The sequence below is a fragment of the Pituophis catenifer genome, unplaced genomic scaffold (genome assembly GCF_029215685.1).
Source record: "Pituophis catenifer annectens isolate HBS135680 unplaced genomic scaffold, rPitCat1.0.hap2 SCAF_1, whole genome shotgun sequence".
NCBI classification, from domain to species: Eukaryota; Metazoa; Chordata; class Lepidosauria; order Squamata; family Colubridae; genus Pituophis; species Pituophis catenifer.
In genome coordinates, this window is record NW_027256881.1 from 31,269,825 (window position 1) to 31,414,003 (window position 144,179).

Here is a 144,179-nt window from a genome sequence, read left to right on the forward strand (position 1 = left end):
GCAGAGAACTATTGCAAATGAAATAAAAAAAACCTGCAGAAAAAGAAAAATAGTTTAAACAATTACAATAAGGAAAGAATAGATTCTGCTTATGGAGGGTTATCAGAAAAAGGTTTACTACAGGGGTGTCAAATTGGTGGCTGGTGGGCCAGATGCGTCACACACAGGCCACGCCCACCCCAACTCCACGAAGGGGGATATCATCGTGATACATCACGTCACGGTAGCATGACACCGCGAGTTTGACACCCATGCTCTACTAAATCTGAAAATAAGAACGAAATAATTCAAAATCAGATTAATAGCTAGAAAAGCAAAATGCTCCATGGCCAAGTACATGCTTGGTAGTGAAAGAAATGCAGTTCAGAATCAAACATGGTTCTCTTTGAAATTTGGAATACTTAAAAAAGAAATCAAGGGAATAAGCATAGCAGCTGAGGCACAAGTTCTGCAAACCAATGCCATCAAAGTCAAAATTGAACAAATTTCTGACAATTTCAAATACTGATTGGTTAACATTAATAGAATACAATAGAATTCTTTATTGGCCAAGTGTAATTGGACACACAAGGAATTTGTCTTTGGTGCATATGCTCTCAGTGTACATAAATAAACAAGATACACTCATCAAGAAACACAAGGCACAATACCCAGTGACAGTCATACGGTACAATAAGCATTCAAACCATACTAGGAAACAATCAATATCAATATAACTCTGGTGCAGTAGATCATTCTCCTGGGTGGGTATGGCCCCGAGCAGCACCGGCAGGTAATGGGGTGGATGTGTGTGGCTGGCATGAAGAACAGGGTGGTGACAGTGGCGACGGTCACAGGACAACTCCCATGACAAGTCCCGTGACCATCGCCACTATTGCCACCCTGTTCATGCTGGTTATGCATGCGCACCCCATTGCCTGCTGGTGCTGCTCACAGCCAGACCCGGCCAGGAGAATGACCTGCTGCACCGGAGGGACAGTGGAGCTGCTCAGAAGGCAGCCACCACAGTCTTTAAGGTACTTCAACATGGGGCAAGGGGGGATCATAAAGGGACAGGCCACAGTAGCTGCCTTCTGAGCAGCTCCGCTGTAAAGGGAGGCAAAAAAGTTTGGCTTCTCTGCCACAGCATTCAATGTGGCTGCTTCTCTCCTCCTTCTCTGCCTTATAGACACAGAGCAAAAATGAGAAGGAAGTGAGAAGCAGCCAGGTTGAACATTAGAATACTTGGCCAAACTTTTCTGTCAGTTCTATGGGCATGGCTTGGTGGGCATGGCTTGGTGGGGTGTGTGCTGCCCCACCTTGCCATAAGTGACATTGAGTTGGCCATGCCCACTCAGTCACATGACTCCCACCACCACCAAGCCATGCCCACCAAGCCACGCCCACAGAACCGGTAGGGAAAAAAATTTGAATACCACCACTGAATGGAAGGCTTTAGTTTAACGGTAATCACTAGCAACTTAAATTGCACCCAGAAGTATATTAGTAGCCAATATAGCTCACGGAGCAGAGATGTCACATATGCCAAATGATTGGCACCCATAACCTCATGAGCTGTTGCTATTGTTTTGCACCAACTAAAGCTTCTGAATACGCTTCAAGAGCAGTCTGATGTAGAATGTGTTCCAGTAATTTAAATATATAAAATACAGATTGTATTGTATAGCTTCATAGGAAATATAAACACTTCTCTTCCTGTCCCTAACATGTTTCTAGTTCTCATTTAGAGAACATGGATGGTCAAACCTGAGACAGGCAAAAGGGACAGAAGGAACAACCGTAGCTAGTTTGTAAGACTTCCCTTGAATCAGGCTTGACTTCTGTGTCTACATAGTCACATCTATTTAGTTTTCTTGGCAGTAATGTGGTACTGTGAAAGTTAATGTTCAAGTATAACCTTTAGATTTGAGATTTCTTAGCAGTTTCTCTTCCAAGTACCTACCATATTTGTCTAGGTTTAGCTTTGGGAAACAACCAAGGTCACCTGGGAATAAATGTGAGCAAGTGCACATGTCTATTCTTGGTAGTGACACAGGAGGAATGTCTCCCATTCAAATAATTAACCTGCTCAGTCACAATCTTTCCTTTCTGTGTCCCTTAGAAAAGAAATCCATCTAACCATACTGCAAAAAAGCCAAGTTAACTTCCATTATATCATAATGCAAAAGTAGGCATGTTCTGGGAAATGCGTCAACAGAACCACATTGCAGAATATTTAAGGAAAGTATTTGCCTTTCAGACTGCTAAGTCAGGGCTGCTGTCTGAAATCTTCACCCCTTCTCCTAACATGAGACTAGAAAGCATTTATTTGGATATATTTCAAACCCTCCCTTTCTTTCTATTATTCAAATCCTCTATCCTCTTTATGTATGTCAGTGTAGGGTATTGCAGCAATGATTAATAAGAATAACATTAATGGTTAGCTAAAGAAAGAAAGAAAGAAAGAAAGTGGTACAAGGCATTTTTTTCCTGTCTCTCTCCTGTTATCTTCTGTTGCCTTTTGTCACCTGACTTAGCAAGACCCCTTTCTGTTACAAAAGAGCACCATGACATTTTCAAAACATACTGTCCCTTGAGCCTGGAACCTAACACAGACAAGAAAGCTCAGCTTGGTGCCAATAAGACTTTGTAATGTGTAGGCTTCTATTTAAAAAAAAAAAAAAAAAACCTAGGCTACAATAGTAGCTAAATGCACCCAGCTGAATTTTCCTGCCATAGTTTAAAGGTACAGCACTACACATTTTAAATGGGTTTTATGTATCAGCCTGGTTTCCCAGCATTCCAAAATATGTGTGTTAATAAGGAAGCCTCCAGATGCTTTGGTTTATTGTGGCTGAAAAGTTAGTTGATTCTCTCTTTCTTGGGTTCATCCCTTTGGGAACCAATCAAAATTCAAATTGATTTCCAAGATACTCATAGGAATACATTTCCTAGGAAGCCCAAACTTGATTGGGTAGAATTGATTCTGTTGCAGGAGACCATTCCCTACACCGGGGTCTCCAATCTTGGCAACTTTAAGACTTGTGGATTTCAACTCCCAGAATTCCTCAGCCAGCAAAGCAAAGCTGGCTGAGGAATTCTGGGAGTTGAAGTCCACAAGTCTTAAAGTTGCCAAGATTGGAGACCCCTGCCCTACACAAAGTGCACTACCTTCCTGTGATCATACAGGGTATTTTTACACAGAAGAAGTATAAACTGTCTTCACTTATTTGTGCACCTGAAAGGATACATCTAACTTTTATTTGTTCTGAAAACTTGACGTGTCCTGATTTTTTAAATTAAAAATCCCCGAAAGAAAAGAGGGCACAGATTCACATTGATCCCCTTGTCTATAGCAAAGCAGCCCATACAAGTGTTTTTATTAAACGGGCTACAGGTAGTTCTTGACCAGAGGACCATAATTTCCATTGCTAAGTAAGGTGGTTGTTGAGTGAGTCATGCCTGACTTTACAACCATTTTGGCCATGGTTGTTAAGCAAATCACTACAGTTGATAGTGAATCTTGCGATCAGTAAGTGAATCTGGCTTCTCCCATTGACTTTCCTTGTTGGAAACCAGCTGGGAAAGTTGCAAATGTTGATCACATGACCCCAGGATGCTACATATGTTAACACATGCTGGTTACCAAGTGCCTGAATGTTTTATTTATTTATTTTATTTTATTAATCATATTTCTATGCCACCCACTCTCCAAGGACTCTGGGCGGCTTACACCAAAGACAGTATACTAAATAGCATATTGCCCCCTAACAATCTGAGTCCTCATTTTACCCACCTTGGAAGGATGGAAGGCTGAGTCAACCTTGAACCGGTGAGATTTGATCCGCTGATCTGCTGAACTATCAGTCAGCTGAAGTAGCTGCAGTACTGCACCCTAACCACTGTGCCACCTCGGCTCTTGATGTTGAATGTTGATCAGATGACTGTGGGAATGCGGCAACGGTTATAAGTATGAGTAGCCATACTAAGTCATTTTTTTTCAGTGCTGTTGTAACTTTGAACAGTCACTAAACAAATGATTATAAGTTAAGGACTACCTGTGTTTGATTTTTAATTCTCATAGATGTATGGAAATAATAATTTCCCTTGGCACAATATCAATGAATACCTTGGCCAAGAGTTGATAGCTGAATTAATACCCTATGCCAGATTTAATCATCTAGTCAGAACCTGTTTTGATCACCTTCTACCAACAAAATGAGAAAATGCCCTTAATTTGGACCATGTTCCACGTGAGAATCATGCAGATCTTTTTTTCTTTTAATCAGGGATTGTGAATGACTATAAAACAACTGAAAATAGGCTCTAGCATGAGTCCAAAAGCTCAGAAGACAAGACCTCTTGGTCCCGGTGACCGATCCAAATTGGATCCTATAAAACAATTCTTCAATCTGAATTTTGTTTTGAATGGCTTTTTCAAAATATTTCATCCAGTTGTGTACATCATATCTTATGTAGAACACTCACAAGCTGGTAAATGTTCAGAGGAGAACCACAAAGCTTAGCGAGGGGCAGGAAAGAAAAAACCCTGAAAAATAATAGGTGACCTAGGATACCCTTAGGTTGGACAAGAGAAGACATATGGTAATTGCTGTAGAAGACTTAGTTAGTGTGTTCCAGAAGACAGAAGAAAATGTAATGGATTTAAATTACAAAACAACAACAACAACAACAAAACCACAATAACAACCAGATTCTGGTTGGACATCATGAAGAATTTTCAAATGTTAACAGCTAATCAACAATAGAAGATACATTAAGAGAAGCTGGATAGCTATATGTGCTATCCAGCATATTATTATATATGCTTGAAAAAATAAACTTATGACTTATATGGTTGATGCTTTAGTAGTATATTCCTGCATTGGGCTAGAACATCATTAGGTGATATTCACAATCCCTTCTAGCCATTACCAAAATGTCATGATCTTTCTTTCTGCAGCTTTCAGCTGCTTAAGTTAGTATTAATTTTTTAAAAAAATGCAGCCTGTACCTGTATAATCACAATGGAGTCAGTAGATTTTAGACATTTTAGGTAAAGATGGATAGATATTCAGTTCCGATGTTCTTCTTCTACAAAAGGAGGTTACAGGAGTAGCATTTTCTCTCCAGATATTTTTATACATGGTATATATGAATGGTTTATTTGTGGTGACTGAAAGAGTCAACTGTATTCCTTTTTCTCACTTTGAACATTCAGATTACTACAACTAGTAGAATCAGTCAATTTTCAAATATGATCTTGTATTATTTTGTTGATCTGGGGTATTCCACAATTTAACAAAGATCAAGGAGCTTTGTTCTTCTGTTATGATGTTCTTTTCATCTGCTAAGGACCTGAAGAGCTACCTGACAGTCAAAAGGGAAGAGGAAAAGGAGGAGAGAAGCAACAGAGTTATCCACTTCTGTTTTTGGAAACTCAGCGATGATGTTCCAAGCAGTCAAATGAAAATATGACTTTGGCAGAGAATGGCCATTACAATGTAAAACCCCATATGCCATTATACAGTGTGTTGCAATCTGTTTTATGGCCGCCTCTATTCTAACGAGTGAATACTGCCAATAAAGCAATTGAAGATAACACTAATTGCTTATTTCTGTGATCCATAATTTTTATAGTCTCCTTATAGCTCTTTAGTCAAATAGATGTGGGGGGGAGGGGGAGGGGAGAGTTGGTTTTGTCTTTTGGTTTGAGCTTTTTTTCCCAAAAAATAAATAAATAAATATAGAGCTCAGCTGCTGGGAACATTGGAGACAATAACATATCTTGAGCCAAAGGTAACTCCTCCCCTCCCCTTTTCTCTTAAGATGATAAATTGTTGAACATTAGTAAAGAAAAGAGTAAGTATAGCTTTGATATTAATTCCTATTTTAAAATACAATTTTATTACATTTAACAGTGCTAAATATTAGGGTCTTAAAAAGTGATAGTATTTTCATAACATTTCTACTCTGTACTTTCAGTAGATGTGTATTTGACAGTCTCCTTGTACAAAATTGTCATCAAATAAATATTGCATTTCCAAATGATCTGCTTTTGCTTCTGAAGTCAAATTGGTATGTTTTGAATTTTCCCCCATTCTTATCTTTTATTTCTATACTTTGCTTGCCACTCTTCCATAGACTGATCTCCAAACATGTGTCTCTTTAACTCACATACTTTTCAGAGAACATGGTGCATGGTGAAATTTATATCTCTTGGAATTGCAGGAATTGAAGTCTAATACATTTGGAATTGATAACATCAAAAGGGCTGTGCTACATCTATAACAGAATAACTTTCAGTGTCTTCTTATCAGTTTGCTTTCTACATCAATAAAACACAACAGCATTTTGATGCATTAGCATTCATATACGGTTTGCTTATATTGATAAATGCTCCTATTCCAGTATACAGGAAAGGAAAAGAAAAAGAAGAAATGTGAACTTACACTTTTAGTTGCAATTTGATTTTTTTTATGCAGGATTTTACAAAGGTTGTATTTGGCAAGAAGATGTAGGAGTCTTGAAGCAATCGCATGAATGATGAATTTTTTTAAAAAAAATTGCTCAAGTTTCAACTACAGACATGTTCTACTTTCAAAATTCATTTTAGAAATTATCAGTTAATAAGAATCCAGAAGGAATGGATTGACAGGTTAAGTAAACTTAATATTAAAATAAAATCAAAATATAGAACCCCTTCTTTTCCTGATGTAGTGAAAAGTCACTTTGGTTCTTGTGCATCAATATTTAGTTAATTTTACTTTGCTTTCATTGATAAGTAGGTGTAACCTTGTAACAGAATGGGACAAAAGTGTAACAGAAAAGGAGGACTAAATGCACACAGTGCAAATTCTCTTCAAATGTTAATTTTTTCTAATATAATAAGAACCTTAAGTATCTGAGAGAGATGAATACATTAGCTCTGCCAATCTCATCATTACCTTCTGAATATTCCTCCTCCTACTTTTAATTCAACAACAACCCTGGCCCAAACTCATCCAGCCAGTTTTTAGCAATAACACTTAGACTTATATACTGTCCCATAATGCTTTACAGCACTCTCTGGGCACTTTTTGGGCAAAGTCAACATATTGCTCCCTAACAATCTGGGTCCTCATTTTACTGATCTCGGAAGGATGGAAGGCTGAGTCAACCTTGAGCCCATCAGGATCAAACTCCAAGTTGTGGGCAGAGTTTGCCTGCATTACTGCATTCTAATGACTACACCACTAATGCTCCTTTTTCATGCCTAAAGTGGTGCTAGACGTCATGGATGACTTTGAATTTGGTACAAGATGTTTAATTATTTTTCTATGCTAAAGATGAAACATCTGTGAAACTTTGGGTTGATTGTTATGTACCCAGCCAAGAATATTGTTCTTTTTAGATGATAAGTAGGAGCGTAGTATAAAAAGAGAAAGAAAATAGGTTTTTAAAATTATTTTCCCATAGGAACTTGAACTACTACTAGGCTACTCTTGAACTGGCAAGAAGATATAAGAGTCGTGGTGGCACAGTAGAATGTGGTCAGAGGTGGTATTCATCAGGTTCTGACCAGTTCTGGAGAAACGATGGTGGAAATTTTGAGTAGTTCAGAGAACTTGTAAATACCACCTCTGACTGGCCCCGCCCCCATCTATTCTCTGCCTCCCGAGTCCCAGATGATCAGGAGGGAATGGAGGTTTTACAGTAACCCTCCCCTTCCATGTCCACCAAGCCACACCCACCAAGCCATGCCACGCCCGCCACGCCCACAGAACCAGTAGTAAAAAAAATTTTTGAATCCCACCACTGAATGTGGTATTGTAGGCTAATTCTGCCAACTGCTGACTGCCTGCAATTTAGCAGTTCGAATCTCACCAGGCTCAAGGTTGTCTCAAGGTCTTCCATCCTTCCAAGGTTGGTAAAGTGAGGACCCAGATTGTTGGGGGCAATAGGCTGACTCTGTAAGCCGCTTAGAGAGGGCTGTAAAAGCACTATGAAGTGGTATATAAGTCTAAGTGCTATTGCTATTGCTATTTTACATGTTGAGATTACAACTTTCAGATTTCCCAGCTAGGTGCATGTTTGGAAAGGATCATATTGAGAAACAGATTCTCCAGAATCTTGGAAGTAGAACTATGGTGCTAATTCTAGATCCATGTCCTTACCAACTCTTTTTTTAAAAAATCATGATAATGTAGACAATGTGTAATTAGGTGCTACTTTTTAAATCTTTTTTTAATGGAGTGGAGGTAGGAATCCTGTTATATTTTCAAGGTTATTAAGCAACTGCTGTTTTAACGTGGCAGAAAGTTTTCTCTCCCTGTTCCCCTCTTACCTTGTTTTCAAAAGAACAAGAAAAGAGCATTATTTTATGACTTCATCAAGCCACACTTTGAAAATGGGAAGTACAGAAAGTGTCTAATGCACAGATGGTTATATTCAAGCAAATAATTAGAGAAAGAAGAGAGAAACACACACAACAGCATTGCCACTGCTGTTATGCTATATCAGTTTTATTGGCTTGTATCTGAATTTTAAATTCAAATGAGCCTGTTTTAACTATACATAATAGAAAAACTGTTTTAATAAATGTGTAAGCTCAAACAAGAAATGGGAACTCTTAGGAGAACTTGAAACACTCAAAACAAACAAGAAAACAGATACATCCTTTTTCCTGTCTTGCCTTGCCTTACCTTGGCATTATTATTATTATTATTGGTTAATCTTTAGCGAGATTCACAGCCTTTGAGGCTGGTTAATAGCTCAGCAGCTCGAGTCCTAACCAAGGACCTAGGAACTGTTAAGGTATCGTCGGAGGATGTAAGCTGTTCCGAGTAAGGTGGTTTTTTGTAGAGTCAAAATGTTCAAGTCCTAATTGTCTAACTGACAAGAGCCTGGTGGCGCAGCAGACTAATAGCCTGTTATTAACATTCAGCTGCCTGCAATTACTGCAAGTTCGAATCTCCCCAGGCTCAAGGTTGACTCAGCCTTCCATCCTTTCTAAGGTAGGTAAATTGAGGATGCAGTTTGTGGGGGCAATAAGCTGACTTTGTATAAATATACAAAAGGATGAAGGCTATTGCTTAACGCATTGTAAGCTGCCCTGAGTCTCCGGAGAAGGGCGGCATATAAATCAAATTAAAAAAAAAAAACTCCATCTGGGTCCAGTCAATTATTCCTGCAGAGTATCTAATCACAGGTATAGCCCAGGTATTTATGGCTTTTATGATGTTTCCTCCACTCAATTTGGACATTAATATCTTACGAATTCGCCGAATGTACTTGGCTGAAGTTAATTCCTTGACTTTATTATGCATTAAGTCAGAGGCTTCTAAAATCCCCAAGTACCTGTAGCCTTCTTCTGATTTTACTGCCTTTATCATTTCTTCATTCTCTAGTTCTATTCCATCCTCTTCTATGATCTTGCCTGCTTTGGTTGCTATTGTTGCACATTTGTCAATTCCAAACTGCATACCGATGTCTTGGCTGAATTCTTTTGTGTTTTCAATTAATAAATTCAGTTCAGCTTTTGTTTTACCAAACAGCTTCAAATCATCCATGTACATCAAGTGCGAGATTTTCAGTCCTTTCTTTGCAAGTTCGTATCCACAGTTCATCTTCTTCAAAATGATTGTCAGTGGTAGCATTGAGAGTATAAAAAGTAGGGGTGAAAGGGAATCGCCCTGGAAAATGCCTCATTTAATTTCAACTTCACCCAGTTCTTCTTCATTAGCCATAAGTTTTGTTTTCCAGAGGTTCATTGAAGATTCCATGAATTTTTGTATGCTGCTGCTGATGCCTAATATTTCCAGGCATTTCTTGATCCAGCTATGGGGAACTGAATCAAATGCTTTCTTATAGTCTATCCAAGCCATGAACAGGTTGGTTCGTCTTTTCTTTGAGTTCTTTAGGATTAGCTTGTCGATCAGCAATTGATCCTTTGTTCCTCTTGAGTTTTTGCAGCATCCTTTCTGTTCTACAGGAAGCAAGTTATTTCTTTCCAGGTATCCATAGATTTGGTTTGCAATGATACCAGTAAGAAGCTTGTATGTTGTTGGCAAACAGGTGATTGGCCTATAGTTTCCAGGGTCCTTTCCTTTTTCTTTATCTTTTTGGATCAAAAATGTCCTTCCAGTTGTCATCCATCCATCATTTTCAGGTGTTTTTAGGATCTGGTTATTATTATTATTATTATTATTATTATTATTATTAGTTAATCTTTAGTGAGATTCACAGCCTTTGAGGTTGGTTAATGGCTCAGCAGCTCGAGTCCTAACCAAGGACCTAGGAACTGTTAAGGTATCGTTGGAGGATGTAAGCTGTTCCGAGTAAGGTGGTTTTTTGTAGAGTCAAAATGTTATTTGTAGAGTCAAAATATTATTATTATTATTATTATTATTATTATTATTATTATTATTATTATTATTATTATTATTATTATTTATTGGTTAATCTTTAGTGAGATTCACAGCCTTTGAGGCTGGTTAATAGCTCAGCAGCTCGAGTCCTAACCAAGGACCTAGGAACTGTTAAGGTATCGTCGGAGGATGTAAGCTGTTCCGAGTAAGGTGGTTTTTTGTAGAGTCAAAATGTTATTTGTAGAGTCAAAATATTATTATTATTATTATTATTATTATTATTATTATTATTATTATTATTATTTATTGGTTAATCTTTAGTGAGATTCACAGCCTTTGAGGCTGGTTAATAGCTCAGCAGCTCGAGTCCTAACCAAGGACCTAGGAACTGTTAAGGTATCGTCGGAGGATGTAAGCTGTTCCGAGTAAGGTGGTTTTTTGTAGAGTCAAAATGTTCAAGTCCGGCAAATTTAGAATTTCTAAATAGCGGGGTAGCCCTTTGGGTATTGCTCCAAGGGCTCCAATTACAATCGGGACAACACACGATTTCTTTTTCCACAGTCACTCAACTTCAATTTGTAAGTCCCGGTACTTTGTGATTTTTTCTTGCTGCTTATCTTCAATTCGTGCATCACCAGGTATTGCAATGTCAATGAACCATACTTTTTTCTTTTCAACTATTGTTATGTCAGGTGTGTTGTGGACCAAGTGCCTGTCAGTCTGAATCCTAAAGTCCCACAAGATCTTGAGTTTCTCATTCTCTAAAACTTTCTCAACCTGATGTTCCCAGTGGTTTTTGCTGTACTCAAATCCAAACTTCTGGCACAATTTCCAGTGAATGATTTTAGCAACACGGTCATGGCGTTGTAGGTAGTCAGTTTGTGAAATTTTGCTACACCCACTGATCAGGTGGTCAACTGTCTCTTCTTTTTCATTGCAGAGGCGGCATTTGCTGTTGGTGGTAACATGTTGAATTTTTGCCTTCATACAGTTTGTGGCTAGGGCTTGTTCTTGAGCTGCCAAAATAAAGCTTTCTGTTTCTTTTTTCAGTACTCCTGATCTTAACCAGTTCCAAGTTAGTTTCTGGTCAGCTTTGCCTTCAATACTTTTCAAGTATTGGCCATGCAGAGCTTTGTGTTTCCAATTTTCAGCTCGCTGCTCAATTACTTCTTTCTTATATTCTGCGTTTGTTTTAGTTGTCTTTAAAAGGCCTCCTTTATTTACTTCCTTAATCATTGGTTCTTCACTTTTCTGGATGTAACCATTCAAGCTGCATTTTTCTTCTTCTACAGTCTGCTTTACTTGTAGGAGTCCTCGACCACCCTCTGCTCTTGGTAAATATAATCGGTCAACATCACTTTTAGGGTGCAAGGCATGATTCATTGTCATAAGCTTCCTTGTTTTTCTGTCCAAATTGTCTAACTCCATCTGGGTCCAGTCAATTATTCCTGCAGAGTATCTAATCACAGGTATAGCCCAGGTATTTATGGCTTTTATGATGTTTCCTCCACTCAATTTGGACATTAATATCTTACGAATTCATCGAATGTACTTGGCTGAAGTTATTATTATTATTATTATTATTATTATTATTATTAGTTAATCTTTAGTGAGATTCACAGCCTTTGAGGCTGGTTAATAGCTCAGCAGCTCGAGTCCTAACCAAGGACCTAGGAACTGTTAAGGTATCGTCGGAGGATGTAAGCTGTTCCGAGTAAGGTGGTTTTTTATAGAGTCAAAATGTTCAAGTCTGGCAAATTTAGAATTTCTAAATAGCGGGGTAGCCCTTTGGGTATTGCTCCAAGGGCTCCAATTACAATCGGGACAACACACGATTCTTTTTCCACAGTCACTCAACTTCAATTTGCAAGTCCCAGTACTTTGTGATTTTTTTCTTGCTGCTTATCTTCAATCCGTGCATCACCAGGTATTGCAATGTCAATGAACCATACTTTTTCTTTTCAACTATTGTTATGTCAGGTGTGTTGTGGACCAAGTGCCTGTCAGTCTGAATCATTATTATTATTATTATTATTATTATTATTATTATTATTATTATTATTATTATTATTTACTTTATTCATTAAACATGAAATTCAGTCAACTGAACATTCAAAAATGCATCACAAATACCATTGACTGGTGCTAATGGTTGATACAGGTTGCTGCCAGCATCCTAGGTATCAACTAAGTACCTTCTTAAGATATACGATGTTCCAAATAGTGCAGTTTTTTGCAGTTCCACTGGTGTTATTGCAGGAAGCTGCAATTTGTTGATGTACATTATTATTATTATTATTATTATTATTATTATTATTATTATTTCAACATATATAGGCTGCTGTCTCTCGGGTGTTTTGGATAATATCTCCCATAATCTGTGACAATTAGCAATTCTTAAATCTCTTATCCCAAAAAGGCATGGACAACCTGTGGTAACATTGTAATAAATCATGAGAGTATTAGAAATAATATTATTATCCTACCTTCTCTAGATCAAAATCGGCAAGTATCCAATTTAGTAATTCTGATATTTTCTAGAAGTTAATTAACTTACTCAAACAAAATCTGTATCAAACTTTTATGTTCAGTTTTATCAGTTTTAAATGAGATCAATCTACCAGTTTTAAAACTATGGTATATTCTGATATAATGTTAACACAGCACTGCAGAATATTATTAGAATCTATATTCCAGGCAACACTTTGGCCATTTTTACTCTTGCTATGGATTCTAATTAAGCTAATATTGTAGTTCTGATTATAATTTAATTTTTGCACAGGAAAATAGAAAGTACTATGATGTCACAAACATTTCTCATGTTATTCTTTAAAATTATTTTTAAGGATGCTTTTGTGAACCCAGAGGCTTTTAGTAGACAACTTTTCATCTTTAAAAGAATGGAAGAAAAAAAAAGTCACATAGGCAAGATCTAGTGGACATTAGGAGTAGTTTTGGACATATAGTTATGTGCACTTAATTTATCTAAATGAAAAATTGTATTTCACTATGTGTTTTCAGATTTGCTCTTCTCATGCATTTCTACATATTTCTAATTCTGTGCTGTACTAAAATATCTATATTCTTACATTTTAAGTTTTGTTTTAAACTGACTTGCAGAATTCAAATAGATCCTGAATTCTATGTTAATATGGATCTGACCAATTCACATCCATATTCACAAAGAATGAAGTTCTCAAACACTCAAAACCTAAAGCAGCAGTGAACACAATAGTGCGTCCCCCTGATAAAGAGCCTTGGTGGCGCAGCACTGTAGGTACTGTTAAGTAACACCAGCTGCCTGCAATTACTGCGAGTTCAAATCTCACCAGGCTCAAGGTTGACTCAGCCTTCCATCCTTCCGAGGTAGGTAAAATGAGGACCCGGATTGTGGGGGCAATAAGCTGACTTTGTATAAAAAAGAACACCGCTTAGGGAGGCCCGAAAGCCCTACTAAGCAGGTATATACAAAAGTATGAAGGCTATTGCTTAACGCGTTGTAAGCTGCCCTGAGTCTCCGGAGAAGGGCGGCATATAAATCGAACCAATAAATAAAACATCTATAGAGTCAGACTGCATGCAGTACAAACATAATTCAAGTTCCCAAGTACTGTATCTATTAGAAGATGCAGAGTGTTTGGATAATCTTTCAAATTTCTATTTGAAAGAAAAATTCCATAAAGAGTTTACAAAATCTGAGGCTACACAAAAAAAATTGAATCTCTGAATCCAGTTTATTTTATTTTTCTGTCTCACTGATTATTTCTACAAACTGTAAACTGATTTTCTGCACTGATTGAACAGTCACATTGGATTGAACTGATCTGAAGCAAATTGATAATTCCAGTTAGAACCAATTTGCACCTGCTTAGCAACATGAAACCACTGGGTCTGGAATTCTGGGTGTAAAGGAAGGAGACAGAGTTTCTGCAACTGCACTTCATTCTTTTTCAATAGTAGTTGAATTTGGTACATTAGTGGCAAAAAAAAAAATACCATATACCAGTACACACACTCATTTTTCTGTATTGTTTGTCTGTCTTCTATCTCCACATTGCCACAGGAACTGTTGTCTTCTACCGCCATGTTATCCCAGGAACTGAAAGAACAAATAAACCCTTAGGGGAAAGAAAATCCTTGATGTTATTTGTGCCTTTGTGTCTATCCACCAGCAAATAATGGTGAATAAGAGGAGGGGTATGAAGTTGTAATCTGTGGGGAGCGGGCAAAGAAGAACTCCAAATGGAATGTAAGGGACAGTCTTTATAGCCCTGGTGAGCCTGGAAAACAATCTTGTTTTGCTTTCTGAAGGAAACTCTGGCATGGCTGACTTTACTGAACCCAGAGAATTGTTCGGTATCTTCCGGTGTTAGCCTCGTGTCCTTGTCAGAACACCTGCTGTATGCTCCCAGCAAACACCGGGGCCGAAGCATCTCTTTTCTAATGACACCTCATCAATCCGCTCCTATCAACGTCCCAGCCACAGGAGTGACTCAGAGTGCTCTGGAGCTATAGAAAATGTCACCGTTTGGGGAGAAAAGGTCAGCCACAAGCTCCCCTCCCTTTCCTTCCCTGCCAAGCCACAGTGGGCCTGCCGTTCATTATCCTAATTAAACCCAGCAGCTGAACATCTTCTTATCTGTAGGGGAGGAGAACAGGGGCATGATGCAATAGGGTTGATTTGCATATCCAAAGTTAATTAGTGCGGAGGAGCAGGTGTACAGTAATAATAATTATCACACATGACAATCACCTGTGACCACTTCCCAGAGCTCTTTCCAGGACTCGGTGCAGTGATTGCTAGATGAAGCTTTTCACCCTCTTCCCTCTCTCTCTTTCTTCCCTTCTCCCTCTCTCTCTCTGTGTGAATTATCCCCCTGTCAGGCTGTAGATGTCCTTGTTTGAAAGCTTATGGTAAATCGGTTTGTTGTTCTTAGTTTTGTGTTAGTTATCAGGTAGCTTTGCCTTCTCTGCTTCTTGTCTCACATGTACTTTGTTTGGCCTCTCCCATTCACTTCCCCCATGCCCTTTTTGATTTTTTAATTTTTTAAAAATTATTTTGACTGACATCAATCTGGAAGCTTTCTGCCAACGTGTGAGCTGAAAAACAATGCAACAACAACAAGAGCAACAATAATAAATCACATTTGTCTAAAAGGGAGTTAAAACCTTGCCGGCTATAGAGACAAACTCAGTGTGAATATGCCTAACCCCTCCCTGACCCACCCCTTCAATGTGCCACCTTTAAAACCTTCTATCTGGGGGTTGGGGAGGGGGGAAGAATCAGATTATGAAAATGACATTAAAAACCAATCTTCACCTGAAACCCTGTTTGAGAATGTTTGCCACACAGTTGCTTTTGCCAATTGCACTGCACTGGTTGCTTTTCTGTTTGAATATAAATATATATATAAATAGCTACAGTCGGAAGGCAGAAACAGGTAATCTGCCCAGAAAGTCATTGTAGGGGAGAGCAGAGGAACAGAATTTCCAAGCAGTTTAGAGGATTTATTTACCTTGGGGAATAAACTTATTTTAAAAGACTAGGAACACAAGAACATTCAAGCTAAGAATGTTGCCTTAAGGCTGAAGTTTCTGGCTGTCTCAACTTACTGTTGAAACTCTGCTCAAAGCAAAATTTAAAGTGAACTGAAAGATATCTTCCCAGGTGGGGTATCTGAACAGCTTCCAGAGAAGCCAAAGCACATTTTTCTAAGAGCTGGAACAGGAATCAACCAGAAGAAAAATTGTTCAGTCGGAAGTTTTTTGGAAAATCTATGAGCAGATTATAAAGGCCTTTTCTAACTCTTAGAGAACAAAAACTGGAATTCAAGAAAAAGAATTCAGATATATTGCATGAGAAAACTTCATTTAGTTATTAAAGTATTTGACCGTTCACAGATAAAGTCTATTTGATTAGTCCTTTAACCCAATCAAAGCTGGTAGCTATCATTCTATATTCCATGAATTGATAAGTTAAATTTCCTAAAGGGTATAGTGTTTACTAATAATAATAATTATTATTGATAATTGCTCAGTGTTATTGAAAACATGAAACTTGGGGAACACCATCTCTCTCTCTCTCTCTCTCCCTCCCTCCCTCCCCCCCTCACTATCCAGCAACATGAAGCATATCACAACAATATAACAAACTGTGAATTTCATTGGAAACCTTACAGTAAAAGAAAAGAATGAAAATAACTAATCATATAGTAGCTATATATGCATGATAACTGACTCAGTAGCTTTACAGCCTGGTATCAGAGCTGCATAAGGCATTAATCAAAATGGAAATAGGATCTAAGAACCAGACCTGGGATTTAATGCTAGGGAAGTAAAGCCAGCTATCAGGCTGAGGATTAAAGCCAGAACAAATGAATCAGAGTTCAGAACTGAGATTAGAGATATACACAACACAAAGAATATTTTGAGCCAGAACAAACAACAACACATCAAGTATTCCATCAGAATTTGGCTTAAATGTTCTGTTGAAACAAATATATAAATGTGCCATGTGTTTGGCCAAATGAAACAATACAAGTCTGAATCTAGTGGCATTTCCTTGTTTTTCATCTCAGGCCCACAGAAGCACATCAGTTGTTATCCATTCTAAATGCTATCTGGCATCCAAATGTAAGAAAATTTGGCTAATGAGATTGTTTGTAAGTTACGCACTTTTAAAAATAAAACATAAATCTTCATAGGAAGGCAGGTGAACATAGTGCTTTGCTCTGACTTATTCCAAAATTTATATTAGAAGCTGTTATCCAAAAGGTACAGAACAGACAGAGGTTTTGCACAATTCAAATAAAACAACTGGTTTATTCAGCAAGCAGTTAATAGGGAAAATATTATTTCTTTAATATGCTTTGCAATTAGCATATTTCTCTATGAGGTTTAATTAATATTTTGATGTTTTAAAAATCTCCTCTGATCATTTTCTGGTACCAAGACAAGCAATAGGTTTTGCATTCTTAGGTCTCTGTGTGTGGAGAGGCTGGCACACCCAGCAAAAGCAACTATATTTGTTCTTTTGTTATTTGTTTTACGGAGGGAGGGAGGGAAGGAGGAAGGAAGGAAGGAAGGAAGGAAGGAAGGAAGGAAGGAAGGAAGGAAGGAGGCAAATTACTATTTCTTATTGCAGGAATGATTGTTTCAAGACTGGAATATTCTCGGGTCAAAATATTTTTCAAATCTACATGATGAACACTCTGAAAAACATTATAACAGCTTACCCCATCCTGATGCCCTTGAAATCAAGTTGTCTTAGTTCATACATAACACTAAACCACATTGGATACATTGAACACCCTGTTAATTTTATTCCTACATATATTATTTATACTTGTAGGTATTCTAGACATACCCATTCACACATTCATTTACACACTTTTAGGTGAAGGTGTTTAAAAATATTGCACCGAAATTTAAAATGTCTCACTGAACTTTAATTTTTTTAAAAAAATAAAAAGTAAGTTTGGCTGTGTTACACATTGAAATGTGTGGTTCCAATAAGTAAGGAGAAATAACATTAAATACACATGAATGTTATGATTAAAGGGCAGACATTAAAATCCATGAAATGGTTTCTCATTTGTGTGTGTGTGTGTGTGTGTGTGTATGTATGCATGTGCACAAAGAGCAATATTTTTGCCAATCAATTCAAGCAGAGTAAGTTCCTCCTTTCTCATGCAGTTTTATTCACGTCCCTTTCTCACACAATTTTAATGATAAGCAAAAGAACAGGCAAAATGGCACTCAAGTGCCTACAGAATGCATTAAAAATGCAAAACTTTACATATAAGTCTTTTATTAAAACTTTCCATAATTGGGTAAAATTATTTCCCCCACTGGGCTAGCTTTCAGTGTGGCATGCAATTAGCTTGCTGTCACAAACATAATTACAGGTTTTGGTTCTGATTTCCTTCTTTCTTTTTTTCCCTCTATGTCCTTAAAAAGTGGAAATGTAGCATTTTTAAAACATTAAAAAAAACTCAAATCTATCCATTTGCATCAATGAAAACCTACCAAAATGAAAAATTAAGCAATTATCAAGCAGGGGGAAAAGCAGTGTATGCTAATTTCACTTATAGATATATGGAATCACAACGGAGCTTGAAGAAATGTTAGACTTTTTAGTGGGCATGGTGAAATGTTTGTGTTAAATAAAATAGTTAAGCTTGGACAAAATGGCCTCATCATCTGTCCTTCACAACCCTACAAATATTTTTTTATTAAATTGAATATACTGAAATATTGAAATTCTCATGATTTGCTTTGCTTGGTTGGCTATTTCTTTCCTTCCTAGAGTATCAAAAACTTACTAGCTTTTTGCAACAATACAAGAAATCTTTTCAGCACATTGATCCTTTTTTCTGAAGATATTCTTCTTCAGAACTTTGCTGAGTAAGCCACAATTGGCTAGTATTTAGTAACACGTAAATTCTAAATTATGACTTTACGGTCAACAATGATGGAGTTCGCACAACTTGCAAAACCAGAAAAAGCAATGAACAACCTCTTTTGAGCTTAATATACACCATCAAACAAGTCATTGTGTGGTAAAATATCTGGAGGTAAATATATTGTCAATGGATACTCTGGATTAAAAAGAAGAGTCCAGAGGCCATTCTGTTACTGTCCTCCATCATAGCACACCTAAAGAAGTGCTTTCTCTTAAATTTTAAAAAGAGATTGTTTTTCATCTGGCAGAAATATGCACAATTGTGCTCTGGTAATTGCTTCCTTGCCACCAGAACAATACCAATCCAGATGTCCATCAATTTTTGTACATTAAGGAGAAGGACTGGTGGATTAATCTGCTGTTGCTTTCCTTTCTTCCCAAAATTTGTCAGCCAACAAGGAATTTTATAGTTTTGTAGTTACCAGTTGCTCTTCTTAATGTGGGATGAGGCTAGTTAGACTGGTAGGTTCAACTGTGTATTCTGGTTTTTGTTCTAAGGTTTTCTACAGGTCTGTTCAAAAGGAGCCTGTCAGTTGTCTTTGGTGACTAGTTAGACTTCTTTGAAATAGGGGTTTGCACTACTTCAAAAGGAGAACTAATCCTGTGTTCAAAAGAACAGAACCCATATTTAACGCTATTCCAGAAGAGTGTTTGTTTGTTTGTTTGTTTGTTTATTTGTTTGTTTATTTATTTATTTATTTATTTATTTATTTATTTATTTATTTATTTATTTATTATCAAATTTATATACTGCCCTTCTCCCGAAGGACTCAGGGCGGTATACAGCCAAAGTAAAAAACATAGATACAAACATTAAAAACAATTTAAAAAGATATATATATATATGTTTAGCCCCATAATTAAAAGAAGAAGAAGTGTTTAATCTTTAAAGAAGTGTTAAATCTATGTTCAAAATTAGCCCAAGGAGCAGATGACAGATACAGGAAGGATTACATTGTAAAACAGCAAAGTTCTCTGTCTCTCCATCCCCAGTGCTATTGTTGGCATTCAAGCTGATCTATGGTTCAGACTTCTGGACTGTATAAAGAAGATCTCAGTTAGAAAGCACTTGTCTCTCCTGCTGCCAAAATCAAAATGGCCCTTAAGGTCAGTGCCATGATAATGGGTGTTTCTGTACCAGTCTAAAGATCAATACATGCCAAGCTAATTCTTATCAGAATGGTCTTCCCCATCTGCAAAGTTGTACATCCTTGCACCAGGGGTGGGTTCTACTTACAGTTCGCAACAGGGCTGCACGTGCAGAAGCTTCCTGATGACATCGGGGTCGGTGGGCGGAGCCTCCCACTGGTTTTACTACCGGTTCTATAGAACTAGTCTGAACTGGGGACAACCCACCACTGCCTTGCACTAAATAAAACTAAATCACATAATCTGTATAAATTGTGCAGATGAATATCCAGTAACAAACTTAAGCTAGAAACTTGTGGAGTTTAATTGAAAATAGAAATTCTGGAAATCCTAAATAGTTTGGCTTACCTTACTCTATTGCGTGATATTAGCAGAAGAGCAGAAACTAAGCTGAAATTATACCATTTTCTGTTATGCTCCTGATGAATTTTTGTGACTATGTGTGAAATCAGAGTAGACAGGAGGTGTGATATGAGCCAACAGCAGCATTAAAAAAAAAATCAACAGAACTTTTCCCTGATGCGCATAGATGCAGGTTACACACCTGTGCAGACTGGGGGGTGGTTGGGCAGGTCAGAAGCAGCAATTTGATCATGGGAAGCAGAGAAATAGCACTTCACCACTTGTCAAGTGATTACTTGCCTCTTCAACTCCTGCAAAGCATGTGTAGGGGGGTGAGCTTTGTCTTCACCTGCAGATGTTGCTATAGCAAAGACTAAAGTATGAGCAGCAAAGGGAACAGCAATAAACATAGAGATGTGGGAAAGGAAACAATAAAAGAACAGGACCAGAGGAACATAGCTGTTAAATGAGGCTCTTCCCAAGTAAAGGAAGGAAAAGCTGCATAAAGCACTATAATAAAAGCATAAAGAGTAGGAGGACAGGGAGAAATCTTCTCATTACATAATAGCCTCCCCCAGTTTATACAAGTTATTTAGAAGAAACATGAATTCCAGCTATTGGTTTCAACCCAAAGTTTATTTCTATCTTCTGATTCACCATCAGCAGATATGTAATATTGGTCAACCTGCATATTTTTGATAACCAGAAGGGAGAAAGCAACATAGTCCATTCCTGTTTCTGATGCAGCTGGCTTTCAGTAGCACATTCATGTGTCTTCAAGGGAGAGCTGGAGAACAGAAAGAGCAAAACCAGATATCTTAGAGGCATTTGCTCCTATTGTCCTTCACATCAGTTTGACTTTCTATATCTTTGACTCATATTTAGAGAAAGTCAATCTTTTTCAAGCAAGTGTAATGTTTTGTTTATTTTTTCCTGTGTTTGTTTAGTTGTTCAGTATATTATTACATTGTCTTCCTTGTTTCCTCAATCCCTCCCTTCCTTTCCCTGTATCTTTCTTCATGATCCATTCTCCCCTCTAGAAAACATATTTTTAAAAACTATAGTCTTGTAGTTATAATAAATGTTGTGAGATCCTCAGAGAACTCCTGAAAGAAAAAGCACACATCTGATGTAATTAATTATATTTCCGTTCAAAAGATCTCCTTGTCTAATGTCATCTTGGTTGTCCCTTGCTATCAGTGCCTTTTCACAGGCATCATCCTTCTTTACAAAAATATTTGTCTTTTCACAAGAAAAGACCAAACAGATCAGTGCTAACATAAGATGATCCTGATGTGGACACTGAGAACTCATATACTGTACATACACATAACCAAACACATCCAGCCCTCTATTATTCTACTTCTGACCTTAGAATACTCCCAAATAAGAAAGAAAATAAGTTTACAGCACCAAACATGTGGCTGCTGAATTGTGGCTCATTAACACAGCCAACATGGTTATTTTGTGATCTTAATAAAGACTATGGGTGGTTATCTCCTAACAAGTAATAATTATCTTTAATGTATGTCACATAGCCTCCTTGTTGTTTGAGGGAGGGTATCTTTTCCTTTATTTTCTTTTTGTTCTGCTGCTATCATTAAACCCTACATCTATAGTTCTCAGTTGATGCTTTTATGTTTAAGTACATGCAGTCTGAATCTAGCATCCCACTGCTATAAATTGGACCCCAACAATTTACTTTGTTCTTTGACATTGGTTGATTAGACTATATATTTTACTCCTCCTATCAGGCCACTTATTTTCAGTCTCCTGTTGTAAAGCCGATTGCTTCAGTGTCCTGTACTTCTTCCCATGTACCTTGTTTCCCCCCAGAGCCACTAAGTAAATGGTGCTGGTCCAATAAAAGAAGTCATCTTAAATGACCTTACTTTTCTTGTTTCTGACCTAAGGAAAATATTAAGCTGGGCAATTGAGGAGCAGAAGCAAGGTAGTGCGTGACAACAGCTCTTTAATATAGTGTGAACTTCAGCAAAGGTTACAGTAACACAGCTCCCTTTATATACCTTGCCACCCAGGGAGCTGACCAATCACAATTGACCCATTGTCTTTTAAATCTCCCGCCAAAACTATATACATAACACCCTTCCCCTCCCAGAAGGCACTTAGGGTGTACATTTGCATACAAAATCATGCAGGTGACCAGGGCGTTCCCTATGCCTGGTTGACCTGCACAGTTCAGTCTGAGGCGTGGCATCGAGCTGGTCAGAGGAACCTTTTGTTTCTCCCAGCTCCACCAATGGAACCTCCTGGATTATTTCGGGGGGGTTGCTTTCCTTGGCTGAGTGAAGCATCTCGCTGGGGTGGCGCTGGACACCGGAGTTCCCAGATAAGTCCCCGGATCTCATTGGGCTTGAGCTAGCTGTTATGGGAAAAGTTTGGAAGTTAGGGCTTGGACTTTGGGGTTGCGGTTCTGGTTTGGTGGCCAACCTTCTCCGGAGTTGATCAATGTGCCTTTGCCAGATCCTTCCATCTCCCATGTCTACGGTGTATGACTTGGGATCTGTGTTTTCCGAAATCGTCCCAGCTACCCATAGGGGCCCATTCATGTAATTTCTGGTGAACACTGGTGTCCCTATCTGGAATTCCCTCAACCTTTTGTCCACCTCCTTGAACACGTCTGGGGAATAGTTGGGGTGTAATCGGTCAAGAATGCACCGCAGCTTCCTGCCCAACAGGAGCTCGGCTGGGCTATGCCCTGTCACTGTGCATGGTGTGGCATGCTGGACAGCCAGGAATTTATCTACCATGGCCTGCCAATCCCCAGCGTCTAACCATGAGAGTGCCTCTTTGGCCGTTCTCACAAATCTTTCAGCCAGTCCATTACTGGCTGGATGAAAAGGTGCAGAGAGTGCATGTCTAATGCCCAATTCTGCCAGGTAACCCTCGAACTGGGTGGCAGTGAATTGGGGCCCGTTATCCGATACGAGTGTATCAGGCAATCTGTGGGTGGCAAAGAGTTTCCAAAGCACCTTGATTACAGCTTTGGAAGTCATGGACTGCATTAGGATGATCTCGAGCCATTTCGAATAGGCGTTGATGATCATTAGGAATGTTTGGTCGTGAAATGGGTCTATGTGGATCTATGTGGATCCTAGACCAGGGACTCTGGGGTCATTCCCATTCCCTGACTGGTGCTGTGGGGGGATCTGGCCTGGACTCTTGGCAGGGTTGACATTTCCCCACCCACTCGGTGATGTTGTCATCCATTCGTGGCCACCAAACATAACTCCTAGCTAGCCCCTTCATCCTTACGATCCTGGGGTGGCCATCATGTAACATGTGCAAAACCTTTTCCCTTAAGCATAAGGGAACAACGACATGATCGCCCCACAGTAAACACCCCCCTTGCATAGACAATTTGTTCCTCCTGGATGCAAACGATTTAAATTCCCCGCCTTCAGTCTTTCCCGGCCATCCCTGCCACTTCGGCAGAAGTGAGAGGTCCTGAATCCAAAGTGTCAATGAGTAGGACTGGTGCCCCCGGAGTGGGGTCATCTAAGATGTCCGGTAGTGGGCATCAGCTGAGGGCATCGGCGTGCCCCAAACTCAGTCCAGGCCGGTGGACAAAATGGTAGGAATATGCTGCTAGAAAGATAGTCCAGCGAGTCATCCGTGGAGACAAGGCAGCGGGGCTGGGCCAATCCCCAGCCAGGAGGCCCAACAGCGACCAGTGGTCCGTGACAAGTTCGAAATTCCGCCCAAACAGGTATTAGTGGAATTTCTTTACTCCTGAGATGGCTGCCAGGGCCTCTCTGTCCAGCTGGCTGTAGTTCCGCTCAGCACTGGACAGGGTGCGGGAATAGAAAGTGATGGGCGCCTCTAGTCCATTCAGTAGTCTGTGGCTCAGGACAGCCCCTACTCCGAAGAGGGATGCATTGCAGACTAGTACAAGCAAAAGTGTCGCATTGTACTGATGAGGAAACTGTCCGCGGACAACAGTTTTTTCATGGCAGCAAAAGCGGCAGCCTCAGTCTTTCCCAAAACCCAGGTTGCATTTTTTTGCCAATAGTCGGTGTAGGGGTTCAGCTACCATTGCCTTGTCTCTCAGGAAGATGGCTGTTGTGGCCTGCCAGTGGCCTGTGCGGATCGTGGCTGATCCCGACGAGGAGGAGGCTGGTGTGTCACACCAGCAGCCTGCACAGCCAGCACTCACGTTGGACAGTGAGGAGGCTGAAGAGGATGTGGTGCCAGAGGCAGAGACTCAGTCAGGGCCTTCAGAACCTCAAGAGGCTCCTTCAAGTGGAGAGAGCGAAATGGAGGAGCCTCTTCTCAATGCTCGAGCACGCAGGGCTACTCAGGAGGAAGAGGTCTCCTCGAGAGTAAGGCTTGAGGATAAGTGGCCACTCCCTTAGCCTATTTAAATCACACGCCGTTAGTAAGTTTCTTGCTAGAAACAACTTGTAATTATCAACAGAGAATTTTTGGAAAAATCTTATCTTGTTTTCTGGGCTGATTGCCAACCTTTGCTGGACTTTGGTTTATTCTTGCTACTTAATAAATTTGATAAGGACCATTGGTGTGTGTCTATATCCTCGGGAATCCAGAGCTGGGGCAGAACAATGGCATAAAAGTTAAGGAGACCCAGAAAGGCTTGTAGCTCCGACTTGTTCTTTGGGGTTGGCACATTTTTTATGGCCCTAATCTTGCTTTCGGTGGAGTGAATGCCCGTTCCATCCACCCGGTACCCCAGGAACTTGACAGAGGGCACTGCTATCATGCATTTTGTCCATTTGACCGGGAGGCCAGCAATTCTGAATTTCTCCAACACTAGCCTCAGTCGGTCCCCTAGTTGTTTTTCATCTGTGGCACTGATAAAGACATCGTCAAGGTAGGGGACTACCCCTGGAAGTCCTTTTAGTAGGTGTTCCATCGTGCTTTGGAACAAGCCGGGGGCTATGCTTCCTTCGAATTGTAGCCTAGTGCATTTGAAGGCATCTCTGTGAGTTACGATAGTCTGTGCCTCCATGGTAGCGCCATCTACCGGTAGTTGCTGGTACACCTTCGCAAGATCAAGTTTTGCAAAGATCTTGCCAAGACCCAGAGAATGGAGTAAATGATGCACGATTGGGACAGGGTAAGCGCTCTGCTGGAGAGCCTTATTAATCATGCATTTGTAATCCGTGCAGATGTGCACAGACCCTTCAGGCTTGATGGGTGTCATGATGGGGGTCTCCCATTTGGCGTGGTCTACTGGGACTAACAGCCCCTGTTTAATTAGTTTGTCCAGTTCCAAGTCAATCTTAGGCTTTAGTGCAAAGGGCACTTGTCTAGCCTTAAGTCGGATTAGGGCTACATTGGGGTCAAGATTAAAAGAGATAGGGGTCCCCATGTACTTGCCCAGCCAATCGTTGAACACATCCTGGAACTCCTTTATCAGGTCGTCCCTCAGGCTGCTGCTGCTCCTGGCTGGCTCGACGCTTGCGCTGTGGACTCTGGTGAATCCCATTCCAAGGACCTTAAACCAGTCCAGCCCCAGTGGCTCAGTAGTCGTTCGCTGACCACGGTGAGGGGAAGCTTCTTCCGGTGCTGTCCATACTTGACCTGGAACATGCCAACTCCTTCCACGGGGATGTGGTTTCTTTGGTAGTCCTGCAGTTGTATCCACCAAAAAAGAGCACTGGTTAGCTCTTTTTTAAAATGGGTATCATGCTTTCAAGGTGGCCCAGGACATGATGGATAGGGATGACCCAGTATCAATCTCCATTTCACAAGGGCTCCCCTCTATTCCCACTATGGTGTGGACCTTCTTTTCGATGGTCATGCTGGCTTGGCCAACTCTGGTGCTGCAGGCCTCGTGATTCTGGAAGTTTGCACTCTTTTTTGAATCACCAACTTTGTTGGCCCTCTTATGCCACGCCTGCTCTGATTGGCTGGCTCTGCTCCTTGGCTTGTTGTTGGATAGTAGACTTGCCCGGCAGACCCTTGCTAGATGTCCCTTTTTGTCACAGTGTCTGCAAATGGCATCCTTGAACTTGCAAGTCTGCCATTGGTGGGAACCTCCACAGCTTGCACAGTTCTCCCGGCATTCTTTCTGCTCCCATCTGTGCCGTTCCATTTGGAAGACATCTTCATCGGACTCTTCCTCGCTGTCTGTCTGGGTTGCCTCACCATGCACTGGTGCCGACCTTGGCATCACTTGTGATGGTGCTGGCCATTGGAGGGTTTCTGCAACCTTGGTTGATGATTAGTGGGCCCTTGCCTCATCAAGGGCGATGTGTAGTGTGAGACTGGACCTGGCGAGCAGTCTTCTCTGTAGGCGAATATCTCTCACGCCGCAGATTAGTTGCTCTAGGAGCACTTCATCGAGGTCTCAGTACTCGCAGTGCATCGCTGCCTTGCGCAGGGCGGCCATGTAAGTGCTGATCGGTTCGCCTTCTTGCTGCAGTTGTTGCCGGAACTCATACCTCTGTACGAACTTGGATGGTATCGGGGCGTAGTGGGCCTTCAGCGAAGCTTGCAAGGCCTGCCACGATGTTGTCTGGACCGGGGTTGGTTCCGATAGTGACTCAGCCATGTCAAAAACCTCTGGTCCACAGTGGCTCAGGAATAGCACTCGCTTCCTGTTGTCGGAGAGGCCCTGTAAATTGCTGGCCTCTAGGAAGCATTCGAACCGAGCCATGGATGACCCCCACTTCTCTCTGGCTGGGTCAAAAGGCGTTGACGGTACATATGCAGACATCGTGGTAGTCCTGCTCTGTACGGGGCTCATCCGCCTGGCTGAATCTGTCATTGTCAGCTCTTTCTCGGCTTGCTTCTCGTTGCCTCTATCCCACCTTCATTGCCAATGTTAAGTTGGGCGATTGAGGAGGCAGAAGCAAGGTAGTGCGTGACAACAGCTCTTTAATATAGTGTGAACTTCAGCAAAGGTTACAGTAACACAGCTCCCTTTATATACCTTGCTGGCCAGGGAGCTGACCAATCACAATTGACCCATTGTCTTTTAAATCTCCCGCTAAAACTATATACATAACAGAAAATATGAGTAAATATGAGTACACTCAAGTATCTCCTGTGCTGCCTTACACTAAATACAGTTAGAACCTAGATACATGGTCCAGTTTAAATTATTGACTAATTTATCTCAGTATTGTGTACTCTGATTAGAAACAGTGATCTAAAGAAGCATTGATTAATTTCATGCTCTCCAGATGTAATACATAATTCCATCTCTTGTGATTTCTAGAGAACATGTTGGCTGTAAACTCTGGGAGTTGTTATGTGATGCATCCAGAGTACATCAGGTTAGAGATTTCTGCTCTAAGACAGAGATAAGGCACCTTTAAGAGAGGGTGTTCATATCTGGTGTTGAGAAACAGATTTTATTTGTTCTCACAAAATGGCTGCCATAGGATGGACATGGTCACTTACAAAGTGCTCATTTATTACAAGTTAAACTGAATAATTAGAAGTTTTGTCTTGAAAAATCACCAGCAAAGGATCAGAAGGATAATTTTCATGCAATATTTTTAACCATCAAATGGTAAAAGATGCCACACCAAATTTATAGTTTTGGCCAGCAGTCCAGCCTGTTCAGTGTCTCTCATTTTCAAAGTAAACAAACTATGAAAAAATAAGAACCAGATGGATAGGAATGTGAGTTTCCTATGCTTTTTGATTCAATTATTTAGTAAAACAACCAGAGGAAATAACCAAACCACCCCCAGAAAAAAATGTGCACACGAGAAAGTTGCAAACACCCATATGTTTTTGCCCAGGGGTATGCTAATACAACTATTTTGGATTTTGTTTTTCACAAATTTAAGAAAATAAAATTAGGATTTTGCACATTCAGATTGTAAAACTATCCTCCCAATTTTGTGAAAAATTAACCCAAAAGTAAGCTTCAGAGTATACAGTAGAATTCTTCCTTAAGTAAATATATCTAAGATTGCAGACTTCACCTTCACTTTTACACTCCAAGATACACTAACTAACTGATACAATGAAGGGATACAAAACTCTTTAAGGTCATATAATGATACAACCAAGGTACACACACACACACTCTCTCTCTCAAAAGAGGAAGCAAAGAATATGCATTTTAGTTTCTCTGCACCAATCAGATCCCCTTTATATTTCTAATCACATTGATACAGAGTTTACAGAACATTTTCAAGGAGTCAATATTGAAGGAAGGAGAGGAGGACTAAAGGAAGTGCAGAGCAGTACCAATAGTTCAATGTATAGCAACCATGACTGTCTAATCAAAACAATGTTGTGCCAATGAGATCATTAGGTCATATCCACACATAATATTATTTCCATTCTCTTTATATGAGATGCCAGGACAGATTTCAGTTTGGCAGTTGTCACGTAAGTGGAATAAATTAAGCAGGTCTTATCCAGCCTTCAACATCTTGAGGCTTGTGAGAAGTGATTGGCCTACATACTAACTATTCTCCTACACATTTTGACTAGCCTATAAGATCATATTGCTGTTTCCCATCATTTTGTTGTAGAAGCAAGAAAAAGGGGACAGGAAAGGAAGGCGAGGAACCCAGAACAAAATCAATATAAATCTTACCAAAACACACTTTCTGGAACTGTATGTGAGGCTAGGTTGTTATGTATGTATATATGAAATACATTACAACAGAATGAAAAAGGCCCTGATTAAAAAAACCTTTCTTGAAAAGTATTGTTGCTGACAGGAATGACCTCTGTGAGTCGGTATGTTTACCCATAATTCATAATTAACAAAGACATTAGAACTGCCACAGGAGGATTCTGGGCTTTATTTCTTTCTAACTGGGCAGTACTAATGTTGGAAGTGCTCCCAATCCAGTGATTTAACATTTCAGGGAATCTCGGCAAGGCAGCAGAAGCCTCCTTATATGGCTCATACTTTGGGGGGTTGGTTTAGTAGAATATGGCTGGGATAATTATTCAGCACTTGTTATTGCTGTAGCTCTGCACCTGATCCCCGAGCCATTAGAACACTTGGCAGGTTATTACAACTATCAAACATCAAGGTCTCTCTCTCTCTCTCTCTCTCTCTCTCTCTCTCTCTCTCTCTCTCTCTTTCTCTCTCTCTCTCTCTCCCTCCCTCCCTCCCTCCCTCCCTCCCTCTCTCTGTCCCTCCCTCCCTCCTTCTCTCTCTCTCTCTCTCTCTCTCTCTCTCTCTCTCTCTCACAACATTCCCATTTAAATCCTCCATATACATAAGGAGAACTATTACATACATACACATACATACAGTTTACCTTTTGCATTCTGCCTTATATATGCCTACAAATTAATGGAGAAATAATGTGAGGGCAGAGAAGAAACCCAAGAAGAGATAATATACATGCATTTTCCTGACCAGATTCACACACACACACACACACACACACACACACACACACACATTTTGATTGTAGCCAGCCAATACAAAACACAATGATGAAACATACATTGTGACATAATGTAAGCTCTGCATGCTTGTGTGTGGTCTATATTTTGTCATTTGGCCCCCCGCCCTTTGGTTATGATCCCAATTAATGAATAGAGATACAATGCTCCTCTCCAACACACATACTATGTTACTCCATTACACAGAGTACACCACAGAGATTTCTTATGCCACTGCTGCTAAAGGTGATGAAGATAATAGTGGGAGCCATTCTTTGCATGGTTTCCCTATCTAGGTAACTTTTTGTTTGTTTATTTATTAAGAATTAAAGTGACTCCAAGAGGTTACAATTCCAGATACAGTAAAAAGGTAAAATAGAAAAATGCAATACAATGTTAAACATCAAAAATACAACATAAACACATGGACCTGCAGGCCATACATAGCCTCTTCTCAACAGGAAGGAAGTCACAAATCTTTCTCCCAATCCTTTTTTGACTGAGTCAGGTCTCTATGATCTTCGAAAAGCAGTTTGGGATCATCCTAACCTCTTGGACAGGGATTCAGCAGAAGATAACTGAGGCAAAGCAACTGTGCAGCTATTACATCAATGACTCCAGAATGTGTTTGTGGGTATGTCCAAAAAGGCAAGTTGGCATTGCAATTGTACAATTAAAAACCCTGTCCCTTTTTATATGCATTGCAAATGTGTTTCAGTTATTAGATTGTAGTATGACACTAACGTTTCAGAATAAATTCCGAAGGGCATTTCAGAAAAAAAGGTATTTTCAACTTTCAGAAGCCTGCATGAATTTAAAAATAGTACACTACAGTGTGTAGTAACGTAAAGCAGCTATGGACAAGAATCAGTCTCTATTGTTCATCCTTAGTTACCAGTGCAACCAGATTCCTTCCAAATATTTTTAGTAATATCAACCAAAAGCTCTATCCAGGGGTATGGCCAATGATGAAGGATAGTGGGAATTGTCATCCAGAATATCTCGATGGTAGTATTAGCCTATCCCTGTTCAGATACTATAAATAACATAATGCTAAAAATATAACAGTCTTGCAGCACCCTATATTACTTCATCAGCTTTTACAAATGATAAGTTTTAATGCATGGATGTCTATATTATAGTAAAAATAGAGAATTAATAAAAGGTCACAAAACCAAATCACTGGCTTTCTACAGTGAATCAAAAGGACACTCTCTTCTGGCAATTGTATTTTTTTAAAAATATCTCTATGAATTGCATCTGAAGAATATGAAAGTTGCTGATCCTAGTGACAGAAACAATATAATTCTTTATTGGCCAAGTGTGATTGAACACACAAGGAATTTGTCTTGGTGTATACACTCTCGGAGTACATAAAAGAAAAGATACATTTGTCAAGAATCATAAGGTACAACACATAATGATAGTCATAGGGAAACAGTCAATATAAATTTTAAGGATACCAGCAACAAGGTTACAGTCATACAAGTATCACACTCTGAAACTTGGCTTGTATACAGAGGAGGAGGAGGAGGAGAGGACGAGGAGGAGGAGGGAGGGAGGGAGGGAGGGAGGGACCATCAGGAACGCTGCTGTAGCCAAAAGAGTGAGCTGTTCTACCAGGGGAGAAGAGCAGTTTGCAAACAGCAGAGCAAGAAGATGAAAAACCATTTATTTGCCTTGTTTAGAACTGCCAGAAAGTTGTCCCAAAACACATTCGCTAACAAAGATATTTGTTCTGCCAGCAAATTAGGAAAATATAGAAGACACCAAAAAAATGAGAATGTTATTTATAATTTTATTTTCTTTCCTCTTTTTTTAAAAAAAGATGTACATCCAATTGTAAATATATAGGTAGTAGTTTCTTGGCAATGCAGATTTTGTTATATTTTTTAAAAAAGGATAAATATATAAATCTATTATTAACTAGACAATTGTTGTAGTTAAACTACTAAAGAAAACTAAAATATAATTATATGCACTCATGGTACATTTAAACAGGAATAATATCATACAGAGGGTTTTTTTTTTAAAGTGGCGTATTTGTAAATCTATACTAAGGATATAAGATATAAATTATCAGAAGTTTTCATAGCTTTTTTGTACCTCAGAGAAGACAGGAGGATGGGAATTGCTGAATGATTCCTCTCTTCTATGGTCATAGTACAAAGATCTTCCAAGGGTAAAGTTTTCAAACACTTTTTTAAAAAATAAGGCAGCACAATATAATATGAATATATAATATGAATACATTCTTTCATTAGTATACGGTAAGTAGTTAGCATTAGCATTAAATTATATTTATGTTCATATTGCATAGGGAGTTTATTTTGATTATGTGTCATAAACTTGTTCCTGGTTCTTCTCCAAAATGATCTGTTCACAAGAGCTTTCTCAGCTCTTCCAACAGTACTGCCACTACCACTATAATCAAGTTCATCTTCCCTGCTACTCCTCTTTTCTATCTTTCCACCTTTCCCAGCATTATGGACTTTCCAAGAGAACTGAATCTTTGCATAATGTGTCCAGAATATTACACTTTTGAGGTTGGTCATTTCTTCTGGGAGAACTCTGGATTGGTTTGCTCTGTGATGCATTGTTTATTTTCCTAACTATTCTCAAGTCTTCTCCAATATTAAAATTCAAAAGCATCAATGCTCTTTCTAAACTGCTCTAACTTTTGCTTAAACCTAACTTTTGTTTCTAATGGAGTGTCACAGTGAAAACTATTCCTCACTGCAGTGGTGAAATCCACATTTTTTTACTACTGGTTCTGTGGGGGTGGCTTGGTGGGGGTGGTGTGGCTTGGTGGGTGTGGCTTGGTGGGTGCGGCAGGGGAAGGATACTGCAAAATCCTCATTCCCTCCCCACTCTGGGGCCAGCCAGAGGTGGTATTTGCTGGTTCTCCAAACTACTCAAAATTTCCGCTACCGGTTCTACAAACTGCTCAAACGTTCCGCTACTGGTTCTCCAGAACCTGCCAGAACCTGCTGGATTTCAACCCTGCCTTACTGATTCTGTTTTTTGTCAGTGTAGACATATCACACATCTGAATAGCTTTTCCAAGGCCTTCATTGCTACCCTACAAATGCATTGTAATTCTTGACTGCTGATTCCTTTGCTATCAATGATTGACCCTAAAAGGCAAAAGCTATCTATCATTTCAATATCTTCATTGACAAATACAGCTTATATTGTGTGTGCGTAAGTGTGGCGACTGTGATTATATAAGGTTCAATCAATTCTTTTTAAAGAACTCATAATTTGGGGTTATATGAAAACCAGATGATATCTACATCACTAATCATAAAATTAGACCACATCCGGTGTGGCTGTGAGTAAACTATCCACCTTAAAAGTAGAGACAGACACTAAAGGCTTAATTTTAAAGGCTACATATATTACACAGTGTGATCCTATTGAAGAATATCAAAAAATGGTTTACTTATTTTCTAGGTCTGTTGGATATTATGTAAATTGACTGGAAAATGTACATAATTTCCTTGCTGGGAAATTATGTAATCTTTATATGATGTAATATTCTAATATATACTTATGTGTTTATATGTATCTATATGTATAAAGGTAAAGGTAAAGGTTCCCCTTCGCACATATGTGCTAGTCGTTCCTAACTTTCGGGGGCTGTGCTCATCTCCATTTCAAAGCTGAAGAGCTGTCTGAAGACGTCTTTCTGGTCATGTGGCCAACATGACTAAACGCCAAAGGCGCACGGAACACTGTTACATTCCCACCAAAGGTGGTCCTTATTTTTTCTACTTGCATTTTTTATGTGCTTTCGAACTACTAGTTTGGCAGAAGCTGGAACAAGTAACAGGAGCTCACCCTGTTATGCGCCACTAGGGATTCGAACCGCTGAACTGCTGACCTTTCGATCGACAAGCTCAGCTCACTAAGCCACCGCATCCTTTTTATCTATATGTATACACACACACACACACACACATATATTTGGATTATATATAGAGAAACATACAAAGATGTATTAGTCTCAATATTTATGAAATATTGAAATAAATATAATTTTGGCTCTATTAAATGAAATAATGGTAATGATAAAATGCAGTTGAAATGTTGTAGTGTCCTTTCCCATGCTTTCCTAGGTTAATTTGACCTTGTTGCCATATTCTTGATCAGAAGTTATTTTCAACTACAGTCACCCTAGGGCCATAAGTACAGTGACTTTGACTTAGTCACTACGTCCTACTCTACAAGATATTATAAAGTTCTTTAGAGAATGACATGTTTTGTAAAGGTCAGGGGAACCTCCCTGAATTCCTTAGGAAAAGGGTGGGTACAAGGGTAATAAATAGTAAATTAATCATTTTAATTTATTTGCAAAAAACCTCCTTACACTTTTTATTGCATTCTTTTCAGGTAATATGTTCTTCCAAGCAATATTTGCAATTGCAAATGTATTAAAAGTTTGCCATAATGGGGTTCATATGTTGAAGGTGGGAATGAAGATATAAAATATTTGTTCTTTTTTAAAACCAAGATTTTATTCTGTTAAAATAACAATGAATTTGTTAAAATAACTACTTAGTCTTTGTTTTCCAGCATTTTCAAATGCCACTTCCATTCATGTTTAGAATATCTAACCAACCTTTTAGATCTTGGCCGTCTTCAGTTTTGAATTACAAATTCCCAAAACATATCTGCTGGTTTGGAATCCTAATTGTGTAATGCAGACCTATGAAATCATCTATTTTAAGAAGACTCTACTGAAAGGGATGGCAGAAAAGTATTGGAAAAGGGTACAAAATTGCACCCATCAAACTACCCTCTTCTCCCGTTTTTTTTCAGATAATTTCAGTGATTCATTGCAGCCCTTAGCTTGACTGGTGCCGGCCCTCCCACACACATATTAATTAGCCTTCAGCCGCCTCTTTGCAGCCTCTGGTTGTAATCGGTTCATGACACCTTTCTACCCCCTTGCCCTGTTTGTTCTTCATAATTAAAACTGGGGGAAGCAGATGGAGTGAATAATTATAATCAGAGCCTCTTTTTTATTTTACATTAGAGAAACTCTCTTATACAAAAGAGCCTTATAACGAGGGCAGGTCTCTGCATTTTGTGTCTCATGCATATTTAGTACAATTGGAAGACTATTAAAAAATATTTTTCCTGATGCTACCTCTCTGCTTTGGCAGCTGCACTTCTACACCTAAACACAATCTAGCTTTTCTATTAAATAAAAAAAATAGAAAATTAAATGCAACCCTATTCCTTGTGCCTTCTTTTTCTTTCTTTTTTTTTTTTCATTTAATACATTTTAACATGATCCTGTAACATTCTTGGAGGGTCGCCCTGCTCCAGTCTCCCTGTGATGGTTGCGGTAACACATGGAAACTTGCTGGCCTAATCTTGCAAAGTGACACTACTGGGCCTGGATGACTTCCAATTGGCAGCCAACCCCAGCCAAGAAATGCCAATATGGATAATGCAAACAAGGGAGATTTGGGGCACATTTCGATTTCACCATCTGATTTAATTGACAGAATAAATGCACCTGTCATCAGGTAATATTCTTGTGATTAGTTTTGGCTGCTGTAATGAGGTGATTTTAAAAGAATGTCAGAGCAGCCTGTCCTGAAACTTCCACAGAGGCAGCTTCAATCTGAGGAAGGTCAGCAAGGACACAATGCTCATAGAGGGGAAAGATCACAATTCACCTACCATATTGCAACAAGTCTAGTCCAGCAAGAACCGTGACTGCTTGTGGAAATTAATGGCAGTTTTCTGATTAGAATGTTATGAAAAATATCACATGAAAGAATCACAATCTTTAATACGTGCTAATCTAAAATAAGATTGGCCCCATTTTTGCTGAACTTCCAGAGGTCCCTTAAAACCTGCTTGCATCAGCAGATCTGGGCGTTGCAAGGGAACAGTGATCGGATAAGGTGACTTCATTGATCATAATCTGAACCTCTCCCTTAGCCTTTTCATAATTATATATTTTTGTACTTTTCATATGTGCTTAAGGATCTTTTAATCTCTTTGTAGGCTGCCTGGAGGTACATAGAGGGGGTATATAAATATGATAAATAAAAATTTTAAAAGGTGTGTTCTATTTTTAAGGAATTAAATCCAATCAAGGCACTTCAGGTTTAGTCCTGCTAGCCCTTTTAGAATGTCCTTTATCCCTGATAATTCATTTTTCACCAATACCCAAGACCTAACATTAGTTGTGGCTGTAAGAAAAGCAACTTTTGTAGCTTTAATTAAAAATATCAGTGTAGCCCCTGATTAATCCTGATAGACTGGAACAATTAGCCTTGATAGCAAATGTCAAGTTATTTGATAAATAACAACTAAATTATAATAACACAAATGACTAGGGTAGAAATTACTGTAGAACTGTAGAACAAAGCAAACAATTCTTACTTAAGACTTAAATTGTCATATTTTACACAAAGACCTAACTCTGTTAAGGAATCCATAATGTTGGGGAAAGTGAAAGGAAGCAGAAGACAACCAGCAGCAAAGTGGATGGACTCAATTACAAAGATGATGGGTGTACCATTGGAAGATCTGAAGGGCTAGGTTGAGGACATCCTGGAGAAGATCAATCTCTATGGTTGCAAAAAGACAATATTAATTTGGCAGCACATAATCAATCAGAAAGCAAATGAAGGACAACTTTATAATTTCCTTGTGGTTTTTCAGGCATTCTATAGCTGAGTAAATGTATTTCTGCCTTGTAGAGAATGTTAACAAATCATTTCAAAATTAATATGTTCCATGTTAACTTTCTTCATCCTGGGCTATCTTAAAGGCCACACTAACAGAAATAAGCCTAAGGACTCCTTGTGGATTAAAGCTTCAGGAACATTGTATACTGGGCAATGGAAGCAAATGGTTCCAGGAAGTCACATATGGATGGGAGTATATATATGCTTTGATATTTAAAATGATCAAATGGACAAATGTTTGTATGTCTTATATGAAATTCAATCCCCAAGCCTGTCAGAGCCATCAAGAAGGATCCTGATGGGGTGAAATACCTTCAAACCAAAACAAATGTAGGGAGATACAATGAGGGAAACAATATAAAAATCTCCAGACATTCTGTATTGTCTAGGCAGAATATCTATTTATCTCATCTATTGTCTCATCTATCAATATAAAACGGGGCATTGTCATTTTTTAATATACCTGATCTAGAAAATTTCACAAAGCCCTCCTTCACTTCCTGTCATTCCAATATTTTCTACTTATTTTTACTGCTCAAGATCAGCTGCCTTAAATGACTAAAACAAGAGTCAGAAAATCAAGATTTTGTCAAAAAATACTTTGGATAAAGGCAGTGTTAGAATACATTGTTCATGTATTTAGTACAGCAACTACAGCAATATCCAGTAGAAGGCAGTGTTTATAAGTTTGTAGTTACATCTATGGTATACCCTATGTCTTTTCTCTGTATAAAGTTTTCTGCTTCCTTGTTGCAGTAAGCAGAAAAGTACATGTGGACTGTGCACTGTCGGTTCTGTAGGGCTATATACAGAATTTCTAACAGGCAGGTGGATAGATAACATACCCAGTTGAATCTCGACCAATTGAAAGATTTTGAAAGATAAAAAAAAAAAGAAGACAACTCAGGATGCTGATATATTTAATACTCCTTCCTCCTCCTATTTTGCCCACAAGACCCACCCTCTGAAGTGAGTTGGGCTGAGAAGCAGTCACTGGTCCAAAGTCACCCAGCTGGCTTTTATGCCCAAGACAGGACTAGAATTCATGGTCTCTCAGTTTCTAGCCTGGTTCTTAACCACTGGAGCAAACTGGCTGTTTGTTCTCTGTATCATTACAAGATTTTTTTTTCTCCATGATTCCTAACATAGGTTAGCCTTCTTCAAGAGACCTGCTACTGAAGTTACTTGCTTTCCCCCCCATGCTAAGATTTTTAGCAAAAAAAATATTAGTTAATAATATTACTAATATTAACAAATATTAATTTGTTCTAACCAGATATTTTAAATTTATTAAATTGTTCAATCTCTTGCTTTTTAAAAAACAATATAGTTTCTTTAAAGTAAGATTCATTCCTGGCGATTTCATGGAATTTCCATGCAGTTTTCTTGGCAACAGTAGAAAGAGGATTGGGATTGCCTCTTTGTAAGATGCCAGGAATCTCAACTCTAGTATTTCCTGGTGGTCTCCCACCCAGGTAATTTCAAGCTACCAACTACTTTCAAACTCACTTTATAAGCAGGACTGTCCTTTGGGGAACAGAGAGGGAGAATTAGGGTTGAGATGGCAATAGGAGATCTAAAGAGAAAAAGGTCCAGTGAGTATCGAGAGCATCTTTCTTCTACAGAAAGCAGAAAAGAAAGAGGTTTCCAAAGTCCCAAGAGGCTGAAAGATTTTCTATTGTATTCTCAAGTATCAAGGGAAGTAAAAAGATATGGGTTTAAGTTTTATTCTCTTGGTATAGAGTGGAAAAGGCAAATATATCTACCTGTATCTTTCACAAATGAATTAAATCAAGAAGTATGAAAATGGATAATATTGTGGGGTAGATTTTTTTTAAAAAAACACCCCACCTCCTTAACCCAAAGAGTTGCATGCTTGCTTTCAGCTTGGATTTTAATATTCAGTGTGAATCCATTATCTCCCATTTGCTGTACCTCTGTCCAATTGCATCATTAAATCTAAGAGCAAGCACAGAAATGTATAGCATGAGCTTTATCAATGAATATATTGTTTTACATTTTGAGTATATACACAAGCTATTACAGAACTCACTGATGCGTGCTTGGAAGCAATATGTATTATGGTAGATATCAGTAGATAACTATTTATAATTAATCCTGGAGGAATGGCAGTCCGAAAATGAAGACACTGAGAAGGCGAGTTAGTAGAGGGGAAAAGAAATTCTTCAAGTTCATTGGTTTCCACGGACGTTGAAGCATTTGGCTTGGTCAGCTATAGTTCAAGCTGTGCCTCCTGGTTATTGAGAATTCCTTGCCTGTCATAACATTAGCAGCTGCAGATACATAAACGGTTGTCTCATTAAATGAAACATTTCCCAATCAGGAATTAGAATGAACAACTTGTCTGAGCATTCGTTCATATATGCATGCACATCATTTTGTTCCTCTGCACTTGATTACTGTACACTTGGGCCCACTTAATACATTCTCTAAATTGGTGAAAGTGATGATGTGGGAGGAGAAGCAGATACCTTTATTTTTGCAGTTCAGGTAACCTGACTGTTGGAACTCCTTTCTCTTAGCTGAGAGGAGCAGGACTGCTTCTGTTTTGTTTCCAATACTGGCAAAATCAAGTGCCAAAATTTGTGCACTGGGTGGAACAACACAGAAGGGTTAGACAGGTGGATGCGAACCCTTTCCATGCTAATCAAAATTCTACATTTGGGCCAGTGGTGGGTTCTAACCGGCTGTACTACTGGTTCTCTTTGTGCATGCGCTTTGCGCATGATCGCCTCTTCGTGTACGCGCTTTGTGCGCGATCGCCATCGCAAGCGTGTTACGAATCTGCCCAGCTGAGGTGCAGCAATCCACCCTGCTGGGCTAAAAAAGAAGAAATAAAAGGTAAGAATAAGGCGGGGGTGGGCGGGAGAGGCCAGCTCCTGAACAAAACTACCGGCTCGACCAAACTGGGCCGAACCGGGAGGAACCCACCACTGGTTTGGGCCTCCTAGTTATATTACCCTTTCCCCATTGCCCAACTGAGTTGAGTGTACCATTCTGTTCTGACCTAGGCTTCCCCAGCAGCCCAAAGCCGAGTCCTCGTCCATATAAACCTCTTTTATTTAATTTACAGCAAATTCCTCTCCAGCAAAGTCTTTCCTCTCCCCCAGTCTTTCAAAATAGTTCACGATTACTGACTTTTATCAGGCTTGGAGAGTGGCCAGGCCGATATCTTTCAGACACCACAATACTTGGCAAGAATGCAGGAATGAACTAATTGTCTCCTGCAAACACCCCTCCCCTTTTGCTCCTCTTTTATTCCCTATGGGAGGGGCCCTTCATTGTCCACCTGTGGCCTTACTCCCAAGTCGACCCTTGTTCCTTAGCTGTTCCCTTCATCTGGCAACTCTGCACATGTGCACAGTGGAAACAGGCTCCAGCTGTTCATCTGCCTCAGTAATGTCTGACTCCAAAGGCAGCTGATACCTGTCATACGGCCCTGGCCCCATCTCTGCCTCTGATACAGAGCACTCATCAGAGCCTTCCCCAGACTCCAGGACTGGCCCATGTTCCTCCCGAACCTCCTCACTGTCCGAATCTGCTGCCAGCTCTGCTGGCCTGTGGCAGGCCACAACACATTCTTAGAATAGCTAGTCAAATTTGGAGGGCAAGAGTTTGGGGAGGATGGTATTCCTCTACAAACTTGTAAATATATTGAGATATTCTATTTAGTGCAAAGATATTGAATATGGGGTAGATTGAATGGCCAGCATTAAGGGAACAACTGGTGGGTGTGACTGTATTTCTCCTTTCACTTGTATTGTTTTTGATATTATTATATTTTAAAACCTAATAGTCTATAGAAGGGAAAACAATAGTAAACATTTATTGCTATTGTTTTATTTAATAGACTGTTTTCCTACTTTTCATGATATTCACCCTCCCAGGACAACAAGTGACATTAAATAACAATAAAATCTGCCTCAGATAAAAACTGTTATTACACGTTCCCACAAAATCACCTTAAAGAAACTTATGCTCCGACCTTGTTTCCCACAACAGCTTTTAATATGAACGAACACTCTGAGGGAGATCATACTGTATTAAAAATCCACTTTGTCAGATGAAATTGGTGCTTGAGATTTCAGGTATAAGTAAATCATATGTGTCTGTCATTTGCCTTTTATTAAAGAATTAAAATAGGCAATTGATCAGTAAGTAGGTTGATATATACAGGAAGATGCTTTTTTTTTTTTTAAGGCTACATAAAAGAACAAAAGCTGCAAAAAAAAGTCAGAAATTCAAGTTTCTTTCACTCTTAAATCTTTTTTCACTCGGAAATTCTTCTTAATAACAGTAAGATCTGTCAAGGTCACCATGCCTTTTGTACCTCATCTTCTATCTCTTATTTTACACAGTCTGCAACTAGATTGTAAGTACTGAACCCTTCACACTAGGAGCTGTATGTAGGACAAGAAAATTGACATAAGAAAATGCAGGTTTTAGCACAAGAGATTATGAGGGCAATCTGAAATCTATATGGAGAGGGAGAAAACTGTATTGGCAAATTATGCCACTTTACTTAGCATGGTAAAACAAGGGCTTCATAGTTATTCAATGTGGTCAGCTAGTATTACAGGAAACAGATTTCACAGAACTCAAAGATGTAACTGCAGCCACAGCTGGCAATAAGTGTTCAAAAAGAGATGCAAAGTTATTTGTTTGCCAAATTTCATCTAGGGCAAACATTTTTTTTAAAGAAAAAAGGTCATCTTAACTGTTGCATAATTCCTGCAAAGAAGCAACTTTGTGACACTGAGCTTCTCTGCACTTTCGTGCATATGACATACTGGTACACATGCAATTTTCACTGCATGTGTAAATTGGTGTGAGGCTGAACTTAAAACAGCTCTTTCATTTCATCACCTATAACTGGATGAGATATGAACTGCCAAGAAATCAACAAGACCCTGTGAAATTTAGGTAACGGCCTGTTATGAGCTGGGAAGAATTTGGGATGTTCAGGTAAATAGGGTATGTCCTTCAATGCTACTTTTTGAGGCAAGAAGCATGGATCTCCTCTCCTGAACCAAACTCCCCATAAGAAACAAAAACATTACATTTTCAGTCATGAAATACTTAGATTGATATTCTAAATAGATTTTCAATAAATTAACAGAGAATAAAAGTTGATAAAAGTACAACCTTAGGGAGAAGGAGGAAGGTGTGAAATGCAATAGGTAGAAGAATAACTGGGAGGGAGGCATCTCTTTCTTGTCAATGAAATACATGAAGTTTGAAATCAGAAAATAGCACAATAACCTTTGACCTTGGTATTTGTAAAGGAAATAACATGTTCAGGAACTACAGACCATTGAACTGTCTTGTTTTAAAACATGCAGTCTGTTCTACTATTCACTTCATTAAAATAATCACAGGGCATCTGTGGAGGATGGACAAGGGGAAAAATGATAAAAAACAGAGTTACACTCAGTGATGGGATTCAACTGGTGTAACAACTGGTTCGCTGAGCGTGTGTGCGGTGCGTTTGAATTCAGCTCTAAAACTTACCTTCTACTACAGCCTCGGTGAGTAAAACACCTGAGATGCGGCAATCCACTCTGTCGCACCAATCAGCTGGGCTTCAAACAAAAGAAATAAAGGTAAGTAAAGTGCAGGGGTAGGCGGGAGGATCCAGCTGATCATTGGAGTAAACTGGTTTGATCCCAGCTGATCATTGGAGCTACCAATTTGCCTGAACTGGCCCAAATCAGTAGAATCTCACCCCTGGTTACACTGTTGTGTCGCAAATTCTGCCTGTTTGGTATGTTCATTATGACATACAAAAAGGACAAAAGTATGCATCTTTGGGACATATTAAAAAGATGTTGGGATACAGTGTTTCTATAGCTAAACTAAAAGCAATCCCCAAGGAACACTTCCCATCTTCCTCTTCCTCCAATGCCTCTTCTACCTTAAAAGTTATAAGAAGATGTTTTCACATAGCTCTGCTTACAAAGCAATAACATTAAAAAAAATCTGTTGTATAAACTCCATTTAAACTTACACCCAGATAAAACTTTAGAGGCCTGCAGATTTAAAAAGTATTATCAGTCTTACCAGATTGACCAGAGAGGAAACACAAGCAGATGAGCTCATGCTACTTTAGTGTAAGGCTACATTAACAGAATCAGTCTGAAATCTCCCACCATCTTCTTTACAATCTGAGAAACCTCTTGCTCACCCCTATTATGCAGCTGCAGGCTATGCTGTCTGTTATCTATCCATTCCCTAGGCAGCATCTTTTTGCCCTGCCTCCCAAGATCTTTTCCACATACCGTTACCAATATTCAGGATTAGCCAATAATTTCAAATGCATGAGGACTAAAGCATTGCAGCTTTGCTATTTGGCTACACATTTAGATTTTACATCCATAGTTTGTTTACTTGTTTGTTTTTAATTCTAAGGAGATATGTTGCACTGGCATCAATATTTCATCACTTTCTACAGAGCTTTCTATTTTTAGTGTGATAAAAAAATTCTGACAGAACTCAGGAAAATGTGTAAATGATCAACATTTTACTGATTGTTTTAATGAAATAAGATCTGAAGATTGCGTACAAAAACTCTGCAAGCACCATTCCATAAAATGAGATCTTTTCACCAAGGAATAAAGGGAAAGACTAAATGGCACATTTAAAGATGCTTCAGAGGATGAAGGGACTAAGCATTTTTAACTTGCCTATCTTTGTGGCTCTGAAGATGGCTCTTCTTGAGAAACAGACAATTCTCCCTGAAGCCCTTTAGTTAATTCCTTTCCCAGTGTTCCATAGTTATAGTCTTAGAATAATGAATCACCTAAAATACTAAGCACATTAATTAAAGGAAATTGATCATCGGAATTATATTTGAAGGAAGGAAGCAAGGTACTCTACAGTATCACAAAGGAAAGCATAAAATAGGAAGCTCAGAGGAGGAGCAATTTATCATTCATTCATTCATTCATTCATTCATTCATTCATTCATTCATTCATTGATTTCTATAGCCACACATCTCAACAAAAAGTTAGAAATAAAAAAAAAGGAAGGACAATTTGTTGGAAATTCTGAGAATGGAGAAATGAGGATTCCTTCTTATGAATTTTGATGTTCAGATTTATATAGCTGGATCACAAAATGAATTAATTTACATGGCTGTGTTACAAAATAAATAACTAGTAAAACTTAATTAATTTTGAAACTGGATTTCATTGGGCACTTCAAAAAATAAATGGAGCGGAGCTCTTAATATTCCCCTGAAAGTGAAGAGTTTTGTTTCTTGTTCTTATTTCATGGCATTCTAGATGTAGAGTCTATGGTTTGCTCTGGATGCATAGATTATTTTTAAAAACTGTAGGCAGCACTAATGTAACATTAAACACTATTGTAATGAGAATGCCCAACAAACATTTCTGTCTATAACTACAGGACAAGCCTTGTTGATTAATTAACTTCCAATTCCTTTTGTCCTGTTGTTCATTGTGACCTTGGAACTGTATCAATATTGCTGCTTTGATATAACTTTATGCAAAACCATGAAGTTATAAACATACAAAATTATATGTAAAGAAAGCCCATTCCACCCATTCCATCAATCCAAACAAAATTAAAACCGAAATTGAAAAATGTCAACTTCATTTGAAATTGGAAAGATAACGTAATATTAAAAGAATGCCTAGTACAATTTCAGGGATTTTTTTCATTTCATCATGTACTAATTTTGGTAGCAACATGTTACAGTATATAGTGTAATCCTTACCATTCAAAAATCTTTTTTATTGTATGCTTAAACATCTGCTTACTTAAGAATAAATGTGGTCATCCTTAGATCTTCATCTAGTAATAAATACTAGAACACTACTACCAGAAATATTACTATACTATAATAGAAACATAGTAAACAAACAAATCTTATGGGAAGAACTGATTGGGAAATTCTAACATATATGCAACTAATATTATCCTTTGCCTATTTAAATACTAGCAGGACATCATTAGGATCTGATACCATCTTTTCCAATAACAACTACTAATCAATAGGAAAGGTGAAATTAGATGACTTCTTTTATTACCTTGTTTAAGAATTGTCACTGTGATATTTTCTCCCAGAACATACTCCTCCTGTAGCCAATCAATCATTTTTCTCTCAATCATTCTCTTTCTATAACATCCATTTCTTTTATATCATATTTCCTAGATTCTAAGTTGCTGTATCTTTTATATAATGTCGGTGGTGATGTTGGTCATCATAGTAGTAATGCTATTTCTCCTCCAATAATTTGCCCAAATAGAAAAACAACATATCACAAAACAGAAAAAAGTACAGAAATCTTAATCAGGTTTCTTTAAATTTGAACATCTAAATATCTAGGATCTTTAAACAAGAATAAAAAAGGAATTACTCATTAAAATCCAGTAAGAGAATATTTTACCTTCTATCCTGATTTTTAAATTTTTGTCTTTATGCCTCTTCCATTTTGACTTTAAAAATAGGAAGGAAGAAAGATTACTTTAAACTGTTGCAAAATAAACAACATGGAGAAAATTTCGTTCATTTTTACTATTTTAATTTATTTTATTCTTAGACTATTCTCCTTTCCCAATAAAAACTTTAAAATGCAACCGTATATTTTGGAACAGTATATTTTGGAATTGAATAAGCAATTATTATTTCTATTACTGGAAAATGATATATAGAATTGATAACTGGATTATTTTGAAATAATGGTCTCACAAGAAAAAGGATGCTAATATGTCTATTTCGTGGCACTAGGAATGCTGCTACATCTGTAAACAAAATCAAATTAAACACTGATGGGGACAAAAGAGACAGAAAGCTGTGAGAGCAAACTAGAAAATTGAGAATATAGTACCAGCCCATTGTAGGGAAAATATATGAAAATGAAAAACCATGGCCATCAGGTATGTTGACTTGAATGCAGAATTTTAAAGCAATCAAATATCGAACTTTTGAAATAATGTAGTTAAAGACATAAGAAAAAAGAATTGTCCATGCCCAAAAGGGAGAAAAACTGTGAAATGTTGTATAATCCTAAAGTAAGTAGCAGTATTCATAAGACTGAAACAATAGTGTGTTTCTTATATCTGGTGATTACACTTTTGACTTTGAAATTTTATATCATATTAAACCAGGAAATTCTTTGTGCATTTTTTTCTTTTTACTTACTTTTTATTGTTAATAGATTTGAAGGTCAATCCCTTAACACCTTTTACTTTTAGAAACATTCACCCTTCATATTCCTCATATATTCAAATGTCATTTATTCTTGTGACACATTGAGATACTTCCAAACCAAATTCAAATAATCATATAGATGTGGGAAATAAAGGAGCAGAAAGCCATTTCCACTAAAAGGGTGAGGAAAAGAGATAGAAGGCACTTGAAAATGCATAAATAGTTCAAATTTACAGTGATGTTTTAGTCATTACAGGAAATCATTCCATCTCCATAAAGATATAAACAGAGGTGCTTGTGATTTTCTTTATCCTAACCACAAAATGGAATTATTATGTATTCCAAAATAATGTTCAGATGAGCATAAAATGCTTTGTATGGAATTATATTTTTATTTCATTTCTTTTGTTTATTAACTATTTTAAATATTTCATGTTATTACCTATTTTAGTTTATTTAGTTGTTATTTAACCTTTTGTTTAAGACTCCTATTATTCCGATGCTATATTTTGTTTCCTATGCTGCTGTGATTCCCATGTATCTTCAGGATTATGGTGTCTGTAGGTTCTGTAAAAAAATATTGCATTCGTTACATTAATTTTTATATATATATAAAGCTCAGCATGCAATATAGGGCATGGCAAGATAAAATAGCTAGACTAGGAAAGCTGTAGAAAGAGCTGTATTAGAGAAACTTTAACAATGGATCAAGAGCATTGTCATGGCAATCCCAATTACTATAACTTTATTCTCATTGTAGTCTTGCATGTTTCAGCATTACATGCAAATAATAATGATAAGAATTGAGATTTATCTTGAAGTATATGTAATCAAATTCTCTACTTCTGGGTGAAACTACAAAGTACGTGGCCAATGGGGTCTAATTTGAATTAAATTTTATGGGCATTCAGAGGTTGATATGAAGTAAGAAATTCTCAGTATTGACCTCTCATAGCCTCTCTATAGAGATCTTAATAGAAATATGTTTTAAATTACAGTATGTTCCAATTATTGTACATTTGTGGGACGATGTGAGCTCCCTCTATGGGCTAATTTAACGTCGACAAATTCCAATAATTCTTTTCTTATAACAAAGACTCTGTGTAGCCTAGTGGAAAAGGTGTCTGCCTAAGGTGTCTAAGGTTATGCTCTTTTGAGCGTGAGCAAAATGGCTGCCATAAGGATGTTTGAAGCTACCACATTTGAAGCTGCCGCGTGTGTTTGAAGCTTCCGGGTTTGAAGTTGTCGGGTTTGAAGCCGGTCCATGTGTTTGAAGCTAGCGTGTTTGATGTGGCTGAGTACGCTTGTAAATTTGAGGCTGACTTTAATATTGTTAGACGGTAGGGGAGTCCTTTTCAACCTTTTCCCCATTTCTCACTTGAACTTTTAAAAAAGTTTTATTTCAACTTTTTTCACACATACACAAAAAACCCTATCCTATTTTAACTACTTACGTTAGGCGAGAAATGCTGGGATTCTCAGCCATTATTGTAAGGAAGCTGTTATATATGTTTAGCCTAGGACCATAAGGATTCTTTGAGTGACTTTGACTGCAGACAACAATGTGGAGAATAATCCTGACTGTGAAACATGCTGTTGCGGCTGTATAAAAATATAGAATAAGTGTGATTAGGGACAATTGTAGCAGCTTTATAGAAGAAAACAATAGCAGAACTCTGCCTGAGTATTGAATCTATGAAGTGCTAAGACTGGAATTAATTCCTAGTATAAGTAGGTGGAGATATTTAAAAAATTTGATAGTATGCAGTTAGCCAGAAATCTGAGGTTTCTTTCTTTCTTTTTTAAATCCGAGGGAACTGCCAAGAAGAGACTTCAATAATGATAAAAGTGGAGAACATTAACAGTGTGGAAGAAAATATGAGAAATGACAACTGATCAAATTTCTTGAAATACTACAAACCTTGCTAAGGAACATCAGCTAACTATTTAAAAAAGGTCTATATTGAGGTATCTTTCTCAAGAATAATTAAACTGTTATATATGTTTGATGCTGTTCTGGAGCATTCGGTGAAATTATCAAGAATTATCTGGGAACAGGAACTGCAATTTCTTTGCAAAATAATAAAATATACCCTGTGCATTTTAAAAAAAAATCAGTCATGGTTTCTATTTTCTGTAGATGTAGAAGTTGACAATGTTAACATTCAAGGATCTGCGGCACTTTAAAACAGATTTGATTGGTAGAAATAGTACAAAATTCAAAAGTTTTGATTGTTGTTTCTCCCTTTGTTTGCTTTGACATGAGACTTCATTAATGTTAATTTGGAGAGCCACCTCCCTTACCCTTAAGAAAGATATAATAGAATTTCTAAACTCTTTAAGCAGCAGCTACATTTAACTTAATGGATGCTTATTTATATTTTGCAAACATTGATGGGTGAGGCTTTCAGTTAATATATTAGGGCTGAGAACCTGCTTCTAGCAGTGAAGAGTTAGTGAAGAGCTAACTAATAGTGAAGAGCTTGTTGCTTGCCGAAATCTTACCTCATTATAGTTTAATGTAATCTGATTTTTTTCCTCTGTTTTATGCTTGTTCTTCATATGTCATATTATTTGTTTCTTCATTATGTTTCACTGTTTTGCTTAATACTCTATCCATTTTTGTCTTTCCACAAAAACCAGCGGTTTTTGGAAAAAATAATATTCCTGTGGTTGTGCTGCCTTAAAATTGGGACACTTACATTTCTCTCAGTGGCATATCTTGTAAAATTCTCTGAATCTATTTTTCAGTTCAATACCCAGACCAGTAGGAGTCTGAAAGCACAATAGTTTCTTGGTTTACCTCTTCAGCATGTTTGTTTGCCATCTAAGATCATATTGTCTTCAAGGGTCTCCAGAATGGCTGTCTCTTTACATAATGAGGAGGGTAATAATAATTTCTCTTTACTTTCTTGTTTCACATTAATTTCACATCCTAAGGCAATGATGGCTAATCTTTTTGGCACTGAGTGCCCAAAGCATGCACGTGAACCCCCCAAATGCAATGCGAGCGCCCCCCGTCCATGTGCCCTGCCCCCCGTGCATGTGCACACATGCGCAGCAGAGACCGAAAGACCAGCTGGCCAGCAGGAGGTGCGTGCGCATGTGTGGCAGATCTGAGTTGGGGTGATGGTTCGCGTGCCCGCAGAGATGGCTCTGCGTGCCACCTGTGGCACACATGCCATAGGTTCGCCATCACAGTCCTAAGGGGTGATTATTTTTAATTATTTTGTAATGTGTCTTTCATCTTTTCGTCTTTAAATTGTCCTTTGCATTGGTCAACAATTTCATCCTTTTTGAATTGGAAAGCTATTCTCTCTTCTTTCTATTAACATTTTTAATATACGTAGAGGCAAATACAACTAACAGCATGTATGTTTTCTTCCTCCTGCCTCTATAACCAATTCCACAATATATAGTCAACTAGTGTAAATTGTAAAATCAAGAATGTAACTCATTGAAACAGTAATGAGAAAATATAATCCCACAGAGGAAAGATAGGCTAGATTGAGAAACAAAAAGGAAGCTGTGGAAATAAGAAGGGAAAATAGTGGAGACTTTTTAATGTATAATATGAATACTAAACATTATAAATAGTATAAGTAAAGAGGTAAGAAATGAAGGGAAAGATAGATTAGTAAGGTATGTATGAAAGCTGACAACAAAGGCAAGTACTTCTAGAAAAAAATAAAACATTGTTTGTCAAATCCAGATGAGAATGTGCAGCTCCTTGCAGCTAATTTTTCTGTCTCCCTAAATATTGGCAAATTGATAGCTAAATATTGGAATAAATAATATTTTTGCTCCAAATATCAACTTTTTCATCACCATGTGGAATCATAATATACAAATCACTTACCATGAATTGTTAATATATGTATTAATGAATGATAAAGTTTGAATGACAAACCCCCTCATTGCATCAATGTTGTGCCCACTTCATTCACTCCTGTGAAAAGAAAGAGAAATACAATCATTTTGACTGATCAAAGCTACCTTGACCTATCAGCCTTGAGTATATAATTTTATGTAACTAAAGAGGGTATCTCTGAATGTTATAAAGAAATTTTAAAGTTCTCATATTCCTTTGAAAGCAGTTATCTCAATTTATTCTTAGCATTTTCAATTCTTTGTTGGAACACATTCTTTTCTGTATTTTTACACCCAATGTCACAAATATTAGGGGTTTAGTAAAGATTTTGGCTTCATTCCCTGAAGGTTGAAAAGCATAGTTATTTTGTGAAGAGGTCTCTTTTTAGAATCAGATTAAAATTATAACTGTTGTGTGATTGTTCAGCTTGGATTCAGCTTTTCCACATACACACCCATTCAGTCTGCTTAGGCTGATTTTCTGTCACTTTCTCCCTTTATAAATCTCTTGTACTTTTTGCAACTGAATTTCTACATATTAGCAAACCTGCACATTCTTTGGTTTATATGTGGCAGTTTTCAGTTTTACATTACCAGTTTCTTTCATTAAGGAAATGACAGTACAATATAGATTACAGATAAAAACACTTTTATTTTCTGAATTTGACATGGACTCAGGTCCTAGGGAAAATGTTCAGAAGTATATTGAAGTTGTGTATAGGGAGAACTTGTCATACAAGAGTCTTTTTTTGAGGAATGGTTAAGTTCAATGTTACTGTCTCTCCAAATTTCTATGATTACAAGTGATATTATACAGGTGAAAAGAGGCTGCAGATGGCCTCTTCTTTCCAGAATTAAAGGTGCCACACCATGTTCTGAGAATCAGGAATCGTCTCGCAAAAAGAAACAGCACTGCTGTCTATTAAGCCTGAGGTTGCCTGCCTTCAAATCATTTGCTGTGCCATTCTGCAGTGATTGTATTTTAAGTAGCCCAGTATTCAAAATTAACAGACAACATGTGATACTCAGATACACTAGTGCTTTGGAATTTAGATACCAACAAGGATGTTTTTATTTATGTTTTATTTTGATTTATTTTTTTATATTCATGAAGGTACATTCTGCTCAGGATTCATGAAGCTTTTTTATGGCTTTTATGGCTTATGAATCCATTCTGAAATTGTGAAAAACGTGTCAGATAATTATCTGAAACAGTGCCACTGAACCACACTGTCTACACTGGAAGGATGGTTTTGTGTTTATACTTTCCCTCCATTTTGTCTAAGGGACTGAAGGGGGAGTGGCTTAGCCACCCTATAAATATGACCCCCTTTAGCCACACATACTGGGTAGACACAGGGGAGACACATGGGAGACACATAGGAGAAGGGATTATGCTCTAGGCACATTTACCTCAGAAATAAATAAAGACCAAGATACAATGTTCTGTGATTTAAAATGTACATAGTTTATTGATTTTAAATAAACAAAGTTTTTCTTGATAAAAGAAATCTGGCTTAATTGTAGCTGCTGGGACATTCCAAGATCTTATTGACCTCTACAACCTAAACTAAAAACTTTTCTAACAAAACGTCTGTAATCATTTCTAATTTTTTTTAACAGAAAAGAACATTTGGTTTGTCTATATGTATGAATGCTTTGACACAGACTAGGCAAAATAATACCACTTGTAATCATGGAAATACAAAGGATCTGTGAGATGAAATTTAACCATGTGTTCTAAAAATAGACAGAAAAAGACTCCTGTGAGACTGATTTGTTACACAAGTTGTCTTTATATACAACCTCAAAAGTTTCTCTAGGACATGCGTGCATGTCAAATTCAGAATATACATGTAAAAGGATTAAATTGTATTTTTTAATCTTCTCAATTGAAGATTTCCAGACCGTCCATTTCCTAACCCTCTATGACAGACGTTTAAATGAAATTGGAATACTTTCAAGCTGTCTTTCCCTCTTTTAAATATCTTAATTATGGTCATGTATTTAATGCTGTGTTCCTATAACTTGCTGGAAAAGTTAGCCATTCAGTATTCACCCTGCAAGCTCACCAATGGATGAATGTCTTTGTGCCTGCTCTTAGGTCCTGCACTTAGTTCATTTGATCATGAACAGGTTGCGAATTAACAGAGGTCCTATTATTCATGATTGATTGCAGATATTACAGTGCTATTCCTGATGTTTTAACAATACCAATGACTTTATGAATTTCAAAGGAACATCTAATTTTTCTTTCTCTGGAAAAATGCCAAGGCAAGAAAGACCATATGTCAGGTTAGATATGACATAGCTTCTGTGTTGTGCAAACTGTCAGTAGATGGGTTGTTCTTTTGGCAGCTTAAAAAAGACATCAGAAAACCTCTAATAAATCATTTTTCCCCCAATCAGAACACTGGCTCAGCTAGTCCAGTATTATCTACACTAACGAGCAAGAATTGTGTACCTTAATTTTATCTATTGGCTGGGTTTTTTTACCATTACTTGCTTATTATTGATTTTTCCATCTCTCTTGTAGTTTCCATGGGTGCCTCTGGTTACTAATTTCCATAAGATAAATTTCCTCAAAATATAACTCTTGCAATTTAATTGAGAACACACACACACACACACACACACACACACACACACACACACACATATACATATAACAAGTATTCATATATACCTCTTGACCATCTCATAATTAAAGTGCACGCACACACACACACACACACACACACACACACAAATAAAAGCAAAATATTTTCTTTTTTATCACATGGAAATATAAAGATTAAAAAATAAATAAAAGAATTGACCCAGCGATAGTATCAATATTAATGTTATTACTTTCATAGATGTTCTTTTGACTTTTTCTAAAATTTCTTGTATCTCCTTGTGAGCAAATGCATGCTGATACATTTTGATTTTTGTTTTACTTGAAATTCAGCTACAAACTAGAAAAGCATTGATGCTTCTGATCCTTCCTTAAGTTGATCAAAACTGAATTGACTTTCCCCCAAGTTAAATTATGTTGGAAAAATTTATGAGAAGCTTTTTAGTAACAATTTGGTAGGGATATATAGAACTTTCTCTGAATACTATGGTATGCACTATAATATCAGAGTGCTCTGTAATATATATTAAAACTGTCTCCAACTGGCTGGCTGGCATAACAGGGGCTTTAGGACAACCCTCTAAAGGGCATCAGGATGGCTTTATATGTTGCATTGGGTTACTTTTTTCTTGTTATTGGATTATCTGCTTAGACAGAGGCAGTCCCTGATGGATTTTACATGGAGCATGAAATTCGAAAGCTTCGAATCTGTCTGGAATGTAAAAAAAGGAATAATTTATATTTAATTGGTCTAAACCTACCTTTCCTAGGTCAATAAGAAGAGGAAAAGCAGCAGCATTAATCAAGATAAAATTATCAGCTGATTAATCAGTGTTCTAATTACTGCATAGTTCTTTCTCTTTTCAATTTTAATTACTAAACTTCATTGTCTTTTCCATATGGCCATCCTGCTTTTTCAGTGCACTTTCCACCTCCCTTCTCCTGGTGAGATCATTAATATAAAAAATGTACATTCAAAACACTACTGAAAGCATAAAGGATTGCTGGTGCTTTTTTAAATATACAGCCAATGATGCTACATACAAGAGAAGCTTGCTAAATGTATTAAGACTTCCTTAGAAACAAAGCTTAAAAATGTGCTTTTGATGGTCAAGGAAACATTTTATTGTTAGCAGTGGGCTTATTCCCACAACCATCTGGACATAAGATGAATATGGAAAAAAACCCTGTCCTCAGTACAATATATGGTAAATCAAAATTGGAGCTATCAAAAGCTATAGAACTATGGATTCCTTGGTGCTCTCTGAGCTTGGTTGTTTTATTGCAGGCATTTCATAACCCTAAACTCTAACAACCATACTCTTCTTTGACTCCAAATGGTAGTGAAAGATCATTTGAAAAATAGGAAGACAAATTTTAGTGTGTCTTTAACATGATCAGTGACCAACTGTCATGTCCTTCAGACATTCTGTCATGCCTATAAAAAGAGACCAATACTGGTCCGCTATATTCTGTATTGAGAGCTACTAGGCAGATTTTTTTCCCCATATGCCTTACGAACCCAGACAGCCATGTGGATACACTCATCATTATAAAAACCTGCCTTGATCTTCAACAGTATAGCAGTTACCAGCTCTGCCAGGATTAAATGAATCAACAGGCCAAAAGTATCATTTAACACATTGTGTCAGTTTGACTTCTTTGGGTAGGTGCAGTCTACTACTCTCAAACTGCCTGCTTCATTCTAGATGTACAATTATAGGGAAAGGTGATTTTCTAATGGAAGAAGAGCATTTTAAGTATTTCCAGTCGAAATTGTTCAAAAGGTGGTGGAGGAAAAAGCACTTTTCAGTTATCAACAAAGTAGTTGATGGTATGTAAAAAGGGTGTCCCATAGTAAGAAGAACCAAGAAGTTTCTAACATTGTTGCCAGGCTCTTCCCATCATATGGTATCAGAATTTTAAACAGGAAATCTTAAAATAATAACAGTAGTAATGTTTGTACACTTTCCTATGGGAAAGACAATCCTAGAGGTTATCTACTTCCTAGCAGGGGTGAAATCCAAATTTTTTTACTACTTGTTCTGTGGGTGTGGCTTGGTGGGCATGGCTTCGTGGTGTGGCAGGGAAAGGTTCTTCAGAACCTGTCAGAACCTGCTGGATTTCACCCCTGCTTCCTAGTCTTTCTGAATGTTAATGGTCAAAGCAAAATGTTGAGCAGCATTCAAATGTTACTTTCGGATGGGAAAACCTTTCCAGTTGAAGGGCCAGAATGCCTTCTGGGAGTGCATGTCATCATTGTTCATGAGAATATCTTTTTCCTAAAACCCTCTTATTTATCAAAGAATAGTGATTTGATCATAGAAGAGATCAATCTTTTCTTCATTTATTGAAACCGTGTTATATATTCATTCCTTTTCTCATTTTTGGTCCCACCAATAAGGATTCAAAAGTAAATACATTACTAAGCTTCTGAAATTCTTTTATCATTTCTCAGAATTTCCATAAATGTTTGTAGTAGGTTGATATTACCTCAAACTGGTCAACTTTAACCAAGAACATTGAAAAAAGGGAATAGGGAATGGCCTTGAAGGACAGGAGAAAGAGCACTACTAAGGCAGTGGTCAGATAAACAGGATTTGAACCAAGATACTAATTTGGGTAAAAGTCTCAGACAAGCCGCTTTCTAGTTTACATGAAGATAAAGCAAGAGAGTGTGGAAAACATATTTAAACTTACAAGATTTGTCATTATAGCTATTACAATAATAGCTGTATATGATACTGGCTTCTTGGTCTGATCTACCTTGTGGGGCTATGTTTTATTGGTTGTTTTGAAGGCAATTATCTTCACACACAACAAGATAAGCTTCTTTTCCACAAGCCATTTCCAGCTTGTCTCTTCAACAGTGACTGCGAAGTACAAAAATCACAAATGAAGCAACATTTTCTCTTGCGTACCTATGTTACTTTTGAGAATTCACACACTGAACATCAAAAGTCAAAGAAACAATTTATTACAAACTTGTTTGTGCTCCCTTTCTTTAGTTTTAAATTCCTTATCTCTTATTCTTTTTTTGTTTTTGAAACCCACATCTGAGTGGGCCATCTTTTAAGTCCTTTCCTCCTGAGGGATTGATAGGCAGGCAAGTTATTTAGTTAGCTGATTAGTAATTGAAGAGCTGAGTTTGGAAATCATGCAAGTTTTTCAATGAATATTCATAAAAAATTAATTAACTCACATACTCATTTAGAAACCAACAACAGTTTGCTTCCATCTGATTTTTTTTAAATAGAGGAGTTAATTATATGTTGAGGTTTATTTGCTGGGTGATTCAACTCTTAAGCAGCAATTGACTAACTGTATCTAGTGACAATAACCTTATGTGGGTTTTTAATACTCTTCCAATAGAACTTTGCAGCTGGAGGGAGCTGTTTAACCATTTGTCCATAAGATGCAACGGTTCCCTAATGTGAATTTTTCTCTTTCAAACCATCATCCTTGAAGGATGTTATCCTTTTTTTCAGTAAATGTATAATTAATCCTCTTTGATGCTTATTAACTATTAGTAACTACTATATTTAATTAGAGGAGTATATGACTTCCAGTTACCCTGTTTCCCTGAAAATAAGACATCCCCTGATAATAAGCCCAATCGGGCTTTTGAGCGCATGCGCTAAAATAAGCCTCCCTCCGAAAATAAGCCCTCCCCGAAAATATTTAAGTACAGAGCTGGAAATCAGGTAAGACAGCAAGAGGAGCCCCATCTTGCTCCATGTACCCCAAAATAATAAGACCTCCCCAAAAATAAGGCCAAGCTCTTATTTCGGTGTTCAAAAAAATATAAAACAGGGTCTTATTTTCAGGGAAACACAGTAGCTCCATGAGGATGGCCAATATGCATCCTCTTCCTATTTATGTTTTCCTAAAAAAAAAAAAAATCTGATTTGGGCTCTTGCAAATTAAATCTAAATGACAACTAGATCTTATTTTTTGAGACCTTTATAAATATATGGGGACAATTATAGAGGTTAAACATGGACGCCCACTGACAGAGCCCAAAAATATTTGGACCTCTTGTTGACTGGTCAACTGTACCTGTTTCAAAATTACTTATAGGTGAGAAGTGAGCTATATTTACAATCTCACAAATCAGTAAATAAAGGCAAAGAATAAACATCTTGCCAAAAACTACTTTATAATACAGAAGCTCAGTCCTTTACAATTAGTTGTAGAGTTTGCAGCTGTATGGTTCCAAAATGCAATTAATACCTTGCCCTGGTTCTACAGCTAAATGGGAATAATTGGGGGAGCCAGAGAATCTGGAATAGCAATTATTAATTCAGCCCAATGCTTTCTTTCAACCCCCTCCCCCAGATTAAGTTATGTAATGACATAATTTTTGAGCACTTTAGAAGCCACTTACTGAAGCCACAAGATTTGGGATCACTTGCTTTTGATATTTATTGTACGAAAGCAAACCCTTTGGAAAATCAGCTTGAAACCTTTGCATGAATTGTACAGTTGCATGAATAAAAAAGTAGAATTTATGGTTCCTCTTTCACATCCCGAGAATGCTTGAGAAAATATTCCTTTTTCCTTGCTGGATTCTCTGTTCCATCTGATTTTTTAGATTAAGGATGATAAACTGGTATGCTGCAACCGGCTAATTTCTATCACTGCCTTTATCTCTAAGCCTCATAAAGATCTCATATACGTTCTTAGAAAATAAAAATAGCTTGTTTTGGAAATACATCAGTCATCCAGAAGAAAAGTCTAGACTTAGATGGGATAAGAAGCATTCTACCAAGCAAAAGAACAAACTCCCTAACTTGAATATATCTGCTAAGTCTTGAGAAGCCTTTTAAAACTTAGGTTGTGTTTTTTCAGGGAGTCTGGTAAAGTTTTATTGTCCTGAGGCTGGATGATAGCCAGTAGCTTGTCTTGAGTTACCAATGAAGGTATTCTCAATTAGAATGCAACACTACCATTTCAAGAATGGTTATATTCCCTCCTCTTCTCTGTCCTTACCACTTCTCCACACCGTCTTATGCATGGCCATCCTTTTCATGTGGGTTGCCTGATCTTGAGCCAATTTTTCCAATATATAAGGCACCAATGAGGAACATTTTAGGCAGACATATAAAGGCCTCAGGGATGGGCTCTACTTACCTTTACTACTGGTTTGCATCGTGACCACGTGCACGCACTCTTCTGCGCATGCGCAGATCACCTATGATGACGTCCGGGTCTCTTGCCGGTTTTACTACCGGTTCTTGTGAACTGGTCCGAACCGGGGGCAACCCACCACTGAAAGGCCTAATGGAGAATACCTTACTGAAACTTGTCTAGATTTTTTTTTTTTGAACTTTTTCAAATGCTTTACAAATGTTTCTTTTGAAAAAAGAAACCAAGGGAATGAATTTAACATTTCTCTTGAGGCAACATTTTGGTTATAATTTTAGTTTAGAAGAATTTTGATATAAGGAACATTCAGAGGCTGGAGAGTATCCCAAATCTGGATTTAATACTAATTTAAATGGAGAGAGATTTTTCATTCTGTATAAGGAAACAATGATCCAAAGTCCCTGACAACCTTTTACATACTGAGTCTCCCCCCTCCCATATTTTCATTGAGGAGTCTTGAAATACAGATCTGAAGAATTTCCTTACAATTGGACTGGACACCCATCTCTGTCAAAAAGGAACAAATTAATTAAACTTTGTTAAAACTGAAATTATTTTCAGGTTTAAAAATGTGGAATTTCATGGGCATAATCTTTTCTTTTTTATAGCTGAAATTGAGATTTGCATCTGAGCCTTATACATGTCACTGAGCAAGGTTCTTTCTTCAAACTCCTTTTTTTTAAATTTACAGACCATTTATTTTGAATTCAATGTCTCACTGTGCTTGTTTATGGCTAAATTCCATTTTCGGTTGGCAGAGCAACGGTGCCACCTAGTGCCCAATGCTCTTGCTAGGCCTATGTCTCCCCCACCTTGTTTCCTTGCCATTTTTTTAAAAAAAGGTTTTTATCCCGTCAAGGAAAACCCGGTTCTTGGAAAACAACCAACTCTGTTGGAACTCAGAGATAATAATCAGTTTCTCTGGGCTTGTGAAATTGGCTCATTAAGCGTGCTTTTTAACGGAAAATATTGGAAGCGATTAAGTCTGCTTTACTGAGTGGGCATGAAATGGCTAACCTTCGGCCACCCACAGCTCCTAGGTGCCTGGCGTCGTTTTATGCATGCAGCGTAATGTCTTTACTTGAAGTGCTGTTTATTCATCACCTGCTTATTTATCTCTTTGCGTTTGGCAGGCCCATCGATCAATGTTAAACTGTCACACAAGGTTATTTTTCTTTTACATAACTGTACCGGCCTAAGGTAGTGGCGTATTAAAAGTAATAACTTTCTAACTTGAAGCTTGAGATGACAGCCCCATTTTTACATGAATATATTACAATTCAAAATTTGTAATGTGTGTGTGTACATATATACATGTGCACTGTAGTAAGTATTAGTAGTGTCTCAAGGTCAAGAGCTGACCTTGAAGGTATGCTTCATGTTGTGATTTTGGGTCTGTGTACATATGTGTGCACATATGTGTGTTCAGTGTGTGGTTTCTTAACAAAAGCTTGCGCAACTTCCTCATAACGTGGCACTCACAAACACTATTGGTCACGTAACTAGACATTTTACATATGGTGTTATGCACATAATAGGATTAATTAGTTGACAGTCAAATGTCCTATGGATTGATAGCTTTTTTTTAGGATTGTCACCCAATTAAAATTTTCCCACAGGCCATCTGTGTGGAGTGTGGTCCTCAGAATGGAAGATGTCCTCTCAGCGATAGATGGATGGACAAATGGACAGATAAATAATTACATTTATTTGTTTGCTCCTTTGCTTGTTCTCAGCCTCTCAATGATCAAAAATCTTTAGGCAATTACATGAGGTTAGGATAAAATTACATGAGGTTAGGATACATTATTATATAAAACAATGTTTTAATGTTTAATGTTTAATGTTTAATTGCAAAATCTATTAATAAATAGTGCTGGCAAAAAATAAAATTATGATAGTTGTTGTTAATTTATTAAAATGGTATACTACCTGTGAGACAAAATTTTCTTTATCCCATGCCTCATGCCATCCACTCCATTCCTTGCCATCCACTCTACTCACAAACCCTGACCAATCTGATCCAGTGAATTTGCAAACAAGAAAACACCAACAAAAAAATAACGTAAATCTTTCCACCAATGTTGGCACATAGGTTGAAATTGCTGAAGGGGCAATTTAATCCTAACCAATGAAAATCCCTTCAAGATATGGAAATCCCCTTTCCACACGATGCAACTCCTCCTCCTCCTCCTCCTCCTCACCAGACCTATCAACCATATCAGGGGTGGGTTCTACTTACCTTTACTACTGGTTCGCAACGGGGCCGCGCGAGTGCTCTTCTGTGCATGCGCAGAAGCGTTCTGATGACGTCGGGGTCAATGGGCGGAGCCTCCCACCGGTTTACTACTGGTTCTATAGAACCGGTGCGAACCGGGGGCAACCCACCACTGGACCAAATTCAACACTTAGACACACAATGAGATAAAGATTGCCATATCCTGCAGGATGAAGAAATTGTGTTTCCTCCCTACCAGATCCTATGCATTTCTCAAACACACTGGCAGACATATCCACACATCTCACAAACCAAGAACAGATTTTTCCCCATAAATTTTACGGTCTCTGCCCTTAACTGATGGCCATCTTTGATTGCTGAACTATCTGTTAAGCTAACAATTGTTTCCTCTGATTCCTCTGTTGTCCTATGTGCCCATTGGACCCTGGTTGGAATAAACCAGGATCCAATGGTTAGAAGACCTTTCTTCTAACACACCCAACTCTCATATATATAAAAAGCCCTATCATTTATTAGTGAATGCAGGCACATAAAATTAAAACACACTTTAAAGGTTCCTGGGAGTTGAAGAAAATCTTAGCCTGGTACCTAAAGAGTATGCCAAATTTGTATCTGACTGAAACATGTTGGGTTTTCAATCAATCAAAAACTTAAAAAATCCAAGCCTGATGAAGAATTTTCACTCTCCCTTGCAAATGGCCTGGGTAAAGAGCCAGGTCTTCAAGACTCTTCTGAACAATAGCAGAGTGGTTTTGAGGGAACCTCATTGCTGAGCTTGTCAATTGAAAGGTCGGCAGTTCAGTGGCAGTTCGAATCCCTAGTGCTGTGTAACAGGGTGAGCTCCCGTTACTTGTCCCAGCTTCTGCCAACCTAGCAGTTCAAAAGCACATAAAAAATGCAAGTAGAAAAATAGGGACCACCTTTGGTGAGAAGGTAACAACATTCCGTGCTCCTTTGGCGTTTAGTCATGCTGGCCACATGACCACGGAGACGTCTTCGGACAGCGCTGGCTCTTTGGTTTTGAAACGGAGATGAGCACTGCCCCTTAGAATAACTAGCACATATGTGCAAGGGGAACCTTTACCTTTACCTTACATTTTAAAGGGCAGGCATTGCTATACTCCAGTGTGCCCACAGATGGCATTGGTTAATTGAAGGAACCAGAGTACACCAACTGTACAAAATCAAAATGACCAGGCAGATATAAAAGAAAGGCAGTCCTTCAGTTAATCAGGTGCTATTCAATATAGAACTTTATATTGAATCATACCCAGAAGCAAACTAGTAACCAATGTTATGTGAGCACATTCTGGACTTATAAGTTCTCTCAAATAAACTAGACAGGAAACATGAATAAAATTAGATGAGGTAATTTTATTTTATTGTAACATTACCTTAACAGATGGAAAATGAGAAAAGACCTGATTCATAGAATCGCCAAGAGTCAGGCACAACTGAATGGATAACATCATCATTCTCACATTAACAGAAATTTAAAAATTTTAAGGTAGAAACTTCTTGCCATTGCATTAGATCAATTAGGGGAAGTCCATCCTAAATTTGTTTCTGTAACCATTAAGTGACTCTCTTGTCTGATTGTTTCCTAGGAAGATTCCCAGATTGAAGACTAACCTTGAAGGGGAGATAGTACACTATCCAAGATCAAAGTTGAAATAGCCCCAGATTTAGGTTGTCCAAACATCCACAGTCACTCAGTCTTGGTAGGATTAAGTTTGAGATGGTTCCACTCCACAGAAACCCACACAGCTTCAAAGCACTGGAATAGAAATTTGACAGTTTCACTTGGCTAGTCTAAGGTTGAAAGATATAATTAGATATCATCAGTATATGGATAACCCTGAATCCCAAACCAGCAGATGAACCCCAAACCGGCAGATGATCTCATCAGCAGATTCATGTAGATGTTAAAAAGGAGGGGAGAGAGAGTAAAACACAATGGCATCTCACACAGGAAGAGCTTAGAGAATGGTTTTTACCTCCACTAACCAACAGAGGCTAAAATTGCCCCTGAAGAAAGGAAAAGAACCACTATAAAAGTAATGCCTCCAATCCCCAACGCATAGAGCTAGCTGTAAAAATACAGTTGTTGATGGTATTGAATGTTGTTGAGAGATTAAGGAGCACAGAGATGGATATGCCATAACCATCCCAGCTCCGTCACAGGTCTTCTACATGTGTGGCCACATAGAAGTTGCCTCAGTACTAAATCCTGGACTGAAACCTGACAGAAAAGTATCTTAATAATTTCCATTTCCTGTAAAAAAAATGTTTTGACCACCTGAGAGAGGTCACCAAAAGTGTGGAGAAAAGTTGAATAGATTACAGTATATTACAGAAATCTAGGTTCAGATCCTTAGTTGGATATAGAAATTGTTAGCAGGACATAGGACAACTTTGTGCTTTTTACAGGTTAATTTACTCCATAGGATTCTTGTAAAAGAGGAAGAATAAGTTATATGGTAATTGTCAGTGATGAATGCTCATTGCATTAGACATGAAAAAGGGTCTTTTTTTGGATCATATTGCTTGGATTATATTGCCAAGGAGCCCTGAGGATGACAAACTTCCTGTACAGTAGCATCTGCTTTGAACCGTTTATACCAATATACTAATATTCTTAAATTATTTCCTCTTTTCATCACTGCATTTCATTATATTATCAAACTCAAGGCCTGTGGCCAGATCTGGGGTGCTTAGATCCGGCCTGTGGAGCTGCCCTGGGAACAGCGAAGGACTGGCCCATGGTGCCTCTCCCTCCTGACCTCCGTTTTCGCTGGCAGAGCACTCTGGCCACCACAGGTGCCCCCAACACAAGTGATGGTGAGCTGCCTCCCGGTCACCCTGAGGTCAAACACAACCCTGATGCAGTCCTCAATGAAATCGAGTTTGACACCCCAGCCTTAGAATATAATGCTCGTTTGGTAGCAGAACTCAGCATTTCTATGATTGATCCAACTCTGTGATTATAAGATTTTTGTACTTCTTTTTTTCCTTCTTATGTGAGCTGTGATTACAGCATCTAGGTCTCATGGATCCTTAAATCAACTAACAGGTGCAGGTAGTCCTCAATTTACAACAGTTTGTTTTGTGACCATTCAAAGTTATAATGTCACTGAAAAAAGTGACATAACCATTTTTTACACTTACAACTGTTGCAGCATCTCCATGGTCATGTGATTAAAATTTTATTTTATTTTTTACATTTATAACAGTTGCAGTGCCTCAGGGTCATGTGATCACCTTTTCTGACTTTCTGACAAGCAAAGTCAACAGGGAAGCCAAATTCATGTAACAACTATGATTCTAACTTAACAACTGCAGTGATTCACTTAACAATTCACTTAACAATCGTGGCAAGAATGATCACAAAATGGGGCAAAACTCACTTAACAACCATCTCACTTAGCAACAGAAGTTTTGGGCTCAACTGTGATCATAAGTCAAGGACTACCTGTAATATGGAAATCCTGCTATTAGTTTAATTATTATTTTTTAAACCCTTTGCTTGCTTTATCCATTGACATTGGTCCTAGTATTTCATTGTTTTCAAACATTGCCTTAGCTTTGATATAGTTCCTGTCATGGATTAAAGCCAGGCAAGTGTTCTCTGTACAAACAACTTTTCTTTTTATTTTCCAGGCCAGCCTAAAAATACCTACAGAAAGAAGCATGTCTGATCTTTTTTAGTGTTGAATTTCAAAGAGGTCCTTACAATTTCTTTTCTCGCCTTGATCTTCTCTTTGGATTGCAGGATAGACTAGCAGTCATGTTTCTAAATATATACAGTGGACAAAGGCTTTCTAGTAATAAAACGAAAATAAAAATGTCTAGTATACATGGGAATTAAGCACACTCATCTTTTGATCAGGTACTGCCAATACATGGCAATTCTTCGAGTCCATGTGCCATTTTGTGCATCTAGTTACCAAGCCAAAGTTTGCTGTGTGCTGAGGCAATATGGTGGCTGGGTTCCTGAAATACAAATGGCTCAGTTAAAATCCTGCTCTCTCATGAACATGCAGAACAACCTTTGCAGAATATACTGTAGTAGGAGTTCGCGTATTTTAGAGATGAAATAATAGGACTGGGATGAAAAGATGCAGGTTCAATCTTCATTTGACCATACAGCTCATTTGTGACTGGGCCATTCAGTCATTCTCTCTCTGCCCAGTCTATCTCATAGGCTTACTATTATGATTTAATTAAAACTCAGGCACGAAAGCCAGGTTGAAACTACTCAAATGGAAAATAGGGAAAGTTTCTCTGATCTGGATCTACCAAGTCAGATTCACCCTGTCTTGTTTTATCTTTTTTTATGAGGATAAAACAAGGGGAGATCTTGGGCTGTTTGAAGAAAGGTAGGATATAAACAGAGTAAGTAATACAGTAACAGTAATGAGTATTGTACTGTTGCTGTGTTAGGGACAACACTGTACTTAAGACTGAGATGAACTTCTGTCAGACAGAATTCTGGGCTAAATAAAAGGTTTTGACTTAAATAACTTAATTCCTATATACTTAACCATTTGCACAGAAACTAGTAGAACATAGAAATTACTTAATTGCCTGGACTTTGATCTCTTAATTCTAGCAATAAGCCTCTGATGTTTATTTATGAAGTGCAATAAATTTATATATATAGATAGCTGGTGTTATTCTTGTTTTAATTTTAATTATTTATTTGTATGATTTTATTGGCTAATTTCTTAATTAGAAGCAGTGTTTGGAAATTAAAACCAATTAAGTTATGAATCTACAGTGACTTTTATCTTGCTTGCTTGATTTTTCTTTTGTACAAGTCTTTTAAAATGAATTTTACTAGAAAGAAACAGCATTGTTACACATAATTACATGCAAATTTTCATTAAGATTATGCAGTTATAATCCGATATTTGATTTGATTCAATGTGCTAAATTGAACTGAGTACCTTCAAAACAGTTTGGTAACTTGATTATTTTTTTGCATATCTGAGTAGAAATTGATAATCTGATGGACTATTGCATGCACCATCTATAGTGAATTGGCTCAATTCTTTTTCTGAATTTATGATAGATTATTCCATTCAAATCAACTTGAGTTGTTGACTGAATTGGATCTTGCATGATTTGCAAATCTCTAATCTTCACTTGAAAATATGAGGTAGGTAAAGTACGTAAGTAAAGTAAGTAAGTACCGTATTTTTCGGAGTATAAGACGCACCTTTTCTCCCCCTAAAAGGGGGTGAAAATTTAGGTGCATCTTATACACTGAATGTAGCCCCACCCACCCACTGGCCCCCACCCTTTGGCTTCTGCCTCGCAGCAGTTACTTCCTTGCAAGCAAATAGCAAGAAAAAACAGCTCCTTTCAGCTTCAGCACAGGCTAATTAGCACAAGTTGATTGGATCGTCCTCCCAACTCTCAGCTGATTTGTTCTCAGCTGTTTTGCGCAGACTCTGCTGCTGGCTGCAAAGAGGTAAATTGCTGGAGCAGATTTTTTTTACTTGTGCTAATCAAGCTATGCTGAAAATGAAAATAATAATAATAATAATAATAATAATAATAATAATAATAATAATAATAATAATAATAATAATAATTTTATTTATATACCGCCCTCCTCCCGAAGGACTCAGGGCGGTGTACAGCCAAAATTAAAAACATAAATATACAATATCATAGTTAAAATTAATTAAAATCATTAAATAGTTTTGGCCGAATTTTAAAACCCAAAGTTAAAACCCAATTTAAAATCATTCAATTAGACAGTCCCGCCTGTCGGAACAGTAGGGTCTTGAGGACACAGCGAAAGACCCGGAGATCAGAGATGTTACAAATATCCGGGGGCAATTCATTCCAAAGGGCAGGGGCTCCCACAGAGAAGGCTCTCCTCCTGGGTGTCGCCAGCCAGCATAACTTGGCCAACGGCACCCTGAGGAGTCCCTCTCTGTGGGAGCGAACTGGTCGGTGGGAGGCTGTTGGTGGCAGAAGGCAGTCCCGTAGATATCCTGGTCCTATGCCATGGAGCGCTTTAAAGGTGGTCACCAACACCTTGAATTGCACTCAGAAGACCACTGGGAGCCAGTGCAGCTCACGCAGAAGAGTTGTTACATGGGCGTAATGAGGTGCACCCATAACCACCCACACGGCCGCATTCTGGACCAGTTGGAGCCTCCGAATGCTCTTCAAGGGGAGCCCCATGTAGAGAGCATTACAGTAGTCCAGATTAAACACCTGGTAAAATTGACAGAGCTCCCCCCATTTTATTCCTTATTTATTTTTGTTTCTATTTTTGTATTATATTGACTTTTATTCTCCTCATTTATAATTCTTAATAAAAGTATTTGAAAAAAACGTCTGATCAATCTTATATCCTTCATTAATTCTCTTAGTCTTTCATTATAAACAACCAAACCAATCATGCTTCTAGATTTATACTCACTCCTTTGCATAGGTATGTATAATCTTATGTAAAATATGCGTGCAAAACAAAAAGACATTTTTCTAAATAGATGCTCAACAAAACAGTTACCATTCACATTTATCTGTGAGTTTCTCAATGGCCTAATAGTTGTTTCTGTACTCACTTGTCTTGTTCCCACTGATCCATTCAGGTCATCTACCGGTAGTAGAATAATTTTGCCTTTTGGGGTGTGCTAATTTAGAATATGGCACATTTTTTTCCTCAAAACTCATTTCTAGTTCTCCCATTACTGCCATTCACTTATCACCAACCTATGCATTGCTACTTTCATATGCCCCCCCCAACAAGAACATGTGCAGATACATAAATAAATTCATAAATAAAATGTGTGTGCTGTATATGTTGATCTGATTATATAACTTAACATATCATGGACTTACAAGGGACTCTTGACCATGGAGTCCAACCCCTGCTCAACCCCCAATTTCTAGAAAGCTCAGACAATGTATTTTTCATCTCAATGACAACAACATAACGAACAATAACATAACTATCAGTTGGAATCTTCAAAGACCATTATAATGTGTGCCATGGTCAACTATTTTCCAAAGCACCAAAAGACAAGACAAGAAACAATGGATGGAAATTAAGCAAGGAGAGACTCAACCTAGAACTAAGGAGAAAATTCCTAACAGTGAGAACAATGAACCAATGGAGTAGCTTGCCTTCAGAAGTTGTGGGTGCTCCATCACTGGGGGCTTTCCAAAAGAGACTTGTCTGAAATGTTATAGGGTCCCTTGCTTGAGCAGGGGGTTGGGCTAGAAGACCTCCAAGGTCCCTTACAACTCTGTTATTCTATGTTCTATGGAGTGTAAGACTGCAGAAATAAAAATAATATTTTATGAAACAGTCAACAGGTTCAGGTTGAAGTGGAAAACAAGGTGGGGAAAAAACCTAAGCACAACATTACTGGAGGGAAGGGCAGATCAGAGTGAATCCTTTTGCAAGAATAGCATACTTAGCAGAAGGATTGTTTCCTTATGGCACTCTTGGCTATGGTTAGTTTCACACCTCCAGCTCTGGGTGGGTAGCACTTGGGGCCTGCTGGAACATCACATCATGAAAATTTTATCATCAGTTTAGGATAAGAAAATAAATTTGCTAGCCAACCAAACTTGGCAGGCTTGCTGCTACCTTGTCACATTCCAAACATCTCCAGGCCTGGTTGGAGCTGGAGAAAGTAGGAAAGAGAGCCAGCAACTGTCTGATAGACATGCTGTTACTTGAAGAATACTGATGTGCAATATTGTTTTTAAAAGGAGGCAGTTTGACTGGGCTGGGAAGGAAAAAACCCTCTCTATTTAGAAAACTTACATCTTGCCATTTTGATAACTTTCTTAACAAGGCTCAGAAATTAAGATTTAAAACAACTGACATAATTAAAAGAATAATAAAAAATATGTAAATTCAAATAATGCATAATGAAGTGTAAATTGTAGATCTAATCCATGAATGTGGACTGAAATGTCACAAGATCAAATACTTCCCAAATCTAAAACAAACAAGTAATAAATACATGGAGGGCTATTGATATTTGCAGGCACTTTTGCCACTTGCTAATTTTGGATTATTATTTTATTTTTTTAAATAATATTTGGAAGCACCCAACTCCTAGATGACTGCAGGTGGCTTATATTTATGACTCTGAAAGAATAGAATAGAAAAAAAGTACTTTATGAATCATAGTTGAATGTATAAATTGGCTTCTGTAAAAATACAATAATGTTTGGTCTCTGCTATGAATTCCACATGACTTAATTTGGTGATTAAATTACTACTGGATTCTGCTATTAATGTATGTTCACATTCAGCTGTGAAAGTTTGATTTTATTTATCTGATTGCATCCAGTTTTTGTCTTTAAGAAATGTTCTAGTATAGAAAAACTAAAAACATATAGCTTCTTGCTGTTATTGATGATAATGCCACTTTGGGATTTTGTATTATCTAAATGTATATATAAGATTTCATAATATTTTAAAATTATCTGCAGACTAAAGAATAAATAATAGGAATATGACTACATATAGTTGTTATGGAGCAAGCAATGCCATGAAATAGGATATATAAAATTCCATCTCTTATGAAGCACCTATTCCCCCTAACAGTAAGGGAATTTTGTCCAATTGTCTTAATTGCCCTTGTTATCTTCTGTCTCATCCTTCTTTCCAGATGTTATATCTTTCCTGTTTAGACTAAAGAGGTTCTTTTTTTATATATAGACTATAGATGTTCTATTATTAATTAGATTTTGGAGAATTCACTATGATATATTTTTTAAGGATCCTTCCATGATTTCCATAAAGAAACAGAATAGTGTATAAAATAATTGTCTCCATAATATTGTTCTTTCCAAATATTTTGGTCTATAGTCTTCCTGATCTGTGGGTATTAGTTATGCTACTATGAAGCTGCTGGCAATTATGGTTCAATTGTCTGGAGAGTCATACAAGGGTGGAGGGAGGGAGTAAAGGTACTTTGGCATGATGATTCAGCCAACAAATTCATTCTTTCTTTTGAACTTTATTAAAATTTAATACAGGAGTCCTTTTGTTATCTTGGTGATATTTCATTAACTGGCTTTTGGATGCCTCTGAGGCCTTTTGTAGCTGAACACATCTGGAACATATAAGGTTTAGTGCTTCTGGATGATATGCAATTAAAAGTTTAACTGTTCTGAAATATTTTATCTAAGCCATTTGCTATCCAGTGGATTAATACAGGTAGGACCCCCAACTTTCATTTTCTTTATAATATAAGTCTAAAACCAAAACAAAAATCAAAATACAAAAGCAATATTCTGCTGAATGGGATAGTTAAAAAAAAAAAGCCGCTAGAAATGAAAAGTAGAAATATTACATTTTGTTTTGCAACCAGCTGTCATACAATTTGATGAAGGATTATTTATTTTTGAAATTTATGTTGAAAGAAAGAGACATTCTCCAAGGTATAATTTAGTTAGTTAACAGGTATCCTTTTTCCCTTGAGTAATCCTGACTTCCCATATTTCAATAACATTTTAAGGAGAATTTCTTTCTTCCCATGGAGAAATTCATGGAAATTTATATTTTTTCAGACCATAAATTTGGTGAAGAACTTGGTCCCAACTCTGCCGTGTTTTCCCAAAAATAAGACCCTGTCTTATATTTTTTTGCACCCCGAAATAAGCGCTTGGCCTTATTTTCGGGGAGGTCTTATTATTTTGGGGTGCGTGGAGAAAGATGGGACTCCTCTTGCTGTCTTACCTGATTTCCAGCTCTGCGTTTAAATATTTTCAGGGAGGGCTTATTTTGGGGGGGGAAACTTATTTTAGCACATGCGCTCAAAAGCCCGATTATTATCAGGGGATGTCTTATTTTGGGGGAAACAGGGTAGAAATAGTTCAAGTTTAGAGAAGAATTTATACTGGATGTTTTTAAAGCTCTCCACTCCTCCATGCATCCCTTCTAGCTATCAAAGCAAATACCAAGCAGAACAGTTCTGACCAACCTGTGCTGACCCAGGATTCATCTGGCAATATGTGAAGTGGAAAGGTCATAAAGAGGTATCAATAGAGATGGGGGAGGAATGCTGAACTTTGTATGAAACAGTGGGGAAAAGCTGTGCGTTTTTCAAAGAAGAGTTCTTGGAATTGTTATAAGTAGAGATATAACTGGTCTTCAGGAATAAGTACATGAAACTTTAAGTCATGAAAGAGGCATTGTGGAGAGGGGACTCCTACACTTTGCCACTATGAAAGAAATGCATGCCCAATACATTGCTGGTTCTTTGTTTTGTTTTCACCATATTCAAAATTCCTTCTTGTTCCAGTTTAAAGAGTAGGAAGCCCAAGTGTAACCAGGGTTTTAACACATTAATTTCTAATGGGAACAACATGATCAGAATAGGATACACTCCGTCTCTCTTGTGCCATGTTCTCTTTAAAATGTTGGACTGTTGGTCAGAACAACAGCTGTCTGGCATTAAAAGAAAGACCCTTTGTTGCCCCCTGCCACTGCTATAAAGTTGTTGGGGAATTTTCACTGAGGGCTCAGAGAAGGTGACTGAAGAGGCAAAACTAAGACTGGAAAAAAATTAATCTAACTTGTAAAGGAGCTTGGAACCATACCACAAGCATCATAATTAACTTTAATAATTATAAATGTAAATGCAGACAAGCCACAAGGTTTTAATGGTGTGCCACATGCTTCTGCTAATTATTTTAGAGTTTGGACACATTCAGTGCCAGCTAATTATAAAACCCTGCTATGGAAATCATCTGTTTATATTAGACTTATTGATCTCTAGTGTTTAAGCAATATGAAAGGGGAAATCTACAATGCCGTACCATCTGCTTTGTATTCCTAATTGCTTTTAAAGAATCAGATATATAAATAGTCAGCTTTTTACAGGGTAGGCTTGAAACCCATTCATGAGCAGGATTTGCAGAGCTAAGCAAAGATGGAAAGAAAGGAAGTATTATTTTTTTTAAAAAAAAAGACTACCTTATTAATATTCTTAGGGTAGTTCTCTCACATTTATGCCACCACCATGGGTGTGAGAAACAGAAGAAGCAAGTGGGTAAAGCCACAAATACAACTGATTTGTTCTGATTACTCTTTTCCTTGAATCTCAGAAACGGGGGAAAAAAATCTCAAAATAATTTTTAAGAGCTAGCAACTGTCTTACAGACATTTATTATTCTAGTATTACTTTTTCAGAATGAACTATGATTCAGAGGAAGCTCAGTGGAAGCACGGTCCATGTCTCTTTGACCCATTGCCAGAATATGTTTGGCTCATCACAAGCACAAGTGGATAAAGATTCATTGAGGGCCACACATTGACAGCAATGGAATGATGTTGCTGGAAGGAGTGAGGATGAGGTGGGTGGTCCTTGTTTAAAAACCTGATGCTGCGACTATAAAGATGACACCCCCCTTTTTTTTCTAAAATAGAAGGTACCTCTTGGCCATATTGTAAATCTTTTAAAGTGCCTGCAAATAATGCCCCCAGGATATGGATCTGATCTATGGAATTTCCATATATTTTAATAAGAAAGTAGAGAATAAATATTCCTGATTAAAAATTTGTCCCTAAAAATTGCCTGAAATGGAATAAAATGCCATAGTCAGGCTAAGATGAGCAATAGGCCGTTTGGCAGTGCAACGTAGTCCATCTGGAATGTATAGACATTTATAAAGCTTTTTTTTCTGCCAAATTCAGAAATAGAATAGACATCTTCTTAAAAATTTCCAGTGTTGGAGCATTCACAACTTCTGCAGGCAAGTTGTTCCACTTATTAATTGTTCTAATTGTCAGGAAATTTCTCCTTAGTTCTAAGCTGCTTCTCTCCTTGATTAGTTTCCACCTATTGCTTCTTGTTCTACCCTCAGATGCTTTGGAGAATAGTTTGACTCCCTCTTCTTTGTGGCAACCCCTGAGATATTGGAACACTGCTATCATGTCTCCCCTAGTCCTTTTTTTCATTAAACTAGACATACCCAATTCCTGCAACCGTTCTTCATATGTTTTAGCCTCCAGTCCCCTAATCATCTTTGTTGCTCTTCTCTGCACTCTTTCTAGAGTCTCAACATCTTTTTTACATTGTGGCGACCAAAACTGAATGCAATATTCCAAGTGTGGCCTTACCAAGGCATTATAAAGTGGTATTAACACTTCACGTGATCTTGATTCTATCCCTCTGTTTATGCAGCCCAGAACTGTGTTGGCTTTTTTGGTAGCTGCTGTACACTGCTGGCTCATATCTAAATGGTTGTCCACTAGGATTCCAAGATCCCTCTCACAGTTACTACTATTGAGCAAGGTACCACATATACAGTACCTGTGCATTTTGTTTTTCTTCCCTAAATATAGAACCTTACTTTTTTCATTGTTGAATTTCATTTTGTTAGATAGCACCCAATGTTCAAGTCTGTCAAGATCCTTCTGTATCTTGAGCCTATCTTCTGGAGTGTTGGCTATTCCTGCCAGCTTGGTGTCATCTGCAAATTTGTTGAGTTCCCCATCTATCCCCTCATCCAAGTCATTGATGAAGAGGTTGAAGCACTGGGCCTAAAACAGAGTCCTGGGATATTCCACTGCATATTTCCCTCCATGTAGATGCAGTTCCATTGAGGACTACATGTTGAGTGTGGTCAGCCAGTTATGAATCCATCTGGTAGTGATGCTGCCTAGCCCACATTTTTCTACTTTATCTAGTAGTAGGTTATGGTCTACTTTATCAAATGCTTTACTGAAGTCCAAGTAAATTATATGGACAGCATTCCTCTGGTCCACTAATTTTGTCACTTTGTCAAAGAATGCAATAAGATTAGTCTGGCATGATCTGTTTTTGACAAACCCATGTTGGCTTTTGGTTATTACTTTGTTTGCTTCTAGGTGTTCAGTGATTCATTGCTTGATTATCTTTTCCAGAATCTTCCCTGGTATTGAGGTCAGGCTGATGGTTGGGTCTTTTTCTTCTTTGACTGGCAGCAGACCCAGTGGTGGAATTCAATTTTTTTTACTACCGGTTCTGTGGGTCTGGCTTGGTGGGTGTGGCTTGGTGGGCATGGCAGGGGAAGGAAACTGCAAAATCTCCCACCCCACTCTGGGGCCAGCCAGAGGTAGTATTTGCCAGTTCTCCGAACTACTCAAAATTTCTGCTACTGGTTCTCCAGAACCTGTCAGAACCTGCTGAATAGCACCCCTGAGCAGACCATCTAGGTCTTGAGGATAAATTGTTCCCAAAGGAAGTAAAATCAAGAAAAGGAGCCTGATCAGACCAAGTGAAGGAATTCAACATTTAAAGATAAATGGTTTAAAATAGTTGTAATCTTCTTTTCTATTTGAAAAGCATTCAGATATGATTAAATTAGTGCATGCGGGAGCCCACTACCTATTTTCAAAGAATCGTTCTCTATCATAAAAAAGACTCACCACATTGTTTAGAAACAGACCACTTGTTCCCTCTTTATATGGATTTCAAAGTTCCTAAATATATCACCTATCTATTTTATCTGATTTGTAAAGAAGATGAATGGATTAGATATGGAAGACACTGTCAACATCCACATACTGAGATGGACTGTTTTTCACTCAGCTTGGAACAGATCAGAGAAGGCCGTTCCTCAAGCTTATTTGGAAGTAGCGGAATTTGCAAATCATTTCCTTCCCTCCTGTTTCTTAAATTGAGTTATCAAACCTCAATTCCCCCAAACTCTCAATTCGGGGCCCAGATCTAACATTAAACAAACTTCAGAGATATTATCCTTATTGAAAATTAATACATATATGTTTATTAATGGTGTGGTTTTTTTGCACATTACCAGTGTAAGGCACATGATCTTGAGTAATTCTATCTGAACTGCTACAGATAGTACAGTAGTCCAAGCAAGGTTTACAATACATGACTAAAACTGTATAGATGAGAAAAACAGGACTGTTGCAGATGAGCCTTTTAAGTCCCCCTGAAGTCTATCTATTGAGGAATTAACCATACAAGAAAACCTGCTGTATCCTTGTAGATATCCCCAATGGATATCTGGAAACCTTTGATATCAGAAACTGCACACCATTTCATTGTCGGTTTCATTAAAATTGCTGGTTATATCAAGCAACTTGGGAGAAAGATACCAAGAAACTTCTACATGAACCTCTGTGAGACATAGGAATATGTAATCAGAGATTTCTTCAAGCTATTGAAGAAGTTATTCAATAACTTAAAGCTAACAAGCTATCTTGGAAGTTATTTACTTGTGTCCTGGCAGTAGAAAAAGGAGATGGAAATCATGTTAAAAAATGATTGTCAATGGCCTCTCATGAAATTGGAAAGAAGTATCAAGTGAGTACCACAAGGTTCAAACTCTGGATCCTGTATTGTTCAACATTTTATTAATAACTTAGAAGAGGAGATGGAGGAAATACCTGTCAGATTTTCAATAATATAAAATTGGGTAGTGTACTTTACATTTCAGAAGGCAAAATTAAAATTTTCTTTGATAGATTTAGAGAAAAAGGGATGAAAACAATGATGTTTAATAATGAAACATGAGACTTTTGGTTTATAAAACAGAAATTTATCAGCATATATGAAGAAATACCAGTGTGGAAACAGTGCATGTAAGAATGAACTTGGAATAGAGAAGAGACTGAATAAGAGTTTGCAGTCTGATGATTAAAGCTGTCTGTCATGAAAGCTTTAATCTTGATTCCTTTATAAAGTAGGAGGTTGGATTCAAGGCTTAAATAGCCCCAGGGCCTGTTTCCTGGATCTGTTGAGAGCATGTTTATGATCCTCCAGCTGCTGTTTTTTATTTCTTATTTATTTTGTATTTGTATCTTGTTTTGTTTTAATGTTGTGAGCTGCCCAGTGTCATGTACTAAGCGGGATGATTTTATAAATAAATAAAATAAAATAAATATTTTCTAGACCGATTCAAAATAATTGTTTTTCCACAAGTATCGTTATTATAGATCCATGATGGCAAACCTATGGCACACGTGTGCGAAGTGGCGCATGGAGCCATGTTGCCTGGCACGTGCGGCGTCACCCGTTCCTTTTTCAGGTTTCTGGTGTGCATGCGCATGCAACAACCAGCTGGCCTTTGTGCGTGCGGCAGTGCCAGAAACCAGAAGAGCTGGTCTTCTGTTTTCCAGCATGAGCATGTACACTAGCCAGCTGATCGGTGCGTGCGCATGCATGGCAGTAATCAGAAGACTTATTGGTCAGCGCGCATGTGTGCACCAGAAACCAGAAGTACCTTATCCGATGTGTACATGCCGCCTGGGCAGCTCCTCTTCCTGGTCGCGGCCCTGACAAGCACGCATGAAATGCTTCCTTTTCGGCACTCGATGCCGAAAAGGTTCGCCATCACTGTTATAGATCATGGCTACCTATTATAGATTTAATTCCATAGCACATATATTCAAAGCCTCAAAATGGATTTAGGAAGCATGCAGGGAGTGGGTGAAGACCCCCCAGAATTTCTGTCCAAAATGAGAACAAGTAGAAGGCGGAGAGGGTGAGAACCTTAATGGAATTAGAGCAAATGTATTTCCTTCAAAGTTTAACCCTGGGTGTGAGAATTCTGAATTCGAAAAGTAGCACAGATCTTATTTTATTTGGGTCACTGTAACTCAGCTTGTGTCCTGTTAAATCACCTAGTTAAATCACCTATGAGCCGAGGTGGCGCAATGTTAGAATGCAGTATTGCAGGCTACTTCAGCTGACTGCTAGCTGCAGTTTGGCAGTCGAAATCTCGCCAGCTCAAAGTTGACTCAGCCTTCCATCCTTCCAAGGTGGGTAAAATGAGGACCCAGATTGTTGGGGGCAATATGCTGACTAGGTAAACAGCTTAGAGAGGGCTGAAAAAGCACTATGAAGCGGTATATAAGTCTAAGTGCTATTGCTATTGCTATTGCTATTGCTAGTTGTGTTCTTTGTAGGTAGATAGTGTGTAACATATTGCCTGGGTAAGACTCTTGCAGTGTGATTTGAACTTGGCAGGCTAGGGAACTGGTCTGACTGGCATTTGTAAGCTAAAACAATGCCCAGTTCCAAAACATAACACTAACCCCAAATGTCTCTGTATGTAAGATTTGAATATGAAGATGGTCAGGATCATAGATGTTAAGATTTTCCTCACTAAAGTAATCCTATGTGTAAAATTTAAACCAATGTGCATATTTCTTTTACATGCACAACAGGGATCAATCAATCATGCTGATTCTTTTGAATAAAGATTGGAAAAGGGTTCTTGAAACATCTCCAGTTTAGCTTTCTCCCCCCCCTTCTAGACGATTCCCTTATGACCTATTCTACACATATTCCACCATCCTGACTTTATGCAAAGAATTCAAAGTAAAGGATTCTTCCAGAATGCACTTGATTTTTTTATCTTTCCAACTCTTTGTCCTGTCAGCTTAGTCCTTGATATTTCCATCCACAGACATGACCAGATGTGCAAGGAATGTTGATTTGCACTGGTCTTACTATACTTCCCTGCTGGTGTCATTAAAACCAGAGAGGTGGTACTTTCTTGGCATCACTGGTGCAGCCTGGCGCTGTGCTATCAGCTAAATTATTGATAAAGATCACTTCATTTCCTGGGTGGGCTACCCACCTTTAAATGAAACAGTGCAGGGAGAGCTGGCATTGCTTTGTTCAGTTTTAACATGACTTTTATGATGCAATTGATATTGCTATCAAGCAATTAATTTCCAGTGGGACCCTCTCCCAAAATTAAGAATCCATCCAGTAGGATGTTTTTATACTGAGATTTTTATTAAGGACAAGAGAGATTATAATTTGGTTCAGTTCTTTTTTTTAAAAAAAAAATACAGTATGTGAATTTATCAAAATGTGCAAGTTTCTTCATAAATAGGGCAGAAATAATTTAATATTAATTCAGTTTTATACAATTTTGCTTTAAGCAAAGAACAAAACAAAAAATTAAAATAAGTTTTATTTATGTGAATACAAATAAAGTAAGACAAAAATACAGAAAGAAAATAAAACAAGAAAAAAAATCTGAGCAAAAACATGACTGCAGAAATTATAGCTATATAAAAATGATTCAATTCAGATTTAAACACTTCAGTCAACTTTGAAGTCAACCCATCAAGTCTTTTCTTTATGTTCAGTCTTTTATGTTAAAAGACTGAAAGTGAGCAAAGTATATCCAACCAACCTTTGGCATCTGTATTTGTCCACGGCAGATAAATAATTCAATTTACTCCTTGAGAAAATATTTTTTTCTAATTTCTTCGTAAATTGAAAGAAAATAATTTAAGAATATTTTTTTTAAAAAAAGAATATGAGAAAAATAGAAGTGGCAGATTCATCTACTGTGCACCTCCATGCATTTAATAAAGACTGAAGATGATGTATGATAATTAGTGATCAGTGTTATATGATAATTGTATTCAATAGGGGTAAAAATCTATTTTTGCTTTGGTCTGTGTGTAATTTTGTAATATCAAACGTTTCCTAGGAATGTTGATAACTTTGTTAAAAACAGCAATGAAATTGTTTTTTTTTATCAGTTGTCTATAAAAAAACCTCACTCATCAAATAACCACATTTAATAAATACAATAAGTACCATAAGCTGTTTTCAGCATAGATAGCACCTTGGCCTAACTGCAAGTCAGGAAGCTTTTTTAAAAAAACTTCAACAGTAAACTAAGCAAACTTCCCATTTACCTGTTATCGCTTGAATCCTTTTTGCAGTATGAATGCACAAAATGCATTCTTAAACTGCAGGGTCCAACTGAAAAATGTGGGTATTTTTCTCTTTTTTGGGGGGGGATGATATATTAAAATGAGTTTAATTGATCAAAGGAAACATTTAGAATTTTGAAATCGTGTTATAGGCAGTGTCAGAAAATGGTTAAGGGTAATATGTACGGTGAATTACAAAACACACATTGATTAGTTAAATAATAAACATCAAACAAAGCACTGGGTTGTAACATCTACCATTTTATTTTCTAAGACTGCTTCTGAGTTGTTGTTAGGCCCTGAAGCATTGTTGAAATTACAGATTCTGCTTAAAACTAGTGCTTTGATTTTCAGCCTTTTAAAGAAAGAATCTAAACATGTAGAATTAGGTACTGTGTGAACCATTATTTTGGGGGCCCAGGAAACAGGGTGAGAATTCAAAATGGAGAACCAAGTAGCTTGGTAGGCCTGAGGTAACAACTTGGAACAAGTGTGCTAATTTCTGGATATTTCTTTCAGCTTAATCCTGCAATCATAAGTAGCATAGTTAGAAAGATGATCCTAAATTTAAAACAAGTATAATTTAAAAAGGAATATGATGCAAAGAATAAAAAGCAATATTCCACTGCTTCTGTTACATGAGTATGCATGATTCTAATCTGACCTACCATCTGGCTGCCTGGAATTTATTTATTTATTTTATTTGTTTAAATTTCTATACCGCCCTTCTCCAATATAGGACTCAGGGCGGTGAACAGCCAAAGTAAAACAAGACATACATACAAAACATACAAAATCTAAAAAACTGATTAAAATAATTAAATATCTTGGCCATAATTAAAACTGTTCCAATTTAAAATCAATTTAAAATTTGACTCAAGCCAGCCCAGCTAGTTGAAATAAATGGGTTTTCAGGGCCCGACGAAAAATCCGGAGGTCTGTTATTGTACGTAACTCTGGGGGCGGCATCTGGGGCATTGGACCGGATTGTGCCTTTGCGACCTCTCCATGACGGTGGATCCAGGAAAGCTCCCTGGTTTACCGAGGAACTCCGGGAGATGAAGCACCAGAAGAGACATCTAGAGTGACGCTGGAGGACCAATAACTCTGAATCTGACCGAACACTCTTAAGAGCCTTTATTAGGACTTATTTAGTGGCAATACGGGCGGCAAAATGTTAGCATTTTTCCGCACTTATTGCATCTGCTGATTCGCGCCCAGCCGCCCTATTTAGGGTGACACGCTCCCTCCTTGATGTAGGGGGAGTGGAGGAGCCCTTGCAGCGTAGAGCTGAGGAGTTTGTGCAGTTTCTGTTCGATAAAGTTGCTCAGATTTGGATGGACCTTGCCTCTGATTGGGCAATTCCGACCGAGATGACAGGGGCAGGTCTTAGTCCTATTGTGTGGGATGAGTTTGAGCCTGTGACTCATGAAGAAGTGGACAAGGCTGCAGGGGCGATGAGTTCCTTCACTTGTTGTTGGATCCGTGCCCCTCCTGGCTGGTCTCGGCCAGCAGGGAGGTGACACGAGGCTGGCTCCAGGCTTTAGTTAACGTGTCCTTGAAGGAGGGGTCCTTCCCACAACCATTGAAGGAAGCGGTTGTAAGGCCTGTCCTCAAGAAACCTTCCCTGGATCCAGCAGAATTAAAGAACTTTCGTCCAGTCTCCAACCTACCCTTTGTGGGAAAGGTTGTAGAGAAAGTGGTGGCACTTCAGCTCCTGTGGTCATTGGATTAAACGGATTATCTGGACCCTTTTCAGTCTGGCTTCAGGCCTGGCTACAGCATGGAAACTGCTTTGGTCACATTGATGGATGATCTTTAGCGAGCCCGAGATAGGGTCATTCCTCTATCTTGGTGCTACTTGACCTCTCAGCGGCTTTCGATACCATTGACCATGGTATCCTTCTGGGACAACTAAGGGAGTTGGGAGTGGAAGGCACCGTGTTATGGTGGTTCTCCTCCTATCTCTCTGGTCGGTCACAGTCAGTGTTGGTAAGAGGACAGAGGTTGACCCCTAGGCCCCTTGTTTGCAGGTGCCTCAGGGCTCGGTCTTCTCTCCCCTCCTATTTAACATCTACATGAAGCCACTGGGTGAGATCATCTGATGATACGGGGTGAGATATCAGCAATACGCTGATGATACCCAGCTGTATATCTCTACCCTGCATCAATTCAGTGATGCAGTGGATGTGATGTGCCGGTGCCTGGAGGCTGTAAGGGTCTGGATGGGAGTCAACAGGTTCAGACTTAACCCAGACAAGACCGAGTGGCTGTGGGTATTGCCTCCTAAAGACTATGTTGATTGTCCATCCTTGGTTCTGGGGGGGGGAGAAGTTGTCCCCCTCAGAACGGGCTCGCAATTTGGGTGTCCTCCTAGACTCACAGCTAAGATTAGAGCAACATCTGACAGCTGTGGCTAGGGGGACCTTTGCACAGGTTCGCCTGGTGCACCAATTGCGACCCTATTTGGATCAGGAGGCTCTCCTCACAGTCACTCATGCCCTTGTCACCTCATGGTTAGATTATTGCAATGCGCTCTACATGGGGCTACCCTTGAAAAGTGTTTGGAGACTACAGTTGGTCCAGAATGCAGCCGTGCGAGCTATTGTGGGTGCACCTAGATACACCCACATTACACCAATTCTCCGCGAGCTGCACTGGCTCCCTATTGGTCTCCGGGAATAATTCAAGGTATTGGTTATTACCTTTAAAGCCCTACATGGCTCAGGGCCAGGTTATCTTCGAGACCGCCTTCTACCACATAGCTCCCAGCGACCGGTAAGATCCCACAGAGTTGGTCTCCTCCAGGTCCTGTCAGCTAAGCTATGCCAGCTAGCGGGCCCACGGGGGAGGGCCTTTTCTGTGGCTGTCCCAGCTCTCTGGAACCAGTTACCTCCTGAGGTCCGGACCACCCCCACCCTATTGGCCTTCCGAAAAGCGGTGAAGACCTGTCTTTTCTGGCAGGCATGGGGCCGTTGATCTCGCTGTTGCGATCTTGTGAGATCCGGCCATGAATAGTGTGAATGGGTTTTAATGTTTTAATTTTTAAATGTTTTTATAATGGTTTTCTAAATGCAGTGTAAGCCGCCCTGAATCTCCGTAGAAAGGTGGCATATAAATTGAAATAATAATAATAATAACAACAACAACAACAACAACAACAACAATAATAATAATAATAATAATAATTTTAAAGGTAAAATATTTAGGCAAAAACTGGACCTTATTTTGCACAAATATAGTATATAAAGAAAATTGCAATTTGCCCCAATCCGTGTGATTATGATGCTATTATATACTTGCTAACATTAAACTAATGATACAATGATTATGTTGAATAGAACTCAATTTCTTTTTCCTCTCCCCATCTCTTTTCACAAGCAGGGCACTTCTGAAAGCCCTGAGGTATGGCCCCCGACCTCATTCACATTGTTTCCTCATTCCCTTTTCTTCTCTCAGCAATGAAGTTTCAGTTTTATATAAATGGCCCTATGATCACTAATATATATGAGATCGTCCTGTCTCCAACCTTCGCTTCCTGGCGAAGGTTGTTGAGAGTGTGGTCGCGCGACAGTTTCCACAATTCTTGGAGGAAACATCCTATCTAGATCCGTTCCAGTCGGGTTTCAGGCCTGGACACAGCACGGAAACGGCATTGGTCGCGTTGGTTGATGATCTCTGGAGGGCTCGGGACAGGGGTTGTTCCTCTGTTCTGGTCCTGTTAGACCTCTCAGCGGCTTTTGATACCATCGACCATGGTATCATGCTGCACCAGCTGGAAGAATTGGGTCTGGGGGGCACCGTATTACGGTGGTTCTCCTCCTTTCTCTCCGACCGGTCGCAGTTCGTGTTGGCAGGTGGGCAGAGGTCGACCTCAAGGCCTCTTATATGTGGAGTGCCTCAGGGGTCGGTCCTCTCGCCCCTCCTGTTCAACATTTATGTGAAGCCGCTGGGCGAGATCATCCGTGGCTTTGGGGTGAGATACCACCAGTACGCTGATGACACCCAGCTGTACATCTCCACCCCAGGCCACCCCAACGATGCCCTTGAAGTGATGTCCCAGTGCCTGGAGGCTGTGCGGATCTGGATGGGGAGGAACAGGCTCAGGCTCAACCCTTCCAAGACTGAGTGGCTGTGGCTCCCGGCATTCCGATATAGTCAGTTGACTCCATCACTGACTATTGGGGGCGAGTCGTTGGCCCCCACAGAGAGGGCTCGCAATCTGGGAGTCCTCCTGGATAGGCAGCTGTCCTTGGAGGAACATCTGACGGCTGTAACCAGGGGGACCTTTTGTCAGGTTCGCCTGATCCGCCAGTTGCGGCCCTTTCTTGATCGGGATTCCCTGTGCACAGTCACTCATGCCCTCGTCACCTCTCGCCTTGACTACTGCAACGCTCTCTACATGGGGCTCCCCTTGAGGAGCACCCGGAGGCTCCAACTGGTCCAGAATGCAGCAGCGCGGGTAGTGACGGGAGCAGCCTGGCGCTCCCATGTAACACCGCTCCTGCGCGAGCTGCACTGGCTCCCAGTGGTCTTCCGGGTGCGCTTCAAGGTGTTGGTTATCACCTTTAAAGTGCTCCATGGCATAGGGCCTAGCTATCTTCGAGACCGCCTGCTGCCACCGACAATCTCCCATCGACCCGTGCGCTCCCACAGAGAGGGCCTCCTCGGGGTGCCATCAGCCAAACAGTGCAGGCTGGTGACCCCCAGGGGGAGGGCCTTCTCTGTGGGGGCACCTACCCTCTGGAATCAATTGCCTCCAGAGATAAGGAGAATCCAAGACCTCGGTGCCTTCCGCCGTGCCCTTAAAACCTTCCTTTTCCAGCAAGCTGGGCTGGCCTAATTTTTTAAGTGTTTTTAAGTGTTTTGTTTATTGTTTTTAATTAATGGGGCCAAATTTATATATGTATATTTTAACTGTATTTTAATATTTGTACTTGATGTTTTTACTTGGCTGTTCACCGCCCTGAGTCCTCAGGGAGAAGGGCGGTATACAAATTCAAAATAAAATAAATAAATAAATAAAATAAGATAGTGGAAGCATCACCAATATGAAAGGCTTACCTGGCTAGGTTGAAGAAAGACAGTCCCCTCTCCATTCTAGTAGGGAAGTCGTATTTCTCCAAGCCTGACAAACATTATTTCATGGATTAGGGGGTGAGGATGAAGGTTCGTTCTCCAAGCTTGTGGGTTGGTTTCCAAACGTTTCATTACCAGGTTAGGTAACATCTTGCAATCCGGCTAGATCCGGCCATGAATTGTGTGAATGAGTTTTAATGTTTTTAATGTTTTTAATTTTTGAATGTTTTTTATAATGATTTTGAATGCATTGTGAGCCACCTTGAGTCTTCGGAGAGGGGCGGCATACAAATTGAATTAATAAATGAATAATAAATAAATAAAATCTTCAGCAAAGTTTAGGGAATGTCATGGATGGATGTCAGTGTCATGGATATTATGTATTCCCAAAACCGTGATCTACTTGTGGAACAATGTCATTTGGAGATTATGGGGCTTTAATCCAGTACCTCTGGACACCACTAAATTGAGGCAGACCGAGATGTAAGAGATTTGTGCAACTGGTTTTTCCAGTCTTTTGTCTACATAGAAATTGAACAGTATTTAATATTGTAAATCAGTGGCATTCTGAACCTGCCCTGTTCATTGGGATGAGTCTCTGTTTCTTTATTTATCTATTATTTCTATTCCCCTGCATCTTCCACCCGAAAGACAAAGCAAGTGACTTAGAAATGAACCTTAGAATTTAGAGCTGATCTTGTGGACAAGGAAGGAGTGAACAAGGTATAAAGTGAGGGACGTTCATAAAATCTCACATCCCTGAGAAGCTGGAAAGCATAAGAAAGTAATTCAAAATAACTCTTTGACTTTGTTTAATATAAGATGAAAGTAAGAGAAACTTGGATGGGCTATCAAGATTATGTTATTCTCTCTTGCCACAAGAGAGCCTTGTTGGAATGACTGCCATGCCTCTTTCTTGACTTTTCCTACCTTGTTCTTTATCATCTTTGATTTATTTTTCGCTTTTTCCAGTTGAAGCAATAAATATATAAAATTTATTTATATAAATAAACTTAATAATTCCTCTATACATATGCTTAGAAAAAGTTATGTATCATGTTTGGGAACAGCATCATTGCATTGTAAATCACTCTTGATTTTGAACTTTTTATCTTTATTCCTACTTGTAACAATTAAGATAAAGAGGACAACACAAGCTCCAAAATCTAACACCTACTAAAGAGAGGAGAAGCAATAGTTGCATAGTAGAAACAATGTTTTTCAAAAAGAAATATTCTTAGCAAGAGATAATATACTGTATCTGGGTTCTCAGATAATTGACCAGAGTTGTCAACAACCATCTCCTGCTAGACACCCTAACTTACTTAGAAATTTCTGGCAGAGGCTCCACACCTGGCGTTATGATCCAGTCACTAATAAGATGTGCTACCAAGCCATTTACATAGATAACTGTTTTTACTCCCTAACTCTTAGTAATAACATTAAAAAGTGGCAAAATCCATACTCACTACCACTTCAGTATAGATCTAAATCCCAGGGAAAAGAGGTGCTGCATAACCATTGGCTGGCTCAAGGGGTCCTGAGAAGCTGAAGAGATGAAAATAGTAAATCTTTCTCTCTTTTTTTACATCTTTCTTAATATTTATTCTATAAAATACTTTCTGGCATTCACTCTGTTAGGATCCTATTGTCTAGGAATCCTAAATAATCTGCTATTGTCCAGCTAGCCACTAGGTGGCAACTCAGATGGTCATAAATGTAATTAAAGCACAAAAAACAGATCAGTTTTTCAATTTCGATTTCAATTTAATTCAATTTATATGCCACCCCACTCCGAAGACTCAGGGCAGCTCACAATACATTTAAAATCCTAATAAAAAACATTTAAAAATTAAAAACATTAAAAACATTAAAACTCATTCATACCATTCATGGCCAGATCTCGCTGGATCTCAAGAGCGAGATCAACGGCCCCAGGCCTGCCGGAAAAGCTAGGTCTTCATCATCTTTGTGATCTGGCTTCACGAAAAGCCAGATCAAACCAGATACACAGAGGATTCCAAATAGGATTCTTCTCCCTTCCAAAATGAATAAATAAAATAGAAAACAGCTAACTTAAATTTTACTTTTAAAAAGCACTATGGACAGTCATAAAAATTATTTTTTCTCTTAATGTCCAAAATCTCCAAATTAGTCAATTACAATTATTATTTTTTCCAAGGTGCAACTATGTTACCTTGATATATTGATGACGGCATGTAGTAATGGATATATGTGAAATATTACTGAGGATGGAAATAATAAGCCTTTTGGGGGGATGATTTCTATTGTCTCTCAGAATGCAATCCCAGGGGTGAAATAAGGGTCATGTGCCAGGTATGCATAGCCAAAATACAGAAGATTTATGAGTTAGAGAATATGTAAATGGATGCTCTTCTTGACCAAGCACTGCAGGCTGTCCTTGAATATGACTCTGACTTTTTTCCTTCTGTTTAAAATTCCATGCACTTTAAAAAGGTGAAAGAACTGTTACCTACTATTTGAGCTTTATTTTCTCAAATTAATTCATTTTATGAGGGACCAAGAGTGGATTTGCCACCATCGTTCACTCACCACTGACTCATATCTACCTTTCTATCTGTCTGCCTGTCTATTATCTATCAATCTATCTTGAAAATTAAGTAGGAGCTAGGATATCTGACTGCTGATTTTAGATCATAAATCAAAACAACATAAAATAGGTGACTCATTTTAATTTTCAGACTTGGTGTAGTGGTGTAACTGGGTATCTAAATGGAATGGGTCCTGATCTAGATATCGTGCAAAGTGAATTCTAATACACTTTTTTTTCTGGATTTCAAATCTGCTGTATTAGCAGGTTCTAAGAGTCAACTTACAGAATTCAGTGAGAAATGATTTGCTATTAAAAATCAAGATAATGTTACTTGGAGCCTCTTATTTTAGGTACCCAGACATTTGATCAACATGTCATTATGTGTTATTATTTACCCAATACAGAAGTTTCTATTGTTTATTCTTTAGGATGGGTTCTTTACAATGCACAACAAACATTGCCTGCAACTAAAGATAGCATGGGTGTGTGCAAGAGAGGGGGAATGTTGAAAAGTGGGTGAAGGTACTGTTATGCCATTGCTAAAATTGAGATATTTGCATCAAATTTCATGGTGGTGTTTATGGGTGATCTTACCCTGCGTATCTCATTATTTTGTCATCACTATGGTTTACATTGGATACTCTTGGAGAGGTGGATCATGCTTTTCATAAGCAAATTACTGATCTTTCAAAGATGCATGAAGCATTAGTAACAGGGGACTTTAATTATCCAGTTGAAAGACAAATTTTGCCAGGAAAATTTTCTATTTTGTACTATTGTTGTCAACATTTTCCTTCAGAGAGTAGAGAAACAGAAGAAAATGTCACCCATCACTGACTGGATATTAATTAATAAAGATTTACTAAAGGGAGTCATTGTAGCTGCGCAAATAGACAAAAGCTCAGTAAAGAATTGAGACAAATTTGGACACAAAGAGGAAATAGGAAAAGCGTCAGGGCACCAAGGAAGACAAGTAATTTAGGCCAATAAAATTTTAAGGTCAGAAAAACTAAATTTCAAAATGAGAAAAAAATAAAAATTAAAAAAAAGACTATTTCAAAATAGAGGGAAAAAAATATTATATCAGCTATTCAATGGAGATGACAAAATGCTAATAGGTAACCAAGAAGAGACCAAGTTTCTCATTTCCTACTTTGGCATAATCTTCTCCATCAAACTATGATGAAAAATAAAGAGTAGGATTGAAGTTTCTGATTGAGAAACTCCTATCAGGTAAGTTACTTATTTAGAGTGAGTTTTAAATTCCAAAACCAGATGAATTTCATCCTAGAAATTCATGGAATTTGCTGAAGCCCTGGCTGAAACTTTATAGATCAGCTAAACTGGAGAATGTGTGCCCTGGGATTTGAGGAGGATAAGCTACCTTCAAAAAAAAAAGAAGAATGAAGATCCAAGGAATGACAGTTTGACATCTGCATTTGAAAAGATCTTAGAGCAACTTAAAAATAGTGTAATGACCAGGTCAGTATGGGTTTTGTTACTTTTACAGTCTTGTTGCTCTACTTTTAGGGGAGGGAGATTGATGGCAGATTGCAGGAGTACTATGGATGTAGTACATACTGATTTTAGCAAAACATTTTACAAACCATCCCATGTCACACTGATTAGCAAGGGCTGTAAAATGTAACAATTTACCCAAAACTAGGCTGAAATTCTTGCTCAAATTTCTGATCAATGGTTCCTTGCCCAATTGGAGTAAGTATAAAATGTGACTACATTAAATTCATTCCTAGGTCCCATGCTATTCAATATTTTAATGACTAGGGTCAAAAGGTAGGAGCAATGTTTAACAAATTTGCAAAAGACACAAAGATGGGTGGATCAACTTAATGTCCCACCCAATCTAGCATTCTGTCTCACAAAGAAGCCATTCTGGGGAAATTCACAATATGGATAAGAGAATAACTCTCTTCCACTATTGCTTCCTAACAATCTTTTAAAACCAATCTGTACTGGTTGCCATAATCACATCTGATGGAATCAAATCCACACTCTTTCAATCATTCCTGGATCACCCTGTTTGAACATTATGAGACATGGAACAAAACTCTTTCTACTCATGTTTCCTCTACCAAGCATTCAATGCCACTTTTGCATCACCTCTTATGAATTTTGAAAAATATTTTGGGAACCTTTGATCCCCCTCAATGCCTCTTGAAAAGAAGTAAAGACGATCATCTAGCAGTTGGCCATCAGCAAGCTTACTTAGGAAAGTAATACAAAGAAATACATGCATATTAGCCCATACAGTACACAATTTTTATATTTAAAAAGGGGTGGAGATTTGATTGCACAGTTACAGCCACCATTTGGAGTTGTATAACTCTCCCATGCAGATGCTCCAGAGGCAGTAAAGTGATGCTAGCATATCCTACTATTGCATCATAACCTCTTAGAGTTGCCACTAAAAGGATTATTGGCATTAATACGTCTTAGGTTTTGTTTGTTTTTTTAAAAAAAGTATATCCATTTCCTTTTATGTTTTTAATTAAAAAGTAATACCATTTCTTTTTAATTAAAGCTTAAAGTGTGTATTGCTTACCTGAGAGACCCGCTTTTCTACACTCCGTAATTACTTAATTTCACAAAATGCATATTATTTACTTGACAGGGCAACCTACTTCTGAACAAACTGTCCTCCTCTCTCAGCTAAAGACATAATTAAGCTCTTTTTAAAAAAAACAAAAACCCTAGATTCTTCTGTTTCCTACATATCTGAGTCATTCCAGCTCATTGCCTAAATAAAAGAAGCATACTATTTATGCATTTGGAGATTAAAACACCCCTACTGTATCATGAAGTTATGTTCCATATAGTTACCTGAACCCCAATATTTCTGTAATATCAATACAGCTCTCAAATCTAAGGTGACCAGACGTCCCGCTTTTGGTGGGACAGTCCCGCTTTTTAGCAATTTGTCCCGCGTCCCGCGGCGTTTCAAAAAAGTCCCGATTTTTCATTCTGCCTCCTCAGTCCCGCTGCCTCTTGAGCCCCAGCTGATGGCTAGAAGAAAAAAAAACTGTTTAAACTCTTGCCCGGGGCTTCAAAGGGCCGCCCTACAGGCAATCAGTGTAAAGAGTTCCTGAAGCAGTTTTTTTTTCCCCTAGCTAAGCTGCAGAAACGAAACCGAAACCAGGATCTTTGGTGGAACGTGACAAAATGAGGCAGAGAGAGATTTATTTTTATTTTTATTTTTCCTCCCCAAAAAAGGTAGGTGAAAAACTGCAAACAATGGGAAATTTAGGAGGAGAGTTTAAGATTTTAAAACACAAAAGAAAAAAAAGCTGTATTTAACTAGGGAATTGTAATAAGTGAATTGAGATACTATTAATTGTATATTGTGTTGAAAGCAGAAATGTTTAAGTTGTGGTTCAGAGGAATATATGGGGGAAATTATTTGGTTTATTATTATTGGTAAATATAATTAATTGATTTGTAAGAAATTGGATTGCATGGAAATAATTGGAATATTCATGTTCATATTGATTAATATACAAAAAAGATAGTTTTATAACTAATTGATTTATATTAAAATGTTGAATTTGTATTAAACAACTGTATTACATAATTACATAATTAAACAATGTGAGGATGGATATAAAAATAGATGACAATGGAAAGGGGTATAATATAGAATAGAAGGGAAAAATTGAATTTGATTAAGATTAGAGATGAGGATGAAGGGTAATATTGGTTTTTAAAAAAAAATAGATGAGGAATAAATATGGCAAAAAGGAAATATAGAAATTGTAAATTTAATTGAAGTGACTAAACACTGTTTAAATTTGTGAACCGGCCAAATACTCTGTTCAAAGAAAATAAATTGTATGTTTGTATGTGTGTTTCTAATTACTGCTATTTATTCATATTTGTTCTCTTTTATTCTTTAAAGTTTAACCATTCATTCTTTATCTTAATATCTTTATATTTGTTTGGGGTTGGCTTTCTTCCCTTTCATCTTTTTTATTGTACAGCAATCTTTCTCCTCAAACCTACCACCTCTCTCTTTTCTTTCCTTACTTTCTCTTCCCCCCCTCTTCTTCTCCTCCCTACTTCCTCTTCCTTTCTCCTTCTCCTCTTTTCCTCCCCCTCTTACCCTCACTCCTACTCTAATTTCCCTTCCCTTCCTTCATCCCTCTCTATTGCTGTATCCTTTTATGCATACGGACTACTCAGAGGGCTGAAAAAGTTATTTTTGACTGGTCCTCGCACTTTTGACCAGTCATCGAACTTACGACTGTCTTCACATTTTATGTTTTTTGCCCTATCTTATCACCATGGTGAAGAGAAGCAGTTGTGAAATGAGTGACATGGTTGTTAAGGATGCTGCATGGGCATAAATGTGAGGATGGGCATAAGTGTGAGGACCAGTCAAAAGTGCGAGGACCTGTCAGAAATGACTTTTTTCAGCCCTCTGGTTAGTCCTTTTGTGCATATGGACTACTCAGAGGGCTGAAAAAGTTATTTTTGATTGATCCTCGCACTTTTGTCCAGTCCTCAAACTTACGACTGTCCTCACATTTTACATTTTTGCCCTATCTTGTCATCATGGTGAAGAGAAGCAGTTGTGAAATGAGTGACATGGTTGTTAAGAATGCTGCACGGGCATAAATGTGAGGATGGTCATAAGTGTGAGGACCAGTCAAAAGTGCGAGGACCTGTCAGAAATGATTTTTTCAGCCCTCTGGTTAGTCCTTTTGTGCATATGGACTACTCAGAGGGCTGAAAAAGTTATTTTTGACTGGTCCTCACACTTTTGACCAGTCCTCGAACTTACGACTGTCCTCACATTTTACGTTTTTGCCCTATCTTGTCACCATGGTGAAGAGAAGCAGTTGTGAAATGAGTGACATGGTTGTTAAGAATACTGCACGGGCATAAATGTGAGGATGGTCATAAGTGTGAGGACCAGTCAAAAGTGTGAGGACCTGTCAGAAATGACTTTTCAGCCCTCTGAGTAGTCCCTATACACATAGCCATGGCCACCCGGTCACATGACCAGCTAGCCACGCCCACCCAGTCACATGGCCTCCAAGCCACGCCCACACAATAAGTCACGCCCACAATGGTGTCCTTCTTACCAATGTTAAAATCTGTTCACCTTACCCTATACACATAGCCATGGCCACCCGGTCACATGACCAGCTAGCCATGCCCACCCAGTCACATGACCAGCTAGCCACGCCCACAAAATAAGCCACGCCCACAATGTCCCTCTTTACCAATGTTAAAATCTGGTCACCTTAATCAATCATATCCAACTAATGCTGAGTTAAAAATGTCTGCAGAGCTGGGGTGAGGGGAGTGGGCTAAGGGTAAATGAGAAAGATATTTCAAGCTGCTAGTGCACTTAACTGCATCAGGATAAATAAAAAGCTGTTTGCTATTTTCTCTGAATGGACAAGTCACATACAAGAAAATAAATCAATACACATGTCAGGACATTCTAGGATAGGGAAGCGACCTGACAATGTTTCAAAATACACTGTAGGGAACAAAGGGCCTTTGAAGGTGCCAACATGTAAAGTTTAACCCTGTAAGGCAAAAGCATGCATTAAACCAATGAGAAAGTGCTTCAAGTGTTGTGATGTGTCTATAATTGCAAGAGTAAGAATTATCAAGTCATGTTATTCCTTGTCACACTCTATGGAAGCAAAAGCTGAACTTTAAAGGAGCAAGATAGGAAGAGTATTGATACTTTCATTATACCTTAGAGGTGTTGGAGAAGACTTATAGTACATCTTGGGCAGCCAAAACAATGCATCATCAAAAAATCAATTCAGAGCTTTCATTCAAGGTACAAATAACGTGGTTCAAATTATCTTATATCGGACACATTATGCAAAGATCTAGCTCTCTGGAAAGGGTTCTAATGCAAGATTCTGAAATACCCACAACAGAGCAAAGGTTGATGAAGATGCAGAATTTGCAGAGATGGCAAAATTGACTTGTTTGATTACAGAGAAGACAATAAAATAACTACAGTTGTTAGGAAAGACTTTTTTAATGGACCTTTTGCTGAAAATGAGAAAAAAACTGAACATGATTTGTGAATTTGATGACTGGAAAGGATAGGATACAAAAAGAAGAGAGCTATAATGTAACTTGAGAGAGAGAGAGGATTAAATAGAAATCCATTTATAACTGTTCTAAATATCAGAAACCACTTCTTTAAATCTTTCTTTTTTTCCTTCCTTTTTTCTGTTCTTTCTTTTATATTTTTTTCTATTTGCTTATCATTCTTACTTTTTATTATTCTCTTTTTTATTTAATTTGTATTGTTTTTATTTTGAAAAAACATCTCAAATAAAAAGCATTTTTTTTTAAAAAGAAAAAAAATCCTCTAATGCTGGGAAAGGTGGAAGGAAAAGGAAGATGATTAGCAGCAAGATGGATGAATTTCGTTCCAACAGTAATGAGTGCACTGTTGGGAGACTTGAAAGAAGAAGTTAAGGATAGATCATCATCATGAAGACAATCTATCTATATTGTCACTAGAAGTCGAAAATGACTTGATGGCCCAAAGTCAATCAATCAATCAATCAATCATTCAATCAATCAATCATCCCAGTGTTGGTACCTGCTTCTGTGAGATATATCCAATTACCTTTACGGATGAGACACCTCTATTCATTGGGCATGGAATAATTAATCCCCAAGAATTGCTTATAACTTTTTTAAAAAAATAATTTTTAACCTGCATTTTAGAGTTGTACTATTTTATTAATGCTCATTGAATTACGATTTAGTTTCATATTGTGAATAACTAAGTACAAAGCTCTGGTATTTCTAATGAAGGACTATACATAAATAAACAAACAAACAAGAAAGCAAACAAGTCTGTATATCTTGGAAGGAAACTAAAATGGTGAATATAAATATATTGGGGGGGGGAAATAACTAAGTAACAGTAGTCTATAAATAGATAAAAAACATTTTGCTCTTCCCCCAAATATCTACATATCTAATTTTTATTGCCATCACCTGAAAATAGCCATGGAAGCCCTTTTATTTTAAGCTACAAGCACATCCTTTTCCTAAAATGTGCATTTTGCTTCATTCTTTGGCTTGAGATGGCTAATGGGCCACATCGAAAGATGGAGAGAAAATAAGCTTTCTCCACACCACAAACCAAAACAGGATTAGCTACCCTAAGACATAAGCATGGTCTTTCTTTTAGTTGGCTTGAAAACAAATTTCAGTATTTTCACATGATGACTCCTTCATTTTTCATCCAGGATACCTCTGAATACAGAGATTCTCTGTGGAGAAACAATAATGGAATGTTGAGTATGAAGGCTGGTTCAGTGGTGAAATCTAAAATTTGCTACTACCAGTTCTGTGGGCGTGGCTTGGTGGGGGAGGGGTAATGTGACTGGGTGGGCGTGCCCAACTTTTTTTTTCTTTTACTTTTAAAAGCATTTTTTCTACAACCTCTTCGGCCAAAGAGGTTGTAAAAAAAAATGCTTTTAAAGGGCTCTGACGATCCTAGCTGGGTTGCCTGATCGTCAGAAGCTTTTGTTTTTTAAAAAAAGCATTTTCTTTTGCTTTTAAAAGAAAAAAAATGCCTCTGATGATCAGGCAACTCAGCTGGGATCATCAGAGCGTTTTAAAAGCATTTTTTCTACAATCTCTTCGGCCGAAAGTAAAAGTAAAAAAAAAAGCCTCTGATGATCGTGCAGCTCAGCTGCGCATGGGGGGGGGCAGGGATTTTTGCTACTGGTTCTCTGAACCACCCGCCGCCATTGCTACCAGATCGGGCGATTCAGTCCGAACTGGGAGCATTTCACCCCTGGGCTGGTTGCTCTTTTCATTAACTGATCACATAGTTTATTGATTACAAGTTTATCTTACTCTTTCTCCAAGTAATTGAGTTTGGTCAATATGACTACTCAATCTCTTGCCCCCTTTCACAACTATTTATTGAAATAGGTTAGGCTAGAAGATATAGTTATAGGCCCAGGGGTTATCCACTCAATTAAATTCAAGCAAAGTTTTTCCTAACACATTTTAAAAGATATTAGGAAATGTATTCTTTTCTAAAATCCATGAAGATTAATGCTTGATGCAATGTAGAAATGCAACAATATATATCTGAACTATCTTCTACATTGCCAGTTTTACTCCCCAAAGTTATTGATGGACAGCTATACTTTTCTTCTGTATTGCTGGATTAAAATGCTGAGAACAAAGAGTGAATATCACTGCTTCCCTATGAGCTACTATAATGCTGCAGCTACAAAATTTCATCTATATTTTACACACACACAAAAAGAAGAAAAAGAAAAGAAAGAAAACCCCTAGTGGCCCAGGGCATATTGTGTTGGGCATAATGTATTTCTTTAGATAATTACATCTAATAATTAGTCAATTATCTTTTGAATTGCCTATGTGATTTGGTCTCTCTTACTTGCTCCTGCAAACTAACCAGCTGCCTCAACCATGGTGAAAAATTCTAACCTGTCACCAGCCTCTGAAGCAAGATCCAGCTAACAATTAATATGGCTTCTATACATAGAAAAGGGAGGAGATCTTTGCCTCAAGTAGCAGCTCACCTAGGAACACCAACTTCTGGTTTCAGAGTCCATAGACTGAAAATACAAGCTGTTGTGGATGGATTCTGTTCCCGGTAGCCTCTGGTGAAGCAGAGCTCATTGCCTTAGGGACGATTTTGATCAAAGTTCAAGAACTCAGTGGCATCTGTGAGTATTAGAATATATGTCATCAATCTCTACACCTTTGAAGACACACAGAAAATGCCATCTTTTTAATCCCAGTGATAGAAGCTGTCATGAATCTATCTTGGTCTTAAACTAATTACCTATACAAAACCTTAAATTCAATGTGAGTACCACCATTTAACTCAAACCAAAGAAAAGAACAGGCAAAGTAATTTAATTGTTCTTCTGGGTTACCCTCGTTTGTAAAAAGACTGCTTTTGCTACATCACAAATGGCTATATATTTGGGACTAGTGCAACGTTTTGGGTTTTGAAAACATAAGAATAGTGCTTTCACAAAATGGCAGTCAAAAGGACTTTTGCATGTTACAAAATGGCAGCCAAAGTGACATAGATCCTCACTGCAGAACTCACCTTTTTTTCTGGCGAGGGGGAGCCACGCCCTCTTTCACACTAAATAGACTGTCATGATATTTTTTTCTGAAAATATCTGTGGAACCTTCCATAAATAAACATAATAACATCAGAGATCAGCACTTTATTTTGCAGCATGACAGCTTTTTCCATTTTTTAAATTTAAATAATTTAAAATTATTTGGGCCTAGGAGCCTGGTAAACACCAATAAAGATGGTTCAGGCACACTTCTTTCCATGGCGACCATACTATCCCACCGTGTGCTAATTTATGTCCCCTTCTACCTTGCCTTCAGTCTCATCCTGATATATCCTGTTCAGTTCTTGAGGTTATTCCAACCATATAGTGGTGGGTTGCCCCTGGTTCAGACTGGTTCTATAGAACCGGTAGTAAAACTGGTGGGAGGCTCTGCCCACTGACCCTGACGTCATCAGAAGAGAACTGCACATGAGCAGAAGCTTCTGCACATGCAGAGAAGCAAGGTGTGTGCGCGAGTGAAGCGAGTGTGTGCACGCAATCCCGTTGCGAACCGATAGTAAAGGTAAGTAGAACCCATCCCTGCAACCATAGGGCCAGTTCCTAATATCTTCAGCTAAAGGTTAACAACACTTTAGGGGAGAAAGATAGCAACACTCTAGAAGCAATGCTGGATGTATTTGTGAAACTTCTAGGCATGCAATCAAGAGTGAATTATATCCTTCAACTACAAGTTGATAATTGCCACATGCTGGTTAGGATTTCTCAGGCCTTAGCCTCAAAACATCTGGAGAGTCTCATTTGGTCTCAGTTTGAGAAAGACTGGACTAGATGAAATATTAATGTACATTCTTGAAGACAGCTGCCCTGACTCCCTGAGTTACTTTTAAGATATAATATGTTCATTCTTCAATTGAACCTGTCCTTTTACTGATTATTGTTATGCATTGTTGATCTAAGAGAAGGGGGCTAGGAGTAGGGCTCTATACTGAAATGTGCAAAATAATTAGATAAAAGTAAATGTTTTTCTATAAAGAAGGCAACAACTGCTTTTTACCATCATGTAAGCAAATCCTGGATATCTTTTTGGTTTAAGAAGCAGAGAGAGAGAGAGGCGATTGGATGATGCTAAGGTTGCACCATCTCTGAAATTTGCAAAAGTGACATTGGGATAACCAGTTATGGTAAATTACAGAATTATTATTTCATTTATTTTATATTTACCCAATTTTGGCGCCCCTGAGTCAGACGCTTGTTCAAATGCTAACTCACAATTTACCTTCATCAGCATTGTTCCTCCTCCCCCGCAATAATTTGCATTTTTTTTCTTCAATAGCTTATGCTGTCTGAATGGCTAGCAACAAATGAAAGAATACATATCACAATAGAAGTGTAAACCAATAAACAGCAAGCTAAACAATCAGCAAAAGTGATAAATCATGTCCAACAGCACCATAAGAATTCCAGATGTCGAGACTAGAAATTAAACACCCATGTAAAATGGCTGGTGTAAAGACCTAAGGAAGATATTGGATGAATTTTGCTACATAGGAGATTTCACAGTTGAGATATCACCATAGAGCAGATCTTTCCCAAATTCAAATACTTGTCTATCATCTCTTTTGTATCATCCTGGCCAGTGGTGGGATTCAGCCTGTTTGCACCTATTTGGGAGAACTTTTTGTTAACTTTTTGAGCAGTTTGGAGAATTGGTTGTTGGAAGAAATTCCTCCCCTTTTTTGCTGGTACTTTGCTTTGCTTTATTAGGGACTTGGCTTTCTTAAAGGGGAAGGATTGTTTTAAGCTTTTTACACTGCTGTTGGGAGGAAATACTCCCCTGTTGGAGTTTTTCCAGCTGGGATGCAATGATCAGCACTTTGAAGAAATAATTGAATAACAGAAGCAGAGCTGCTGGAAAGAAGCTTTTAATGACAAGGAACCAAAATGAATGACATTCAGCAAGGCTTCTTGGCTAGCTAGAAAAATTGACATTCAAACATGAGTTTATATACCCTTGCTGAGTTTTGGTCTAAAACTGGTTTTTGGTGAAGTTTAATTCTGTGCTTGGTGACATTTAATCCTGTGTTTATTGATGGTATGAGAAGCTAATGGAACATACAAAGATCCAAGTCTATAGAGCCTGCATCCTGAACACACTCTTGTACTGCAGAGAGTCTTGGATCCTCTATGCATGGCAGGAGAGAAAGATGAACACCTTTCATATGCGCTGTCTCCAACGTATTCTTGGCATCACCTGGCAGGACAATGTTCCAAATAGCGCAGTCTTGGAATGTGCTGGAATTTCTAGCATGTATACACTATTGAAACAGTGACATCTATGCTGGCTTGGGCATGTCGTGAGAATGGCTGATGGTCGGATTCTGAAAGATCTCCTGTATGGAGAATTAGTGCAGGGAAAGCACTTCAGAGGGAGACCACAGCTGCAATATAAGGATATCTGCAAGAGGGACCTAAAGGCCCTGGGAATGGACATTAACAACTGGGAAACCTTGACCTCCGATAGTTCAGCTTGGAGGCTAAAGATGCAGCATGGCCTTCTCCAATTCGAAGAGACACTTGTTCGGCAGGCTGAGGCAAAGAGGCAGTCCTGGAACCAGCTAAATCTGGGGGCTGGGCAGGGGATAGAATGTATCTGCCCTCAGTGTGGAAGGGATTGCCATTCTCAAATTGGCCTTTTTAGTCACACTAGATGTTGTTTTAGGATCTCTTTCCAGAGCAGGATACCATAGTCTTTTGAGACTGAAGGATGCCAATGATTGATGGGATAATTTTCCCTATTCAGCTTTGTTTGGAAGCTGAATAGGTTCTTGAAAAGAAGCAGGGTTGAGAAATCTGGCTAGTTCCTGTCTCTATTTGTTCTGGTAATTGGTTTAACAAGCAACTGCTACTGTGTTTGTTCTTTTGCTACATTCTAGTGCTAATTGCATTCTTTGTAGTTGGGCTTACCTCAAATGTTTACACTGGAGGTTGCCTGGGGTGTGAGCTCTGGCAATGAGCAGACAAGGCTTGTATTTCAGTTTTAAAAGGATTTAAACTCTTGTAATTTAATTATTTGTATTGCATTTGAATTTTTTCCTGCCTCATGGTTTCTTTTTCTATCTGGGGAGGGGGGGTCTTCTTTCACTGCTTTAGTAGTCCCTGTCACTATCCTTTTGGGGTATACTTCCAAGAGGCAGGATGCAAGCTTGGCACAGATTTTTTTATTGCCTTTCTGGGAGCATGTGATCTTTCCTTAAATCTGGATGATTTCCTTAGAATGTGAGATAAGTGACTCCAGCTGGTATCTTTAAATGGTGCAAATGGATCTAAGGATTGCTTATCCTGGGTGTGAAAGGGTGCTTTGTCAGTTCATTGAGCACAGGAGTATCTTGTCTATGGGGATTCTTCAGTCATCCAAGTCATGGCTGTCCCAAAGGTGCTTTTTTCAAGAGGCAACTGGATTTTCTTGGTTTCCAGAAAGTCCAGTTGCCTCTTGAAAAAGCATCTTTGGTGCTTTTGCATTGCTTTGAAGTGGCCAAGGCACATTACTGCTGACTGATAGTAAGATTAAAAAAAAAAAAAAGGGAGGTAGGGATGTGGATCCTCCAATTCATTTTAGTTTTCTCTCATGATAATAAGACTTAGTAACATGGCACCAGGCTTGAAGTTTATTTAGATATCTGTGGCATGTACTAATTTTATTGCGATCCTCACAAGTTTGGGAGGCTTGAACCCGGTTCCCTATATAATTTGTTAATTTGTCTCTTTAGCTCGGCATTTTGTAGCCCAAATATGCCCACCCACTTTCTGGAGACCTTAAATGACCTCTCTGCTAAAGGGTTTCACTTTATGAGCAAGAGTTGGCTGCTGATAGTTATCATTGCATTTTAACTACTTTAATTCCTCAAGGTGTTCTGGCACCTTGAAGGGATTTAAAGATGAAAATAGCTTGCAGGTATTTCTAATCTAATGATTTCTATTTAGGGCAGCTTTTTGCAAGCAAATAAGCTTTTTGTATTTTTGTACAGGTAATCCTTGACTTATAACAATTCATTTAGTGACCATTCAAAGTTACAATGGCACTGAAAAAAGTAACTTATTTTTCACACTTACGACCTTTGCAGCATCTTCACAGTCACGAAAGGCCGGGTGAGGCGAAGCACCCCTCGATGTGAGTGTCAAGTTGGCCACACCCATCCAGTCATATGACCACCCAGCCACGCCTACCCAGCTGGTCATTAAGGCAGAGAACCAGTTGTTAAATTATTTGAATCCCACCACTGATCCTGACCTATACTTTATTATTGTAATAATTAGTACCTGTTTTATTCTTTTCTTCCACAGCAAAGGTATTGCTGTTGGAGGTTTTTGAGAAGGATGGTAGCCTTCTGTGGTTCTTCAAGTTTCTTAGTATGAAGAACTTAGTTCTTCATACAAGAACTAAGCCTTTGGCCTTATTGAACATCTCCCTGTGTTTACTCCTTTCTCAATGTACCTTCTTTTGGGCAATGTTTTTTCTCAAGGAACATTCAGAACCTGGATTGAATTTATGGCTACAAGATCACCTTGACAGATTTAGTGTAGTAAGAACCCAAATAATGAGTTCCATTTGGGAGACTAAGACATATAACAAAATACACTTCTTCCCTCTTGTTACATCTTCTATTACAGTAAGTATTTTAAAGAATGCTGTTTTATTTTGCTCTTACACTGAATTATAATAATTATTAGTTCTGTTTTCTTCTTGAAACTAAAATAAAATTTCTGGATCCTTAAATGATGAGTTTCTGGCAGACATAAAGACTGTTTGAAAGTTTGACTCATTGGCTAGATCAATTTTGAGAAGCCCACAGAAAGGACAAGAAAACAATTTTCCCATTTGTTTTCTTAGTCAGCATGTTTTCAGAGAGATATTGAATTGGAATAACTGATAATAACCTATAGGATCCATTATTTTCTACTATGAAAGTACAGCCAATTCATTGTCTATAAATCTAAAGGTTTCGTTTAACTTTTACTTATAAGCCTAAAATGCATTGATTTAATCTTCCTTGTTTTACTGAATTTCCTTTTAAATCCATGGTAAAAATGTATTGCATTCCATCAATGAAATCAGGATTTGTGAAGAACTGCATATGCCAGTTCTTCATATTCCATGAAGTGAGCAGAAGATCACTATGATCAGCAGAGTTGGACTTCATTTCATCCGCTCAAGCTAGCAGTTGGGGATCCAATTCACCAGCATAATCTGCATTCTAGATCTACGGTGAAATCCACTTACCTTCGCTACTGGTTCGGGAACGGGAGCACACAGGAGAGTGTGCATGCTACACGTGGGAGCACCACTTCTGCGCATGTGCAGATGGTAAAAAAAGGGACGTAATGATGTCCTGGGGAGGCGGAGCCTCCCACCACCAGCGCTACTGGTTCAGTGAGCCGGATAGAACCGGGGGGGGGGGTTTCACCGCTATTCTAGTTGTATTCTGGGAATCAGCAGAAGGTCATTGACAGCGCAGAGATGTTAGACTTCATCTTTTCAGCTCAACCTGATCAAATAGCTTCCCCTGTTTTTTCTTTTTCTTGTTTTTACATTTATTTATTTGTCAAATTTGTATAGTCGCCCCTTCTCACAAAACATGGACATTGTGCAACTATCAAGCAACAACTATAGAAATAATAAATATAACAATATAAAATCCATATTAAAAATAAATATTATAAAAACAAATATACAAACTTTGACAAAGAGATAAGAATAGTCACTTAGCAATGGAGCTATCTGAGCATATCTCTGGCTCTCATATCATGAAGGGATTTAAAGATGAAAACCAGTACAGATTACAAAGCAAAGTGAGAACAATGCAGTTTATGGAGCAGAGGTGCAACAGGTGCTATTTTAGGAACAAACATAACTGCTCATGTCACTGTGTTTGGTACCCCCTGAAGCTTCCAGATCTTCAAGAGCAGCCTCGTGTAAAATGCATTGGAGTAGTCCAATCTGGAGATGTAAAGCATGAGTGACTGTAAGCAGAATCTGCTAATCCAAGAATAGACATATAGTACAATAAAAAGCTGTGTGAAGGCCCTCCTAACTATGACCACCATCTGCTCATTTAGCAGGAGGTGCAAGTCTTTTTTAAACTCTCTTTTAAACTGTTTTTTTTTTAATTTTTAAAATTTTTAAATTTTAAATTTGTCTTATGAATTTGGGGTGTTTTAAATTTCGTTTTCCGGGCCAATTATTTAATTGTATTTTAATGGTTTTTTAACATTTGTATTATATGTATTTTATTTGGCTGTTCACCGCACTGAGTCCTTCGGGAGTAGGGCGGTATATGAATTCAATAAATAAAAAATAAATAAATAAAATAAATAAGTCTAGGAGACCCCTCAAATTACACACAGAGTTTGTTCAGGGCAATGCTGTCCCATCCAATACCAAATGTGGTGTAGTCCTGGAACTCATGCCCCCCCCCCCCAAAAAAAATAATAGAACATAGAATAACAGAGTTGAAAGGGATCTTGGAGGTCTTCTAGTCCAACCTCCTGCTCAAGCAGGAGATTGTATGCCATTTCGGACAAATAGCTATCCAGTCCCTTCTTAAAAGGCTCCAGTGATGGAGTACCCATCACTTCTGAAGGCAAGCCATTCCACTGGTTAATTGTTCTCATCATTAGGAACGTTTTCCTTACTTCTAGGTTGCTTCTCTCCTTGTTTAGTTCCCGTCCATTTTTCTTGTCTTGCCTTCTGTGCTTTGAAAAATAGGCTGACCTCCTCTTGTTTGTGACAGCCACTCAAATATTGAAGCACGACTATCATGTTTCCCCGAGTCCTTCTTTTCACTAGACTAGATATACCCAATTCCTGCAACCATTCTTCATATGTTTCAGTCTCCAGTCCCCTAATCATCTTTGTTGCTCTTCTCTGCACTGTTTCCAGAATCTCAACATCTTTTTTATATAGTGGTGATCAAAACTGAATGCAGTACTCCAAGTATTGTCTTACGAAGGCTTTATAAGCGGTTTTAATCCTTTATGTGATCTTGATTCTATCCCTCTAGTCATACAGCCTAGGGTTGCATTGGCTTTTTTGGCTGCTGCCACACACTGCTGCCTCATGTTTAAGTGATTGTCCAATAGGACTCCAAGATCCCTCTCGCATTTACTGCTATTGAGCTTGGTTTCATCTAACCTGTACCTGTACAATTGTTTTTTCTTGCCTATGTGTAAAATCTTACTTTTCTCTACATTGAATTTCATTTTTTAAGATATGGCCCCATGTTCAAATCTATCGAGATCCATCTGGATCCATACACACAACATAACAGGACAGGGGCTCACATTATACATATGGAAAGACTAACCTATTTGGACATTTGTAACACAAAGGGTGAAAACCATGCCAAAAGCTGAATATGACTGAATATTAAGGGGAAAAGAAACTGTAATGATATATTTGTGAGTGTGTACTACAAGCCTTCCAAGCACATAGAAGATTGAAATGTAATATTCACAAATAGATGGCCATGGTATCATCTTGGAGATTTGTTGATACCCCACATCAACAAGGAAACAAACTCGGTAGCACATGAGAGTTCCAATGAGTTCCTGATGCTTTTCAGGTAACATCATTGTTCAAAAGGTTGTCAGGTCTTTGAGACAGACCTAGTTAAGAAAAAGACACACCACAAGAACTTCTGGAAGTCCGCTTTATAGTTAAAGATTATAAAACAGAATCTTGAAAATCTAACAGAATGTCTCTTTCCCCCCTCTTATACTACAAAGAATCAAGGAGGGGTTATCTTGAGTTTCTTTCTCAGTCCCTTCTCCAGTTTAGTGCTGTGTTTACCTAATAGCTGTTGAATTCAAGGCCATCTGTGTACTGTGCAAGAATGGGATGAGAGCTAGAGAATCAGCTTTGAACTTAGTATTTCAGCAAATAAATGGTTGAGGAAGTACAAGTTGTAGGAACCCTGGGGAAGAAAAGAAGGCTGATAAGTGACCTATCAGTTTTCCAATAATATTTGCTGAGGGAAGAAGATGTAGACTTATTCTCTGTAGTGCCTGAAGGTATAACAAGAACCAGTAGATGTAAACTTTATGAGGAGAAATCCAAACTTGAAATAAGATGGATTTTTTAAAAAACCATGAGAGCTATTAAGCAGTGAAACAGCCTGCCTCCTGAAGTTCTGGGTGCCTTGTCATTGAAGGTTTTGAAACAAAGGTGGGATAGTAATTTCTCTGGAATGGTCTGAGGATTCCGATCTGGGCAGGGAGTTGGGTTAAAAGTCCTCCAGGATTTCCTCCAGTTGTATGATTCTTTTGTCTGGTGCCCATGCCAAAATCTGGCACAATTTTAACCGAACAAAGCAAAATAAAAGTGACAGAGCCATTCCTTCACCGTGAAGAACATCTCATAGTTTTGTTTTTAAATACCAGTTAGGCTGACTTGAACTTCCAGCTTGAATGTAAGTTATATTCATTAATGTCAGAATGACCATAGGAATTTATTACTACCTTGAGTTAATGGAATTAAGTTATCTTTTGGTGGAAGGAGGAAGGAAGAGAAAGGATCCAGAAAAAGACTTTTTAAAACAAGATCAATTAGATGAAATTATTTTTAGATTGGGAATGAGAAAAAAGAGGACCAGGGTTTGATAGCTCTCAACACAGTGACAGATAATGCAAAATGCTATGGCCTTGGCTGTCTCCCACAGTGTGTGAGTGCCCTCTGCTGCTTCAACTTGCATCACACATCTTTGAAATGATGCTGCTTCCTACCTTTCTTCCTTGTTTTGACAAGCCAAATAGAATTCACCTTGAGCCTTCATACCTTATTTTCCATACCTAATCATTTTTTCCAGGATTTAGGAGCTTCTTCCCTTTAATCTTGTACAAGGAGCATATTATTGCATGCATATGAAAATGTATCTCTCCATTGGATTTAAAGGAGAACCTATGAAGTCTACATATATAAAAATATTTGTCTCAAAGGGTATTTTATGTCAGTTAAATTATGTTTTCCACCAAGAAGCTGGGAATGCTTACATATTGTGTTTAGAAAGTCTATTGTGCTAATACTTGTGTGAGCTACCTCTGCTTCATGTCACCTGTAAACAGATATCCCTTGGTTTTAAAACAGTCACTTAGCCAGATATTTCATCCTTGATTCCAATATTGTGCCTTGATATAAACTTTATTTATATTATGACTTCCGTCAATAACTGTGTCTTAGTTGATTAACATGTATTTGTCTACCAAGGTAAAACATTTAGGTATATAAAGAAACGTCCTTTATATTTCACAATACTTACAGTCTCTGGAATTCACACTGCTGAATAGTTTAACCTACTGTATGCATTTTATCAAGGAGTTTAATTATTTAGAGAAAATCAGGCTACTCTCAATTCAACTATGTATGACATTAATAATCAAGTGATGAACAAGTAAGTAAATGTTCAAATCAAAGCTTCTAGTAAGAGGATAAACTGTCATGTGGAACTTCAATATAAATCTAAGAAGGCCACCCTTAAGGACTTTTTCAGGTATCCAATTCATGGATCAAATAGTAACTTGGGGTGAGCTTTCTTTTTAATTTTAATTAGTTTTGGTAAAAGTGAAGCCTGGGAGGACAATAAATTTTCATTCTAATGTGGGTTTGATAGATCATCAGAGCACTTGGAACTTTTTGGATAACAATGTAAAATCCCAAGGATGATTTTTATATCTTATATTTCAGGAGTAGCTTTTAGCAAGAAGAACCCTCCAGAAATTACACCACATTAAATATCTCTGAAACAATTAGAAAATGAGTCAATTATAGCCAGATCACACTGTAAATGGAAATTCACTCAACTGCCAAGGTACTTACCATAAAAATGGCAATAACGTGACATTAAATACAGTGCAAAAGCTTTCTAACATTAGTACCTTTTCATTATTTTTATTAATAATAATATTTAAACCACCACAACTAAATTGATTGGAAAGGAATCGTGTTCAGCTGTTTCAGACATTTATTATGTCTCTATTGCCTTGCCTTGCAGGAAAGATCATTTATAAGCTGCCTTCAGATATAACATTTTACAGGTAAATGATGGTGTTTGGAACATCATTATTAATATGGCAGGGCTGTAATCATCTTACATTGGAGAGAAGAAAACTAAAATAGTTATTTGTTTATCATAATGGTTTACAAAACATTCTTTCTAAGGTTGAAGTTCTAGAAAACCTTAGTGTGTCAAGGAGCAATGGGTAGGATTCAGTTCAAGACCTGAAAGTAATCACAGAATTATTTTTGAGTTAGTTTTCAAGATAAACTGACAGAAAGTATGACTATTGATAAAGAGAAAAAGATATTGCTGACCCATATCAGCTCAGTGTTCCCATAAGAAAATAAACAAAAATCCCAAATCACAGAGCTAAAAGACCAAGGTGCCTAAATCTAGCACTAACATTGGAGAAAGAAGAAATGCTATCATTCGATCAACACAGTCAGGAATTACCATTAATCAAAATAGTTCAGGTTGGGCATTTAACAAGTCCCAGGACTTCCTATCTGAAGAGGCATTTGGTCTGATGATTCCCTTGTTGTGCAATGCATTTTAGATTTAATATTAACTAGGTAAAAAGGTGCAGCAAAGAATACAAAAAGCTAATCTATTAAACAATAATAGGTAAATAGGAAGGTCTAGAGAAATTCAAGAATGAGAAGTAAGTTTTATGATTATATTTAAGTTGTTACTTTTACTGGCTTGAATAAAAAAAGACATATCTAATTTCAGATAATAAACCATTAAGACTTTTCTATTTTATCAAGCTGGCCTGGCCTAAATCTCCCCCCTTTTTAAATGTGGAAATTTTAAATTTTTAAATTTTAAATTCGTCTTTTTATAGGGGTATGGGTAAGGCATTTTAAATTGGGGAGCCATTTTAGATTTAATTCTGTTTTAAACGTATTTTAATAGTTTATATTGTATGTTTTTAACTTTGGCTGTGCACCGCCCCGAGTCCTTCGGGAGAGGGGGCGGTATAAAAATCTAATAAATAAAATAAATAAAATAATAAAATATTTTGGATGCTGTTCCCTTCACGTGTGTGGTTCAGGTCAGTTGACCCTATTGTCATTCACAAAGCTATTGTTCAATTAATCTTGAGTAAGACTAACTTATATACTTGTTTTTAAAATTACTATGAATTGATTCTTATATTCATTCTGCTACAGAGCAATGATAAAGCCATTATACAGCAAACTTGAAAACTAGGCAACTCCCCCCTCTCAAATGTTACAGTTGTAATTCTACAAGGAAAATAACAATTCATTTTTGAGAGGTAACAGAGTAACATCAAGTAGAGCTCTGTTCTTTAACAAATGCTAGAATTCTGCAGTATATTCATACAAGTATTGTTATCTACCACATATTTTGCTGATATAATGTATGTCTGATTCTTATTTTCACTTCAGAAACCAAGCTGCATATGCAGGAGAGCAATCTGCACAATTAATAATTATGCCGAATATTAATTAACCAAGTACATCACTAAACTCATTTCTGGCTGCTATATAATTAGGTACCTACACCCATCAGATCTAAGTATGTAAATGAGGAACATATAAGACCTGCTCTCTATTTAGCCAAAGAATGGTAATGATTCTAATTTGCCTTCCTTAAGTTGGCCTAAGCTACTATGTGATTTTTAGTCCTTTTGTACCCCCTTTTATGAGTTGCTCACAAAAGGGGAAAAAAGATAATCAACAGCAGAGACAAAGTCTCTTGAGTGACACCTGTTATTGCTAAAGAGAGCTAATTGCTTAGATTTAGAGGAGATTGTGGAATTCATTAACAATTTTGAAACATGCATCTCATTTATATTCCCAATAACCCTTGAAAGAGAAAGGGAAAACAATTTGCCTGCAGGATTCAGAATTTCACCAGAAAGAGAGGGAGAAACCTGGAATGAGACACCCAAGCTAAACAAATAATACCATACATTTGTACTGGATGGCTTTCAGTAATAATATTGCAATATTATTGGACAACGTGAGCAATATTGATGTAGAATGCATGCTATGTGAGGCTGAAAATTCATGTGCACAGAGAATAAATAAGAATCCATAAGAAGATCCCTTTTTAGATTTGTGCTTCCAGAACTCCAGAAACAAATACCTGAGAAAATATTTTTTTAAAAAAACTACTACTATCCTCATCTCTCCAATCCATGTATTTCCATACATGGGCAGATGCGGCCAAAAACCCAAAACCTTCTCTTTCAAGAAACTGTCAAGAAGAGGGCAAGTAAAAAAATGAATCTGAGGCAGAGAGGGACTAGCAATGGGATTGCAATTTTTCATTTCAAGAATTCTTTTCTGCTAACTCAAGAAGGAGTGAAGAGCAGGATGAATTAGATTTGGGGGGAAAAGCTTTCCCTAGAAATCTTCAGCTTTTGTTATTCTGGTGACTTGAAGACAAATTTGCATGAAAAGGCTTTCCAGTGGCTTTTGGTAAACTAGTAGATGAGGCCCGCTGCTGGCAGAGGAAACAGGATGTTGAAAAGTTTCAGGTTTACCCAGAAATGAAATTAATTAATCCAGAGAAGTTTTCATGGAGAGTCAGGATCAATAAAACTACTTTTCAAAGAAGCACAAATTGAGAATGATGGGCAGTGAGGGCTTGTATCATATCTCTTTTATTTTTCCACAGAATTCAGAAATTAATAAGTAATATTAATACACAGCATTAGGTATTGGAAACATAATAGTGGTAGTGGTACTTAAACTTTTTAACACATTATGATGTTGAAGAAAGGGAAAAGTTAGAGGGACCTCAAAGTATCTGAGTCTACGAAGTCTAGTCGGTCATAGACACTGATGGTGAAAAAGAGATATAATTAGATGTTAATATATAACACCTGAGTTATTTACATAAGAAAATTGGAGAATTTATATTAGGCTTCACCTCTTGATGTACATGTGTGTTTAAACCAGTAATGGATTATAATAGACTCCATTGTACAATGGCAATTTGCAAAGCATCATTAATTTCAAAGAAAGAGCAATAAATGGATTAAAAGGAACAGGAAGGAACCAGATTTTAAATGAGGAAAGATTGTAGCAGTTGTATACACAAACATACACAAGGGTTGAAGATTATCTTTATTTTATTTTATTACTGCCATTTATCCACTGCTCAGTCCCCCAAATGACTCTAAGCAACATATAAATTACAAAGTAAAAGCAAACATAAGAAATTAAAACCAAATCTCAGCAATCAGTAATAACAACCATAATTTTTTTCTATTTGTCAGAATACCAAAGGATGAGGGGAAAAAAACCTATCACAATAACACCAGACGCCACCATCAAGGTGAGTATCAATCCCCAAAGTTGAATAACTATATTCTCAAAATGTCTTTTGAGAAAATGCTTTTTTCTTCAAAAGTAACTGAACTGTGTTTTTTTTTCCTTGAGGAAGAAGGAAATCTCTTCATTGTTCTCAAACGAAGAGATTGATAAAAAGAATACTGAAAGAACATCAGAAAGAACATCAGAACCAGAAAAAAGTATCATAAATTACCATTAGAATAGTAAAATACTGTTATAACTGATGGATTGTGCTACCTTAAGTTTCTCAGATGCTGGGAAAGAAGAACAGGAGGGACCGTTACCATTTTCTGTAGAAAAATCAGATATTGAACTAGAGAAGCTTTGAATCTGATTCAGCAACAACCTACTTATTTCCTAAGAACTATTCTTTCCTCCTAAACAAGACTGTTAACTGAAAGGGTTTTATTATCTCGGTTCTGTTATCCTGGACATTTTCTTAGAGAACCAAATGTTTAAAGGTTCTTTTTCTCAAATTATACTTCTACATAAAGGAAAGAAGGAAACTTCTAGGCAAGATAGTGCACTGAAATCATCTCTAAGATACCATTTTTCAGCCATCCCTCTTTTTCTTATGTTGGCACATTCTTGAAAAATAATAGTAATATGGATATATTGGCCTCTTGGTTCTCAGAGGAAGGCCATTCCAGCGAAGTAGATTTTAACCAGCTCCCTCAAGGCATCTCTCTGCTCAGTTATTAGCCTTTTTTTTTTCTGGTTCTGGTCTTGCATGGTTCTAAACTTTCCAGATTTTTATCTAAAGGTTACTGACTTCTGTTTGAAGAATGGCTCACCATTTCAAAATATTTCTTCTTACAAACAAATATACAATATAGAGATGAAAGTGGATTTACATGCATAGCTTCCTTCATCCTGTGTTTCTGAAAAATTTCTGAGTTTGATATACTCAATTTATTTCATTACCTTGATTGCCCATCCTTCTGTTGATCTCTGCTTTTCCAAAACTCTGATCTCAAGGCTAGCAAATTATATTGTTTAACAGTGAAATAATTCCTTATTGCTCTATTGTATCAAATATTTTATTAAACTATTATTTAGTAAAATTTAATTAAATGTACAAATTACTTCTTAAAATGCACTGATAATAATTGTTGGTGGGGAATGTGGTTTTCTCCCTCATAGTTTCTTGATTAAGACAAGGAACTATCTCATCAAGGAAATATCAGGAAGAAAACCACAGTTCCCCCAATATTGGCATAATATTGTACATAAAAAAGTAGCAAGTCCCATATTCACTAATACTGATGGTGTTAACTAGTTGGATAATGAAACATCTTCAAACAAATAACCAAGTTCAGAGACCACCAATGACTCCATTTGGAATATAACAATAGCCAAATTATATTACATATTAATTGTTAACACTTCCACACATGTGATTTCATATCAATCTGGACCAAAACACATTCCAGAACAACTGTTTTTAGTAGCTTTCAGAAAGTTGAATGTGTAATTGTCAAATATAATTCAGATACTAGGAAAGACAAATGCCTGAAATTCTGGAAAAAATGCTGTCAAGCAATATGGACATTGACAGCATGGCTGGACTACCAAACCTTCCAAAAGTGGAATTACAGGATCTAGAATTCTATGCCGGTACAACTATTTGCATTCTGATTATAGTAGGCATAGAAACATGATATATGACTTCATAATTTGCTTCTCTTCTGCATCTGAATTCACACAATGCCAAGTAGCTCACCATGTTGTGTTTGTGACTTAAGTCTCTGTTGCTTTTGCTAATTAGCCAGAAATCAGATGTTCTTAATACAGTGTTCATTTGAATGCTCCTACACTGCATGTGTTTTTCCTGTTACAATTATTGATCTATTGGGGGATGTAAAAATCAGTAATCTGTGATCTTGGTGGGGAACTGATATAAAAAATTATCCTGTTACATTTCCCAAGGAACATCTCTGTCTCTGATTCTCAGAAAATGGAGCCTTAGGAATCTTTGGGCTTCTTGCTATTACAGAAAATCCAAGCACTTCTTCTTTCAAATCATTCTTCTGATCCTGTCTTTAGGTTCATTCATCAAACCATCTCGAAGTTCTAATTTCTACTTCTTTATTTTATTCATAATATTGAACTTAGTAGCTATCATATTCTAGCTGCGGACGTTTGCATTCCCAACAGGGCTATAAAACCAACAGAGCAATAATGCTCACCATGAGCAGAATGCGAGTCATCAAATAATTTTGTATATCATTTATATGAGCTCTAGAAATAGAATACAAGCTTTACTTCCTGACTTGGAAGTCTGCACCACTTTTCCAAATATGCTGGATTCAGAGTAACAGTAATATGATTTTTCTCCTTCTCAAATTATTTTTCCCATCCTTCTGAACAGTTATAAAATTATTTAAAAAAACTATTATAGAATGAACTGACATGATAAGAAATGTATCTCTGTTTGCTTGTTAAGAATTTTAAGAACACACCAATTGTGTCTTGGAACAATTGACAAGCCATGTATCCTAGTAGTGGGTTTCAAAAATTTTTACTACCGGTTCTGTGGATATGGCTTGGTGGGCATGGCTTGGTAGGCGTGGCAGGGGAAGGATACTGTAAAATATCCATTCCCACCTCACTCCAGGGGAAGAATACTGTAAAATCTCATTCCCTCCCCAATCCAGGGGAAGGTTACTGCAAAATCCCCATTTCCTCCTGATCAACTGGGACTTGGGAGGCAGAGAATAGATGGGGGCAGGCCCAGTCAGAATTTTTACTACCGGTTCTCTGAACTACTCAAAATTTCCCTTACTAGTTCTCCAGAACTGGTCAGAACCTGCTGAAATCCACCTCTGATGTATCCTACTAATCAAACACAAAATAAGCATAAATACATGCATGCATTAGAGCTATGGTAAATTTCATAAGACCTTGAAATACAAACAGTGGTGGGCTGCTGCTGGTTCAGACCGGTTTAGATGAACCGGTAATTCTGATGATCAGCTGACCCCACCCACCTGCCCCCACCCTATCCTGTTCTATATTTCCTTCTTTCTGGCTCAGTTGATTCGCATGGCACAGCTGATTTCTGTGCCTCCGCTGTTCTACTTACCGGGGCTGCCTTAGAAGGTATGCAGCTGAGCTTCAAATTGCTGTATTTTGAATGCAGCATGCAAGTGCATTAGGCACACATGCGCGCCAAGTCCATGTGCCTGTGCAAAGCGTGCGCTCACGGAACCGGTTGTTAACCCGCTTGCAGCCCACCACTGAATACAAATGATAACAATTGTATTGCAACATTAGGATGAAAGATTCATTACTTGCTGCTAGATAGGACATGACTGAATGGATAGCACTGTGAAAAAAAAGAGTGTAATACGTAGTGCCATCTTGATTTTATTTGTTCACTTGATTTTGCAGCTTTAGGCCACTTACAAACACCTCTGACAAATAGGTAAAATGCACTCAAAAATCTTTTGCCATTAAAGTACATGTGGTAATTGGGACTACATCAAATTCAACAGTCAAGCCATATACTCGTTTGTCCTTCCACTTTTGCCAAACCCTTTAGGGCCAGCCAACTTCTCACTCAAAATGCTGGTTGGGAATCCAAAAGTAACTGTTAAAGGGGAGCGGAATAAATCTTCAAGGATAAATCTTACTAGCCCCTTGTGGAAATGTTAACTATTTTTTAATGATGTGATCTGATATTATAACAATGCAGTGGGGTTCAGGGTTTGTTGTTTAAATATCTTCGACAGCATGTCATAACAAATTAGTTTCTCGAGGTTGCCAATTTGGCAGACAAACCTGATTATTTCCTGCAATCACACAGCATATGTGCACAAGATTGTAATTAATGACCAGGGATGCTGAGCTCACTTTTATAATGATCCTTCAGCATTTAGGGGACTGTTAGAATTATTGGCATTTGTGCCTTGTGGTGCACCGGGAGAAGGGAATCTGGATGCTGATAAATCTATCAGTGTCTTGAAATCAGATGGTTCTGATCGCCCTTCTAAACTAGAGGATTTTTTGGGAGTTTATGAGCAAGCAGTGGCTATTTACTGATCTGAACTGCTTCTCGGGTGGATTTTGGATTCCTGCTATAGCCTGAAAGTCAGTTGTAAACCTGATCCATCTCTGTCTTGAAATAAGTTGAATCCCAATTTGCTTTAAAGGAATGCAGCAGGAGCTGGACTTCTAAAGGTGACATTAGCAAAGGCAGGAAAAAAAAAAGATTTGGTTACTGCAATGCCAGATTCTGGATTCTTCTGAATTTACTTCTAATAGTGTCACAGACATAATGGGTAACTGCTTCTTCTGATGCAACCTCATTATGCTGCATTTATCTCATCCATTGCCACATCTAGATAACTTAATGCTGTTACATGTTCCAATTAAAATGTTCCACTATGTTAAGTATTTTCATCTTCTCCCAACAGTTTTTGCCATAGATTTCATCAACCATTTGATTGCTGACATAGTCAGGGCTTCGGTTCTATCCAGGTACTATTGACCAATTCAGGCTTTTACCAGCATACATCATCCCCTCCTACTGAATTAGAAACTGAACTAGAAACTGCCTTTCATCATCATTTTGACTTGAACGTATAGGAGAGAAGAGGTGGCTGTCACTGGCTTCCACAGAGGTATCTGTCTGGCATATTCAGCTGGCATTTACTACAGTGCTTGATGGGACTTGAACAGGTTCCTTTATAAATGCAATTTTAGCTCTCTTTTCCAAGAACATCAGTCTCATGCTGCATAGAAGGTTACTTTAAACAAGGAAGGAGGGCATATGTATACCTAAAATATATAAACGTAAGTAAAAGATAGGTGTAAAATACTTAATGTTAATCATAATAATTTATGGTAAACATAGTAACATAAAATATTAGCATTAAAATGAAAATAACATTAAAATATTAATATAATAAAAACATAAATAAGAATGGCAATCACCAACACTAGCACTAATGTTCTGATTTTCTTACATGTGATTTATATGATAGTATTTTTAATTTTTTTCTATTATTATCTTGTGTAAGATGCAGCAAAAACTTTTGTGTTAATTAGACATGATTCCCAAACTACTCTAATGCAACTGCATCTTCTACAGCTGTTTAGGCAACAAACTATGGATACTTATGTCTTCTTTGGGGAGGATATCATTTTGCCTACTCCTATTACTTTGGAAGTATCACATGTGATAAGGATGACTGTTGCTATTGAATATGGACCAATCACAATGTAACAAATCCAAAAATCTACTCCGGTGTGTTTCTCTTCTATAACCACACAGTAGCTGCTTCTGGGGGCTAACCTTCAAAAAAATCAGAAAAGGACTACTTGATCACTTTCTATGAGCCCCACAATTGCCTTGCACCACTAGTCTCTGATGGTCGATGTCTCCCTCTTTACTTAAAAGTAGCACTTCCAGGATATTTTTAGCATGGGTTCAATATTCTCCTTAAATGGGATGGTGCAAGGTTGAACAAATGTAAATGTATCAGTGGTGGGTTGCCCCTGGTTCACATCGGTTCTATAGAACCGGTAGTAAAACTGGCGGGAGGCTCCGCCAGTCATCAATCAACAACCCCATGTCATCAAAATGCTTCTGCGCATGCGCAGAAGCTTCTGCGCTTGCGTGCATGGCTCCATTGCAAACCAGTAGTAAAGGTAAGTAGAACCCACCCCTGAAATGTATGCTTAGAATTTTGCATATGGGCACCTCCCAATTTGCTCAACTAACAGATTACAGGCACAGAGAAAGTTGTATAGGGAGAAGTGGACAAGAGATCTCCTGATACTCTTGCGTGGCACAATCATTCACCTGTGCCACTTACCTCTCAGCCAGACTGTTTCTGATCTTGTACAAAACTCTTCTAAAAAATTTCTTTAACCCATTTTGAAACACAGCCTTTAATAAAAGGTTCAGCTTTAGATATGAAGTTTGGAATAATAAGATGAACCCTAAGAAGTTCAGAACCTGAACAAATTAAGATCATAAAGGAAGAATCTCTCATGAAATATTCCTGGAAGAATAATGTACATCACAAGTGAATTTCAGCTTTTTGAAAGTAGCATTTGTTTCTGTTCAAACCAGAAAAAGATAAAGATACATCTGCCTACATAGGCATTTAACTTCCAAAAGATGAAGGACATTGTAGTCTATTTTCCTTCTGTTTCTTTCTTTTTTTAAAAAAAATGGATATAAATTTGAGTTGATTTTGAATCATGCAATTTTAACTCCATGTCTAGTTTTTATATTATGAGCTATTTGAATCTTTGTAGATTTGAACAAAGAAAAACACTCTCGTGTTACTTTAACAAGTTGTTTTGTTGCTTGCTTTCATATTTTAAAAGCATCCATTTAAATTGCATAGTTTAGAGTTCACTTATCTCAACTCAAGATATATCTATGGGCTGAGTAGAACGCATGCAAAAGAATTTTTGCTTATTCTTGACATTTCTTCTAGTACTCTCCTAGCTACTTACTTCTTTCTTGAGTCAGCATCAAGGAGCACTCCTACTTGAGGAAACTGCTTGAAGCTTCGGGGGGGGGGGGATAAGGATAACTATATAATTCTATGTTTTCTTTCCTGCGGATAACAACATCTGAGGAATGCATATGCGATTTAGATATGGAAAATAAAGTGATGGAAAGAGTTAAAATTCAGTAAGATATACAAAGAATGTTATTGGATTGGCCCAAAGATTAACTAGAGTTTGTGGCCAGAGCAGTTTTCAATTTGTTGGGGTAAACCAGAACTCGGACAAACAGCCAAGCTTGGAATAAGGATTGTGTAGTGTTCCCCTTTGCTATCAAGTGCCATAATCATATAGATTAGTATTTGTGATGCTTTAAAGGGAAAATTGAGATGAGGGATGGGGGGACTGTTCTCCATAAGTAATTGTGGCAGTTATTATAACAATCATTTGGAAGCTTCTCAGTAGAATGAACATTATTTGTATTCTCTTTTGAGAATAGTAGCTTAAACTAATGGAGATATAAGGACGTAGGATATACAGCAGGAACCACAGATAATGAGCGCTGCATGTGGCCCTTGGGTTCAGATTGACCATCCTTAAATTAGATGGTTTAAAAATGACTTCTAGGGAAGATTTTGGTTTGCAGAATAAAAAGCAGATTACATACACTGTCTTCTGCTGCGTAACAGAAGTGCCAAGAAGAGGGGGAAAGTTTTGCAGTGCAGCCTCCATCATGTCCTACCAACTTGTAACAGTCAGAATAAGAAGTAAATTGAAGCTATACTTTCTCCCACTCCCCATTGCCCCAGTGAGAAGATAATGATGACAACCACCTTAAACACTTTGTCAGAACAGGTCAAGGAAACAAAATGGTTTGGATACAGCCAATCCACAACCACTCCATTCCCCCCTCTACAAGATAGGACAAAGGACAGGACAAAGATACTGAAAGACTTGTTGGTATATTATTTCCTCAATGGACATGTGGAGGAAGCAGCACTTCCCAGGGATTTTAGGATTCCTCCTTATATCTTCTATGTCTTCTATAATTCTCCATTTAAAATCCCTGGTTCTTTCATCAATGATAACAAGAGGGTTTTGGCAGGTGGTCAAGAGAGAAGATTCCTGTAATTTTTGTTTCTACTTCACCCCCACCTCTCATCCTTAGAAAAAGATACAACCAAGGGAAAAAAATCTTCTGCATTAAAGTTATTTTTCACGTAGTGGCAGACCTAATTTATGAGCCCAATAATTTCTCCGAAGCCACTTGAAAAATGTATCTTTACCCAAAGGTTAACTCCTTTAGGAGTACAAACCTCTAAATTTTCTTGCCTCTCTCTATTAGTTGGTACAACTAGACTCACCACAGTTGTAAATCTGTCAATTTTCTAGTCTACGGCAGAATAATCCCTGAAATCTCATAGTTATAAATGGAATTGCTAATTTTCAATAAATCTGCCCTAACAGGTAATAGTGTCAAGAACTCCACTTCCAATCATTTTTGCAGTAATAAATGAGGCTGTACCTCACTTGCATTTGGCCATAAAATTTACAATTTGGGACAGCAACATTAACACCCCAACCCAAAGAATTTAAAATCCCTCTTTCTTCACACGCTTACATATTGGATTTTAAAAACAGGCCTTTTGCATGGGGAGAAATGTACTATGATTTACAATCTATATTTATGGAAATAAAAAACATCATTTTTTAATGAATGATGGCAGTTTAATGTAATGAATTTGTTTTGGGACAAATTATCAATAAAATTTTGGGTTGTACGAAAGTCAAAAAAACAAAACAAAAAACCAGTCCCAGGGACAAGTGGTGTATGGCAGATCCTCAATTGCATGAAACTCTCTGTCTGTCAGCAATCCTTTGGCAACAAAGCATTTAATGGAACACCATTATTTCTCCCACTGCCATCATTCAAATGTGTTCCATGTGCTAACCTTAAGTTCCATGTGAAGTGGAGGGGGGAGGGTTGAATCCATTCAATTGCCCTGGCCAGAGAGGTCCTTTACTGTATCCATAAATGAAGATGAGATGTTGGGAGATTTCTCCTCAGCTATCACCCTGAAGTGATTGAAATTATAGTCGTTACTGAAAGAGTTTGGGATGAAAATTTACAGATAAAGCTTCTTTCTCCGAGAAACTAAATTCTCAGCTTTCCTTGCAATCAAGATCAAAAGTCAAAATAAGGCTGGCTGTTATACTGAATCTAATGTGTTTTTGAACAAACCTGACTGCAAACATTGATCAAATATGTTATCAGAGATATATTATCATATATAAGCTGATGAGACATCCAGGCATCTCATTAAGATTTAAAGTTGATATATTTGATCTAATGGAAACTAAAGAATATTTTTAAAATGTTATGTATTTTGTATTCACTGCGAATGCAAGTTATAAAAAGAGAAAGCAACTTATTTCGTGTCTCTTTGAATAGTCATATGTTATTATTGTTTGACCATAAGGAAGGCTGAGCACCAAAGAATTGAGGCCTTTGAACTATGGTGCTGGAGAAGATTCCTGCAAGTCCCTTAGACTGCAAGGCAATCAAACCAGTCAGTCCTAGAGGAGATCAAGTGTCAGCATTCCAGAAAATCCCAACTCCACTTAAAAACTGCGAGACAGGCATCTTCTCAAAGTTCCCATTTATTAGAGTAGGTATACTGGCACATCTGAGAAAACCCGAATCTGAGAGTTCCAGGTTTTCCTTCAGAAAATCAAAACCCCAAATCCAGTCCCTGCACCCCTCAGTCCATCACATGGCCCAATTACCATCCGTCCCATCTTGAGCCACCACTTCAACCACTCCTCCTCCAGATGCAGGAATACCATGACCTTGACCGAAAAGAAGAATGCTATTATGTCTAACTACAATCCCTCTGCTAAATCCCCCCTCCTATTTTCCTAAGCGCAAGAAGGTGGCAGCATGGAAACTTCCGTTGTTAATATGGCTTCCAAAGCTGACATCAACCCTGACTGCTCTTTAGAAGACCAGATCCTGAAGATGAAACTCAAATACTTTGGCCACCCAATGAGAAGGAATGACTCATTTTGCTTTGTATTTTCTCTGATGTAATCTTCAATTTACTTTTAAAATCTTTAGATATTCAACATTTACCCTAAACACCATATCTGGCTCTACCATCAACAGTTTATCTATCAGTTTCTCATTTGGCAAGGACTATTTAGTTTCTTCTCTCTTTTGTTAATCCAAAGTTTCAAAACAGTAATTCTGAGCTTAAATTAATAAAAGGATTTTCTTCCTAAATATCTCCCTTACTCTGCCTGTCAGATATGTTTTTCCCATTCTCTATTTCTTTCTCCCTGCTCATGTTCATCTTCAACCAGTCCACTAGATCAACTTCTCGTCCTGCAGTTGTCTCATGGAAACAGTTCCCAATCCCTTTCCTCAGGGACCGGAAGGACAACCCAGGAGGTTTCTTGGGTCAAACTCGTACTTCTCAAAAGGGCTTATTGCATGATTTGATAGTCCTTGCAGTCATTATCAGAAAGCTTGCCAAAGGCCTCTTAGGTTTTCCTACAAGTCAAGGTTTGAATTGTGCAGTCCATGGATTTCTCTCACCAATTATCAGTGGTATGCACTTTAAAAAAAAAAAAAGACAGCAGCTACCTTCCCCCCTGCAGTGAAGAAGTAATTTCTACTTATTATACTGGACTAAATATGTATAGACTGACCCAGAAGGACCCTTGCTCACCTTCCCTTTTCCCCTCTGGAAATCATATTCTAGCCTCATCTTTCCCATTTCAAATGTGTCTTCCTTCTCCTATCATCTCTGTCATCTTTCTTGATCCCTGCTGTGCCTCTGAGCTTTCTGGCCAACCTATTCTTTCATTACTATTCTTTTTACATTAATGTATTTTCTTCTTCCTTCCTCCTCCTTCCTCCAATATATCAGAATAAATAGGATTTTTATTTATTTACTAGACAATCCAATTTCTTAGGATTGTAGCTAAATCTTTGGTGGACTAAATCAAAGGAATGAATGAAATTTATCCTTTGTTCAGCCATGCTTGGATTTCCCATCACCTCCTTACCCCTTTCTCTCTCCAAACACAGCTTAGTCTCCAAAGTTCATGTCACTTCCCCCTTTTTCATGCCTCCATCTTTACAGCTGATGTAATTTTTCATGTCTAAATTCTGTGACTTCTTGGATTATGCTAACTAACCTGAGCCCTGCATTCCCCAAGTAATTCCAATGTTGAGAGGTGGGCTCACTCTGTCAGTCACTTAAACTAAAGTCCCTAAAACTAAAGTAGTAGAGAATTCACAAGAAATTACTTAACATTATAGAACAGCATTTCTTAACCTTGACAATTATGAGATGATGGCTGCTAAAACCACCTCTGAATTCCGTAGCTGCTGTCCTAAGTCATTAGAGAACCTACTTCTTCATCATGCTGTCTGGTTGATTTCTTCAACGAAACCTCCACTGAGGCTGATTTAACTACCTTCCACCATACTGATGCCCTCAGTAGGCCAGATTAATTGTACACCCTTTCCCCTTTTTGCATTGCTTAGGGCTCTCCTTTCTACACCATTGCATGCTGAAAAGATATAATGTAGGTGTGCCACCTATAGGAGCAAGAAGGTCAACAATGGATGGTCACAGTGGTTTAATGAAAAATGATGTAAGGTTGTGGTTGCATATGAGTAGATGAGAACAGCCATCCATCCAATTGAAGCACAGCTTATGTCTTTAAAATGATATTATACCTATAATTTAGATAGAACTGCTGAAAGTTAAAAGAGAGGAGAATCAAACATTCCAATGACTTTTGCACTGTAAACTGACCTGAGATAAATATGTTATGAACTATGGGATTTAACCAAACGCCTTAAAATGACTAAATTAAAATATATCCCCTGCCCTTATTCCCGCTTCATCAGTAGCCATTTGGCAAATATGACCATAAAGTAGCTCCCAGGACTACATATACAAGAGCAGGAGCCAAATTATTTCCAACTTCAGGTTTCTCTTGATTCTAATAGCCTCATAAATGGATTCTAAGCAACCCAGGATAAGTAGAGTCAGATGTAATTGCTATGATTCTCACATTAAGCCATAAGGAAGTGGCACAGCCAATTAGATTAAATCGTCCCCCACCTCTTGGGGATTTGTGGTAGACATTTAAGCAGAGAGACATGTCACTTCCATCGACCAATTTGCTTGTACCTGTCGGCCTAGATTTATTGTGATTTGTCCTTATGTTCTCTTCCCTTGCTCTCCCCCCCAAACTACGCTCCCTGAATGTTTGCAGAAGCCAACCAATTCCAGATGCAATTGGTATAAGAGGAAACATGAAACATTCATTTTAATTAGCTCGGTGCAGATTTGGGGATCATGCATGAATTGTTTCTAGCCTATTAATGGAGTGTGGAAAACAAATATTGTTGCTATCAGCTGGGTTATTTTCCCTCTCCTAGGAGGTAAGGTGAAAAAAGACCTTATGTTGTGCTTCAGGATATCCACTTTTATTTTAAGTTCCTTCTTACTGTTCTGTGGCTTTGCTCTGCCCAACACAGAAATTCTTGTTAAGAGAATTTTAGAAACAAAATAAATAGTAAAATGGGAATGTTCCCAGTTTCCAGTTGGTTATTTGCATCTTTTTCCTGTCATCATCCAAATGTGTTTTGCACATGGGCAAAATACTGCAAAAGGTGTTGTGAATTTGCTCACAGGAAGATTCCTTTACAATAGAAGAGAATATTTGTAGCTCAGGGTTGAATTATGGAGTCCTTGGTGGTCTCAGAGTTTGGCTTTGTGTTTGCAGGTGTTTCATTACTCAACTATGTAACATGATTGGTGTAACAACATCCACTTAATGATGTTTCTTCAACATCTTCAAGCAAACAACCAGGCTTCCAGAGCATCAACTACTCCCCACTTCTTTTTATGGTAACCATTGTTTGCTAATAAATACAGGTAGAGCTAGAAAAGAACCCTAATGGAATTTTGGTCTATGTCTGTGTGCATTTAATCCACTCATAAACATATGCATATGAATGGATAAACACTACTTCAGCAGAATGTTGACATAATCAATTATGACAAGGAGACAGAAAAAAAGTTTTATCAGAAATGGCTGGAAAAGCTGTATATTTAACTTGAAAAATATTAAGGGTGACATGATAGTTGTCTTCAGATATCCGAATGCCTGAATCTGAATCTTGCAGGATATGGAACAGCCTTTGGCAAGATTTTTTTAAAAAAGGAAACTGCAGAAGAGATTGCCTCAGGAAGATTACTCTGTCTTTTCAATTAGCAGAGACAAAACACTCTCTGAAATGGCGTATTATAATTATTAATATTATGGTTGTTGTTGATCACATGGTCAGCCAGAGGTTTAGACTGGATCTGGCATTTTTGTCCTCCTATCAAGACCTTCCCAAGGACCTGGGATAGGCAGATGTTGTTGTTTGATGATGTTAAAGGTATCATCACAGGATGTGAACCGTTCCAGGTAAAGTGCCTTTTGCAATTGACTGATGGTGATTTGTTAATGTTATGGTTCAATTTGTATGTCAGCCTTGGAGGCCATCTTTCTCTTTGGATCTTCAGGTCTACCACATTTAGTGCACAGGCCTGCTATGGGAAACTGGGAGGGGGGTTGCTTGGACGGGGTAGAGAGAGATAGCCATAACAACATTCTTTTCTCTGGGAGTCAAGGACGTTCAGCCTGCACCTGGAGAGGCGTGACTGGGAAACATCCCCAGTTGGGATGGTGGATTGATTGGACCATGTGATGGGCATGTGGGTGTAGGGGAAGGGACTTTGAATTTCCTTTGGATGGGGAAAACACAGGGGTTTTCAGATTCCAATTTCCCAGATGTGTCAATATGACATCTCTAATAAAATGGAACTTTGAGGAATTGCCTGCCTCAGAGTCTTACTTGGTTGGGGGTGTTACTTGGAACCCGGACATTGTAATCCAGATGTTTGGAGTTTGTACCCAAAGCATCTATTACTATTTATAGTATCTTTGCTTTCTTTTGTCACAATCTTTTTACTTCTAACTTGCAGGTCTTTATATTTTGTTATTTTCTCCAGTTCTTTCTCTTCCTTTCCACTGTTTCCAGATACTGAAATATCTACTATCCAGACTTTTTTGCCTGGGTTGTTTCTTAATCAAACAAATCATTTTTTTAAAATTAACTTGAAGAGAAGGATAAGATAGGATAGGATAAGATAGAATAGGATAGGATAGGATAGGATAGGATAGGATAGGATAGGATAGGATATAGTTTCTTATCACTTATAAACAAATCTTTAAAGCCATGTTATGGAATCCTATCCAAAAGAAATCCCATTAACGGGGATAACTACCAAATCCATAACATATTTAACCCTCATCCAACAGATTCACTTTATGAATATTATTTTCATTTTTTAAAAGCATGATCTTTAGTCCCACTACAAGTTTTCATTTTCTCTTTGTCTCCTTCCATAAGGAAGTGGTGGGTCATGATGGCACGGTGACTTAAAGACACTGGCTTTATTGGGCAGAAATGGTTGGCATTCTGGTGGTTCAAGCCCAGCACCACAGGATGGAGAGAGTTCCTGTCACTGCCTTTATATTCTGATGTGCAAGTTTAGCTTAAGACTATTCTATACGTTCACATAGAGCTAGTAACTTATTTATTAAATTTGTGTGCTGCTCATCTTTAGGCGGCTTACAATTAAAATACACCGTATAGCATTAAAACAATAATTAGGGATCTTAAATGTAAAATTCAGATAAAATAAAGCTGACCTGAATGGAGAGGGAAGCAGCAAAGTGCACACACAGAAGAGGTGATGTGTTCTCTATTCTATTAGCCACCTCCAAAACATCACACTTCCATTAGGACCCCATGACTAAGGTTTGAGTGACTGAGCATAGGGACCCCCCAATCCAACTAGGGGGCGCAACTGGTGCACAACACAAAGTTGTGCAGAGTCTCTCCTAGCCATAAATACCACCTGCTCTCTGAGAGTGACTAGTCCAGAAGGACTCTCCGATTGTGCACTGGGTCTGTCTAGGGTAGTGCCACCCCATCCAGAACTAAAGATGCTAAAGTCCTGGAAGCTCCACACATTTGGTCTTACTAGGGTCCAACCAAAGTCCCCCATCCAGATCCCCACTGCCTCCAGTCACTGCAAGAGGGAAGTGACAGCATCACTTGGGTCACCCAGGATGGAGACTTAAACTTAAGTATCATCAACATACTGATGATATCTCATTCCATGGTGGCAGATTATCTTACCCAGCGGATTCATGTGCATGTTACAGAGAAGAGAGTCCCAAATCCTGAGGCATGGCACAAAGGAGTGACCATGAACTGGACATCTCATTCTATCCATAATATAGTCAAAGCTATAATTATAACTATAACTATAGCTATAATATCCATTAGTTGGTTCTGGTGTCATATGGTGTTGAACACACAATGATTCATGGCTTATTACAATGTGAAAATCCAGCCATTGTGGCTTATTATATAGTACATAGAACATAGAATGGAACATGAAGGTCTTCTAGTCCAACCCCCCTGCTTAAGCAAGAGACCTTATTCATTCTGGACAAATGTCTGCCCAGCCTTTTCTTGAAAGGGTGATGGAGCACCCACAGCTTCTGAAGGCAAGCCATTCCACTGATCAATGGTTCTCAACGGTCAGGAAATTTCTCCTTAGTTCTATTTTGGATCTCTTGATAATTTTCCATCAGTTACTTCTTGTCCTGCTCCCAGGTGTTTTGGAGAATAGATTGACCTCCTCTTCTATGTGAGAGCACCTCAAGTACTGAAAGATTAAAAAAAACTCATATTAAGGTAAATAAATACAATGTAAAGGGATCAATCATGACTCTACTCTCAATGGAGAAAATTAAGTGTACAATACATACATGCCATATGACATATATTTTAAGTGATAGCCTTTTATATCCATTTTATTGCTATACTCTCCAATAATGGCACATTTGAAATAATTGTGATATTGAAAGTGTTACATAATATTGAAGCATCAAATAAATCCTCCCTTCTCACCAACAAGGGCATGTAATCACCAACAAGGGCATGTAAACTGTTCATACAATCAAAGAAATGAAAATGCATTTCATTAATTTGATTGTATGGATAGTTTTAGGCTGGCTGATCCGAAAGCAGCAGTGTCTACAGATGAATGGCCTTGAGGGAACTTAACAATAATAATATGTTAGTTTCTGTATTATAGCAGTGTAGACTTCTTAAATCAAAATGGAAACAGTGCTTCCATCTGGTGGACTTGAGTAATAATGCAGATGAATGAGTGTCCTGCATGTAGTATATTTCAGTGCTGATCATGTGCTGAGGTGATAAATATAGGTAAAACCCTAATCCATATGAATCTTTTAATTTCTTGCTGTGTTCTGGAAAAAATGTATTGAATGTTAGCTTCTTTCAACAACACTTCCATGTAATTGAAATATGTAAGGTATTTGCAGCTGTGTACAGAGGGGGGAATACATTTTTCAGTGATGGTAAGGTTTAAATGGTTTACAACAAATATATTTGGGGCCAAAACTGGAAAAAACTCTACCATCAATAACTGACAATTTGCCACTGAGATGTACGGCATGTTTGTGTGTCTCTGGGTGTATATTTTGGATGCTTTGGAAATGCAATTTATAGATTGTATATGTTCTCTAGGTCGTGGATTGTTTTCCTTAATTTATTTTAAAACAGTTGTCAGTTCTGCATCTCACAATATTATTGCCTACAGCTGATTCACAATTTAGCCAGCAAATATGTGTTTCTCCAAAAAGATGACCCATCTTGAAAAGAAGCCCTATCACGTTTTTGAGCGCATGTGATAAAATTAAGCCCCACCCACAAAATTAGCCCTAATTAAGACCACGTCCACCCAGAGGTGCAGAGGGTGAGAAGAGGCACACAAGTAAAAAATAAGCTAGGGTGGGGATGCGTGATGTGGTGTGCCAGGCCTCACACACCCTGACACCTGCCTCGCCTTCTTCTGTGGCCTCTTCTTCTGTGGCCGCTTGCCACCACTCGCAAGCATTGTCCTCGCCTCTGTTTCACCTTCAGTTGCCTGCCAGAAAGCATCAGCAGCCAATAACAGAGCTCTGGATCGAGAATCCCACCACTGGGGTACCCAAAGTTTCCATTTTAGGCCCAGACTCTTCAATATCTTCATAAATGATCCAAATGAGAGAATAGAAGGGGAACTCATCAAATTTGCAGACAACACAAAGCAAGCAGGAATAGCTAATACCCCAGAAGACAAGCTCAAGATCCAAAAAGAGCTTGATACTGGGCTTTATTTAATAAAATGAAATCCAACATAGATAAAAGTAAGATTACACACTTAGGTAAGAAAAGCCAACTGTATAGGTGGTGAAACAGACTAGGTAAAACTTGGCTTAACGCCAGTATCTGTAAAAGGGATCTCAGAGTCCTAGTGGACAATTACTTAAATATGAGCCAACAATGTGCAACAGCAGCCCAAAAAATTAATGCAACCCTAGGCTGCATTAGTAGAGGGATAGAATCAAGATCACATGAAGTTCTAGTACCACATTACAAAACCTTAGTAAGACCTCACTTGGAATACTGTACCCAGTTTTGGTCACCACAATATGAAACAGATATTGAGACTTTGGAAAGATGCAGAGAAGAGCAATGATTAGAGGGCTGGAGGCTAAAACATACAAAGAACATTGACAAGAATTGGGCATGTCTGATCTAATGAAAACAAGGACTAGGGGAGACATGATAGCAGTATTCAAATATTTGAGGGGCTTCTACAAAGGCAAAAAGGGTCAAACTATTTTCTAAAGCACCAAAAGGCAAAACAAAAAACAATGGGCAGAAAATAACCAAGGAGAGAAGCAACCTAGAACTAAGGAGAAAATTCCTAACAGTGAGAGCAATCAACCAACCAATCAATCAACCTTTACCTTCAGAAGTTGTGGCTGCTCCATCATTGAAGGCTTTCAAAAAAGAGACTAGACAACCATTTGTCTGAAATGGTATAGGGTCTCCTCCCTGAGCAGGGGCTGGAGTAGAAGACCTGCAAAATCCCTTCCAACTCTATTATTCTATGTTCTACAAATCCATCTGTTGTTTCAATAAAGATTCAATAATAGTAGACGTACCTTTGATACAAAATTGACAGTGTTAATTATGTCATTCAAAGCATCTCATAAGATGACAGAAATATAAGGACAGGAATTATTGCCAATTCATTGGGTAAATTGCCAATCAGGAAAACCATGATACTCAGGGTGGTTTCTAGTCTCTTATAAAGCTGTCTAGTCTATTATCTCTAATCAAAGCACTTTATTTCACCATCTCTGTTAATTTGGTCAATTTTAAATTCATTCTTCAACAGTCGATACCCACTTTTCTTTCCAGTGGTTGGCAAGTACAATCCTTACAGCCATCACCCTATGAAGGAATAGCACCCCAAATTGTTTTTCAATTGGCTTGTCCTTAATAAATTATAATAAAAAGAAAAGCTTCATGTTTCATTAATATTTGTATCTTAAATATTTTCTGCATTGTCATTGTTATGGTTTTTTTCTTTTCTTTTTTACACTGTCCAGTCTGGATGGATTCTATATGTTAAATGTTAAATTTATTTGGTATTTGGATCACCTTTTTCTCTTTTTTTGGTACACCATTTTTTAAAATCTTTTTTGTTGTTGTAGTGCTGGACGTATGTTTTGTCCTATTTTGTTTCATTGTTTTTCTGTTTTGTATTTTGCCTTTTGTGATAAAACAAAATAAATATACTTAAGCATTAAAAATGAAACAGATGAAGAGCAATTTCAGCTTCAATTCACAATGAACTGGGGATGAGACAAAAGCAACATCATGAAAATATCTCCTTACAAACCATGCAGCATTTTAGTCCTGCAGTTGAATGAGCCCTAAATAAGTTCCAGAGTACCCAATCCACAAATTACCCAGTTTCACTGAAATTCTCTGTCCTTGGAGATAAATGATGAAAGCAAATTGTCTTCCCTCAGCTGAGAGCAAACTGAGTTGTCCTGCAATTCAGGTGACAAGAGGGCCAAGACTGAGATTTCTTTTTTGGAATAACTTGGGTTATTTTATTGTTTTCACAGTTTCTATATCTTTTTTGCTCCCCTCTCATCTCAGTAGAAGAAAATGTCTTGTACTAATGTGGAGAAAATTTCTGAGGCTCTCTCATTTATGCTGTATGGTGGCTCCTTTCAGTCCCTCACTATCTTGTCCAATGTATAGAATGTCATGTGTGGCCTTTTCCCAGTTCAAGTCTTTCCAACTTTCTGACTCTACACTCAGACATGAACAAATGAACATATCCACTACTAGTTTTAAATGAATGGTGTTACAAATAAATTTCAACCAGTTTTCTTATCTGTAATTTAAGGCAAACACGAATATTTTTCGTTTTCATACAGTATACATCACTCCCTATTTATTTTTCTTCAGAAGTAGGGAAATCAAAAATGTCAAGATGGCGACCATGATTGTGATTCTGAAGCTTTGCTTCAATGGGGCAGGGCTTCGATCAAGCAGGCACATTCAATATCTACTATAGAAAAAGTGCAGAGGATAGCAACCAGGATGATTAGGGGACTGGAGACTAAAACATATGAAGAACGGTTACAGGAACTGGGCCTGGCTAGTCTAGTGAAGAGAAGGACCAGGGGAGACATGATAGCTGGCTTCCAATACTTGAGGGGCTGCCACAGAGAGGAGGGGGTCAAGCTGTTTTCTAAAGCACCTGAAGGCCAGACAAGGAATAATGGATGGAAACTGACCAAGGAGAGATTCAACCTAGAAATGAGGAGGAACATTCTGACAGTGAGAACAATCAACCAATGGAACAGCTTGCCTTCGGAAGTTGTGGGAGCTTCATCACTTGAGACTTTCAAGAAAAGATTGGACTGCCATTTGTCAGAAATGGTATAGGGTCTCCTGCTCAAGCTGGGGGTTGGACTAGATGACCTATAAGATCCCTTCCAACTCTGTTAATCTGTTATCTTTTTTTACTCTCCCATGGACAGCTCTGTTCATATGCATCTTTTCCGGATAAACTTTTGCAGACAGCTTTCTACAAATATGTCTTGTTTTATGCTTGTTTTCAGCCATGTAATGCATCACAGTGTGAAAAGCACTTTATTACTGAGACAAATGCTGCTATTGGAGATAACTGTATAAAGATACATGGACATAAAAATTTAAACAGTTGCAGCATATTGCAAGGCAACCACTGTTGTTTCCATTAAATAAAAATAGTGAGTTTCCCAGCCACTCCTAGTTAGCCCAGATAGAAGGTGAATTTTCTACTTCTTCTAGTACTTACCTGTTAGAAACAATGTGAGTTGAAAAGCTAATGTGTTCTGGCTCCTGTCCAGAATATGCATGTAATCCATGCATATCTCAACAAGAGTTTATTTTATTTTTATTTATTTATTTGGATTTTTGATTGGTTATTTGCCATCAGATCTCTGTCTGTTCTTACTGACCACATACAGGTAGTCCTCAATTTATTACCATAATTGGGACAAAAATTGGAATCATGGACCCGGCAGTATTGGCTAACTATCGTCCAGTCTCCAACCTTTGCTTTGTGGCGAAGGTTGTCGAGAGTGTGGTTGCACAATAGCTCCCCCAATACCTGAATGAAATGATGTATCTAGATCCGTTCCAGTCGGGCTTCAGGCCTGGGTACAGCATGGAAACGGCATTGGTCGCGTTGGTGGATGATCTCTGGAGGGCTCGGGACAGGGGGTGCTCCTCTGTCCTGGTCCTGTTAGATCTCTCAGCGGCTTTTGATACCATCGACCATGGTATCATGCTGCACCGGTTGGAAGAGTTGGGGGTGGGAGGCACTGTACTATGGTGGTTCTCCTCCTTTCTCTCCGACCAGTCACAGTCTGTGTTGACGGGGGGGCAGAGGTCGACCCTGAGGCCCCTTATATGTGGAGTGCCACAAGGATCGGTCATCTCGCCCCTTTTGTTCAACATTTATGTAAAGTCGCTGGGCGAGATCATCTGTGGTTTCGGGGTGGAGTACCATCAGTACGCTGACGACACCCAGCTGTACATCTCCACCCCAGACCACCCCAATGGCCACTTCAAGGGCAATGATGCCCTTGAAGTGATGTCCCGGTGCCTGGAGGCCATACGGATCTGGATGGGGAGAAACAGGCTCAGGGTCAACCCATCCAAGACCGAGTGGCTGTGGTTTCTGACATCCTAATATAGTCAGCTGGTGCCATCGCTGACTATTGGGGGCGAATCATTGGCCCCCACAGAAAGGGCTCGCAATTTGGGTGTCCTCCTGGATTCACAGCTGTCTTTAGAAGAGCACTTGACGGCCGTGACCGGGAGGATTTTTCATCAGGTTCACCTGATTCGCCAGTTGCGTCCCTTTCTAGATCGGGACTCCTTATGCATGGCCACTCATGCCCTCGTCACCTCCCGTCTGGACTATTGTAACGCTCTCTACATGGGGCTCCCCTTGAGGAGCACTCGGAGGCTCCAACTGGCGCAGAGTGCGGCCGTGTGGGTGGTGACAGGAGCGACGTGGTGCTCCCATGTAACACCTCTCCTGCGCGAGCTGCACTGGCTCCCGCTGGTCTTCCGAGTGCGCTTCAAGGTTTTGGTTATCACCTTCAGAGCGCTCCATGGCTTAGGACCTGGTTATTTACGGGACCGCCTGCTACCACCAATAGCCTCCCACCGACCAGTACGCTCCCATAGAGAGGGGCTCCTTCGGGTGCCGTCAGCCAAACAATGTTGACTGGCGGCCCCCAGGGGGAGAGCCTTCTCTGTGGGGGCACCTACTATCTGGAACGAGCTCCCCCCGGAGATACGGAGGATCCCGGATCTGCGTACCTTCCATCGCACGCTCAAGACTTTCCTATTTCATCAAGCTGGCCTGACCTAAGTCTTTCCCCTTTTAAATGGAAATTTTAAATCTGGTTTTAAATTATTGGGGTTTTAAATTTGTTCAGCCAAATTATTTAATTCGTTTTAATCTATTTTAAATTTTGTATTTATATGTTTTATTCTATGGCTGTTCACCGCCCTGAGTCCTTCGGGAGTAGGGCGGTATACAAATTCAATAAAATAAAAATAAAATAAAAATAAGTCATTGTGATTGTAAATGGAGGCACAACATAACCATATTTGATTTTATGACAATTTAACAAATGTTGTAAAGTGAGTCACCATGGTTATTAAGAGAACCACGTGGTTATTAAATGATGGTGATAAGTGAAAATGGGGACATTTTTGCCAACTTTTGCTCGCAAATGACAAAAAAAAATGCAAAATGTGATTGTGTGATCATAGGATGCTACCACCAGTCATAAATGCAAGCCAATTGTCAAGTGCCCAAAATAGGATCATATGACCAGTCATAACTTTGAGAACCTGTTGTAAATAACTTTTTTCAAACCCATTGTACCTTCAAATGGTTGTTAAGCAACTAGTTGTAATCAAAGACTAACTGTAGATAGATTTCCTTCATAATGATTTGTTCCTAATATGATCTTTTAGGTTTTCCAATAGTGTACTCATCAGCACTATAATTGAACCCATCTACAATGCTGGTGGTGATTCACTTCTTCTGTTTCTGGTCACCATTCCCAGCATTAGAAAGCAAAGTCTTTGCATAATGTGTCCAAAGTAAGATAATTTGAGTCTGGTCATTTGTGCCTCTAATCAGTATTAGATTGACCTCCTCTATTGGTCACTGTGTCATTTTCCAGATTTGCTGGCATAGCTTAGTTAGAATCTTCACCGATTCTTCATTTGCCACATTTCTGTAGGAATTCCATCTATTCCTGTAGCCTTCAAATTTGGTACAGATCAATAGAGGTTCTTGTAAACAGGGAATGTCTTCTAAGATATATTGGATGTTGACATCTCTAGGGTGAGAATTTCAATACACTCCTAGCTTTGATCTCATTTGAATTGATAACTACCATTTAGCATAACAATTAAAGACTGGAGCTCCCTTCTGAGGGTAGTTCTTTGAAAAGGCTTTGATTTTCAAGTCAGTTTTTACTTTTTAGTTCCTTAGAGGTGTTGTTGTAATATTTCTTCTAGTCTCTTTGTTAAATTCCTTTCTGAGATTTTTGTCTTTTTTTGTCTTTTGGCTTCTCTTCTGTTCTTGGCAATTTCCAGGGTTTATTCTGACATCCAGGATTTTTTCTTCTGTTTCTTCATCTTTGATGGTCTTTTTTCACACTCATCCTTAATGACTTCTTTAAATTTATTCTAGAATTCTGTTGTTCTCTATCAATCAGGTTTAGGACTTCAAAGAGATTCCTGAAGTTCCCCTTTAAAATAATGGGTATATGCTCCAGATCATATCATAGAAACTGATTGGCTTTCTTCTTCATTAATGTGGAATTTGCACAAGAGCAGTTTGTGATCTATTCCACAGTCAGTACCTGGCCATGCCTTTGATGCTATAATTGAGCTCCTCCACCTCTTTTAGCAATAATATATAGTAGTCAATTTGATTTCTATGCACTCCATCTGGTGACATCCATGTATAAAGGTATCATTTTGGTTGGAAAAAAAATCATTGGAATGACAAAAATTGGTAAATTGGTCTCCTGCTTCATTTCAGTTTCTTAAGCCATACAATCCAACTACATTTTTCTCTTTAAAGTTTCCAACTTTGACATTCCAGGCTTCAAAGACAACACAGCTCTTGTTGCTTGGATGTTTTGCGAATTTATAATCAAACTTATTTATTTGTTTGTCAAACATGTACAAGATAGCAGGTACAGGTATAAACATAAACATAAACAAAGGAAGTAGGTGCAGGTAAATGGGGACAGTAGGGATGGTAGGCATGCTGGTGCCCTTATGCACGCCCCCTTTATGGACCTCTTAGGAATGGGGTGAGGTCCACGGTAGACAGTTTGAGGTTGAGGCTGTGGGGTTAGAGGATGTAACAATGGAGTCAGGTAGAGCATTTCAGGCACTGACCACTCTGTTGCTGAAATTGTATTTTCTACAATCGAGTTTGGAGCAGTTTACCTTGGGTTTGTATTGATTGTTTGCTGGTGTATTATTGTGGCTGAAGAAGTCATTGATAGGTAAGATGTTGTAGCAGGCAATTTTGTGTACTATGCTTAGATCGGACCACAGGTGGCGAAGTTCCAGATTGTCCAAGCCCAATTACAAGTCTGGTAGCATAAGGGATTCTATTGTGAGTAAAGGAGTGGAGTACTCTTCTTGTGAAATACCTGTGGACCCGCTCAATCGTGTTAATGTTCGATATACAGTGTGGATTCCAGGCAGATGAGCTGTAATCTAGAATTGGTCTGGCAAAGGCTTTGTATCATTAAGCAACTCTGACTTTCCCCATTGACTTACTTGTTGGAAGGTATCTGGGAAAGTCACAAATTTATTTATTTGTTTGTTTTTTCTATAGCCACTCATCTCAATCAATGACTCAGAGTGGCTTGCATTTCCAAATGCAATCACATGACCCTGGGTCACTGCAATGTGCACATCATAAAAATGTGCACATCATAAAAATGTACTGATTGCCAAGTGCCCAAATTTTGATCACACGACCACAGGGATTCTGCAATGATTTTAAGTGTGATGACTGGTAGTGAAAATCACCTATAATCTTTCATTGTGCAGAGCTTTCTTCTGTTCATGCTTCTTACGTTCCATGTTCCAACAGTTAATTCTATCTTTGCGGCTTCAGATTTTTCCCTCCTATAGTGCAATATCAGCAACTAGATCAGATGTGGGTTTCAGCAGGTTCTGACCAGTTCTGGAGAACCGGTAGCAGAAATTTTCAGTAGTTTGGAGAACTGGTAGTAAAAATTCTGACTGCCCCACCCCCATCTATTCTCTGCCTCCCAAATCTATTGCTTAGCGCATTGTAAGCCACCCTGAGTCTCCGGAGAAGGGCGGCATATAAATCAAATTAAAAAAAAAAAACTCCCAGCTTTTCAGAAGGCTCATCAACCAACACTATATCCTAAATCATTTTATATTTTCTATCTATGTGGTTTTCTTAGTAAAAATACAAAAATGATTTACCATTTCTTTCTCCCAAACAGTATAAATTGATGCTTTTGCCGTTTTCACTAAAGTGATCATCTGACTCCAACATCTTCTGATATCACTGCTTCCCAGTATAGATGCTTGCTTGCTTGCTTGCTTTAGCTGGACAGCTGGATACGTTTGTTGGAAATGTTTTTTTTCCCCAGTGAGACCGGTCTATCAGGGCAACCTGGTCTACCCATTTATGGGATGGGTACTGCTTCTGCTTTTGCCTTTCAGCCCTAATCTAGGAGCCTTCCAGGCAGTCGCTTTCATGAAAAAATATTTTTGTGTTGAATTTATGTTTTACTGACAAAGAAATAAAGGGAGACTAGTATAGATCTATTTCAAGCTATTTAGGTCTCATCAGTTAGCCATACCCTTCTGGATTCGAGACCGGGCGGAAGCAGTATGCTTCATCCCATAATTGGGTAGACCAGGTTGCCCTGATAGACTGGTCTCACGGGGGGAAAAAAAACCATTTAATTCTCCCCTGGTATAGCCGACAAAATGAGGAGAACCCATCGCTAAGAGGTTAATACATCTACCTAATGTGCAAGTAGCCTGGGTTCAAATCCCAGAAGGGTATGGCTAGCTGATGAGAGCTAAATAGCTAGAAATAGATCTCTATACTTTATTTCTTTGTCAGTAAAACATAAATTCAACATTTGTTGGAAATATGTACACTGGCATACAGTCCCGATGTTTTTCAACAAATATTCTTAGGAATACACATTCCAGCTACATCACTACCACCATAATGAGGCAACCCAGCAGGGCTTGGATGAGGTGGACATTTTGTATGCAATATGTATAATTTGCAACAGCCATTATCAAGTGATGTCTCCTCCTCAAAGAATGTTGGAGACTGCAACATTCTGCAATATTGCCAAGAGAGAATTTACAAAATGCAGTTTGAGATGTATACATTTTCCAAGTCTTGTTGGAGATTATGCATCATGCCCAGAGAAAGTAAAAAAAAAATTACTACTGATCAATATTGGCACATTCCCAAATCATTTTGGTGTGTGTGTGTGTGTGTGTGTGTGTGCAAAGAGAGAGAGAGAGAGACTGGAAATATGCAACATAGTTAGCTCTTACACCATGTTTATACAACATACAGTGCACCCCAACCAGTACAGCAAATATGAAATGAAAACTTCATTCTGAAAGTTGCTGTAATCATTATATAAATGTTCAATTGTTGCAAAATTAAAGGAATAATATAGTAAAGATTTCTATGAGTCCAGTTTGATTCTTGGTGATTAAATCAAATTATCTGTGCCATAATTCTGATAAGAAAGTAACAGTGCTTCCTATTGTGTGTTTGCCATTGTCATCAGTATCAGCATTTCTGGATGAATTAATTCATTTTACTTCCCAGTCCAGTTTATAGCTCTGTAATTTTCTTGTAATCTTCTGGCCAAACATTAGTAAAATCTAGTTCATTCATTCATATTTGTTTATTCTTATTTATTTATTCTTATTTATTTATTTATTTATTTTGCTCAGGCAAAGTCTATTGGGTGTGGCCAATTACGCTAGCCAAAGATGGTTAAGCTTCCTGAATTCTTTGAAAAAGAAATATCAAACAATTCACAAAACCCACATATTTCTGAAAAACAATATTTATATTTCAGAAGCAGAAATTTATCAAAGCTGAAAAACTGTAAAGGACTGATTTCGTTGATAAGTTTGTCTCCCAATTACTAAAAGAGATCAATGGTAGCTAAAAAGTTAGTAATCATGTAGCTAATTTATCTGAAATATCTAAAGAAGGGTACAGCTAAGAGTAATATTTCCAGAGTAGCTTCATCAATAGATAAAGAAGAAAGAAATGTATCCAGTTTTGTTTGTTTGTTTTGTGTTACAACGTGATTCTTTTAGTGAAATTAATAATTGCTATACTTCCAGGAGTTCTGGCCTGAATTTTATTGCAGCTGCATTCATGTACAATGTTCACTAGAGGGCACTACTCCACCGCACCTGAAGATTAAGTAAAAGAAACACAATACTTGCTTGTACAGTCTTATGATAAAATGTAGGACTTTGGCTTTCTGGGAGAGAAATTGGAGACCATATTATATACAGAAGAATTATACAAAGTATGATCAAATAAGCCATCTCAGATCTAAATGACGAGGTTTCCGGGAATCCAGTCCTGAAGGAACATAGTTAACTATTGGAGGCAGAGTAGTGGAAACCAGTATGCTGCAGAGGATCAAGAAACAAGTAAAAATTAGGACTACATGCAGGCAGGAAGTGTAAGACAAGTGTAGTGTATAATGAGTTGTACTTGAATTGGAGAAATCTAAGTTCAGCTCCATCCTTGTCACAAGAATTTGCCTGGTGACACAGTTAGTGATCATTTCTCAGCCTCACTTATCTTACAGTTTATTCACAATAAAATGGAAATAAAATTCATTCCTCCTCCTCCTTCTTCTACTTCTTCTTCTTCTTCTTCTTCTTCTTCTTCTTCTTCTTCTTCTTCTTCTTCTTCTTCTTCTTCTTCTTCTTCTTCTTCTTCTTCTTCTTCTTCTTCTTCTTCTGTCTCCGTCTCCATCATCTCCATCTCCTTCATCTTCCAATAGCCAGAACTCTCTGGGCCATTTACATTAAAACATACTAAAAATGTAATCTAAATTAAAAGACACCAAACAACCTAAGCAGCAGCAAGGTGGTTTTCAAAATATAGAACAACACAACTTAAAACGTGATTAAGATATAACTAAAAGACTATTTAAAACTTTGGGATAGCAAAAAGGTCTTTGCTTGACACTGCAATGATTCTGAAGTGGTTCAATGATTCATCCCCACCATTGTCTCTTTTGAATAGACAAAAACTGCCATGAACAAGAAAAAGTAAAACCTATGGCTGGGGACATAATAAGTACTGTAACTGTTCTACATAGTTATTCTGCCTAAAATAAGAGCAGGTGTCTTACTAACAGGCTGCATGGCAAGTGGAAAGAGCACCAGGGCCCTACTGATCCCAAAGAAAGAGAAACTCTTGGAATTCTCAAAAGTGCTTTTTCAAAAGACAACTAGACTGGGATATTTTTTTCCTCAAACATTTTGTTTTTCACCCAAGAAACTTCATCAGTTGTGATGGCGGGATGGAAGGATAGGTACTGACAGTTGAGACTGGATGGTGGGTGGTGAACCCCTATCTCCAATCTATCATGCAACCCTTGCAACCATTCCAAGAAGACTCCACAACCAATTGTACTCTGATTCAGGTGATCCTGAGGGCAAAGATAAACCCCCAAGTGACCTCAAGAGCTCTCAGGGAGAGTGCTAATGACCAGATGACTGCAAAGAAATACAAGCCTTCCTCCTTCCCCCACCACCCAGTCCATACCTATCCTTCCCTTCTTCCCCCTCCTCCTGCTGCCAACTTCACCACAACTGATGAGGTTTCTTGGATAAGAGACGAAATGTTTTGTTCTTCTTCAAGGGAGAAAAACAGTCCAGTTGTTTTTGAAAAAGCACTTTTGAGACAACTATGACCTGGATGACTGAAAAGCTCCACAGAGAACTCTTGGAATTGATTCTTCCTCTCTCCCTCCCTCCTTCCTAGAGCAATAACTTCCTGTGACAAGCAATGCATAAAGCAAACAAGGCAATATCAATATAATTATTGTAGTTGAGAGCGAAAAATTTCTAGTTTGGCTTTTTGTTGTTGTTGTTACAAAGTAATCTGAAAGTGCCCCTTTTTTTGCAGCACTCTGTTTGTCTTCTGAACAATTATGACACCCCAATATGCTGACTGTAAAACACTTAGAGAGGCCTATAAAGCACTGTGAAGCGATATATAAGTGTAAATGCTATTGTTACAGAGTAATGAAGGGTAAAATAGTTAGGGGACAATACCCACACATAGGAGCTGTCCCACCTGGTGATACTGAAAGATGGGCTAAAGTAGCTGTTAGGAAGAATTAAAAAACCCATCAAGGACTTCTCTATCATAATGCAGCTTTCTCCCCCCTGATGCTTCCAGATGCATCATCAAGATTACAGCTTCCAAAATCTGGCTAAGGAAAATGATAATCTGGAAAAAGGCTAAAGGCTTTCCAGAGATAGAAGAACTCTCATATCCAGCGTGATAAGTTTCATCTTTCCAAACTGACAACACTTTGAGGGCAAAAGGAAAATATGGTTGCCTGTGAGCTTGATTGAGAAAATTAAATTTCAAATTAATATAGTTTGATGTGAACAAAGCTAGATTGTTACCACTTTGGTCAAAATTGTGAGGGAAAAGTCCCAAGTTATGAAAGAGGCTTTCTAATCCTGAGGCTTCATGTTGCCTACCTATATTCTAGGGCCATGATGGCGAACCTATGGCACATGTGCCCAAAGTGGCATGCGGAGGCATGTTGCCTGGCATGCACAGCATCGTCTGTTCCTCTTCCGTGTTTCTGGCGTGCATGCGCATGTGACAATCAGCTGCCCTTTTTGCATGCAGCAGTGCCGGAAACTAGAAGAGCTGGTCTTCCGTTTTCCTGCATGAGTGTTAGGATATGGTTTGAGCCTAACTATGTTGTCCAGGCAATATAAGTGTACTGTTACTTAATCTGAAAATGTATTATGTGGCTTTAATGCTGAGTCATGCTGTAATCACATAATTACTGGTTGTGAGAATATTTAAGCAAAGCTTCTGTAACGTGTTCAGTTGCTGTTATGATATGCTGTTGAGAGGTTGCTGCTATGATGCTGCTGTTGAGGATGAAGCTGTGATGATAAGCTATCATTGAGAGGAGATGCTATCTGTAATTATCATTGGCTGGATCTGCAACCATCGTGGTTTGTGAACCAGAGTGAGTTTGTTATTCTAACCAACTACTGTTTGTTGAGTAAGAAGATTCTGTAACTACTGGACTGATTTACTGTCAAAGACTTGGAATATGTTTAAAGACTATGAAACTGTTTTTCTACTATAAAGTAAGCTTTTGATAAACCAGTTTGCTTATCTCTTATTCATTGCTCTCAGCAACGTTTCACTGTGCAATCTACTCTGCTGGTTGGTAACACAACAACAATAACCTTAACAATGAGCATGCGTGCTGATCAGCTAATTGTCATGTGCGCATGCACGCCAGATACCCCAGAAGAGTAGCTGGCTGAAACCGGAAGTTCAGTACCTGAAACCAGAAGCTCATTTTCAGGTGTGCACATGCGACCTGGGCAGCTCATCTTCTGGGTTGTGGGCCAGATGTGCACAAAGCGCAAGCGCAAGCATGATCCCTTTTTGGCACTTGGTGCCGAAAAGGTTCACCATCACTATTCTAGGGAATAAGACCCATTGAATACAATGACTCATTCTTTAACAAAAAAAGAATATGTGCAGGAATTCATCCTTTAAATAAGCAATTCCCCACAATCTGTATGGTTTTAACATGGCCTGTTTTTAATAAAGCTTTGAAGACTTGGTTTTCCCGCTCAATAGGTCAAGTGATCTTGTGAACTTGTCCAGATTATTTGTTTGTTTGTTTGTTTGTTTGTTTGTTTGTTTGTTTGTTTAACCTCAGTATTATATCTTTTCTTTATACAGTACCCAAGCCACTATACTCAACTAGATTCTTAGATTGAACACTTATTGGTTTTGGTGTCCTGATTTAGTATTGTTTATTCCCAAATCAGTTACCAATGTCAATGGTTAATTAAGGCATTACCAACCTCAGTGATTTAAAATATAATTTACTGTAACTTCTTATTAGGATGGAAACTGAAGCAACATTTGTAGAGTAGTTGAACATATTTGAATGTGGTCTCAGGATCAATTCCACTTAGGGGTAGCTTTTTTATATAAAATATTTCTTTTCCTATCTTCAGTAGTCTTAATCATTCTCCTGAAAAGTGCTCCCATCTACTTCTACTTTTTGGAAGGCCATTTTTTGAAACCAAACCCTGGGATCAGCTTGGCAAAAGTGCTCCCATCAGCACCTCTGCAGGAAAAAAAAAGGGGCTGTGCAACAAGGACTATAAAATTGTATACCAGGTGGTGTGGTCAGTTTTGGCCTTTGAGTCAAAAAATTGAAGTTGTGGGTGCTCCATCATTGAAGTCTCAAAGGTCCTTTTTCAAAATGCAATTGGGTAATTTTTTGGAGGAGGAGGAGGAGGAGGAGGAGGAGGAGGAGGAGGAGGAGGAGGAGGAGGAGGAGAAGAAGAAGAAGAAGAAGAAGAAGAAGAAGAAGAAGAAGAAGAAGAAGAAGAAGAAGAAGAAGAAGAAGAAGAAGAAGAAGAAGAAGAAGAAGAAGAAGAAGAAGAAGAAGAAGTTATTTCACTTTTCATCCAAGAAGCTTCATCGGTTCATTTTCTTCTTCCTCCAAAAAAAAAAAAAAAAACGAGAAAAAGGGGAAAAAAGCCAGCCCAGTTGCATTTTTAAAAAACACCTTTGAGGCAACTATGACCTGGATGACTGAGAATCTCTACAGACATCCATCACTGGAGATTTGTAAGAAAAAACTGGACAGCCATTTGTCTGGAATGGTATATCACCTGCTTGAGCAAGAGATTGGACTTCCAAGGTTCCTTCCAACTCTGTCAGTCTGCATTCTGTAAATCATCCCTAATTTGGATCATCTTGTAGATTTTTTGCCATGATACAGTAAGATAATAAAATAAAATAATTGCTAATTACTTTAAAACTGGCTTTAAGTTTGCTTTTGATTTGTTTCATAATTTGTATGTGAATATGAGTTTCCTTGAGCATTGCAGTTAACAGAAAAGTAAGATTAAGTTCAGCAATAAAATAATAAAATGTCCTAGAGTGATCAAAGCTGTACGTGTGAATGTATCAAGAGAGATAACTTCATTTCAGTGAAGCTGATGTGAGATAGAGCTTCTCTAGAATTTTTTATTCAACAATGGGGCTTAGGTCTACATTTACATCTCTTGTATCTAACATTGTCCTTATTATTGCTCCCGTTGTGCTGAGGTGTTTTTAACATCAATAAAAAGCAAAAAAAAAAAAAACAAACAAACAAAAGTAATTCTTATCTTGTCCATCACAGACCTTCAGTTTCTTGTAGGGTGAGATAGCATAATCCAGTGAAGCCAAAACTGTCTCTTAAGCCATCCTTACAATCAGAACCATAGATGATGTTAAGTGCATATTATACATTCATGCTTAATTATAAATAAGGAAGGCCAAGCCAAGCCATCTGGGACCCTCTTGGATCTAGGATCTAAAATTTTATGCCCTTGAAAAAATTAAATGCTGGCCCAAAGCCACAAGAAAAAAAGCACAATTGGAAGAAAACCAAAAGCTTTAGAAAAGAACTATCACTTTTGCTCACCTATGTTTAAATTGTTGAAGCCCTGACATATCTTTTACTTAATAAAAGACTTTTTATGCACTTAATGAAAAACTTTCTGGCAAGTAACTGCTTATAAGAACCTGTTCTGAAATTGGACGTTTAAAGATGTCATCATGCAGCTTGCAACAACTTTATTTGGACTAAAAGCCCAGGCACATCAGGACTGGTTTGATGAAAACCATGAGACCATTTCAGAAGCTCTCCAAGTCAAGAACAAGACCTAGACAGACTGGCAGGATAATCTCTCATCTGTCTCAAACAAAGGCAAATTTAAATACCCACGGTCCAAAGTACAGACAGAACTGTGAGAAATGCAGAATGATTGGTGGTAGAGAAAAATTGAGCAGGTGAAATGCTATGCAGACATACATACAACAGTTCTTCAGCACCATAACATTGTTTAAAGTTTTAAATCAGGATATTCCCCCTTATTATCATTTGAAGGGTTAAGCCTGATTAAAGACTGCAATATTGAAAAAACCCTGGGCTGAACAATTTTCCAACCTACTCGAGAAGTCGTCCACACTTGATCCTGATGTCTTACAGTAGATGCTTCAGTTACCAATCTTGGATGTCCTGGTCCTGCCTTCCTTTACTGATGAGATTAAGAAAGCAATCTTGCTGATGGATTCAAATAAAGCAGCGGGGCAGGATAGCATTCCTGCTGAGATCTACAAAGCACTAGACCCAAATGCCTTGTGGGCGTTTCAAAACATCTTGGAAGACATATGCTTGACAAAGGCCCTCACTGTGGCTTCTATGAAAATAAGGGAAGCAAATACCCTCATTGTGGCTCTCCTAAAAATAAGAGAAGCAAATCAGATGGAGGAAACTGCACGGTATCTCACTGCTGTCCATTGCAGGCAAGATTTTTTCTGCATTCTCTTGAACAGACTTGTCACTGTCTTAGAAAGGCACCTCCCAGAGGTGCAGTGCAGCCTTCAGCCAGAATAGAGTACAGCAGACATGGTATTTGCTATGAGACAAGTCCAGGAAAAATGCATCAAGCAGAACAAACCTCTTTACTCTGTCTTCATTGACCTGACAAAGGCATCTGACACTATAAACAGAAGACTCTCAGGACCATCCTGAGTCATTATGTATGCCCAAAGAAATTCATGAAATTGATTCAGCTACTCCAAATGGAATGATAGGACAGGGCCTTCATAATGATGGTATATCATCTGAATTTGTCATTTTTTAATAGAGTGAAGCAGGGTTGTGCGATTGTCCAAGTCTTGCTCCATCTGTTCTTCCCTTGTATGTTCTCACATGCTTCCAGGGTCTGAAGAATGGAATGTACATCAGATTCTTACTGAATGCTTTTTCTTTGACCTTCACCACTTGAACAAAATGCCTCCGTACAGTCATGCAAGAAACCCACTTTGCTGAAGACTGTGTGCTCCTGATGCACAAAGACAGTGAGAGTCTATGGAGATTCTCAGTTATCCAGGTCATGTTTGTCCCAAAGGTGCTTTTTCAAGAGGCAACTGGACTTTCTGGTTTTTCTTTGAAGATGTTTCACTTCTTATCCAAGAAGTTTCTTCAAAGCTGAAGACCTTTGGAACCGTGATCTACAGTTGATGCTGAACAAATTCTAAGATATTGCTATGCTCTTAGTCTGGTTCTCAATCTGAACAAGACTGAAATATTTTACCAGCCCATGTCAGATATGAACCCCATAGAGCCTAAAATCTTTATTGACAATACCCAGCTGTCAAATATAAACAGCCTTAAATATTTGGGAAGCATCATCTCGAGCGATGGACAAAGAAACTGACTCTGGCAGGAACAGCAACACTTGAATTCAAGCTCTGGGGTGACTGTGTATTAAAGGGCTCAATCAACACAATATTTATACCTCCAGAAAGCTAAACGCCTAAGAGTTGTAGCTATCTCTTCTCTCCTATATGGACTGTGTGCTGAGGCATCAAAACTGGAGAAATTTCACATGCATGTTCTCCTCTCCCTCCTTAGTATTTGTTGACAAGACTGTGTCTCCAATCTGGAGGCCTTGGATCATACAAAGTCCTCTAGCATTGAGTCCCTGATTATAGACTCCAGATGAGAAGAGTCCAACATATAATCAGAATGGATGACCATTGTATGCCTTGTCAGTTGCTCTATGGTGTACTGGAGACTGGGAAGAAATATTAAGGTCATCTATTCAAGCACTACAAAGATTCTGTGAAGCAAATCCTACCCCACTATTACACCCAGTGAGAGGAACTAGAAATCATGGCTGCTGAGAGAATCTACATGTGACCCCTGTGCAACAAACCTCCACCAGCTCTGAGCTGCCACTAGGCTTGAAGTGCCACCAAAATGATAGAGAACCATGAGCAATGGCATAGAGTAACATTCACCATTATTACTTCCAGTAATGGACTTCCAGTACCCCATTGTACTTCCAGACAGTGACTGAAGAGTCACCCCATGTCCACAAATGAACTGTGCAACAGAGTGCCTTCTTCAGACCCAAAGGACTATCTATTTATATATGAATTCATACTTAGTTAAAAAGAAGGAGCAAAGCCAAGCCATCTGGGACACTCTTGGCTCTAAAACTTTATGCCCTTGAAATACTGGCCCAAAGCCACAAGAAAAAAACACAATTGCAAAAAATAATTTTAAAAAAGAACTGTCACTTTTGCTCACCTACATTTAAATAGTTGAAGCCCTGGCATCTTTTAGTGCTTGTTTGTCATTCTTTACCCTCAGATATGGATTTGAGTACATTGGAACATTGACAGAGTACAATCTTTCTTAGGGTATTTCAAAATAGCTATATGAATAGCATCCCTGGCTGAGATTTGTTTTCATGCTTTTTTTTTTCATCTGATAAACTCATGTGGCCTATTGTCTAAAAGACAAATAAAGAAATTGGCAAGTCCCTGTTTAAAATCATGCCCATGTCTTGATCGCCTTCAATCTCAGTTTCTGTAATAGGAGATAATGCTAACATATCTTACACATTGTTCTGAAATATTCTGAACAAACTGAAATGGTTCAGCAATTAGAATGTGGATAATACAGCTTGGAACAGACTTCCTGAAGTCAACAACTTAAAGAAAATGTTGCTTACAGAGGAACAGAACAAAAAATGTGAACATGCATTCAAATCCCACCCTAATCTTCTACATGTGCATGGAGACAATAATGTAAAGATCAGAAAGCAGATATAAATCTGTTTACCAAATTAATTTCAACTGTCTTCCATTCACTGGGAACTTGATGAGAGGGTTTCATGATCATGGAGCTTTTATTTATTTTTTTGGTAAAGTGACATGATTGGATGAATGTTAGAGTTTGGACATGGAGTTATTGCTGGTAGAGCAGCTTGATGGTAGTTTGTGTATGATGTGAAGGCCTGAGGAAGATCTGGAAGGGCCAGATCTCATCTGAGCTGTAAGTCGATGTGATAGTGGTTGTGGTGGTGCTGCAAAATGGCAATGAACAGTCTCTTCTTCAAGAAACTATTACTGGATCAAATGGTCCTGGACAATTTTAATCCTATTTCAAGTTTTCCTTTTTTAGGGAAGGTAATTGAGAAAGTGGTGGGGTTTGCAGCTTCAGATTTTCAGGACCTCTACTTAATTCTCATTATGAAACTTTTCTGGGTGTTTGTTCTGCACCATCTAAAAGAGCCCCATGGAAGGAGATCTCTGATGGTGCTTTCTTTGGGAATTTAACTAGAATATGGGAAACCAGAGAAGATTGCTAGAGAGATTATTACAGAATGAAAGACAGAACATTCATACTCAGGTTCGGCCACTGTGAAACAAAATGAGCGCCCCCATACTAAATTTTCCTCATAAAATTTCATCCTTTTATTCATATAAACAATAAGAGAAAACTGTAGAGAAAAGTGGAAAAACTTGCCTCCAGAAGTTCCAACACTGGAATGTTCCACTAAGAAGATGTTGGATAACCTGAAGTGGTATATGGTTTCCTGCCTAAGCAGGGGGTTGGACTAGAAGACCTCCAAGGTCCCTTCCAACTCTGTTATTCTATTCTATTCTATTCTATTCTATTCTATTCTATTCTATTCTATTCTATTCTATTCTATTCTATTCTATTCTATTCTATTCTATTCTATTCTGTTCTATTCTATTCTAAAACTGCGAGAACATGTTTCCATGTGGTCTGGAAGAGGCTATCACACAGAAGGTTTCAAGAGGTACAAGTAATTTTATTTATTTATTTATTTATTTATTTATTTATTTATTATTTAATCGAACATGTAAACATAATTATAAATACATGAAAAGAATACAAATAAAAGAAAACATTACAACAGGGACGGTAGGCACACTGGTGCACTTATTCATGCCCCTTACAGACCTCTTAGGAATGGGGTGAGGTCTACAGTAGACAGTCTAAGGTTAAAGTTTTGGGGATTTGGGGAAGAAACCACAGAGTCAGATAGAGTCAGGTAGGTAGGTAGGTAATAGGTAAAAGTCAGATGTGCAAGCAACACATTTCTTACATACATGAAATCCATCAGTTTGCTTGACTTTACAGTGAGGTTCTTTCCCAAGTACTGTATGTTTGGAAAATGATTTATTCTAAGTACATTCCGGAAGAAATCAGGCTGCCAGTCTTATCTTCCTTCTAAGTCCTTTGACAAGATACCTAATCTAGCTATTCTACAGGCTTCCTGAAGAGGATGCTGTAGCTTCATTTTTGGCTCTGGAATTCTCTTTCCCCCCTCCCTTCAAACAAACATCTCCCCTTGTGCAAGAGAAGCAAGAGAAGTGAATAATATTTGTAGTTTCCATCTTGCTGGCTCATATTATGTGTTGTTTTGTGCTCAAAAAGAGAACGAGGATGAGAATAAAACTATATAAGATTCAAGATGGCAAACCACCACCCCAACAGCAATTTGATAATAGACGGCGGAGACAGCTTGTGTCAAATGCCAAAGACTTCCCAGTTTGAAAGACAAATGCACAGTAATATCTCAAAACAATCTATGAAACAGCATTGATTTGTACTTCTGTTTAGTCATTTCAGAAAGGTTTGCAAATAAAATAACTCTTCAGACTCATATTT